The following is a 144179-nucleotide window of genomic DNA, read 5'->3' on the forward strand; positions in this document are numbered from 1 at the left end:
CGGCAGTGCCGTGGACCTGTTATTCAAAGGGGGATTGGAAGAGATGGGGATTGATCATAGATAGTTAAGGCCGCCACGGACTAACTTATATGGATTCAATGGGAGCATGACTGAGCCAATGGGAGAGCTCTTATTACCAGTAACGACAGGCCCCGTGACTGTGTTCGCGCGATTCATGGTGGTGGACTCGTCTTCCCAGTACAATGCTATTCTAGGAAGGCGGTGGATTCATGAGATGAAGGCCGTCCCATCAACTTACTATCAAGTGATACGGTTTCCCACTCCCACGGGTATGTGTGAAGTTCGGGGAGACCAAGTGACGGCCAAGAACAGTCATAGGGGAACAGTTAAACGGTTGATCCGAGGGCCGAACGAGGAGGATTCCAATCCAAATAAGAGGTAGGCATAGCAATTACAGAACGCCACGGTGAAAGAGAAGGGGGAGGCGGCAACAGGTCCAAAGACACTGGATGAGATTGAAGTGGTAAATGTGGGAGGAGAGGAGGAGAGGTTTACAGTGATAGGGGCCATCTTGACAGGTGAATGGAAGAGGGAATTGATCCAGTTCTTATTAGAAAATCAAGACGTGTTTGCATGGACCATTGAAGAGGTTACGGGGTTGGACCCTGAGTTCGCCTGTCATCGGTTACACATAAGAGAGGAGGTAAAGCCGGTAAGGCAAAAGATGCGGAGCATTAGACTGAAGTATGCAAAGGGTATTCGCGAGGAAGTGGCACGGTTGAAGGGAGCCGGAATAATACGAGAGGTAGAGTTCACAGACTGGTTATCCAATGTGGTGGCGGTACCAAAAAAGAATGGCAAGGTACGGATGTGTGTGGATTTCACGGATGTGAATGCCGAGTGCCTGAAGGACAGTTATCCCATGCCGTGGGTGGATCAATTGGTGGATAGGACAGTAGGGTTTAAAATATTCTCGTTTATGGATGCGTCGATGGGGTACAATCAGGTTGCAATGTACGGGCCAAATTAGGAGAAAATAGCATTCGTGGTAGAAGGCGGCACATAAAAGGATGTTGTTTGGGTTGAAAACGCCGGAGCCACATTTTAGCGGTTAGGGTAGAAAATGTTCGAAAGCAAGATCAGGAGGGGGATGGAAATATACGTCGATGACATGGTAGAGAATAGCATGTCAGAGAAGGAGCATTTAGACGGATTGAGGGAAACGTTCGAGATACTGCGAAATACAATCTAAAGCTGAATCCAAAGAAATGCACATTTGGGGTGACCACTGGGAAGTTCTTGGGCTACATCTTTACTCATAGGGGAATAGAAGCTAATCCAGAACAGATAAGAGCATTGGTAGAGATGCCATCGCCACAGAACGTCACGGAGGTTCAGCGTCTCGCTGGGAGGATCGCGGCATTGAACAGATTCATTTCCAAATCATCGGACAAGTGTAGACCGTTATACCAGTTGTTGAGAAGCACGCCGGACTTCGTATGGACGCCGGAATGCGAGGAGGCATTTCAAGAGCTGAAGAGGTATCTGGGTAAAGCCCCATTACTTTCGCGGCTAGAGTAGTGGGAGAAATTGTACCTGTATCTAGGGGCCACCGAGTATGCGGTAAGTTCTATTCTGGTCAGACTAGCGGATAGAATGGAGAGACCGGTGTATTTCCAAAGCAAGACATTGTTGGAGGCAGAGACGCGGTATAGCAGAATGGAGAAATATGCCTTGGCCTTGATCTTTTCCACCATGAAGCTAAAACCATACTTTGAGTCCCATTAGTTAGTGGTGGTGACCAACCTGCCACTTAAACAAGCGTTAAGGGCGGAGAAGTCGGCCAAATGTTGAAATGGGCAGTGATGCTTAGTTCTTACGAGATACATTATCAGATTAGGACAGCAAAGAAAGCACAGGCCGTCGCAGAGTTCTTGGCAGAATTCCCAGCAGAGAACCCAACGTGGGGAGAGGAGATGGTCATGGAGTCAAACAAGGACGAGATGCCCGATCAGCTGGATCCTTAGGATAAGCAGAATGGGTAGAGAGTGTTTGCAGATGGGTCAGCTATCGACACATGCAGCGGTATAGGGGTGGTGTTGGTCACGCCGGACAATAACCGGATAGAGTTGACCATAAAGTTGGGGTTCACGGCATCCAGCAATGAAGCAGAGTACGAGGCCGTTATAGCAGGACTGAGAATGGCGGAAGAGCTGGGAGTGAAAGATTTGATAGTATATTCAGATTCAAACCTGGTGGTGTGCCAGGCAAATGGGGGTTTCGCGGCCCGATGTCCAAGAATGGCCAAATACTTGCAGGTGGTGTATCAAAGAGCTAGCAAGTTCACAAAGCTTCAGTTTATACACCTAGGGCGGGGGGAGAATAGACACGCAGACACTCTGGCTTATGTGGCCGCCGCCATGCCGGGGTCTGAGGAAAGGACTGTAAAAGTAGGAAGATTAGGGAGGCCAAGCACAGAGGAAATAATGGAGGTGTGCCAGGTTGCAAAAGAAGAGGGTGGATGGATGGAGCCCATCAAACGCTTTCTAGAAGGAGGACTGGTGACGGATAGGAATGAGAAAAGGAGGTTGGAGCAAGTGTCTTGGAGATATCTGCTGATGGAAGGGGAACTGTATAGGAAGAACTTCAATAGACCGTTGCTGAAGTGTTTGGGGTCGCAATTATCATCAGAGGTGTTAGCAGAATTGCATGAAGGGAACTATGGGAGTCACTCCGCGGGGAGGACCACGGCACATCGATTGTTGTCGCAGGGTTACTTCTGGCCTCATATGAAACGGGATGCGGTCAAATTTGCCAAAAAGTGTGACAAGTGTCAGAGATTTGTACAGTAGATATTTGCAACTGTGGAACCCTTGCATAACGTCTCCAGCCCTTAGGCTTTTACCATGTGGGCATTAGACATCGTGGGGCCACTGCCCATGGCTAGCTGCAAAAGAAGGTATATGTTGGCAGCCATGGACTACTTCACAAAATGGATAGAAGTCGTCCCGTTGCAGCAGATAAAGGAGATTCAGGTGATTAAGTTTTTATGGGAGAATATTATATGTCGGTTCGGGCTACCATATGCCATCATTGTAGACAACGAGACACAGTTCACAGGGGCAAAGGTGGCAGCGTTCCTTGAAGCCTACAAAGTGAAGCAAGGGTTTTCAGCACCCTACAACCCAGAAGGTAATTGGCAGGCTGAATCTTCCAACAAGACGATATTAAACAATCTGAAAAAGAAGTTGGAAGATAGGAAGGGCGCGTGGGATGACGAGCTGAACTATGTTCTATGGGCTTATAGAACCACCCCGAGGACCACCACCAAAGAGACCCCGTTTGCCTTAGCGTACGGCATTGAGGCGGTAATTCCCGCGGAACTAGTGGCGACCACTAGGAAACAAGGGCGGTGGAAGAAGGAACAAACTGGCGCATTTTAGCCGGAGATTTGAATTTGGCAAAGGAGAGAAAAGATTCAGCCCGCATCCATCTGGAAGAGTACCATCGAAGACTACAGCGGCAATACAACAAGCGAATCAGACCGTGGAAGTTCAAGATAGGGAACTGGTGCTTCGCCGGATGACGCCAAGCACGAAGGAGGAAAAGGACGGGAAGTTGGGTCCAAACTGGGAAGGATCATACACCGTGATAGAGGAAGGGGGGTCGGCAACCTATAAGCTTCTAACAATGGAAGGAAAGCTAATAGCGAGGCCCTGGAATGTAAGAATTCTAAAAAGCTTTTACGAGTAAATGTACTGAAGTTCAGAGCAATGTAAAGAGGGTCCCGAGCGGAGGACTATAGTTGTTTGTAAATATATAAAACTATAACACTTTTGTGAAAAGAAAATATGTTTATTATTCGAAATTGCTGAATGGGAATGTGAACATAACAGACACCTGGGGCAATGAGAGGGACCCCATCTGGTCCCTATAGAGAGGGAAGCAGCGAAGGGGATGAGCCCTTTGCTGACATTACTTGTGGAATGGATCCTGAGCAAGATGAGTTGCTCTAGCAGGAGGATGAAGTCGGTGGAGTGGGATGAGCCCTCCACAGACAGCGGACTTGAAAGGCACATGGGGCAATGAGAGGGACCCCATCTGGCCCCTATAGAGAGGGAAGCAGCGAAGGGGATGAGCCCTTTGCTGACATTAGTTGTGGAACAGATCCTGAGGAAGATGAGTTGTTCCAGCAGGAGGACGGAGTCGGCAGAGCGGGATGAGCCCTCCGCAGACAGTGGACTTAAAAGGCACATGGGGCAATGGGCCCCTATATAGAGGGAAGCAGCGAAGGGGATGAGCCCTTCGCTGACATTAGTTATGGAACGGATCCTGAGCAAGATGAGCTGCTCCAGCAAGAGGATTGAGTCAACAAAACGGGATGAGCCCTTCGCAAACAGCGGACTTGAAAGGCACAAGGGGCAGTGAGAAGGACCCCATCTGGCCCCTGTAGAGAGGGAAGCAGCGAAGGGGATAAGCCTTTCACTGACATTAGTTGGGGAATGGATCCTGAGCAAGATGAGCTACTCTAGCAGGGGGATGGAGTCAGCGGAGCGGGATGAGCCCTCCGTAGACAGCGGACTTGAAAGGCATATGGGGCAACGAGAGTAACCCCGTCTGGCTTCGGGAGAGAGAGAGCTTTTGAAGGGGACCTGAGCAAGATGAGCTGTTCTAGTAGGATGAGCGATCCAGCGGAGCGGGATGAGCCCTCCGCGGACCTTAGACAAAAAGATACATGAGGCGATGAGAGGGACACTTTTTGGCCCCTAGAGAGAGAGAGAAGCAGCGGAGGGGGTGAGCCCTTCGCTGACATTAGTTGTGGAATGGATCATGAGTCAGGGGAGCTGTCCCAGGAGGAGGATCGAGCCTGTAGAGTGGGATGAGCCCATCGCCGGCATCGGGATAAGAGGTAGACATGGATGAGAGGTACACAATCAAATCTAATAAATGAAAGGAGGGGTCAAGAGGGAAGACGGCAGGAATATAGCTCACAATCACATAGCAAAATATATTAAATCAAGGCGAGCGATATCGCAAGTTAATAACAGTGTGGTGAAAAATGGAAAAGGCGAGCCAAATTGTAAAGTTAACAACAGTTTTGTATACATAATAAAAACTAGGGCATTCCCTAGGTGGACGATTCAAGGTTGGCTTCTCCAACAGCATCATCAACAACAACTCTATGGGGATCTTTGAGGACGGCTTCTGGAAGGGGGTCTGGCCCATCTCAAGGTGTTCTGAGGCTCCAGAGGGATCTGTGGCTACAGAGAGGTCAGCAACCTCAGGGGAACTTGCCACCGGGATAGTAGGCTGAAGGGGTAGAGGCGGCCCTCTTGGGTAAGTCGGTCGAGTTCCTCTTGAACCTTCCGGGCCACCCGCTTCTCAGCCAAAGCTTTGAAACGATCACGAAGAATCGTCATATCCTCTTGGTGTTGCTCCAAAATTTTGGTGGTTTCATCTTTGTGGGCCTAGGTGAGGGCGTCCACGGCCTGCTGGTGTTGTTGGGTGTGGGCATTCGAGTCAAGCAGATGGTGTTAGAGAAGTTCTTCCCTTTGACAGCGCAGGAGTTCGTTGACGGAGTCCATGTACCGCTGATGGGAAGATTCGGCTACAATCAGTTTATCCTAAGCTTGGACTTTGGCCAAATTGGTTGCGGCCAAGTCTGACTCAAGACCGGCATAAGACGCTCGCAAGCCCAAGGGGTCGTTAAGTTCTTGCTCCAGAGCGGTCACCTTATTCCTAGCGCAGAGAAGGTCATGGATCATAAATGAGATGTCAAGGCTCACCTGAGTCAAAAAGGGAGAGGGGTAAAAAAAAAAAAAAAAAAAAAGAGAAGAAGTTGTACCCGTTCCCAGTTGGTATACAAGGAAGTGCGATGTGAGTCAAATGAACCTCCATCCGCATAAGCAATGTCCTTGGGCAGATGGGCATTGTAGAACAAGGAGGAGGCCACGGTAGCGTTGTCCAGAGCGGAGTCCGCGACATTTACCTTCCGATTTCGCACATTGAAGATAGGACAAAAGTCCTCAACTGGAGCAAGAGTGGAGGCAGGCTCCTTGCCAAGTCGACGGGTGCTGGGAGGAGAGGCAACCGGATGAGAGGTTGGAAAAGAAAGGGCGGGGACTTCGAGCAGGGGGGGCTGATGGGTTGGGGGGACAGGCTCAGCAGAGGTGGATGGCCTTCACTCTTGGCTGGTGGTTGGTCAGCGGGAACATGCATGGCGGTGGGGGGAACTTCCATCACCTCATCATCAGAGTCACTATCAAACATTTTTGCTTGTGGACGTCCATATCTGTGGCAGGTGAAGGGCGAGAGGTGAAGTAGTCGTCCCAATGGGAGATAGAGTGGTAGGAGGGGTGGAGATCTTGAGGTTCACAGGAGGCGGAAGAATAGGAGGAAGATCAAGGGAGGGGATGAGGGGAGTTATGGGAACGAGACTGCTTCTTGGAAGGGGGAGAAGCACGGGGCTTGCGTTCCTTGGGAGGGGGAGGACGAAAAAAGGGACATGTTAAGCCGCGGAAGGTGTTAAGGGCGGGGATGGGCAGCAGTGCTAGGTGGTGGGATGAATACCTAAAAGGGCAACTTGGGCAGGGCCAAGGTCGCGGATTTGAGCAAAGATAGGATAGGTGATACTATCATAAATTCCGGATTTGGAATCTGGGCGCCAACCTGCAAAGAAGAACAGAGGTGAGTTAGTAGATCAGAGAGAAAACAATTCGAAAAAAGGGAAAGAGCTATTATACTCACCGCGGAGTCTGAAGGCAAGGTGGTTAAGAGTCAGGGTAGGACATATGTCCACAGACAGAAAGTTGCCTGATACATAGAGCGGATAGTGGTGCCACACTTTATCTGAGGTGGTAAGCTTAAGGAGAAAAGATTGTTTCTTAGGACAAACGCAGAAGGACTGATAGCCTATACTGACGTCCTTGGTGCTGGTTTTGAGATAGTAGTGGGAGTAGATGTCATGGCAGATAATCTTGGGGTCATGGGACTTGTTATAGGAATTCGCGGCATACATTATCCACCAGAAATTCCCAATACCTTGGCACGGGGGAATGTTGAAGTGGTTTCAAACTTCAACATCCAGCAAAGTGAGGGGAAGCCGCAGACCGGCAACCATTTGACCCACGGTGATGACAAGAGATCCCGGTCGGCGGGGAACCAAATGGGGGTAGTGGGTGACAGAGGGCACGTGTTCTAGTACGACGTCGGCTGGAACACCGTAGGCCGCTCTAAGGGCATCCAAATTAGGTCTACGAGATCTGGGTGGAGACGGCAATAAAGTGGCGGGGCGACCGGAGGTGGAGGGCACGGCAGTAGGAGCAGGGGGCGGGGGAGAAGACACGCCCGCTGAACGGGAAGAGGAAGAGTCACCAAATTCGCGGTCCGTCATCGGAAGGAAGATGAACGGACTCCAGGAATCGAAATATTTTAAAATGAGAAAGGGAAAACTAGTTCACTAAAAAAAGAGAGGGATCAAGATAACATACCGATCACTGACGAAAAAGAGATAGGGAAGTCGTAAAAGACAGCCGGAGAGAAAGGAAAGCACCGGGGAGACCACCACAGCGAACTACGCGTGCGCCAGTGAAGGTTGGAGGAGAGGAAAAATGGGGAGTTTGAGTAAAGGAAGAGAAGGTGTTTGGGCAAGAAAAGGGAAATTGAGGGAAGAATAAGAAGGGAGAGGGTGGAGGGCAAAACTGTAATTTTGGGCGGTAGGGAAACCGAAGCATTAGCGGAGGCTCCAGCCAGAGGATGACACGTGAACGCATGGGAAACCAGGGACCGCCAGAAAAACACGCGCGTGATGAGTGCCTGTCCCGTCACACGCATCCCAAAGTGACAGATATGCAATATTAAAGAGATAGAACGGTGGAGGTTCTCGACCTTGGGCCAATAATATGACCGCGAAGTCGAGAAGGGGCATTTGTAGTGGCCCATTATCTGCCAGAGGACTAAGTCAAAGAGGACGAGGCAAGGCAAGATAAGCGGGTAGGTTGGGGAGCAGTAGAACCGTGCTGCGGAACCCTAAGGGCAGACGTGGCCGAGGTACGACAAAGGGAAGGCCGTCAGATGGAGGAATGGATGGATGGTCTAGATCAAGGAGGAAGGGGTATATAAAGAAGTGGAGGTGGATAGAATATGGAGGCCGAAAGAGAGAGAAAAAGGGGAGAGAAAAGTAGAGAGAAAAGGGAGGAAAATAGTAGAGAGAACTAGGTCTTGACTGTTGTAATCGCCAATTATTGTTTTACTCTTTGTTGTCTTAGTTTAGGTTCTTACATTGACAAAATTAGAATCCGTTTTTTATTTCATACAACGCCACCACGACACAACATTTGAAAGTGCACAACGCACTTTCCATAGGTGTACTTCCTACATTCATCCAACACGCAATACGATATAATTACAACTAAATTTTTTTTTAAATAATGCAACAAATTCAAACTAATTACACAACAACAAACTTGATATAAAGTAACATAAATAATAATAATTAACATAAAAAAAAATCTAAAACTTACTTGAAACTCCGCCACTCGATTTGCTACATGTCAAACCGATGTTGACGCTAATGGTGGGTGTTCCTCGATTTCACAACACGGTGGAAAATTGAACCCAAGTTCAATTTCGTCCTCCTCGCCCACATTTTGCGCTCTTGACAACGATCCTTTTTGCCCCTTTTTTTTGGATATTTTGACATTTCCAAACCATCGAGAATGCTCTTCATGTGGTGAGGTTGGTGGGGATGCATTGGGGGGTGGAGAAGTCATTAGGAATTGAAGTTTGTGAAGAAAAAGTTGTTAATGGAGGCTAGAAAATTGCAATGGAGGCTGGGAAGAAAGTGAAAATAGAGCCTGTTCGCATATGTTCATATTTGACTCATCAGACGGGATGTTACATTCCGTCTCGTTATAAAATACCAGATGGGATGTTACATTCTGTCTCAATCAAAAACCTCCAGACGGGATCTAACATCCCGTCCGAGATATTTTATTCACCTTTGCATTGCACAACTTCACCTTGTTTTTCACCAAAACGGTGAAAAGAGGGTGAATAAGTGCTGAGGTGGCGATGGGTAAGTGTTAGATTTTTCTTTTTCTTTTTCAATAGTGGAGGAATTCCCATTAATTTTAAGGAGAAGGATTCCAGTTTTAATTAGAAGTGCTAGAATTTTTCTTTTCTTTTCTTTTTTTTGTTACAATTTATTTTATTTTTTCAATAGGAGAGGAATTTAGAAGTGTGATTCCCATTTTTAATAGGAGAAGAATTCTCATTTTAATTAGAAGTGTTAGATTTTTCTTTTTTGATAGGAGAGAAATTCTCATTATAATAGGAGAATGATTCCCGTTTTAATTAGAAGTGCTAGAAAAAAAAAATTTAATAGGAGAAGGCTTCTCATTTTATTTTAATTTTAATAGGAGTTGACGACGTAGAATTTTAAGAGAACTAGAAAAATACCCCTTGTAAAAGCTTTAATATTAACTAGCTTGTACACCCGTGCATACGCACCGCACTTTTGAAAACATTTAGATTTTTTTTAGAAAAATGGGACCATTGTTTTAGTCGCTAACCCGATTTAATTTTATAACAAATTATTTTTAATTAATTTTTAAAAACCCATTTTTTCAATTGAGAGAGAGATTCTGTTTTAATAGGATAAGGATTCCCACTTTAATTAGAAGTGCTGAAATTTGTTTTAATAGGAGAATAATTCCCGTTATAATAGGAGAGGAATTCCCATTGTAAAAAAGGATTTTCGTATTTCAAATAGGAGAGAAATTTATGTTTTAATAGGAGATGACGTTGAATTTTAATAGAGCTCGAAAAATACCATTGTGGGAGCTTTAATATTAAGACTAGCTTGTAGGCACATACGCACCGGCTCTTTTGAAAACATTTAGATTTTTTTTAGAAAATTGGGACTACCGTTTTAATCGCTAATCTGTTTTAATTTTCTAACAAATTGTTTTAAATTAAGTTTTAAAACCCCATTTTTTCAATTGATGGAGAAATCTTATTTTAATAGGAGAATAATTCCCGTTTTAATTGGATATGCTAGATTTTCTCTTTTCAATAGGGGGGGAATTCCCATTTTAATAGGAGAATAATTCCCACTTTAATTAGAAGTGCTAGAATTTGTTTTAATATGAGAGGAATTCCCATTATAAAAAAAGGATTTTCATTTTTCAAATAGAAGAGAAATTCCGATTTTAATAGAAGATGACGTGGAATTTTAATAAAGCTCAAAAAATACCCCTTGTGAGAGCTTTAATATTAAGATATAGGTATAGATATATAGATACATTGATTGATATTTATAGTTCATTACTCACCCCATGTATAAGCTCGAAATCAAAGGGCTCCCCCTCAACTTCATTTACCTAAAATTCTATACCAACTTACATTTAAGACTTCAAAGTTTTGATTCGTACCGTTTCAACTAGTGGGGGTCCTTGTAAGGCTAGGTGCAACCCGGAGAAGTTGATAGGGTCATTAAACACCTAACTTACTGGGGGCACGTGGCTATGAAATTATAACGGTTACTGGGATTGCATCATAACACCCGAATACTGCATAGCCGGATTCTAATCAGAACATTATCCTTTGCCCATTCACTTTCCAAGTTTTTTGTTATTTGATTTATAGCTTTGAACATGGTAATCAAATTCAAGTTAATATAAGATTTTTTTAATAAATAAAAAAGTTTTTTTTAATAAATGAAAAAAAATAAATAAGACTCAATAAGTAAAGCCACTCGGTCCAATAATTTTCTACATCCAAATTTGTGTATCTAGAAACTTTGCAATTGATACAGCATTTTCCCCATTAACACTTAGAGTAAGTTGAATGGGGTGTTGTATGGGGCTATTAAAGGTCATATAGCACCCCAAACGCTAAATAACCATTCCAATAAGACTGCTAAAAGGGTCTTAAATTTGAGTGGTGTGATAAACCAAGCCAAATTTGTGGTCTTACTTAGCCGTTGCCATAATTAAGTTTCGGGAGATGGACGGCACAATTTCTTCCGTCTGTATGTTAAATTTTGACGAACGGCAGAAATTGTGTCGTCTATCAAAAAAAGAATTTGACTGGAGCTACACACTAATGGACGAACTGCAGAAACTGTGACGTATATCTATTAGCACTTCAAAACTTAAAAGACAATTGGAATAAAATTCAAGGTCTTGGTCGGCAATCAAGGTTTTTGTAACTCCTTTTAGCAACCCTCCATTGGACTTTAGACAAGAGCAAATCCAATGGAGAGCTGCTATAGTAACGCCACATAGCAGTTTTAGTATTTTTGGCTACCCAACTAAATTTGAGAGGTAAAAAACTCAAAATCAGTTCCAATGGAGGCGTTGAAGATGGAGGTGCTAAAAGGATACAGACAACACATTTTTTGCCGTCTATCCATTAGTTGCAAACTTAAGTTGAAAAAAAAATTTAGACAGACGGCACATTTTTTGCCGTCCGTCAAAATTTAACACACAAACGTCATTTTTTTTGCCGTCCGTCGAAATTTTTTGCCGTGTCATCCGTCTCTCGAAACCTATTGTGGCAACTGCTAGACAAAGCCAAAAATTTGGCTAGGTTTATGACACTAGCCAAATTTAGGAGCCTTCTAGCTGCCCCATTGGAATGATAGTTTGGTTTTTGGGGTGCTATATGGCCATTAGAAGCCCATATAGCACCCCATTGGACTTGCTTTTACATTGGGTTTTCATTGCGATACATTTCTACCAAAACTGTATATGTTTGTAGTTTGTAGGTATTACCTTTACTCGCCAGCATAAATTATGCTTGAGTTGAACTCAGCCAAACCTAAAATAGAGGAATTGAAAATAATGTTTCCTTTCCTGGATTGTTTTAGCCTTTTAGAAGAGGATGTGCAAGTTGGCACAAATGGTAAGCAAATTCGAAGTTTGTAATCATAAAAATTGATACAACTTCTGCACTGTATTCTATATGGTTGGTTTCACAAATATTGTTCTGACATTATTTGCCTGCATCATTCCAATGGAAAGTATTTAGTACGTGCTATAGCGAATAGACGTAGCACGCATTTGATAACTTGGACATGACGTTTAAGTTTGACATTTATAAATGGACATTTAATTTTCTAAAATAATTTGAACATACTTTTATTTCCTCGAACACTCCTAAAAGAGAAAATCAATCAATTTCACATAGTTTCGCTGCACATAGTTTTGTTTGCATTTAAAACTCCTTAGAATAAGGGTCGCATATCTACACCCCAAAAAATAGAGTTAGCACTTTTGCCTAAATCTGTGGTACTAGCAACCCTCCATTTAATGAAACATTTTCCATACACCCGGCCATCCAAAGCACCCCACCCTACTTTTTGAAACTAACTCGTCACACACACACAAATAAATAAATATTAATTAATTAATTAATTAATTAAAAAATTTTAAAAAAAAATGCGGCTTTTTCTTCAAACAAGAAAACTTTAGCGCTCTCTCCCGCTCCTCTCAATTTGCACCTTTCAACTTCTCTTTCAATTTCAACTCACACATTTCGGTATTCATATACTCCTCTTGTCATTCATTCAATTTCAACTTTTATCCTTCACAATTTGTTATATAAATTAAGTTGGGCTATTGTTCTTATGGTTTCTTGTAAATTAAATTGGATAAATTTGAAAATACTAACTTGTATATTTGAAAAAAAAAATTAATGGTTTATTTTTAGTTTACAGTTCAGTTACAGATTAACAATATCACTAGTTTCATAAAAGTTTCTATTGTTACTTTGCAATGAAGTTTGAATTTTAGCGTTTGAATTTTTAAATTTTTAGCTATTCTTGGTTTAATGTTGATTTAAATTATTGTAAAGTGCATTGATTTTTTTATTAACTGCGGAAAAGAACTTCGAGAGATTGTGTAGATGAATTTGTTGATTATTTTGGATTGAAATTAAGTTGATTTTGGTTTTATGAAATATAACTTGGATAAAGTGCACTAGATGTTTGATGAAATGCCTAAAATGATGTTTTTTTTTTTTTTTATTCTTTTTTTTTTTTGTTTGGTTTTATTGAAACTAAATGGATGTTGTTGCATTTTTTGTTAAATATATATTGAATGTTTTATTTTTTATTTTTTTGTATTTCATTTTAAATAATTGCAATGATGTTGTTTATACTGCTTATCATTTCAAATTTGTTAAAGAATAAACTATGATTAACTATATGATTTTTGTAGTGATACCTCCTAAAACTAGAGGTGCAACGGCTTCACAAGTACAACCTAGTGCAGCAAAGTTGTCGACAAGCAACCTCAAACTGTTTCTTTTCGTAAAGACCACAATCGAAGAAAGTAGGGTAAGAATGTTATTGAAGAAGAAAGTCCAAATGTTTTTATTTCTGAGGAAGAAAATTTGGAAAAAAACAATTCCATAGATTCTCAAGAAGGGGCTCAAAAATGCTCTGACAAAGCTTTTATACTTTCTTTGAAAATGAAGAAGGACAAAGCCAATGGTCTCGATGTAAGAGAAGAATATCCCAAAGAGGGTCCAATCCCTAGAGGCCTAACGACAATGTCAGATGGTAGAGATTCTATTTTGAGGTGGTATTACGAGCATGTATCTTTCCTTGTTTGGTTGGGAAATGTGTGTTACTTATACAATAACGTATTTGTTTTATTATATATATAACTAGTTTGTATTCGTTGTAATGAGAAAATACGTATTTTGTAGGAGCGTGGAGTATTGAAAACTCACCAGCACACAACAAAGATGTTGGCGCGGAGTATTGAAAACTCATGCCCAAACCTCTCCCCACTTGTTGGACCCAATTCACCATTTCTTTACGATATGGGAACACCTAAGTTCGCCAAACAAAATCACATGAAATAATAATATCATTAATTCAGATCAAGCAAACATTTCTTTGATTAATAAACTAAAATTTTATGTCTTACCACATCTTTAACAAATGAATTGCTAAAATATGGGTACTCTATCCCGTTACTTTGATCATGGGGCTCATCATTCGAAACATCTTGTTAATTTCATTAAATATATAAATAAAGAAAGTGATACATTGGCAAAAAAAATTAAGAAAAAAAAATAAAAAATAAAAAATAAAAAAACCCCCAAACCCGACCTCGACCTTCTCTCTCCTCGACCCTTCTCTCTCCCGGACCCTTGCATCACCACTTGTGCTGCACCACCACCCACCATCCACCACTCTCTCCCTGACCTTTGCAGCACCTACACCACCACCCACTATCCACCACCCATCACCACCACCACCATTTGACCAACACTGCCGCCACCACCATCGTTCAACTTACAAAACAGATCTACAACAAACCTTGTAACACCACTCGTGCTGCATCCCCACCATCCACCACCCACCGCCACCACTACCATCATCATCCATTATCATCATACAAAAAACCCGACTTCCAAGCAACAATGCCACCACCACCTTTGCTTCACCAGTAGCTTTCCGTTTTGGTTGGTTCGCTTGAAGTGACAACCACCATTGCCACCATCTTCCAGCCACCTTCTCCATAATTGTGTCGATGTTACCACCAATTGACACATAACCTTGCACCCACCGATCTCCACTGTTCTCAGACCAATCTATAACCAACACCACTAGTTCAAACCACCTCACAATCCTACCCCCTCCATTACCAGCTACCTTCCAAACACCCACCCACCTTCCAAACAAAAAGGAAAAACAGCCCCTTAATTCACCATTACAGGGAAAAAAAAAGTTTTAGGTTCTAAGTGTTGTTCGATGGGTTATGGAATTTGCTAAACAATCAACGAGATTCGGTTTTCAATGATTTCGGATTTGTTTGACGGGCTTTAAGATTTGTTTGTATTAGGTCTTGTGTTTTGTTCGACGAGTTTTGGTGTTTGGTATTTGTTTGTTGTGGAGTTTGATATTTGAATGTTTAGGGATTTGATTGTTGTGGAGTTTGATATTTGAATGTTTAGGGATTTGATTGTTTTGGGATTTGTCGAGTTGTCGTCGGGAATTGGCTATGACAGGGAAGAAAGGTCTCACCCTCTCACTTACTTCTTCGGGGTTTCTTGCCCCAATGGGATCGTCATGGATGCACCAATGGGGTGAATGGTAATGGACTAATGGGTTTATTGTTCCCTATATTTTCACACATTTTGATAAACAACACTTGGATTGCCAGTTGAGTATCGAAATGGTACGAGATGAAATTAAGGGTGATTGTGAACTGTATTTGTCACTAGAGAAATCCTTAAAGTCATTAGACAAATGGATATGTGGCATTTGTCTTTGCATCCACGCTTGGTATAACGTGTCGTCATCTAGATGATACCATAGAACCACCTGCTTTGATGGAGAGTGGAGAACTCACATGTGTCATTGTGGGCATACCACAGCCACCTCCTAAGCCCAATACTACGGATATTACACTCATGACACACGGGGGTAACGGTGATACCCATAACCCGCTTGGTGTTGCTTCGTCTCTTGATGAGACGTTACTTGATAGTGCATTTCGTATACTTTTTCGTACTGTGAAAAGTATATCACGTGCTTGTCGTTTGGCTTTTTCTGGTGCACTAAAATCTGCTCTCTGGGGTATTACGGCTGACCCTGGTTCAGTTATGCCTTGAGCTCGTCTCCTTCTTCTATCGCACTGCACTTTGCAAGTTTTTCAACCACAGAATTGTCAGGAACGTCATTCTAGTACTAGAAAAAACCTTCAGTAGAAACAGATCCTCCATACTTTGACGACATGGAATGAGCCTGGTGGGATGTTTCATCTCTTAAAATCTATAATAGAGCCTCCTTCAATCCAATCAACCAAAAAATATGTCCCCACTTAGAATGTGCGTCGATGCTTACAGAAAGTTACTGATGTATATTTTGCTGCAGTGATAAAAGTGTTGTCATCATCAAGATTGCATCCAATACTGTGGAGACTGTACATGCATTAAAGGAGAAACACCTGATGTGACAACCACCTATGAGACCAACTGTTCCTCTTGCTGAGCCCCCCTTATTGGTATAAAGAGACACATTATTGTCATGCATTAAGTTGTTTCCAAAAGGCACTTCTTATGGTCGTGATGGTCTTCGGGCTCAACACTTGTTAGATGCCATGAGTGGTGCTGCAGCAGCTATATCGTCTGACTTGTTAGATGCCTTGACTCATGTGGTGAATCTTTGGTTACAGAGACGATGTCCACAGCCATTAGCGGAATTAGTAGCGAGTGCTCTGCTTACCCCACTCCTTAAGCCAGATAATAGCATTCGTCTGATAGCCGTGGGTATGGTTTGGCGACGTCTTGTTTCCAAGATTGCAATGAAAGGAGTTTCCAAAGATGCGGTGGGGTACTTGCAGGATTTTCAGTATAGGGTCGGTGTCCCTGGTGGAGCAGAGGCGATTTTGCATGCTGTCAATCGCATGGTATATGCTAACAGTGACAGTACATCTCTTTCTATGTTGCTAGTAGATTTTCATAATGCCTTTAACATTGTTGATCAGACTACTATGTTGAGAGAGGTTCGCATTCATTGCCCCGCTATTGCTCCTTGGGTCGAGTATTTATATTGTCAGCCTGCGAGATTGTACTTAGGGGATGATTACATATGGTCTGCTTCTGGGGTTCAGCAAGGTGATCCTTTGGGTCCCCTTCTCTTTGCACTTGTGTTGCACCCTCTGATCCTACAAATCCAATCAAGTTGTCAGTTATTGCTCCAGGCTCGGTACTTAGATGACGGGACTCTTATTGGGGATACAGAATATGTGGCGATAGCTCTGCGTATGATTCAGGAAAAAGGACCTTCTTATAAGTTAGTTCTTAATGTGGCTAAGACTGAGATATTTTGGTCATCACTAGATCCACGTCATTCCACTCCTGGTCTCTTTCCTTCAGATTTATCCCGTCCTCATATAGGGGTCAGGTTGCTTGGAAGGGCAGTCAGCACTGATTCTTCTTTTGTCATGAGCCTTGCTTGCAAGCGTGTTGAAAAGGCTATAACTTTGATGGACCATTTAGCTGTATTTGAGGATCCACAGTGTGAGTTAGCACTCTTACGAGCTTATGTTGGACTCTCCAAGTTGGTCTTTGCGATTCGCACTTGTCCACCATCTTTTTTTAGGGATGCAGCTAAGACTTTTGATCAGCACCTTCATATGGTTCTGCAGGGTATTATAGTTTCTGATGGTCCTAGCTTCGGGGATTTGCAGTGGCGTTTAGAGACCTTCCATTACGCCCTGGCGGATTAGGTATCTATTGTGCATTTGATGTCTCTGCTTTTGCTTTTGTGGCCTCCCGCTTTCAGACTTTAGAGCTTCATAACCACATTCTTAGGAGTTGTAGTTTAGTGCCTATGGGTGAGATCCTTGATGATGCTACCAGTGCATTGTGTCTCTGTCTTCCCGATTTTGACCTTGATTCTCTGGCTGTGAATGCTACCGTCCCCTCAAAACCACAAAAAGTTTTGGCGAAAGATTTATACGATAAGATTGTTGTTAGTCATGGGATGCTTATAGTCGGAACATGCAAAAGATTTTCTACTTGCTATTCCGATGGAAGGACTTGGACAGCGTATGTCATAGGTGGAGCATCGTGCCATTCTCCGATACCGTCTTATGATTCCTCTGTACCCTGATGGTGGTCTTTGCCCTGTATGCAAAAAGAGTAGATTAGATGCTTATGGGGACCATGCAGCACATTGTAGACTTATTCTGGGTTTTAAATACCGACATGATCATGTTAGAGACATTTTGTGTGATGCATTTTGGAAGGCTGGAGTACAAGTGAAGAAAGAAGCTCCAGTTAACTTTCTCACTGATCCAAATTAGGGCAGATCGACACTTCGGCCTGCAGATGTCTTGATTTATAGTTGGTCTGAGGGAAAACATGCATGTGTTGATATAACTGGAGTCTCTCCATTGGTAGGGTTGGGGAATGGTGACTTTGAGGTGGAGAAGCAGCTAAGAGAGCAGCAACAGGAATGATGGAGAAATATAAGGAAGCTTGCAAGGCTAACCAACATTGTTTTATTCCATTTAGTTTCGACACTTTAGGTTTCTTAGAACAATAGTCTGTTGAGCTCTTCAAGAGACTCAAAAGTTATGGACAGTAAGGTTATGACAGCTGGTTCTAACGAGTTTGTTTTTAGAAGGATAGAATTTGCTATTCAGAAAAGACTTGCGGCGCAGCTTGTTACACGTTTGTCCTAATTATTTGTAAAATTTGTTATCTGTATCAATAAAATTTCCGCTTAAAAAAAATGCTTGTCGCTTCAGTCCTGATCTCTTTCCTTCAGATTTATCCCGATCTCAAATGGGGGTCGGGTTGCTTGGAGGGGCAATCAGCACTGATTCTTATTTTGTCATGAGCCTTGCTCGCAAGTGTGTTGAAAAGGCTATAACTTATATGGACTGTTCAGTTGTATTGGAGGATCCACAATGTGAGTTAGCACTCTTACGAGCTTGTGTTGGGCTCTCCAAGTTGGTATTTGTGATTCGTACTTGTCCACCATCTTTTTTTAGGGATGCAGCTAAGACCTTTGATCAGCACTTTCGCATGGTTCTGCAGGGTATTATAGTTTCTGATGGTCCTGGCTTCGGGGATTTGCAATGGCGTTTAGTGACACTTCCATTATGCCTTGGTAGGTTAGGTATCTATTGTGCATTTGATGTATCTACTTTTGCTTTTGTGGCCTCCCTATTTTCAGACTTTAGAGCTTCAGAACCACATTCTTAGGAGTTGTGGTCCAATGCCTATGGGTGAGATCTTTGATGATGCTACCAGTGTATTGTGTCTGTCTTCCCAATTTTGACCTTGATTCTCTAGCTATGAATGCTACCGTCCCCTCAAAACCACAAAAAGTTTTGGCGGAAGCTTTCTACAGTAAGATGGTTGTTAGTCTTGAGAGGGAGTTTGAGTTATCTGCTCGTCAGAAAGCAGTCATTGGATGCTTGCAGTCGGAACATGAAAAAGATTTTCTACTTGGTATTCCGATGGAGAGACTTGGACAGCGTATGTCACAGGTGGAGTACCGTGCCATTCTCCAATACCATCTTATGATTCCTTTGTACTCTGATTGTGATCTTTGCCCTGTATGCAAAAAGAGTAGATTAGATACTTATGGGGACCATGCAGCACATTGTAGACATTTTTCGGGTTTTAAATACCGACATGATCACGTTAAAGACATTTTGTGTGATGCATTTTGGAGGGCTAGAGTACAAGTAAAGAAAGAAGCTCCTGTTAACTTTCTCACTGATTCGAATGAGGGCAGATCGATACTTTAGCCTGCGGATGTCTTGATCTACAGTTGGTATGAGGGAAAACATGCATGTGTTAATGTAACTGGAGTCTCTCCGTTGGTAGGTTTGGGAATGGTGGCTTTAAGGTGGGAGAAGCAACTAAGATAGCAGCGACAGGGAAGATGGAGAAGCATGAGGAAGCTTGCAGGGCTAACCAGCATTATTTCATTCTGTTTAGTTCACACTTTCAGTTTCTTGGAATAATAGTTTGTTAAGCTCCTCAAGCATCTTCAGAAAGTTATGGACAGTAACGTTATGACAATTAGTTATAACGAGTTTGTTTTAAAATGATAGGATTTATTATTTAGAAAGGACTTGCGGCGCAGCTTGTTGCACGCTTGTCCTAATTATGTGTAAAATTGGTTATCATTATGAATAAAATTTCCACTTAAAAAAAAATAAATAAAAAATAAATAAAAAAAAAATAAAAAATAAAAAATTATGATCAAACTGAAAAACTAGTAAATCCTTTTCAATCATTTTTTTTTTTTTTTTTTTTTTTTTAAGTGAGCATTAAGATTTATATTAAAAGAATAAGAAGGTTACATAGGTTGGGAAAAAGGGAAAGAAATAGGAAAAGGAAGAAAAAAGTGCAACAAGAGGATTTGTAACAAATTGCCGATATAATAACCCTAATAGGTAGGCCTCTTACCTTAGACCAATTTGTACAAGCCTTAATCAAATATAAAATAGATACTTGTGTTTGCCTCCCACTTATAAATCCATGATGGCTTGCCATAGTACATAGCAAGGTCCTCATTAGCCATACTGGTAGCTTTTTTTGCAACTTCGTCCGCAGAGCAATTAGCCTCCCTCGCTCCAAGTAGATGTCAGCATACAACTCTGTAGTTTAGCTCTGCATTTATCCCATCTTCTCTTAAGTCTCCAAGGAAGTTTCCCTAACAAAAAAGCCACGATTGCCACTGCTGAATCATATTCTACCCATCTTCAATCCTCATAAATTCACTTGTATACTCATTCGCTTGTAACTAAAAATCAATAAAATGAAAATGATTAAAGAAATTATAAATTCACATGTTTTGTGCTATTCTTATGGTTCAATATAAAGCCATTTTATTAATAGCCATACTAGTACCTTTTTTTGCAACTTGGTCCGCAGAGCAATTAGCCTCCCTCCAAGTAGATGTCAACATACAACTCTGTAGTTCAGCTCTGCATTTATCCCATCTTCTCTTAAGTCTCCAAGGCAATTTCCCTGACCCATAGGCCACGATTGCCACTGCTGAATCAGATTCTACCCATTTTCAATCCTCATAAATTCATTTGTATACTCATTCGCCTGTAAGTAAAAATCAATAAAATGAAAATAATTATAAAAAATTATAAATTCACATGTTTTGTGCTATTCTTATGGTTCGATATAAAGCCATTTTATTCACCTTCACGATTCTGTTTGTTAGGGTCTTCAAGGCAATGGTAATCTTTATTCTCACTCACTACTCACTTGCCTTAAATTTGCATTTTTTTTCATTCACACGTTTGTATACACTTTTACTATGTTTTAGTCACTAATGTGAAATTAGTCTCACAATTACAAACTTGTATCTAAAGCTTCAACCTATTTCTGCTGGTCTGCTAATACAAGCTAGCTTCGAACTATGGAAATCAGGGGATACCCTTGATTTGTTCTATTTTATATGTTCATGGGAATAACTTACCACCAAAATCCATTATCCGAAAAATTGTTGTGAAAAAAATAAAATAAATTAAACTTTTAAAGAAAGAAAACTCACCGATGGTTGTCATTTATGTAAGATGTGTGGTAATGAAGGTCATTGTCATTCATGACTGACTCATATGTCGAACTCTCCAAAATCCCTAACGTGAAACTTGTAATCATTGAGTCTTCTTCAATTTCATTAGGCCATTCATTGCGGTTTATGGAAAGGAGTGCGGTATTTTCATCACTCATATTTGAAGGAAGTAAATTTTGGTGGAATTGAGAATGGCGGGAGTTCGGTTTCGCTAGGACAAGAAAAGAAATGGAGGGAAAGTGTCGGATGAGAATGAGAAATATAAGGTTTGGTTCTCTATTTTCAAACTTGGGGTGCCTACTTTGACAAAAAAAAAAGGTGGGGTGCTTGGTAAGGGGGTGTAAACCCATATGAAGAAGGGACACATGTGGTCATGTGGAATAACCATCTATTATTCCACTACCCTTTTACCAAAAGGGTGCTAGTCCCATTTTATGACCGCGGCCCTAGAATAATTTTTTTTTTGGAAAATTACCTATGAGCTGAATTTTCGAATTTCTATGACCAAAAACTAGGTGGTAGTGTTTTATTACCCTTTTTTCAAATTTTAAAACGGTGCATAATTCTCTCCCTTCTCTTCTCTGTCTTTGCCACCATTAAACATCTTCATTTGAAATAAGAGGTTAGAATACCCCATTCAAAGTGGTCTCCTTCTCAAAAAAATAAAAGTCCCAAAAAAATATAAGTGATCTCTCTCCAGCTAACTTTCCATATATTTTAATGGGCAGTTCTTCAAATCTACAGGTACCTGCTAACATTGTTTATAGTTATCAAGGTCATCGTGAATAAAATCGATTTTTGGCACTATTTTCAGTTGTTGCCAACTTTTTGCCAAAATTCATGTCACTTCACAGGTCCACTCTTGACTCTTGAATTCCCACCCCATTATAATTGGGAATAATTGAGGGCATATTCGATATTTCATTATGGGAGTTTTAAATTATTATTATTATTATATTTTTGGAAGAAAATAGAAAATCAGGACTAATGGTCAATAAGAGTCAAATCTAGTCGGCCGGCATCAAGCGTTAGGGGGTGGGGGTGGGGGTGGAGTGGGGTCTAAAAACCACAATTTTCTTTTTTTTAAGAACGGAAAGACATCATCGCCCATTGGTGAATTGATGTATAATAGATAAAGATTGGTCTATTCAACTATTCTTTCAAAAAAATAGCAATCTAAGTAAGATGAAATTTACAGTTTTGGAGCTTAATTAGTTGAATGGACTACAATGTAGTTGTCTTTCATGAAAATTGAAAATATAAGATTGCCATTGACTTTCTGAATTCCGAATCTATGTTATTTTGCACTTAAAATGATTGATTGGGCATCAAGTTCAACTTATAAGCATGTAAACCATTGGGCTTGTACTCAGCCCATGATCAGGTAATACCCAAAACCATTCTAAGAGCATCTTTAGGCCCTGTTTGGTACCAGGAATAGCCCAACATATACATGGGTTAGGGTGCACTGTCCCGATTTTTCTGTTTGGTTCTATTATTTTGGGCCCTGTTTGGTACTAGTTGGTTGGCCCAACCACAAAAGTGTGTATAATGGTATCCATGTGGAAGCAATGGATTTCGATCTACAAATTGAGTTACAAAAAAAAAAAAAAATTGGCTTCGTCTTCTTCATTCACCAAATTCAAAGACAAATCAAAATCAAAATCGACCCCCCCCCTAATTAATCTACTCTCCTCTTCTAAACTATTGGAATCAAACAAAATCATTTTGTGTTAAAATAATGTTGAGTTTTTTGTGTTAATGCGTTAATGGGTTTGAAGAAGAATCAAGTTTTGTGAAAGAAGGTTTGAGAAGAGATGGGAATTTGGATATGTTGTTTACTTTGTGATTGATGATTGATTGTTGATTATGTCGAATCAACTTGAAACATGGGCACAAATTTTGGATATGTGTTAAGTTGATATGAACGAACTTGATGATTGGATCTATGTTGATTGTTGATATGATAAAGATTGTGGACCAAACATCTGCCCAAAGTAGCCAACTTCTCGTGTATCTGCTACTTGACTTAGATACTCTAAACTTGGTTGAGTACCACATTATACAACGTAAGTAGCTACTGCCAAACAGAGTCTTAGGAGAGACACTATCCTAGCATCAAATACCAAATTTTCAATAATTTGATGTTTTTTCATCTTCAGGAGAGACACATTTTGATAAAAACACCAAAAAAAAAAGACCAAAGCAAACACCAAATCGGTTTGGTAATGTATCAAATCTCTCTCACGGTTTTGGAAAAACCACGCGGTGTTTCGAATACTGTATAGGCTTGGGCTAGAGTGTGGGCTTCAATGACGCGGTTTTGCAAAAACCACGTGGTGTTTACACGGGGTTAAAAGATGATAGCACGGGATGTAAGACACACCGCGCGGTTTCTGGAAAACCGTGTGGGCTTGGGCTTCTGTGGTGGGCATCTATGGCGCGGTTTATCCAAAACCGTGGTATTTAATGTCAACTTTTTAATATAGCTCCTAAAATTGATTGGAATAAGTTTGGTTGGTATTTAGTTTGGTTCAAAATTTTGATGTTTTTTTGGTATCGCTCCTAACGATACTCTAAGGATTCTGAAGTCCAACAAGTCAACAACATGGTCGGCCGCAAGATCGAGCTTGAGAGTCAGTCTTTAAGGTTAATAGCAAAGTGCGACCACCATACCATTTGAAGGATGTGCAGGCTCCTCTATTTCCCATGGCAGAAACCACCTATTACACTTGATTAATAGTGCTTAAACTGCTTATACATGCAACTGGACATTATAATGTAGTTGGCCCAAGACTCATGCCTCCAATCACGGAAAACATGTTTTAAGAGAATCATATAAAATGCAAATAATCGAGTTGCATGAAATTTTTATTAGAATGAGTCATACACGCATAGTTGTACGTGTTATACCATAATAATCGATACTAAAGTTCAGAACATAGTTATATTTTCTCATCTCATCTCATCTCAAAAGCACCAATCATGATGACTTTGGATGGCAGCAGCATACGGTCTCTTTAGGGTCGCAGGTTCCACTCTTAAAACCAAAGTATTGGCAAGAAGTATTGCAATCGTACGGGGTGTAGCAACCAGCTTGGCACAACTCCTTGTCTGTCCGTGGCCATTCATCAGCTGCAAATAAACGATTATTAATGTTAATCATGGTTCAAAATGTTGCAAGAAATTTTATAACATCAGTTAGTAAAATTTCGACAATCACGAACAGTTAAACATCAGCAAAACAAATTACTAGCATTTGTATACACTAGATTTCAAATTGATTGTATGTGGGCGTGTGGACTGTGGCGGATAACGATAAAACACATTTCCTTTTTACTGCTTCTTTTCTCTTTTGTCAAAGCAGTGGACTAAAAATGCAACAATCGTGCCCGCATCAGTGAAATACGTTGTACCATTTTACATTTTTGTTCGCCAAATAATTGCATCAATATCACAATATATACTAATGCAATAAACCCTACAGTCTTCAAAAGCAAAATATATTGAAATAAAGACATATACTACAAATTAAGGTGTATGCATTTGTATGGGAGTCAGGGAGACGAATTTAAAACACAGGTAATGAGATGACCTGAAGTTGGTGTGGAGACAAGAATGCAAATGAGAAAAAAAGAAAGCAAAGAACGTCTGGTGAACATTGCAACTTTGAGGTCCGTCTTCTAATATTTAAGGTAGGCAAGAAGGAGATGATTCACCGGATTGCTTACCAAAGTTGTATATATATAGGTTTGGGGATAACATTACTTTAGAATGATTTTAACAATTTACTCCGTAATGAACGTACATTTACGTATATCTTTTGCTATTATTAATCATATAATTTTTCCGTTGATGTAATTATACGTTTAGACTTCAGAATGTTCCTTAAATTGTTTTGGACTTATTTGTTCTTATCCAAAAAGTAATATTGAGAGAGATATGGTCCTAATTTTTATGACCATAACCGGACTAGCTAGATGGGAAGGCTTATCCAAAAAAAAAAAATACGTAAATGGGATGTGCTTGACCAACTCATCGGGCAAATTGCCCATTAAAAGTTATCATTAATTAAAAATTATACTTGGCTCTAAAAGTTTTCTTGTGGAGCATGATCGTCTATGACAATCTAATGAAAGAAATCAGTTTGCCTTAATCCAGGGACGGAACCACGATTCAATGTCTGGGGACGGAAGAGTATATGCAACCCAGTAATTGAACTAGGTAGTGCGGTTACTCATAATTACTCGTGCTGGAAATTATGATCAAAGATTTTCAATTGTCTCAACAACATAATTTGAGTCTTTTTCTGATAGTGTTGTGACTTGGTTATACTTTGACAAAAAAGTAGACAACCAAGTATGTAATCTATGCAAGGAAGAATTCCCAGTCTGTGAAGGTTGTGGCTTATGCAAGGGCTGCTATCTTTCAACTATTTGTGAGAAGAGTGAGAAGAGTGGTGAGAATAGTGTGAGATGAGAGAAATTGTTGTTCTATATGTGACAGTTGTGCGAGATGTGCCTGATTAGTGCTATGTTTATCAAGTACTGTATGAAGAAATAATAATTTGGTAAGTAGAACTGCATTACATAGCACTTGTCATAACAACTATATTAGCACTGTCATTACATAGTGTCATTACAAACTAACACTCCTAAACCATAGCACTGTCATCCAAAATGGCTCCCCAAAAAACATGACTATCCACAAAATAACAAAAAAAAAACACCAATGTATTCACTGGGTCTGAGTTAAAGACTGACTTAAGCAAGGTGCAACTGCTGAAATTGTTGGGGTACTTGGTGTATCAACACCATCATTAGCACCAAATCCAAGCCAATATTGAAACCCACTGTTGTTCCTTTCTCCCCTTGGTGTGCCTCCTCTTCTAGCTCCCCTTGTTGCTCTTCCTCCTCTTCTAGCTCGTGGCACTTGGTGTTGCTCTGCATCATTCACATGGTTTTGATACTGCTGAGGTTGATGCCCTTGCTGCTGCTGCTGAGGTTGATGCCCTTGCTGTTGACCATGGCTCTCTTGCTCCATTTCTTTGGCAGAGCCACCCAATATATATAACAGTAGGGAAGACAAAGCAAAGCAAAACAAATATAAAAATTTATAAACAAGTCAGTTGAAACATAATAAAGCATACATTTTTATTGATAGACAAATACCCTAAACAAAACAAAGACAGAAGCATAGACCCTAAACAAAGACAAACACATAAACATAAAGACAACAACAAACACAAAAGTTTACTTATATATTCTTATTTTTCTCTTTGTTATCCTTTGTCTTATTCTTCAGAGAAATCTGCAAAGCCTTAAAACTCTCAGCACACATTAGTGCTTGCACTACCTCTCTAGTTTGTGCTTAAGTTAAACTGTTACTTCCCTCCCCAGTTTGTGCTTCAGTTGAATTGTCAGAAACCTCCCCAGTTAAGTCCACAATGGAATCATCACTTTCCTCCCCAACATGAGTTGAAGAACCTCCAACACCCCTTCCTGTAAGATACCTCCATTCTTGCAAATAGTCTATACATTCAGCATAACTTGCATTACTATGTTGATCAAAATAGGCCATGACAACCTCCCTTTCTTTTTTAGAAAAATTATTATATCCTTTTCGCACTAAACTCCAGATATGTCTAGGATATCTGATACCCCTCCCCATTTAATTTGACTGAAGAAATAAGTGTAAAAAAAGAGATGAGTGTAGAGATATGTCTGTTGTGTGGGAGATGAGTGCAAAGATGTGTTGCTTTTATAGCAAAAACATGCAGATAAGAAATTAGTAGGGGTGTTGTACCATTTAAAGCATGACTGAATCACAGTCCAAATATTTAATAATTGAGTTGAAAACACATTTACAATACAAACAAAATTGTACTTAGAAAGTGCAGCATTATTGAATGCAAACAACAGCCAATGTATGTGCTTCAATCAGTCAATGTGCTCTAGCTAGTCAAAATACAGTATTATTGAATATAAACAAAATGGTTACCTATGTTATTTGGTGGTGCTAAGCTGGTTTCCCCTACTTCTTGCTTACAAGTCCTTGTGTTATGTCCTACCTGACCACATCTCTTGCACTTCCTTTTGCCACTTGATTTTTCTTCATCTCTTCCTCTTATTCTTTGTTTCTTTGGTCTTCCAGGATTTCTGTTATTGGGAGGAGGTAATACAACATTTGTAGGTTTAATATGATCACAAAGAAGACATTGGAATCAAACTAAATGAGAAAGAAATTGGAATCAAATTAATATAATATATATAAGGGTAAAAGGAATTGACCTTGTCCCAATCTTCTTGGTTGGCTACTGGATAGATATAACCTGCGTAGGTTGCTCTAAATGACTCCACAGTGTAGAAGTGACTGCAATATCTACAAATTAAGTGAGAAAAATATAAAAATCAATAAGTGACAGATATCAATAATTTATAAGTCATAATAAATTAAGTGTCAAAGTAACAACTCACTTGGCCCAACTCTCCCTACTAGGCCTTCTTTGTCTTATGACAGATATAGCATGGACACAAGGTATCCCTGTCATCTGCCACACAATGCATTCACAAGTTAAAAGATTTAAGTCCACAATAAATCTTTTACCATTCTTGGTATTGGTTGACAAAAATTGATTTGGTCCAACCCTTAAAACCTTATACTTATGGTACTTCTTTTCCAACCTTTTAATTACATCTTTAATAGTTGGTACCAAATCAGCATCAGTTAGTTCCAAACCTAGTTCTCTTCTATCATGTATAAGTGCTATAAAAGTGAGAGTGTACTTATCCACGAACTGAAATAGAGGCTTGTCTCTTTTCTTTAGGATCCAAGCATTGAAGGATTCACTAAAATTACTAGTGACAGCATCACACTTTGATGTTAGATCAAAGTATGCCCTAGCCCATGTCGTCCTCTTAGGTTGCTTCTCTAACCATATTTTTGCATTCTTCTCATCATGCTCTAGTGTTTCCATAAAAATTTCATGTGTACTTATCCTGTAAGCTTTAGCTGCCCCCCAACATACTCTCAAAGTAATCACCCTTAAAAACACTCTTAAAGTTCTTGTACATATGTTTAAAGCAAAACCTGTCAAAAATAAGGTATGACATGTTAAAAGATAATAAGTATAATTACAAATGTAATTCAAAATAAACAAGTTAATTTTACCTGTGGTGAGCATATAGGAAGTTATTGCTTATTGCCTCAATGAGACCCTTCTGCCTGTCAGATATGAATGTCAGCTGCCCTGATGGATGCTTGTTCAAGTGAGGCTTCAACAACTCCAACATCTTATGCCAAGTGTATTTATCCTTACCCCTACAAATGAAGATAGCAAGAGAGAAAATACCATTCATAGCATCAAGTCCAATAGCACTAAGACAACATCCTCCATACTTGCCTTTAAGGAAGCAGCCATCAAGTCCAATGATTGGCCTACACCCATTCACAAACCCATCCAATGATTGATTGAATGCAACAAAGAAACCCACAAACTCATCTACTGAATCCTTATACCATTTGACAATGCTTCTTGGATTCCTTTTCAAAATTTGATTCTTCAATTCTGACACCACCATGTAGCTATTTTCATAATTAACATTGATTTTCTCTAACAACAGAACTCTAGTTCTTCAAGCAGTCCAGTAAGATATAAGTACACCATACTCATTATAGATCTCATTATGCAAGTCTACTGGTGCAAAAGTTGGATGAGCCCTAGCAAAGTCTTCTAGTTCATTTGCAACCCAAGGAGCTTTGGCTTGCACATTCTTGTTATTCTTATCACCTTCACAGGTATGAGTGGGATTAAATAACCTTAGCTTCAATGTATGCCCATCAACTTTTCTGCTGCAGTACAAACCACTTGCATTCAGGGTCCTTACAAACCAACTTATATCTTGTCTTATCATTCTTCTTCTGTTTGAAACTAAACTTCTGAGCAATTGCCATGTCTTTCATAAACTTCCTACACTCCAAAATAGTTCTCCAGGTCATACATTTTGTAAGGTTGAAGTTTGTTGTACCTATTGCTGGATCTTCAATCCTCTCATTATCTTCAGCTTCATACAAGTTTCTAGTAGATTTCACAAACTCATCTATCTGAATATCTACATCCATCTCACCCTCTGACACCAGTTCAAGTTTTGAAATATCATCATCACTAGCTTCACTAGCTTCTTCCTCATCACAATCCCAGTCCTCATCTTCTTCATCAGATTCTTTCTCACTCACATAACATGTTTCCTAAGTCATATAGGGCCCAACACCATTACTCACATCAAAACATCTATCATGCTCATCATCAGTGGCATCATCCATGACATCATTATGAAATATATTGCAACCACCATCATTATCCACTATATCATGTTCAAATGTTATTTCTCTATCAACATCAATTACTTTATCAACATCAACATCATTTGCTCCTATATCATGTGTATCTTCACTTTGACTTTGAAACTCAATCTCTTCTTCAACATGAATTGTTTCATCATCAATATCAATAACATATGCTTCACCAGTTGATTCCAAATGTGGATCCATGGTTGGCTCCACAATATATTCATCTTCACTTTGACTTTCAAAGTCTTTCACATTACACTGTTTCTTCTTATAAGGCTTTCTCTTTCTCTTTGGTTTTTTAGGAATCTCTTTGGTTAAGTCTACATAATCATCTAGAGTTGACTCATTAATTGGCTTAGTCAAGTCAAAAATGTTAACTGGACTTGAGTCAGGTGAGTGCATTGGATTGGAGTTAGGTGAGGGCATTGGATTGGACTGAAATGTGGGCATTGGATTGGACTGAGGTGAGTGTATTGGATTGGACTGAGGTGTGGGCATTGGATTGGACTGAAATGTGGGCATTGGATTGGACTGTGGTATGGGCGCGCATTGGATTGGACTGTGGTGTGGGCATTGGATTGGAGTCATGTGTGGGCACTATACCCATGATCCTAGAGTCTTTCTCCCAATTATCAATGGTCCCCTGCACTATCTGGTGGTCATAAGAAACAAACAAATGGAATCTATAATCACTTTCTACCATAATGTTCTCCCACATCAGCATAAGTTGTTGGTCAGTCCCAAGTACACACAAATGTCCTGCTAAGATACACTAGACAGATGGCACCTTCTTCCTAGGCACAAACATTTGAACCTCCTTGATAAAATCTATCCAATTCAACTTATCACCTTCTAGAGTTAATATTCTCCTCAATCCAGCAGAGTAGTCAGCTAAACATATCAAACCAGGTGTAACATCCTTCCATAAACCACCCAAATGAACAACAAACTTCCTTTTTCCAAACCACATCACTGATAAAATAACATGAAATCGAAATCGAAATCGAAATGTCAAACACAATAAATCATGTAAACATTACCATCAAATAATATACCAAATCATGTAAACAATTATGAAATCGAAATGTCAAACACAATAAACAATTACTATGTAGATTATCTAAGTACATGGTCAACATCCAAAAACCCTATTTTTTTATTTAATAACATGCAATAGCAATAAACAATCAAACATACCTAATTTTTTAATGTTTAAAACCCTAATTTTTAATTATAATATTAATAAAGAATCAAATTATGCAAGCATGCAAAACAACGTCCAAAAAAGTTCATAAAAGCATGCATTCACTGATTAAATCATATCATACCTAACCAAGCAAGCCAATCAAGCTCCTTTACGTTTGAGAGTGACTATGAGAGAGAGAGAGAGAGAGAGAGAAAAAAAAAAAAAAAAAAAAAGTTGAGGAATTTTAGTTAGTTTTCCGCTTTTCTTCCTAACATATCTTCGAGATTCTGATGATACACGTGTCTCATCAATTGCCGTCAAATTGTGGTGAAGTTGAGTCCTTAATAAGCTCAACTTGACCAACATTTGACTCTTGACCCATGTGCCTCGCACACCTAAGGGTATGATGGGTATTATGAAAATACTATCAGCCTACAGACAGTCAACTTAGTGGACTTTAGTTGACTTACCGGTCAAGAGAATTTAGGAGGACCAAAGGCTAATAAACTAATTAGTGCGGACCAAACCCCAAATACCTATTATTTAGGAGGACCAAAACCTAAATAACCCATTATACATTGATACCCTGAAAAATAGAGCAGTTGAGTGCTGAACGCGTGGAGAGCTGACTTTCATGCCTACAAAGGTGGCTGACCACAACAGATAGATCATACACATTTGTCACGTGAAGGGAAAGAAAATTTATATATAGGCTGAATGCTCCCCGAGGGGGGGGCGCTGTAGTGCTGTACTGTTGTCAGCCAAATTTCTCTTGAATAATATGCTATGTATCTTTCACCTCTAGAGGCACTCCAATAAATTAAAAGGGAGTATGGACACACCACACGGGTTTTGTTCATTTTCCGTATTTATTGAAAGTGCTGGATCCCCACACTGATTGGGTGGGTAATTCTCATAAAACATTAAGTAATACCCACACTGATTGGGTGGGTAATTCTCATAAAACATGAAGTAATGAGTATTAATAAATATGTAGCACTCGCGCAAGGGACGCATTTCCAGCAAGGACGCCGGCTTCATGATACCAAGTGTCACATTACATTATATATATCTTAAATGGCTTCATCATTCTGACATACTAAATAGTAAATACTACGGAAACCATGCCATGATTAACCGTTAAAAACATTTGTGTTTTTTTATAACCAATTAACTATGAAACTGGAACCAATAATTTGCCAAGATATGAAGACCTTGCAAATCAAAGTATAAAATTAACTCAAGTATGCAATTCGACTAGACACTGTTTAGAACATCACGTAATCGGGTGGAAATTTGTTGCAATGTTCAGCTTCATATATAAAAGGTCTTTGGGACCATATACTCTGGTAAAGCATTTCTTTTCTCCTTGAAAGTCGGGGTTATTTCACTCTTCCATTTCATCTCCTTCTGCCAACACCAGGTTCGCAATCAACGGGATAATCCTAGTCGACAAAACCTCTGTCACAGTATCATAAAACAAGACGTCAAAGACATGAGTATATTAAGCACACCTGGGAAAACACTATTTATTCCTAAATCACTTGATGAAAGACAAATAATATCAAAAATAAAAGTATGGACTGTAGCCCCAAAATCATATAATCCAAATATTCAATCTGTCGCAGAACAGGAAGTATTCGTCTATTGTAATTAGTTCAGAGTCACAAACTCCACACCCCCCAGGTTCTTCTGAATTTTAGGGTGGGAATTTACAAAGATGTTCTTTATTAAATAGCAAAATTATGCATTGTTCAGCAAGTTTTACTAAGCAGTCATTTAGGCATGCCAAACTCGATAAAAGAGGTACTAACCAGTTTGACCCCTTGCAAAAGAGTAACCCTTTGAGCTGACATAAGTACGAGGATTTGGCAACTGGTAATTCCTCAGGTAATCCGTCTTCCCCTGTTAGAGAAAGTACGAAACAAAAAAACTTAAGAACATATGGTGAAATCTCTTTTCAGTAAATTGGTGCATGAAAAGGAGTGAGGAGACGAGTAACAGACCTTAGTTATCACGCAAACATCAACATTGCTACCACTTCCCAAATCATTAAAAATGCCTGCACATATTGCCTGGCAAACAAGCTTAATACCTTCATCTCTCTGCAAAGACACCAAAAAGATATTAAGGAAAACAGAAAGCAGAAGAAACTTTACTGAAGACAAGACATTACAGCTAGGTGTACAGCAACACATTAAATGAAAACTACGACGAAAAAGAAGCTCGACTGATACAAACAAGCTTGCTAAGTAATGGACATGGAAACAAACGCGATTAACATCTGAACACCTTGAACCAGCATGCTCTCGCCCACTAAATATCAGAAGTATGCAGATATGATTCATGGGAGGGGAGGTGCTTGGAGCTAGGCTTCCTGATTGGGCCCTGGGGCAATGCCTATCACAGCCAACCACAACAATTTTCACAAAAAATTGACGCCTCGCGTGATTGGCGCCACTTCCTTTGACAACATATGGCCTAACAAACTTTGAAAATTGGAATGAAGAGGGAAAAGTGGTAAGTGTGTAACCAAATGTGCAACTATTAAGTATTGATATGTTCGACAAGTTTTCAACACTTGAAGGCGATCAAGATGATGGGCCCTTGGTCAGCAAGCAGACTTCCATGAACAGAAATTTTGATTTGTTGTATGAAGAGGACAATGAGATCAAGTCATCATACAAAATCAACAAGAAGAGAGTATGTTGTGATACTAAATTTTCGTTAATAACAAATTTCTGCTACTGTTTCAACAATCACTGCAAAAAGGAAGTATGGTGTGATGCATATGACCTATTAAAACACACACACACAAATAATTGTGCATACTTATTAGTTTATAAATCCATTAATTATCTAGTGACTAAATGAGTAGAAATCTTCGAATTACATATGGGAACTGACAACCAACATCATCAACACCCAGAAACATCGTTGTGCCAGCTTCAGCTTTACTTCTAGCTTGAAGGCTAAATGCACCTACTTCTTACATGTAGACCAATCAAGTGGGAGATCATTTGAGTTATGGAGAGTCTGATCATCCTTGGTCACTACACCCTAGATATTGCCACAATGCAAATGGCTACATCAAGCATGGGAATGCCACGAATCAAAGCTTCCCTTGGAGACAATATGGGGCCACTGTCCTCAAGACAAACTTTCCCATCTTCAAACATGGAATACATGATATCAGACAGACACAACTTCATCAACGTTGCAAAAAAAATCAGTCTAATTGTATTTCAATCAAAATTTATTTTTCAGGCACAAAAAGGGTAGAGAAATGTTTGGATGAGAATAAACGTGTGAACAAGAATGTAAATTTTAAGTGATACCAACTCGGATTTGCCATATTGCGCATTTGCACCTAGGTGATCCTGGCCCTAGCCGCTCATCTAAGCCCATATGAGCCTAGAAAACGCAGGCGGCGCAAAGAGTTAGGCTCTTCCTTGAGTCTAGCCCAGCAGCATACACAAATTTCATCTTTCATCTTTAAACAATACTGCCATATGGGAGCAGAAGGACGGGAGGTTCTTGAACTTTTAAATTTAATTTACATAGTTGGAATCATCAGCCTTTTTTTTTTTTTTTTTTTTTTGCTCGGTAAAAGTTAAATTGTATTATATCAAAGGAAACATAGGTCAAGATAACCTACCATTACAAAGGACATACAAAAAAACAACCCAAAAGTAAACCAACCACCCTACTCAAGACTCTCTATACATAATACCACCAGCCATTTGTCACAATTAAATAAAGTAAAAATCACATTGGTAAATGATAGATATTTTCTATGCATAGACATTGTTTGACCTCCCTTTCTTGGTTGTTCAATAAGTTTCAAAAAAGAAAAACCAAGAACCTATCAAAATTAAAAGGTAAATTAATATCCCGAGTCACGATATGAAACACTTAAATCCTTGTCAATCCATGACCAAGTAAAAAACATTTAACAGGAGAGTATGATCTTTTGTTCGCATGATCTGCCAATTATAAAATGTCAAAAACATGCCAAATCTGAAATTTCTACCACCACGAAAACTTGTTTACAAATTGAAAAAAGAGAGGACCATCTATATTCAATGTGAATTGAAACTACATTCCAAAAATTTGGAGTAGGACATTTTATGCAATTACAACTTAAGTATTCAATGTGAATTGAAACTACATTCCAAAAATTTGGAGTAGGCCATTTTATGCAATTACAACTTAAGTAATGCGGAACAAAATTTCTTAATGTGTCAACCGCCAAGAGGTTATTTGTGAGTCTAATTTCCATGTGTCCACGGAACCCCACCCTTTATGGATACAGAACCTACAAGCCCAAACATACTCTATAAACACCAGACCCCAGTACCCACGCAGTTATCAATATAAATAGATAAAAAGAACATACCAATAATAAAAAATAAAGAGAGCATACTCAACAAACAATGATAAGTTTCAAACCCATTCCCACAAAAAATCAATGAGTAACTTATCCAATTAGCCTTGTTGTAAGTGTGAAGTGTAAACACAATAACAAGTTGGGTGTGATGATTGTGCATCAAATCAATAAATAATAGTTCTGAAAACATGCAGTCAAAGCATGAGTTTGAATAACACATCACATGGAAGAGCTTAAGTTACCAGGGACATGAGAATCATGACATCTGCAGAGTCACATAAAGTTTAGAGGTCCCAAACATTATAACAAGAGAGTTGCCTCCACAGGTGTAACATCGTAAGCTAGGGGACAATTCATTTAAAAATGATATTTTTTACAAAGTGGCCAAAATTGCAACTATTTATACAGGTCATCAAAGCAACACAGAAAGCACATCACTATAACTCCTTAATATATGCAAAAAAAAATTACTTTTTTATCATATACTCTTCTTCCTGTTCTGGTAATTCTACAAGCTTTTTGTTTTAATTATCCAGAAAAAATTCATCCAGGAATGGGAAGAGACTCGTCATTTCAGACACGAATATTACCAAAACGGGTTCATTCACTTAAGTTGCAGAAATATTTTTCTCTGTTTTTTTCACAATTAGCAGATAGTTGAATCTGCTAAATTTCTTCATGTTAAGTACAAATAGAATGCCAACTTACAGAGAGGCCTTCTTTGTAGTTTGACTCAAACATAGCCATTGCAGCCAAAGAACCCGAGCCCATTGTCGCGTAAGGAAGTGTATCAGTCGAACCATGAGGATAGATCTGCAGAAAATATCACATCACACCCCAAATACATATATAACACACAAGAAGATAAATTGAACTAATTATTCTCATATCAAGAGCAGTTTAAACTCACAGTATGCAAATGAGGTCCAGTAATATCAACTCCACCAAGTACCAAAGCAGCACTGACATGTCCTTGGTAACTAAACAACAATCAATATAATTAGTCCTACTCCAATTCTATGCATTTTGCTACACATAAGGTACGGAAAACGTAATTACCCGAAAAGGTGAGTCTTTAATAGTGTAAGAGCTGTAACAACCCTCGACTCACGACCAGTTGCCTGACGGTGTAACTGCAACTGCGAGCTGACCATGTCTACAAATGGACACAATAAAATACAATCCTTAACAACTAAAAAGACACAAAAAAAATGGTGATAATGTATTACCTGTAACTGCCTCGGTATCAGCAGCAGTCCCAGCTCCACAGCAATATATATTAGGTGCCATATAATGAATCTTCTCACAATTCTTATCAGCAACTATAGGTCCCTCGGTAGCTCTTGTATCTGCTCCAAGTATAATTCCACCCTGAAAAAAACAAAAAGATTTATTAATTACCAATTATTATTATTCTTAATTAATTAAGTTTCGTTTTAAAATTTGACCTGGAAAACTAGGCCGACAATAGTGGTACCGGTTTTGCGATAAGTTGGAGGTTTGAAACCAGCTTTATTCATTAACATCTCATTTCTTCTACATAGATCGAAATTGAATCCACCTTGATCAATCGCTGCTGATACTTTCCCCATTTCTGTTTTTTAGTGTGGATCTGAAAACTAACAACCCTAATAAATAATAATAATAATAATTACCTTTTCTTGAAGAGAGGGAAAACTCCCATTCATGGGCTTGGGCTAGATCCGGTTCGGGTCCACACTTTCAGGCCCAGCCCAAATCATTTTTACGTTTGGACAAGATCGGATTTAATAATATGGAACTGTTCTACTTTGGTGTCCGAACTCTATGGTCATGACATAGATCAAATTAGTTAATATATTCTATTCTTTCCAAGAAGACAATCATTTCTCCGTAACAGATGTTTGTCTTGTTTATTTCCTTTCTGATTTTCATTTTAGCTAAAGCATTGATCAAACGTTGGTCACAGACTTACAGACTGGCTATTCCATCCTCGCATGTCAACTTGAACTCTATTAAAAGTTCGCCAAATTGTTTGAATACAGATTTCATTTCTGCCAACATTTTGGAGCTCAAGTTACATTACAACCGCACGAACAATATATGATAGACAATTCGTGGATTGGCCCTAAATAGCCAAAATAGGTAAGACTCAAACACGAAACCCCATCAACAGTCAGTATTTACAGCCCTTAGATTCATCCACTATTATTGAATGGAAGTCCAGATTAACTGCATATATTTATTTACCTAGCACCGGATTCAGTAAACAAACCCTAATGTCTGCAGCAATTGATTGTCAAAAATAAAGAACACATGGCTGAAAATTACAGATAACGATAATACATTGACAATTCTTTTCATTTTTCTTTCCGCCTTAAGTTAACAAGCAATATACTCGCACATCCTATCTTCCGATTTTGGTGGGGAGGATCGAACAATTAAACTCCAACGCTAGAAGAAACCCTCTTTCCCCCCACCAGCTCTCACACTCTACAGCTCTTTTATGGGAAAATTATGCTCATAATAATGTACATAAACAACAAAATCACTCAAATCTAATTCATTCCTCGCAAAATAAACTTGTGCAAACTGGGGACCAACAGCTGCAGACTATATTTCACCTGACATAGACAAGTAAACAATCCAAGATCCCCACGGATTTCAGGTGGCTGAAAAGACTTGTCACCAAAATAACTCCTGTTGTAGTGTTTAAATGCCCTTATAGGAAGTATTGACCTCACAATCCAGGAGGGAAATTGTTGATTTGTGCTTGTTCCAAAACATCTTGGTTGTTCGCTTTGTACGCTATCCTTATCCGCATAACAAGATTTTTCTGTACAAAGAAGTGGATATTACACAGTTTAACAGAAATACAAAAAAAAAACCTTCTACCTGATTATGAATGTAAGAGAAAATATAATTAGAATCTCAATCATCCGCTTCACAGATTCATGTGCATGCACACACAAAACAAAATATTATTGTGCCATTGATACTATTTTCACATTACGGAAAAATAATCTTCAATCTCCATGTATGGAAACAAAAGAAGTCTTCTTGGTATCATAAGAAGTGTAGCTTAAGTGACATTGTAATCAGAAGTGTTTAAGATTGAATTTGACTTCTATATATTAATATTAAAGCTCGCACCCAATGTATTTTTAAAAATTCCACATAAATCGAGAGAGTCCCAACTTTATTTAAATACCAAAAATAGAAAGAATAACAAACGGGAATTATTTCCCCTATTAAAACAGGAATCCTTCTACTAAAACGAGAATCACCCTTCTAAATTATATCAACAACGGGATCCACCAATTAAAAACAAAATTTTCAAGCACAATTAAAACGATTTGTTAAGAAATTAAAATGGGTTTTTAACTAAAACGGTAATCCTTTTCCCCAGTTAAAACGATTTGCTATAAAATTTCTACATGTTTTAGTCATGATTCTTGAGCACGTTTTCAAAAGAGTCGGCGCATATCCACGGGATTACTTTCTAGTTATTTGTAAATGGGATGCTATAGTCTTGTAATTTGGCTTCGAGGAACCAAAACCTAGCCTTAGCCTTAGGACCTTGCTAAGAGTTAGCTATCTTTGTTTACTTGTAAGTGTAACCAATAAAAAAACACAAATTATAGATTTATGGGTTAAGTAGTATTACCTCCCCACTAGATGAGCCAATTAGGATTTGCCACCCACTAGATGGGAAATTAGGGTTCCCCCCCCCCCAAATACACACAAAAAAAAACACGGTCAACTCAATTTGACTTTTTTTTTGTGTGTATTTAGGGGGGAATCCTAATTGGCTCATCTAGTGGGGGGTAATACAAGTTAACCCTAGATTTATTCCTTTAATGTTGCATTGATATCCCTTGCTTTTAAAATCATGTAGCATATTAAGAGAAGCATAGCATTTTGGTAGAGTGAGGCAATACTTGCCATTAACTTCTTCAATCTTGGAACAAGAACCTTCTTGATAATCTTGTAAAAAGGCCCAAAAAGGCTTACAAGCCTGCAATCCCAAAAAGTTCCGCCTATTCTTTCTTTGGAATGAGGGTAATAAAGGTAATTTGAGTTGCCAATCAATTAAGCCTTGCTTATGAGATTCTTCAAATCACATTCATTAACATCCTCTTTCGAAAAGTGGTAATATTACTTTAAAAACATCAGTGTGAAGCAGTCCAAAGCCTGTGCCTTCTGCCCTATCAGTAGCCCTTTTTACATCCTCCACAAGTATAATAGTCGACAATATCTTATCAAGCATGACACCTAATTCCTTTTTCTATAATTATCAATGGAAATTAATCGCTCCAGAGCAGCACACACCAAAAGAAGAAAGTAATCACAAGGGAACCTTCAGACCCCAAAACGTTGGACCTCGAAAGTAAGGAAAAGAGACCACCATTGGTTGGAACAGACCAAAAAGCGGAGAGTGAAGTTGAACAACCATAATCTTGCCCGAGTTGAATGAAGTTATAGGAAAACTAAGGTGTGAATAGGAAGTGCTTTGAACAATTGGAGTAAAAGACAAAATCAAGTTGGAAGACTCGGCGGGCTTGATTGTTCAGAGGAAGAACCTGACATATCATATGAGAACCTACCTCAATAGAGGTAGCAAAATGAGATTTAAATGAGCTATTACATACGAAGGGAATTTCTTGCATACAACATCCAAGGATAGTCGATGTGATTGAAAGAGAAAGAAACACAAAGTTCTTTCACACAATGGCTACAGCTAGAGGGAGGTGCAACAATCTCCGTAATTGATTTTTGGAAGAGCTCTCCTGGAGGATAAATAACAAGCATTGTAAACAATGCGGTGGAACTTCACAAATTCCTAAATAAAACCTAATCAGTGATGCCAAGGTTGGAGGGTATCATGATGATTGATAGAATCTCAAGGGAGGAGAACACTAATTTGGAAGTTCCCATATTTGAAGAGGTAAATGTGGCTATCAACAGCCTCGGAGGTAAGAAGCCACTGGGTTCGGAAGGATTTTCATGTTTAAATTAAGAAATGTCGGCACTCTTTTTTATGAGATGAAGGCGGTCATCGATTAGCGGCTTAACACTGCCTTTGTTGCCCTCATTCCAAATAAAGAAGCGGAAGAACATACTGGTCATTATAGGCCTAAAAGGCTAAGAAGTCTTTGCAAAAAATTATCACAACTATTCTTGGTACAAGATGAAGAAGGTTATGGAGGGTATTATCTTACACTACCAAAAATGTTTATTTATTTTTGTATTATTTTTAAGTTCACACTTTTTTCCATAGTTCCTTGAATCCCCCGGTGAAGGCGGGAACTGAACCCAAGACCTTGGGCCCAACCTCCCAAATTTTCACCGGTAAATACTCTCTCAGCATGGGCAAGTGAGATGAGCAACCCTTTGTAATGGAGGAATTGGAGGATGTAGAGTGTGGTCGAGTAGCTCCTTGCTACTTGGACAACATTAAAATCTTTGTTATCGTTATGATTATTACAGAGTGAATTTTACGGCTCAAAAAGAAAAATATTTGCTCTACAATAGTTCTATGGTTCATTAGTGGTCATATAATGATCAATTTTTAGGTATCAGAGTCTAGCTCAATTAATCTGTTAAAGAATATATAAAATAAGAATGATCGGACAGATTTAAACAAGAGAAAGAACAAGAATTAGGAATCCCACGTGTGGCATAGGTTATGTTTAATTTTTTTATACTCTAAGCAAAATGTATTTTTCTTTCTTTTATCAGCATCATGTAGCACAGATTTAGTAATAGCATATTTGATCAAAACTAAGACAAGGTACGAAAGGGGGCTATATCTTGGAATTTAATCATTTGATAGACCAAATTCCCCAAATACGGGATGGGGAAAAAGAAAACATAGCAATATTGAGCTCACTCACCTGCCCATGTTGGCTATTAGTAACCCGTAGACTTTGTCCAATTGAGCCATTGCCACTTGCTGGAAGAGTATTACTTGTAGCTGGCTCTAAATGCAGTTGGATAAACTGTGGATGAACACGCCGATGTGCCATATGTGTATTAGAAGGATGAAAGATAAATTGCAGAAACTTACATGCCAGGTGTTTTTTTTTATATAAACTATGTGCCAGGTGTTAAGTGTAACTGGATAAACAAGAATCCCACACCCAATACATTATAAAACTATGACTAATTTTATCAACAAGGACAACTAATTAAGCTATAGCTTCCACCACCAAGTCCCCCATAATGGGACATCCTTTCAGAGGACAGACATCAGTCGACATACAAAATTGAGTATGTCTCACCAATAGAAGAATTACTCAGTCAACAGTATAAATGTAAGACCACAGCACTATATTAAGGTAACCATAAACACTAAGGTACAGCAAAGGGAACACAAACAGCTCATGCTTTAAAGCCTCTGTATTAAGAATTGTATTGACCGCACACAACATAAACACATCCATTCACAAGTAAAGTCGAAACAAAATATAAAGCACAAGGAAAACAAACTGGAAGAGCACCAGAAGCTCATTAAACTGTAAAAAAATAATTTGATAAGAAAAACGAAAAATCATTGTCCTAATATTATGAGGCAAAATATCGTAGTTGAGACACTTTAAAACAACACATGAATTGTGAACTAGCCACCAGGTATGATTTCTGGTCAGTCGCATAATTTTAACCAAAAGTAGATTTTCTTAATCAACAAACTGGAAAAGTTATACTTGAGTAGCATTTTCCAGAGTCAAACTTTTCTCCTAGAATTGAAGACCTCCTATGCTCTTTTGTGAACCGCTGGGCCTTGTCATCATGACAAGATGCCCACCACACTTCCTTTACCAAAACAAAATAAAATTTGTGACCACCCACCAAATACAGTTTGTTTATATATATATACCAGTAGTAGTCAAAGTTATCAGAAGAACCCATAGTACTGCTACACATACATTGCCAATGATATGTGAATTTACTCATCAAAATGGTCAAATTTCTTTTGAATTGCTCAGGACTCCACAGCATCTCAATGACATCATTGTAATCAAAAGAAGCCCACCACATTTCCTATTGCCAAGCTTATCAGAAAGACATCATTACCCAATTTTGGTATCATGATTACTTCGAATGATTTTTCAACCAATACTGTCAGTGTGCGCCCAACAAACATGGGTCTTTTGATGTGTCATTCTTGGTGTGTCATAAACTGAATTTCATTAATATAGAACCAATCACAAGTCATACTAAAGCCCATAGACCTTAATACCCTTGATGTAGATTTGCTGAGATCTGACAAGGTGTACTCTTTATCCTCCATTAAAAGACACAGTTTTCTGGTCTAGAGGAAAGACCCTACCCATATGCTGAGTTGCCAAACTTTCTCACTCAGTGTCTCAGTGAGACAATACTGTATTCCGTTTCTAACCCTGAGTAAGGTGCTAAGGAGTGTACTTGGCAGGCCAGTTACAAAAGACAAAACTCATCCATTTAGACGACGACAAATCTTTAACTAAATGGCTAAACCAGTGGAATATTTTACAAAAAAGAACCAACACTTCAGCAAATATTTAACTTAAAGCTGAAGCTACTCGTTGCGAGTCCGACCATTGGAATATAGTGTAGAATATCGTGGCGACTCAATACCAAAACTAACATTGTACCTTTCCTAGAGGCATTACGCTAAGTTCTTACAAGAGGCATTTATTGACAGAACATAATCCCATGAACAAAGAAGCTTATCTGTTTTGTTTGGACCAGGTAAACCCTTATATTGTAAATATTAAGAAGCTAAACTAATGCATGAGCATGGATTAATTAATTAATTAATTAGTAGTTTCTATTTTCATTGGTTTCCTAATTCAATTAGGAATAGGATTTAGGATGGTTTCCTATTTGGTTTCCAATTAGATTTAGTAGTTGAGTTTATTATATACAGGCATCTAGGCCTTCATTGTTAGGTTGGTTGTTATTGAATATTATTTCTTTCTTCATATTGAAGGTTTAAACCCTAGTTTAAGGTGTTTGATTTATTAAATCTTAATGATGTTTATCAATTGTTGAAGCTTTGCCAACAAGATACATCATAAACAGCACGAGGTTTTTGGGATGGGCTGTTACCTTTGGAACTGCTGCCTGGAAAATAAAATCCGTGTATATATTAGAAGACAAATTCGTAAAAACCGCATTGATCAATGTTGTCTGTGGGTTTCCAGTCTGTTTTGAGAAGCTGAAATCTATCTTCAAGGAGCTGCTCTGGAACGCAACAATAGATGGGTAGGTAGGGCCACTCTTCCCTGCATGAGCAAATATTAGTATTCTTAGATAACAAGATTCAGCGTCTACAAAAGATCATATAATACCAGATTTTGTGTCAACCTGTAAAGTCGGAATCTGTTGAGCTGTTCTTATTAGTCGCTAACAGACTGGGCGATATATCATCCAGTAAGTTTATCATTTGAGGAGTCGACGCGGGAGAAGAAATTTGCACTGAAAACGGAGAAGATGGCGACGCCAATCTCTCCAATGGGGCACCTGAGGACGTACTATTTTGACTGGTAAATAATATATCTGGTGAAGATACATCATTCCGTCCAGGAGGTGTTCCAATATCCAACAGTCGAAATAAAGCATCCGTTCCATTTGATGGAGCCTGGCCTGTACCTTACAAATGGAGGAGAGAAAGAACAATCTGATTAGTATACTTAACAATGTATTATGCTACAAACTGTGACAAAAATTTACGAAAAATAAAAAAGGATTCATCAAATCGGTGGAATGTAAGAATTAAAGGTCACGACTCGCAAGCATAACACACAGTGTTCAGATTGGCAAAGACCAAACTTGTTTAAATATCCAACAAATCAATAAGATATAAGATCATAGTTTTTGTGACATAAAAACAGGAGAGACAAACATCTTGACAATAGGGGGATGAGATACTCCTACTCAACTACATAGTATGTAGATATATCATCTTTCGAGGGAGAGATATAAAGGAGGCAGTGTTACAGTAATATGCAAGGCCACTATCTAAGATATAGGACCAAGCCCTTAAGTATTAATTTATTTGTTGCCATCTCGACAAAATTTGGTCATTCGGAAACCTCGTAAAGAAATACCCAGAGTCCCAGACACTTCAACAGCCCCAGTTATTTATGTATGTCGCAGAACTAAAAACAACCGGAATTCTTTCACTTCCAGATTTCTTTTATGATGTACTATGTGCAAAGTTCTAACTCCTTGAACAATTTTGAAATATTTTCCCAGTAAGAGAAAGATGAGTAGTTCAAAAAGTTATTGGAGTTCATCACATTCAGGATGCAGTTACTACAAATAACATAACAGATGGGATGCTGACATTTGGGTTTATAACAGATTTTAGGAAATAAAATATCCAATGCTGTTCCTAGAAAGTGTTAGAGTCAGCATCCACGTATAGGCATCCTAGCTCAAGAGTCGAGATAAATGTAACCAAATCTCAGCTAGCAACGATAGAAAATTTAACACACAATCTGAGTAAGTGAAATGCAGTTTCTTTCAGGATTAAAAGAGCATCAAGGACTGTAGACTGCAGAGAAAGACCTGAAATTGATGGATCCGATGTTAAACCCAGTCCAAAAATATCCTGAAAAGAATCAGCACCAGAAGAGCTAGGCATAGGGGAATCATCTGACCCCAAGTCAAGCAAATTTCCAAGCTCAGGTACCGGGGGTTTAGTAACTCCATTTGGAAGTTTGGGAGGAGCTCCATGAGAGGTTGAAGCAGTAGGGAGTAAAGAACCAGCCTTCCTTTTGCTGTAGGATGCCTCATCCAGAACAGGCATACGTTCAAGCAAAGCAGACCTGCACATATTAACCAAACAGCTTTGCAATAAATAAATTTGTTGCAGCTGACTACTGATAATGAAGCAAACCAACAGAACTATTAGCACGTACCTAATATTTTGGTGTTTGTCAATAATAGAGTTAAACTCCATGGATCTTTGCTGTAATTCCAGCACAAAGCTTCCTTTGTACTCAATAATTATGTCCTTTACCCTCCTAAAATATAGAATTGAAAAAGGGAAAAAAGTCATTCCACCAAGAAATAAAACAGATAAGTTTGCACAAGATTTTTATAAACACTAGAAGAATATCTCCGAAAATTAGGATCAGAGAAAAAATTACACAAGATAATGGGTAAAAGGATTCAACAAAGCAAATAATTAGACTTGTGTCAACTAAAAAGAAGAATAAAAGACAAAGACGTAAATTTCTCTTTGATAAAGTTACAATTACAATATAGCTTTTCCTTTAATTGACATAAGATATATATTCCACTAATTTCCAAAAATAAAAAGAAATAAGGTTAAAAATGTACCATGAGTAGGCTTATATTCCGAGGAGTTTAAGGAGTTTAGAAATTATTATTTTGAGCATTTTGTGCAACCAATTGCTAGGTTTGGATATGCTGTGATTGGTCTTTAGCTGTTTGGTTGTAATTCTTTTCTATTTTATAGGCTTTCTCGGCTAATTTTTATTTATTAAAAAAACAGAATTTTTAGTGAGCAGAAAAAAAAAAATACACTTGTAGCAAGGGGTAAAAACTAAATATGGTGTCTCATTGAGGCTTAACTTATCAGATACTTTTCCCCACGAGCATGACTAATAAGGATCAAAGACCTAAAAACTACTCCAATTCCTTTCATTTAAGCGCATATGCAACACTGCTAGTGTGTGTCTGCATGTAGAAACAAACATAGCGCATGCTTATGGCATTAAATGCACTTCTTACAAACTGAGAGTCTATTGCAAAAGATTTGCCTCAGTATTAATTGCCAGTTCAGGAATTAAGCATCTCACACCCCAGGTGAGATTTCTTATACAATCATCACCTACCAAAATACACTTGCCAACCTTTGCCTTCATTTCCTAGTTTTTTTCTCTTCAGGTAGTGCTCCTTCAGCAAGGTACTTCTTATAAGGTTCCATCCAACTAATTTCCATGTTGGATGCTTCAGAGCTTAACCAGAACCATCTATGAGCATGCGACATCCAAAAGCCTTCCTACAGGATTTGGGGTTTTATTAGCAGCTTATGGACACAAAAAATTGTTTCCCTGAACGTAATAATCAAACACCGAGATCTGCGAGAAGACCAATCAGAAACTCCGCTAAACAGTTCGGCATTTCTCTAAAATTTAGGGGAGCTATAGGATGTCAAATTCTCTATCAACAGATTGACCATTTGAGAAGCCTTCTTGATCTGTCTGACTTGCCTAAAACTCAACTAAAACAAGGTCAACACTTCTCTGTGGCAGATCCCGGAGCTAGAACAATTTTCTCAAACTTCAAATAGTTGCAGACTGCATCCACTATAGTTTTTCTCACAAAATGTACAGGACTCTCTTTTTACTTTTACTCTGACCAGAATGGAGGATTTATAAGAGTTCTTCGTATGCCCAACATTGGCATTAAATAGTGTCTTCGACCCTTCGTATATGACATAGTTCTTCGTATGCCCAACACAAAACTAGTTGATAACAGTATAACAAACACATATACACTAGTAGTTGTCCACTCGTGAATCGTATCGAGAATCGTTTTCATTTACAAATAAATAAGATATAGTATTTACAAACATATAGATAGCATGTGCCAACTAGCAAATTTGGTAAAACCTTAGGGTGATGATACCATAGGTCTGGGGCTTGAACCCCGTAGCACCAAAGAGTTACTGATCTCATTTAAAACAGGCTTGGCAATCAAAAAAAAATAGTCATATAGGGAGTCCATCTACAATTTCACTCTAGATTTTAAATGCCATAAGTAAAGTTTTGACCACGTATTCTCAAGAGAATAGTATTTGGGTTGCTTTTAAAAGAAATCTGTTTGCAATGTTTAGTTACAGATTTCCAATCAAAAAAAAATGTTTAGTTACAGATATAAAACACGGCCCATGTAAGAGAAGCCCAATAAATTTCTTTGATTACAGGCCCAGTTTTCCACAATCACTCATTCCATGACTGAAGTCATAACTCGTGAGTCATGACCCCACTCATCACATACAAACCCTACATCTGGTTGGCAGTTTCACCTCAGCCGCCACCACCTCAAGAGGAAGAAATAAGAACGAAGGAAAACAGGAAAATCTCAAACCATTCTTCTTCTTTTCTTTCTCTTTCTTTCTTTCCCTTCTTTTTTTTACTACTGTTCTGACTTCTCTAGATCAGTTCTGTAACTCAGAAGTTTGCACTTCGTTTGATTTTTGAGAATCGGAAAATGGTGTGATTCCTTCCGATTCCACGATCAAAACCACGATTTGCAACGATTCTCATGAGCTACGAGTCTATGGTGTGATTCAAATCTCTAACCCTTCAACTCGCTCTGAGTAGTACAATTCAACTCGGGAATCATACGATTTTGACAGTACTGTATATATCTATGTGTTCTGAATACATCTGGACATGCCTTTGACACATCTTATGTTGCACGTATTTCATCACCAACATATGATTTATGGTTTTTGTTTTTTGTGTTTTTTTTATTTTTTCTGATATTTTGAATTTTGATTTCATCATTGGTTTTCAACGGACATCGACAATAACCAGACACCAACTTGTGGAGTCAACAGTTAACATCTCAGAATTTATTTCCAAAATGTATATCTAGTTTCTCTCGCAGCCACATCCCACATGTACGGCGCGCATCTTCGCACACATAGGACCTTCCATGGGAATACCATTTACACGGGTTAGGGCAAAGGATAAGTTGATTAAATGCATGATCTCACACATACATGGAGGGATGCAAACTTATTGCAGATCAATCTTCAAAAACTGGGAGCGACCCCAAGCAAAAATGTTATTTAGACATATGAAACAGTGCATGGAGATCTTAATGAATAAAATATGAGACCCCTTATGAAACTGATTACTAATTTGGGCAGTGGACAATTTTGGCTCATAAGGTGAGGGTGCGTAGGGGGCCGGGTAGCCTAATTGGGATACAGGATACTACACTTTTCACAACGTTGCAGTCCCATCTTCCTTATTAATATGTACTGGCTTGCAACACTCATTTTTCATATAAAAACATTCTTGCTCCCTAGCAACGAAACATATGATGCTTCTCATCTTCGATTCATTTTTTCCGTTATAAAAGTTGCATCACCAAAACCAGTATATCGGAAAGAACTAAAGAAAAGGTCCAAGGGATGTGAACCGAAATGTCATGAAAAACAAAATCAGGATAAAACATTTTAGAAATTTTAAAACAAAACAAAAGGAAAAGAAAAGAATAACACTTACTTTGAACAAGAAGGAAAACGAGAAGACAGCTTCAGAAGAGCAACCAAAGACATTGCACGTGTGGTAATATCGGATGTATGCTGCTTTAAGGAAGCCTCTAAGACATCCACAGCATCAGACTCTGTTACCTGCTTTGGAGAAATTCAGTACACGATGTTCTTTTTAAGACAAGAAATAAATAAAGGCTAATACTCCATAATACTCTCATTTCTTTGGAAAAAAACAGACATCACCCTGTATAATTGATGAAACTTATGCCAGTTGTCAAATAAAGTTGGCCTAAACCCAAAATGAGAATAAAAGAAAGTATCCTGAGGAACAACCCATCCTCTTGAGTTTTCCATTGCGCCCCCCAACACACACACACACACGCAAATTTTTTAATTTCTTGACAACTAAATTGTTAGCAGGGAAAGATACAAAGAATAGAGAAGATAGGCATGGACCTAAAATTTAGATCACCCAAAGGATGCTTACAATAACACAAAATATGGATGAGGGCGTACTCACAGTTATGGGGTCCTCATTATCAAGCATCCCAACATTATTGACCAACATTTCACCATATTCACCGATACACCAGACTGCCACCCGAATAAGACTTTCCTGGGGCAACAGTGTAAGAGAATCTCTCAGAGAGATCAGCACAAGCAATACTCACTTTCAAATTGTCAAAGCTGTAATACTTATTGTTAAGTACCTGTTCACCTGATGTTTGAAGTGCTCTGTAAAGGGACCTTACAGTATAACCTTGGAGGTCAGAGGCATTGCTTATGACAACAATAAGGGCATGCCATACTTCATCCTTCACGTAATTTCCAGCCTAAAAGTTACAACAAAACTGAATAATAAATTTTTCTGTTACAAATATACATAACGCAGTTCTTTTCTTATCAATAAAATGAAATTTCCTTAATCAAAAAGTATATCACAGCACAACCATAAGCTGGGTTCTATAAGCATATGCAAGGGTACTATGACATCCTAACTAGGTTGGCACCCATTAGCCCACTCATGATGAAATTTTCTTAATCAAAAGGTATAGCACCTCTTGTTACCACATGCAAGGCACAGAGAGGTAAGCAAAACTATCTATACGAATTAGTGTGTGTATATATATATTTTCATTAGGAATATAACAGCAAATAACAAGAAGAAAGGAAGAACTAAATCAGAGAATATCTGATACAGAACAGTTGGCAAAGCCAATTATCAACTTAAAGTGGTGGCAAAGCCAATCACCAATTATGTTGAATACCATAAACTGACTCTGCAGTGAGATAATGCACTACTTACAGCATGTCATTCATTCCATAAGTATCATCAAGAAGAATGAGACATACAATAATACTTCTCCCTTAGATATGTAATAGGGGGAGTAAGTATCTATGTTACATGGACACGCTATATTTTAAAAATAATCCGTGTCGGATACGTATCCACGTGTCTGTGTCGGATACGTATCCACGTGTCTGTGTCGGACACCCCACAGATACGGGTACATGTATTGTGTCAATGTAACTTAGGTATGTATATATGGGATCTTGGAGAACCAATTAAAAGAGGTACACACATTAGGAATCCAAATTCTTCACTACTTGAGTCACTATTATCAGATCATGTGGACCAAGAACAGGCCCTTAAGTTGATCTAAACAGTTCTGATGTTCTCAAAAGACAACATAGAAACAAAAGCCTGAGAGAAATGTACGAGTATCAGGATCAATTGGATGGTCCCCATTGAAATAATTTTGCAATTTAACCGGACGAGTGAATGGATAGTAAGATATAGATTGAATAGTGACATTCAAACTACTAGGAACGCCTAATCTTTGCCTTGAATAGTTGAATGCATAGAGTTTGATAGTTTGTGTACATGATTATGCCCACTGATATGTCTGCCTAATTGCATCATATTACACAGTAACAAAACCACTTTGTGTTACTGATTTTCAGCCCAGGTAGCTGCTAGAAAGGAAAAAACCAAGGTAGGATCCCTTTCAGCTAGGGAGACGCTCAATTTCCCACAACTTGTGAACGCGGTTCTCTTTCCCTGATGTTGTTTGTTCAGAAATTCGAGAATAATTTATTCCAGGTGGGAAGAATGATGCATATGACTTAATGGTGGTCCACGGTTCCATCCCAGCCATTTGTTATATTCTTGTTTTAAAAAAATTATTTAGTTTCCTGTTTTCAACTTTAGGGTTTAAGGTTTCCTGGCTAGCAAGAAATCATTTATATAAATAAGCCATAGAAGGATCTCTGTAAGGAAATTATTTTAACCTTTAGAATATTTTAACACAAAGTCCCGGGTCTCAAATTTAATGGTTGACATAGGTTTGGAAACTGCTGGTCCTGATCAGATTTCACTTGTGATTCTCACTTGACATACTTAGAAACAGACGGCTCTAATCAGTTACAATTTGGAAATGATTGTAATCAACCAATCACATGTCATACGAACTTTATCTATCTGACTTTTAGTCAAAAGTATTAATATATTTAAAGAAACACATAAAGCACATAAAACCGATTTTAGAAGTCAATCAGATCTCTAATCAGCAAAATAAAATAAATAAAATCAAAGTGATCATGTGGGACTCCCACACCAGTTCACTGCCTACCTCAGATAGAACCTTGAGCATCTGATCAATGTACCATAATTTCTCCAACGAAAACCTGTAGACAAAATGAATAGCTCAATCAAGCTAACACCACATCTTCTAAAGATAATATAAGCGAAATATTTGTTTTCTCAGCTCAAGGCTATACATATTTTCTTTATTTGGTAGAGTGAAGATTTTCACTCAAATTAAGCAAATAAAGAGTTGGCCAAGGTAACCAACATTAAGTACAAGGAAAAAGGCAAAAGCAAATATACAAAAAACCATCAAAGAATCAAAACCCTAACATCCCCAAATCAAGGATCTTTATACATAATATAGCCCCATCTCACACCAAACAGCTCAGAATAAAAGCTTCTAAATCCACAAACACTTTACTCCAATAGAAAAAAGGTGACAACCTTCTAGATACCCTAGCTCCACCCAAATTATCGTCTATTTTTTTGCTCGGTAAAGTAGAATCTCATTAATAGTGAAAATAGAGGAAGCTTGATTGATATAGTTGCAAATCTATTACTATTACTGTTACTATTATGATTACTATTACGACACACACACACACACACACTCACTCACTCATTGCCATTTGGTTTGAAGTTGGATGCTCCAAATTTTACAATAACTAGGGTTGTACGCACAATAACAAACAACCACTAATGGTTACTAACTCTTTTGGAAAGACAGCTCGCCAAACTCACTAGATGGTAATTATTCTTAAACTTTGGAGAATCCAGCTCACGGCAATCAGTGGAGTAGCCACAGGAACCGATATAATGTAATGCAAGGCTTTAAATTTCCGATTTGGGACTATATATTACAACACTTACCACTTTTCTTAGTATCACTCCAAGGGAAACTCCTAAATTTAGCCCAGTCTATGGACCAAAGTTTGGTAAACTAAACAGACCAAAATGAAATAAATTGGAAACCACAAACCGTACTCCTAATAATGAGCAAAGTTCCCTTTCAAGAAAGCTTGGCACATTTCTAAATAAAAAATCTAAACAAGCTAACCAAAACCAATACACTAATATGTTGCTCAATCATGCGAGTGACCCATACATGTTAAAGAAGAAATAATTGCCAAACAATAAAAGAGTAAAGTAAAAGATTTTCCTAGTATAAACAACAAAATTTACTTACTTCTCGACAATCGAACAAATTTTGGCAGTAAGATCTTCTCTGAATTCTTGATCACTTACTTCAAGATATTCAACCAGCTCTTTTGTCAAAGGCTTCACATTGCTCTCATTCACTAGAAGAAAAATGAGTTCAAGGGCTCTTTTCCTAATCGAGGCATCTGAATCCTGGAAGGTGTGTAAAAAAAGTTATAAGTCTTTTGAATCGACAAAGCCAACGTAGAGAATATGCATTTAAAGTAGGGTGGTCTTCCACGCAGCAGTAAACAATCAACTGTTACATCATCTTTGACAATTTTTTTTTTTTTGGAAGAGGTAAACGATCAATATATATATAAACTATATAAAAGATAATTACAATATAGGATGAGATATCCTACTAAGAACCGAAAAATAAAAGACAACAAGGAAAAGCAGAAATACAACAGTGATTAAACATATCGGATGATATCCTCCCAAGAAAAAACAAAGGACCCGAATGGTATCTCCTTGAACTCCTTCCACCGCTTACACCAAAGGAAAAGCAATCTTTTGATGTGAAGAATCAAATGTGCAACGTCAAGGCTTCTATCCTCGAAATGTCTCCGGTTTCTTTCCAACCATATACCTCATAGTATCGCAAAGGGAATGATACTCCACAACTTTCTCTTAGTGCGGGTGGGGGACCATAGACTAGACCACATCATCAAAAGATCACAAACAGATCGATGACACACCCAAGAGATTGAACTAGATTGAATAAAATAGTTCCAAATGGCATAAGAAAAAAGGCAAAGGATAAGAGTATGAGCAATGGATTCTCCTGAATCATAGCAAAACGGGCAGAAATTAACAATAATCATTTTCCTTTTCCGAAGATTGTCAATGGTTAAAATTTTACCCAAAACCGAACACCAAGTGAAGAAAGAAACCCTGGACGGAATTTTAGCCCTTCAAATGAAACTCCAAGGATAAACAAGGTATGATAGAATATGAGGTTGGTTAGGTGAGGCAGCAAGGAGGGCTGAATACCAAGATCTAACAGTAAATATACCTTTGGCATCATGGACCCAAACCTGTTGATCATCTTCGAGAGTGATATTAGGCGGAGACCCTAATCTCGCCATCAAGGTAGCCAAACATAATCAATCTCCCAGTCATTGAACGTATGTCTAAGATCAATGTTCCATGAGGCAATATCATCTATCATAACAATAAAATTCCTAACCGGCTGATTCTTCCTGTCTGACATAGCATAGAAGTTCCCAAAATCCCTACTCAAGTCTCTATCCCCATTCCAAACATCCTCCCAAAATCTGACTCTATCCCCTTTGTTGACTTTATAGGAGATATTCTTCCTATAGTCCTCCACTTCTTTCATAATCCCTTTCCACACTCCCACCCATATAGGATCGTCACATCACGGCTCTCCCACCCAAAAAGACTCAAACCATACCTGGAGACAATAATTCTCCTCCACGGTCTCTCACTCTCAATACCGAACCTCCACAACCACTTACTCAAAAAGGCACGATTCATTAAACGGGTCTTCTTTATACCAATGCCACCTTGATCCTTAGAAGTACACACCCTATTCCAACTAACAAGATGGTAGTGATGTGCCTCCTCGGAATCACCCCATAAAAAATCTCTCGAAATCTTATCTAACCGCTTAGTAACACTCACTGGTGCTCGAAAGAGCGACATGAAATAAATGGGTAGACTAGACAAGGAGCTCTTAATGAAGACCACTCTACCCCCTTTCGAGAGGTAACAACCTCTCCAAGAAGCCAACTTGCGCTCATATCTCTCTATCACCGGGTCCCAAATAGAAACACACCTATTCGCAGCGCCCAAAGGAAGACCTAAGTAAGACGCCAGAAAAACACCAGGTGAGCGCCCCAAGACACTAGCATGCTGAACCGCACTATTACTCCCTCCTACACAATACACCGTGCTCTTAGCAATGTTGATCCTTAAGCCCGATGCCGCCTCAAAACAAGCAAGAAGACCTCTAAGGTATCTAACTTGATTCACCTCATTGCCCAAAAAAGATGATTGTGTCATCCGCAAATTGTAAATGGGTGATCTTAAATTTTTAATGTTGTCTCCCCATGGAAAACCCCAACAAAACACCCCACTCATTGGCTCTTCGAATAATCCGACTCAAAGCTTCCACCACAATGAAAAAAAGGGAGATAAAGAATCACCCTGCCTTAAACCCCTAGAACTCTTAAACCACCTCGCGGGAAACCCGTTCACTAAGACAGAAAAAGACACAGACGAAACGCACTTACGGACCCAATTTCTCCAAAGCCCATCCGCCTCAACATATAATTTAAAAAGGACCAACTCACATTATCATAGGCTTTGGAGATGTCCACTTTACATACAATCCCAGGCGCCCAAGAACGAATCCTATCATCAATGGCTTCATTAGCAATTAGAACACCGTCAAGGATTTGTCTATCGAAAATAAACGCTCCTTGTTCCTGCAAGATAACCGAGTCAAGGACCTTTTTTAACCTCAAAGCAAGAGCCTTGGAAATAATTTTATAGCAAGTTCCCATAAGACTAATAGGCCTGAAATCCCCCATGTCCACTGCCCCATGCACCTTAGGAATAAGAGTGAGAAAAGTATGGTTCAAACTATGCTCCAAAAAACAATTCATTTGAAAATCTCTCACCATCTCCAAAAAATCTCTTTTAATAGTAGTCCAAAACTTTTAAAAAAATTCAACAAGAAACCCATCAAGCCTGGGGCGCGGTTGCTCCAAACACTCCTTATCTTCCACCAAAATTTGATTAACTTCGAGATTGTCAAGTTGAGGTCTGTATATCATAGGCTCTTTGTACAATTCTGTATAAAAATTCACCGTCTCATTACGGATTACCTCTTCATCATCAACCATAGAGCCCCCTATGTTCAGCTTGGAAATCGAATTAACTCTTCTCCTAGCATTTGTGAGGCTGTGGAAATACTTTGTATTCTGGTCTCCTTCTTGGATCTCCTTATCCCTTGATCTTCATCATCTTTGACAATACTTCCAACTAAGTGCATAAGCAACGCTAAAACAATACTACCCTTCTACTCAGAAGATGCATACACTCCTTTCTTTTTTAATTTCTCATGATAAACAAGAATTCATATTTGACTATTGAATATTAATGAAATCACATATGCTTCTTTCTTTTACCTCTTTTAATGATAAACAAGGACCGTATTCCAATATGAATGTTGGATGGGTTGTCTTTTTTCTTGGAACATTTGGTCTACATTCCTTTTAGAGTTTAATGTTTCTTGGGTGAGTCCTGGTCAAGTGGTGGATTTGTTGAAGGATTGGGGTCCTGGTCCTTTCACCTCATCAGGTAATCGTCTTTCGAGCTTGTTATCTTTTGCTATTATGTGGGGTATTTGGATTGAGCGAAATCGTCGTCACTTTGAAGGTATTTCTGCATCTAAATAGGAGTTTATCATATTAAACAAGGCTTTATTATTTCAGTGGTCTAAGATTTTTAAAGAGTTTAGGAGTATTCCTTTTGAGTATTTTGTGGTGAGGTGAGATAAGCTTTTGTATTTAGAGTTCTCGGGTTAACGTCCTTTAGCTATGTTTTTTATTTTTATTTTATTTCATTGTAATACAATAGTAGGCTTCCTCGCCTACTTTCATTTTTAATGAGATTCAACTTTACCGAGCAAAAAAAAATAATACCAATGATCTCATAGAGCGTAGCTCGCAAAAAATATCAAGATGCCAATGTATGCTCCATTGTTTGTTTAATTGAATATGAAAAACTAAGTACTTTTTGTCCTTAATCCAGCAGGTATGATCACTAAATGCATTTTGACATGCATGAGAAGTTATTTATTCATAAATCAACCTCAGATATATATATATATATATATATACGAATCCCAAAATAGAGAATAAACATAGAAAATAGGATCTTCCAGGGAGGAGACAGTAACGTCATCTTTGACAAAGCCATTTAATACCCAGTGCACAGGAACGCTAAAACGGTTCTATCGTTTTACTCGGGAGATGCATAAACAACTGACAATGACCACGCTTCTTTTTTCTTCTTTTTTTGGCGAGAAGCAATATCAATAATTTCAATAAAGTAGCTAGCAAAGCGTATCCAAGGACACTAATGCATGCTGCATTATTTCATCAAATAATATGAGACTTCAGCTGACATCTACATATCTCAATGATCACAACTGTTAATAGCTCAACAAAAATTTGGATAGTTGAGCAAAATTTTAAGGCGCTGTAAAGAGAGCAGAATCATCAAGAATACCTTGACACACTCCAAAATGGTTACACGGTGCCTCTGCACTGCTTGAGCATCTACTGTAATTGCCTTCGTCAGCATGTTCAGTGCAACATATCTGACAAAAGAAAAGGGGGAGGTAAATATATTTGCTGCATAGTGTTAGATCACTTATGACAAGAATAAAGAAAAAATGGAAAACAATATGTAATATCTAACATTTGCACAAACCACAATTCGAGGAAGTAACTACATAGTGGCAACTTTGATCTGTGAAAATCCACAACCACAACCTTTGCGATCTAAACTCAAAAAGAAATTAACAAACAAAGAACCTATACAAAACCTTAGAGAAGAAGAAAGCAGGAGATTGGAATTTTCAATGGGTAAAGTTTTCGGCTAAGTATTAATCTGAAAACAGGATACTGCACAAACTTTCTAAAAAAAAAGAATTTGTTATAACAAATTAATTGAGAATATATATAGGCAAATGATAAGGAGAGATCATTCTCTCTAAATTTTTGAGAGATCAAGGCAAATAGCCGTTGGATGGAGAAATTTCTTCTCGAGATCGAGGTTGTTGCATGGCCCACAACTGACAAACCACACCAAACCGTATGATCATGTCATCCAACGGCCGATATGAAGTGCGCACTAAATTTAGAGAGAATGATCTCTCCTTATCATTTGCCATATATATATACCAAAACAAAACAAGATTTTGGAGGTAACAACTAAATCTTTGTTGAAGCCTATCAGATGGCTTTGAGAAGGGGGATGCTTTCTCGACCCAAGTATCAAACAAGGTTAAGATGGCAATGGCATGGAGACTAAATAAATAGCATTCAAAAGGACAAAGACAAAAGAGCAGAAAAAGTAAAGAGTGTGTTGAGAGGATAAAGTGAGCAGTGAGCACATGGCAGAGAGAGGAGTTGTCCTACCATTTGGACCTTAAAATTCGAAATGCCAAAGCTCTTGATCCGCAAATCGGTTCACGAAAAACTATATTTTTGGAACGCTCTCGACATGAGCATTCAAATTCCAGGAAACAAAAAAGTTATTCTTTTATGCTTCGTGGGCGCACCGAAGACACGAAGAAATGTGCCAAAGGAATAGTCTTCGACGGCAAGTGCTGAAATTGCGTTTTTACGTGATGAGTCTTCAATCTTCATGGACGGGTAGAAATGTGCCAAAAGCAATACCTTGAATTGTAAGGAGTGGTGTACCCATCGGTCAAAGCTAGTATAGTAACGAGATTACACTCAACCAAGATTCTACATTTAAACATCCATTTAAAAATACTTTTTGGAATTTTGAGATGGATTGGGAGAGACATTGATGTCTCCAGGGTTTGCACAAGTGATTCATTTTCTCGTATTGTTCTTGCCAAGGAGTTGTTCGTCTAATTAGAATTTGTGCCCATGTTAGTACATTCAAGTCATCTGTTGTAAAAGACATAGAGAAAATTCTCAGACCATAAAAAAAAAGTTGTGCAGAACCATGAAACAGATATTCCAACCAAGCATAAAAGGACACTTAAGGTTCTCATTTCTAACTTTTTTTCGTTGGCATTGTTGTGTTTGTGTATAGGAATATGTATGGGGAGAGGGAGACATAGAGTGAAATTGGTTTAATATGTCGATAAGAACGCCAAATGAAAAATAACCTGATATTGTTGTCACGATTTGACAAAAATCTCCCCAGAATATTGATGGCAAGTACACGTAAGCCGCTGTTATCTTCAATGCTCATGATTGTTTCAACACATTCATAAAGAATTGCATTCCCTGCATTTTTGTTGGTCTCTGTTTTAGTTGCAACCTGAAAAAGAAAAGGAACATAACGAATTATAACCATTTAAGACTTACTGCATATTTCAGTCTACAGTTACGAGTCGTAATACCAAACAAAGACAGTTGAATTGTCGGGTCTTCAATCTCACAGACAGGGAGCTAATACTTTTTCAACTCAGGGATTCATACAAACGTTGGAATATATAACTGCGATGTCTGCACTTGTGGGGTCTTTAATCTGATTCAGGGGGGTTCAAATGATGTTTCTTTAGTTTCTGATTTCCTATATCACTCTCTTGTGCTGTTTAAAACTTCCACTTGTGTAGATGTGAGTGGGTTTAAGGGGTCTAATGGTTTTCCATCTTATATTCACGTTTCCAATCTTGCACGTCTAAATCTGAAATCTGACATCAGTCAAATCAGGCAGGGAGGCTCTAATGCTGTAGCCAAGGGTGTAGCTTGGCTCCCAGTACTCCATTCTGTGGGTGGTGGGTGGTGGGTGGTTCTAAGTTCTAACCTTGCTAAGAAACTTCTGTTTCCCCTCACAAGGTGTTATTAAATGGGGGAGTAGCGCAGGATCCTATAAGCAGATTCTTACAGATGGAGATTGGAGGGTTTGAGGGTGTGGGTTTAAAACTTATGGTTGTGAGAGAAAGGTCGAGCGACGAGGATGAGTATGTAACTAGTTCCCCGTGAATCCTCAGGTTGTTCTACTTGTTGTGGTGGAAGATACTGAGATATAGAGGAAATGACTGTGTGGACTGAAAATAAAGCTGAGATTTAGATGATGGTGGTGGTTGGCTCATCTTTTGCAGATAAGAAAGAGGAAGGCTTTGGGGGCCTTTTAAATCTACACTTGCCTTAATTTTAAAATCCATAGTAGGGAGATTAAAGGTAATAGTCCTGTTGGAAGGTAGAATGCCCAACGGTAACGCAAATTGGAAACTTCTTAGCTTAGGGGTGGTGGTTTAAACCTTATAGGTTCTCTCTCTTTTTGCAATAAGTTGGAGGCCATCCCCAAGTTAGTCACAACTGTCTGTGATGAAGGTCCCTGACGTTTTGAGCGGAGTTGGAAGATGTCTCAGAGCATAAAAGGGGGTGTCACCCCGCAGTAGAAGAGATGATGATTTTATCAGGATAAGTAATTTAATTAAGCTTCCTCTTCTGTGGGGCGTGTGTGTGTGTGTGTGGTCCGGCGGGCAGGATAAGTTGGTGACCCCACTATTCCTCGTTAATTAGAAGGAATTGCCATAAGGCACACAGTACCGGTTTCCATGCAGTACAGGACGTAGTGTCTTTGCATACAGTGCTTCGAGACAGTACAATAACTGTACAAATGTATACAGTATTTTATAAAATTAGACTTCATAGGAATTAATGAGTACGCAAAAATATATCAGGTTGTTAGTCATACAACATACAGTAAAGCCTTCACAACATGAAAGTAAATAAAAAAAAACCCAACAACATGCAGATCTTTAATCAGCTAAACAAGAAGAAAATATTTACCAACAAACATTTAAACCACTAATCACCATCACCAAACAATAAAAGAAATCTTAATCAAATAAATAGAAAAGGGTAGCTGACCTGAGCAAGAATGTCATTCATGCAGTCACTAGCATCAGCATCTCCTTCGCCTAACACACGCAAGAGCCTAAGCAGTCGGATATGGAGGAAAGGGTCTGCAATCCCCGAAACATCATATTCAGGTTGATAAGGGCTATTCACACAATCTTTTAGAGCTTTAACCAAACCCTCTGTGCATCTCTATAAACATGATGAGATTAAGTTTAAGTCAAACAATCTAACCAAACCCTACGCTAACATGAAATGCATTGAGTTAATACATTCAACAACTAGAGATGCAGTTTATACTAACATCTAAAATACTCTTAAATTGTTATGTAGAATGAAAGACAGGAAAAATCTACTATCTGAATATCAAGATAATTAACAATTTGTAGTAAAAAGGAGATTGCTATACACAATCACTTACGGTGACCAAAGGGCCGTGGCTAATGGCTATGCCACTCATAGCGGTAAGGGTGCCTTGGGCACCCCTCAACACGCCACAGGCAGGCCTATGAAGGCAATGCCTATAAAGCTCCAAAAAGAATTTCTTATTGCTTTTCAAAAATTGGTGTTCATGAGTTATTTGAAGAGTCACATTTGGAAGATAAAAACATATTGGAAACACAGATCCTTGAGCAGGAATAGATGTCATGGCTAGACGTTTTTTTGAATCCATAAAAAGCACAGAATTAATGTATCTTTAAACATAGAACATCAACACCTAGAGAAGTAGCCAGAAGCTAATTCCTAGGACCACACCCAGACTTTAACAGCCCTTGACTCCCATACACCCATGAACCGACAAGATGACAACCCACCTGCAACTACCTGAAAAAACAAAGTTTTGAAAACAGCCTCAACTAAGGGCTGGTACGGTAACAATACAGAACAATAGATACATCAACCGATATAACAAAGGCAAAAATAGTTGAACAGGCGCGGAAGGCACAGTTGCACCACCAAGCTGGATTCCAGCAGCACCAGCAGATCCCCCAAAAAAAAAAAAAAAATCCCCACCACAACCATCAATCACCCACAGAAATTCAACAAGACTACAAGAGGGACTACAAAAATAAAAGAAATACAAGGAGAACACAATAAAAACAAAAAACTAGGAACTTTGATCATGCTTGGCCGATCAAGATCCACTCCTCCCAAAATTTTGGACCAAATGAAAAGAAACCCTTTGATCGATACAATAACCGCTGCCATAGACACCACACAACCATCAAAGAGTCCCTATTCCTTTCCATCCACAGATCCCACGTGATAGAAAAGAGTAGAATGCTCGACAGTCGACACCATTCAGGAGAGTGGACCCTTAGAACTCAATAAACCAACAACTCTTTCACTGACCGAGGAACAACCCAATACACCCCAGATTGACTCACAAATGAACTTCAGATCTCCCATGAGAAAGGACAACAGATGAGAGTGTGACTAACTGACTTGTCATCAGTCATACACAAATGGCAAAAGTTAACACCAACTAACAAAGTTGGTAAAACCTTTGGGTGATGATACCAGAGGTCTGGGGTTCAAACCCCGCCGTATCAATGAGTTACTGATCTCGCTTAAAAACAGGCTTGCCAATAAAAAAAAAAACAATTATATTCTTTCTCCTTATAAGGTTATCTATGGTCAAGATCTTGAGTTGCACACCACTTGAAAAAGGAGACACGACAAGTTATTTTTGTCTCTCCTACGTTGTTTTCCATGGTTCCAAAAATTAGTAAGATAACATCCACGGAGGAATCCTCAAGAGAAGATTTCTTTTTTCTTTCTTTTTTCTCAAATCGGTTAATAGATATTTTATGAATAAAAATTAGAGAGCAAGATAGAAAAGGTAGGATAAGCTAGACTTGCAAGAGAAATAGCCAAAGAAGACAAAGAAAAAAAAACAAAAAGCAAACGTACAAAGCTCTCTGCACAAAAGCCTCAAGTTAAAATGTAATCCCATCTGCACAAAAGTGCTCAATAGGAATGTTCCTAGTTTCCTCATGAACTTTGGCCCAGAAGAATAAAATGCCTTTAATGGACATGATCACTTCCTTCAAAGAAACCACAACCCCCTCAAAATGCATCCTATTCTTTTCCACCCATAAGCCCCACAAAACTACAAAAGGGAATCAAACTCCATATGCACCTTCCACTTTGAGGCTGCAAATTCGATGACCATGAGGCTAACCTTTCGTCAAACCTGGCCTAACGCAAAGGGTCCTGGCCCCTGAATGAGAGAGCACCAAACCCGCCAACAGAAAGGACATCGGGTGAGGATATAATTCACTGACTCACCAACTCTCAAACACAAAAGACAGAAATTGACTATGGCTTCCTTCAAATGTCTCTCAAACACAAGATATGATATATCAAGTTAGCATACCTCCAACCCAAGTAAGATATTATGTTCTTCCTTGGTGCTTCTATAGAAAATACCCAAAACATGAAGCACCTCTTTATTTGGTTGAGCGGGTTCCGACTTATGCATCAATTTAGTAACGTCCTACATTTATATCATCGATCGTAACAATGACACCATCCACAAGATTGGTTGTGGAGACTTTCCTAACCACTTACATGGAATTACCTTTGGGAATCTAAAAGTAAATCCAATGATATTCTGAACAAGGTGGTTGGGAAGTTATGCACCATGATTAAATTCACCTTTAATAACATTCCAAAAATTAACTTCTTTTCACTTTCTAGTACCCAAGTGCCTAAGCATATTGAAAATATCCTTAAAAGATTCTTATGCGACGGTGACATATGCTCCTTTCACTAGTTATATGGGACTGATTTTGCTTTCTAATTCCTTTTGAATACTGGTTTCTTCCTTCTTTTTTATCGGTAAAATGCATCCACACACATATATAATCATAATAACAATACTTGTTTCGTCCTAATCAAGCTCTCTCTATCGTAGGATACGAATAATAAAAAACTAAGTTTTATACCCAGCCATTTTAGAATCAAAATGTGGTGACAACTATCGTGAATCTTAAGGTACTGAAAGGTGACAACTATGGGTGTCAGCTGTTAGGGTTACAACAACAACACCAACAACTATCTTTTGTCTATAGAGAGGAAGCCAGTAGCATATAAAGTATACACTCTACAATTTGGACATTGCATTGCAGAAATAATTCTGTAGAGCTTCTTCTTCTTTTTTATTGAATAATTTAAAAGGTTAGGCAGAACCCTAAGGTATAAACCTTACCTTTCTAAAATACTCAAGGGCCTCTGGACTGACTTTGCAGAGATCAATGCAGAGTTGAATGCCGGCTATCTGAGCTCCATGATGTTTTTCTTTGAGTAAAGCAGCTGCAGGACTCATAAAATTTTCAGCAAGGTCTGGGACCTTCTTTATGATCCTTACAGAACACAATGCAGCCTTCAACACGAAGAAAAAATAGTCAAATATTATGAAAGAGAAAGGGTACTACCGTACTAGTACAGTAAACCTATGGTTCATACAAACTAAATCAAGATAAAATAAGTTACATTGACACGGATACGTGTCTCTGTATCCAACACGGATACGTAGTGTCTAACGCGGAAAAATATAAAAAAAATTGAGGTATATCACATACAATATGTGTCCGACATGGACACGTGGATATGTTCCCCACACAAATTATTTTCGAAACTATGTCGTGTCCATGTAACATAGAGATAAAACAACTATCGATGCAGGAATTAAATATACAGACTTTTTTCAAAGAGAAAATTAGACCGTGAGGAAAAAAATGTGGAGGCACAGTCGTGAGTTGTGAGGTAGTAACAAGATATCTTGATGTTACTGACGAATCTCAGGGTTCAGAGCTGCACCCACACATTTATTTGAAGAGATTATAAATCTGTGAATCTACAACAGAATCCAACAACAATGCAGATTATAGAACAGAAAGAGAGAACAGTCCACAAGATTTTTGAAAATATAAAATATATTATATTTCTCTAAAGAAAAAACAAATCCCAAATATTTACCACAAACCATCAAAATGTAACCTTAGAGAACCCCTTAAGAACCAAGCCAAATTTTTAATCCAAATGCAACTTTGGAGCACAGCATTTTTTCCATTTTGCTTTTTGAGATATGTATTATGCATTTTAGATCGCATGTCAAACACAAGAATTCATAGCTTCTGTATCTAGTTCTCTTGAGGTACTAAGAACAGTCCACAAGGAAACTTGAACCTAAATATAAAGTCCCAGGCTTCTTTAACTCCCTAAACATTGCAGTGACACCTTTTAATGGATCAACCTTGAAACAGACCTTTGACTATGATATCAAGGATCCAAGCAATTAGCTTGTTTGTGCCTATGAACACTGTTCATCGGGAAACTATTTAACCAGAGATTTATAATACCTTTTTCCGGATATTTGGATCTCTACTCTGAAACAATCTTTCCACTTCAGGTGCAAGATCCCGAGCCATTTCTGCAGAACAAATATTCCCTAGAGCACAGAGAGCAAGTCCAACAATGTACTGGTTCGTATGATTGAGATCTCTGGACACATGTCAAGGAATCTAAATTTGCTGAAACATTGTAGTACCACAGTCTCAATATTATCATTTTTCATTTCAAATCATACATAACAAAAACAAGTATATCAGTTAAGCAAATATGTTTCCATCAATCATAGGATACTGTTTCAAAGAATTTGTAACCAACATGAGAACTTCTTGTCTCTCATCCAGAAGTAGCATGAGACCCAGATATCCTATTCTCTTCTCAGGAAACCCAGCAGATGCAATAGCCTTCAAGCACTCCATCTGGCCAAAGTGTGTGGGATATCCAAGCATGTGAATGAACATGAGTTTTGCCAAATTACGATGCCGATAATCATGATCATTTTCACTGATTGAAGCACGAATGGTAGCACATTCTTTTCTTACAACTGCACGTTCCTCTGCGGCTGTTTTGCACGCTCGTATAGACCGAATCATGTCCCTGCAACAAAATACAAGAACACATCATACCTACAATAGGATACACGTCCAAATCAAGAACCAGGTAGACTTGTATACCTTAATAAATACTTCAATTTTGCCTTATTTTGGCTTTTGTAAGAGAATTTAAATACATTCTAAAGAATTTGAACTATGAGAATAACAAAAACTTCACCGAGAGAATAACTCTTCCAATCCTCAATAAAATTATTAGATGACCTCAAAGGATAGGTACTCGGGTCATACTATCGTGCTTGATACTTGGAGTTTGATAATAAAACAACGCATATGTGTTGCATAGGGGTTTTATATCCTCGTGTTTGGGTGATAAAGCCTAAAGAAGAGAGACAGACAAGACAGCAAGGAGTGATCTGGATGAAATCATCCAACAGGTGATCATTTTATACATTCGTGGCAATCTTATAAAGATGACTAAAGTGATAGCTATGTGTTCTTGTATTTTATACATTCAAGACGACTGAAGTGAATAGACTAGCTAGGAAAAAACCATCTAAACTGAATCTCGTTAAATTGAGAGGTCTTAACAATGCATTGGACCCTCATTACAGTTCAAAAATTGTCAAGTAAGAGCTCCGTTTTTTAAAGTAATTTCACCACACTAAATTGCCATCTACAGTAATACTCATTTTATCGAAATTCTGATTTCAACATATAGGCAATGAGAAATAAAATCGAATTTGGGTTGGTTTACCTCAATCGAGTTTGAGAAGAGAAAGTATTTAGAATTAAATCCTCCATTTCGAATGTCTCGATCCGATCCCGATCCAAAGAAAACGAGAGCGATCAATCAAGAGAATTGAATCTGAGGAGAGAGAAAAGAAATGAAGACAGAGAGATTTGGATCTGTATGTAAATAACAACAGAAAGTTTTTTTTTTTTTTTATTGGTGGGCCCCATAATTTAATTTTGCAAGTTTTCATGATTTCGAACGGAATATCCATTGAATATTTCGCCTTTTTTGAAGAAATCGATATATGTCGGACCGTCCACTAAACTGGTAAACCACTGTTTCAATCTATGTGTATGGCAGTAATGTAAAATCAGATAAGCTAACATAAAAAACAAAAAACAATTTCCTATACTTTAAAAAATATCTGAGGCTGCCAAAAAAGCCAGAGAAAGTCTTTATGATCGTTTTTTTGTTTGTTGTCAGTGACAATTGTCTGCAGCATGTCCGGATAATGAGAGACTGCATCAAGCTGGTCATATACTGCTCATGAAGTGGCCCAAGAATAATCTCATTGGACTCGCAGCATTTTACACAGAATGTTTGTGAACTGGACGAATAATGTTGCTGATACTCTAGTAGTGTTACTGTTGTTTTTGTTGCCGTTGTTTCTGAGAATCCCCATCCCAACCGTTGTAAGGAGCACGACTTTGTCGGACATGGTGGGTCTTTTCAGGATCCTGTGCCATGAACGCATAGGTCTTTTTTGGGGTTGGAGTTTTAGTTTCTATAGAAGGGGGCTCGTCTTCATCAGGTATTACAAAGCTGTCTTGCTGCGGCCAACCATTTGAATGTCTCTGCTGCTTTCGGTACTGGTGTTGGAACTGATGACTTCGTGATTTCCTTTTAAAGCCAAACAACCCTGCAACAACTTCCACCAAAGCTGCCCCAGTGTTCAGGATAAGCTTCCCCAGTGACACAAAGAAGGCTTCTTGCTTCTCTTGTTCCTCTTCACTTGGGATTAGAGGTGGCCGTACTGAATATTTCGACGACTGTTGATATGGATTCAGGTTGTGTTTTCTCGATGTCATATCCTAAAAGAAAAGGAAATTAAGCATTTATTAGCTCATACTCATCAACTCTATCCCTTTATTTCTTGAAGTGTTCTGTACATAAGAGGTCATCCAGACTTCCACTTGAGACACCAAAAGAAGGAAAATGAAAGAAAAAATAAAACTGTCCTCACATTTCGAAAAGACAAAGTTATATTCTCTCTAAGCTGCAGAAGCGCCAGCATATAACCAAAGAAACATGCCGCAACAAGCACCGCTATCCCTGAAATGGAGGACCACACCCTATCTCATCCATCTCATAATAGGAAGGAGAATGTAATCAAAAGATGAGGTTGGATAATATATTTACCAACAGGGAAACCAAGCTCATATTGGTTTCCACAATCATCATACTGGAGTTGGATCTCTCGAATTGCCTGGTTTCCTCTGTCTATGACCAGAATGGAACAGCTACTTTGCACATAAACCACATCAAAATCAGGTGAGAACTTTGCTTCTTCACTTGGCCCATCTATACGCCCTCCTCGCCCTCCTTTCCCTCCAGCAATTGTTGTAACCCCTATAGTATATTTGAAACAAAATAACAGTGAGATTCTCTGACAGAATTAATTTCCAATAAGACTCTGACGGTAGAAGAAACTTCATTCAGTAGACTATCTACCTATTATAGTCTCAAATGGTACAAATGAATACATATATGTTCCATCAGAAATACAGTAAATTCAAGTAAGGGGATGCAAACAAGTTGGTTCCATCACAACCACGTAATTTTTAGTAAATAACATACTGATACAAAAGGGTTATGAAATGAAAAAAATAAATAAATAAATAAATTCACCTGCTTCACTGATCTTCCTTATAGCCATGTTCTTCACATCTGCAATGTATATATTCCCTTTATCATCAACTGTAAACCCCTTTGGATGGTTCATCCTTGCGTCTCTTGGCTTTCCGTCCACATGGCCTGAGTAACCTTCAGATGAACCAGCAACTAACTTCAGTTTGCTATCTGCATTTCGCCAATGTAGCATTAACAATTGTATATAATTTATGAGTTAAGTTCAAGTGAGGTAATACGATTTCCAAAAAAAACTGTTAGTTGCTTCCACAACAAAGTACCAAAGAAAGTGCTGTAAGACAATACTCATATATCAAAGACTCATTCACTCTGAAATTTATCATGTCTAGATAAGTCCATGGTCATTCGATATTGAATGCCGCCTTGCTTATAAACTCTCTCAAAACACTGGTTTAAAAAAAAATATTACGGTTGACTGGTTATCTATAAATTCAGATTTGAGGGTCGATATCCTTCAATAGTGACAATCATATTGTGTAACACAAAAGCAATGTACAAGTGTACAACCTAAAACGTAAAGTTTCATGGGTAAACATACCGAGGAACATCAACACCAAGACAAAACATCTCAAACACATGGGATGTTTCTAAAATAGTATTGATAGATTTGAAGGCCTGACATCCTTGAATAGTGACAATCGTCTTGCGCAACACAAAAGAAATCTATACCTTAAAGGTCAAATGCCATGGGGGAAACACACAAAGGAACACCAACACCAAAACCAAACATCTCAAACACATGGGATGTTTCCAAAATAGTATATATATAGCAAATGCAATTAAACTTCAGAACACAAATCGAGCTGGGTCATTAAAAACACTAATCAGGAACAAACCACAATCCAATAAATAAAGGGAAAAAAATAACAACAAGAAATGCCAAGTATTTGAATAAACTTCAATAAAAGAACAAACACCAAAACATGAATATCAACATAAAACAAAAACACCAAAAAACAATACTAGTTTACTTACAGCGAGACAAAGGTGATGAAACTTTGTAGATATTACTATTAACAGAATCCAAAATCATAATCTCCCCATTTGGTAAAACTTCAACTGAATGTGGTTCAATCCCAAGTTTACTTCCATCAAACACTGTCTCAACATTATACCCTTCTTCATATTTCATCACTGGACGACCAGATATAGCTATAAAAAAAAAAAAAAAAAAAAAAAAAACAAAAACCCACTGTTAACTAGACTAAAACTCATCAACCCCAATAACACAATGTGGGTTTCTAGTATATTACTATTTACCTATTGTGGTTGAACCAATAAGTGACCATAGCCATTTAAGCATAGTAGAAAGTGCTTTTGAGACAACTCCATTTATTACTTCTGCAAAACAAAATGGCCCATTATTGATTTAAAGATAAAGAAATGTAATAAAAAACAGAGAGAGAGAGAGAGAGTTATTTACTTGAAGAAGGAGTAGTGGCTGAAACAGGTGAAAAAAAGAAGGCAGTAAATAAAAGCAGGGCAATGAGAAACAATGCAAACCACCCAGTGTTCATCTTCTTCCCCATTGGGTATCTTTTTGTTTATTTTTATGGAAGGTTGAAGGACGCCAGTTTGTTTGTTGGAGGGAGAGAGAGAATGTTACTTTTTGGGAATGGTGTTAATGAGTGTGACGGTGAGAGGAAATCTTGGATTTAGTGGTCACTGACTCACTGTGTAATTAGTTGTTGTTGTGTAATTAGTTGTTGTTTTTTTGATACACCAAAACGAATTTTCTGATCGCGTCATGGTTTAGATGATGTGTCATGTGTGTGTAAAATGTAAATGCAGGAAATGGACGGTTCACGATTCGTTAATTTGACACAATTGCAGCTGTATGTTTGAAAAAGAGATAAGCCACCAGGATCACCTGACAGTATAGGACAACATATTAAGTGTGATTAATTACAAAAATATTACTTTGGTAACTAATTACAAACAGTGCAGTTTAACTTATTTTGGTGGAGTGATTGCTTGGGCTGAAATGATTGGTTTATTTGGAGTTTAGACTTGATTCAGATGCTCAACTATAACAAGCGTAAAAGAGTCCATTGAGGGAATAGATCGAACGATTGAAATTGGTTCGACATTGAGCGATCGTTAAACTACCTTAATCATAACCACCTGAAAATGATGGACTGTGTAGAAAAAAATTCCCGAACGGCGCAATTGCACCTGAACATCCTTTCGGCCATAGATGTATCATGTATGACCGGGCTACAGCCCCCAAACTTCCAAAAAAAAATAAAAAAATTAGTATGAACACCATTTACAGTCGATACTACATTGAGTCCTAGAGTGAATTCTATGAAACCGTCGAGAACTCAGAAATTATATAATCGATCAAGCTATTGCACTAGTTCAAGCTGGTGTACTTGTTATCTGTTTAGCAGCTGGAGAACCCAATTTCGATACCCCATCAGTGATTGCTGAAGCGGGGATTAATGTGATACGTGAAGGGCATATAAGGTATACTCCTAATGCTGGTACTTTTGAGTTACGTAAAGCGATATGTCATAAACTTGAAGAAGATAATGGTATTAGTTATACACCTGATCAAATTTTAGTTAGTAATGGTGCTAAATAAAGTGTACTTCAAGGATAGCTTGATGTTTGTTCGCCGGGTGATGAGGTTATAATTCTTGATCCGTTTTATGTTAGTTGTCCTGAAATGGCTAGAATGGCTGATGCAAATCCGGTGATTGTAGAAACATCTTTGAATAATAACTGTTTGTTGGATCCTAAAGTTTTAGAATCAAAACTTAATGAGAAGTCGAGGGTACTTATTCTATGTTCGCCTTCGAATCCAATTGGATCTGTTTATCCTATAAAACTTATGGAGGAGAATGCTAAAATAGTTGCGAAACATCCTAGCCTATTAGTGTTATCAAATAAGATTTATAAACATATCGTTTATGCACCAACTACTCATATCAACTTTTTGCTTCTTTGCTTGGAATGTGGGAGAGAACATTGACTGTTAGTGGGTTTTCGAAGGCGTTTGCAATGACTGGTTGGAGACTTGGGTACCTTGCTGGTCCAACACATTTTGTTCAAGCTTGTGGGAAGATTCAAAGCCAAGCTACTTTAGGTGCTAGTAGTATTTCACAAAAAGCTAGAGTTGCTGCTTTAGGACTTGGATATGCTGGAGGTGAAACTGTTGGTTTTGGCAGGGTATGCAATATATTAAACCACACATTTCTTAATAATTGTATCTGGCAGGTAGGCATAGGCAGGGGTGGATCTAGGGGTGGATCTAGTTATACACTATTATAACTAGTGTATGAATTATACACTAGTTATAATAGTGTATAATTCATCCCAAAAACAAAATTTGTAGTGTATATTAGTTGTAGCAGCCCCCCCTTGACTGGCAATCCCGGATCCGCCTGTATGTCAAATTGTCAATACATACATTTCTACTAACGCTAGTATATGTTACTATAACGGCCTGTTGGGCTCTGGGCACCAAATCCAAAAGATGTGTCGAATACCCCAGAGCATAGTCCACTAAGTCTGGGCCAACAGAACTTGAAAAATGTGTTTTAAAGCCCAAATATTTCACTCGAAGTTCAACGGACAACTGTCTCTACACATCAAATGTGCGGAATCTGGAGTCTGGATTAACTGAGTAAGATACAAACTTACAAAGACAAATCATTGAAGCGTGCATTTTCTGCTAAAAGTGTACATTGCCATCATCACTAGTTACATAGTGCAAAAAATAAAATTGCAGAAAATGAAATGCTAGAGTCCTTAGACCTCTTTTGGTACAAGGTCGGAGAATATAAGTTACATATCATGCAGCCTAAAAATTCACATGCACACACAAGAACAGGAGATGTGCAATCATAGCAACACTGTTTTCAGTCAGGTAGATGATATCTGTTGTAAGATCTCTATATTTGTTGTAAATATGTGGTTTACGGAAGAGAGACAAACCATACAGTGTCCATGCCCATGAATCCGAGAGAATACATCCAAACATTGAAAAGGCCGGTTTTCTAAAATGAGGGTAATGCTTCCTACTTGTACTCGTACTACCTTCCACTATATTCAGAAAATGTTAACTCCTCTCATCTGCATCGCAGCATCCACCTTACTCGTTGTAGTGTTAAGAAAATGCAAAAGCCAACAGAACCACGCTGTATCAAACTATCAGTTAGAACCAGTACCTCCAAAGCCAAAATGTTTCAAGTTCTTATTCTTGTCAACGGTCAATTCTCCATAAAAGTAACCAACAAAAGGATTAAAAAGTAAAACCCTTTTATGTATAAATGTAAAACAAAAGTATCCTATCTGAGTCATATTCACAACATTCCACCTTGTTTTTTTTTCCTATTCAGAGCACAAATGGGTACTCCTTTTCCATGTCAGTAAGATTTCCAAAGGAAAACTGAATATCAGAAGTATGTTTTGGCTTCAAGTCAGAAGCAGAAGCCAGACCTTGAAGCATCTTCACAACATCAACAGTATCATCTAGGTAGTATTTAGCCTTGCTTGGTTTTCGCCCAACCGTGCATGCAAAGATCTCTGGAACTGCAGGTAGAGATGAACCAGAGACAAAACTCAGTATGCGCTCAAACATATCCTCATCAGATCTGTCATCTCCAATGCACATCACAAAGTCTGGTGGCTTTCCACTGCTAACCATTGTAGAGAGAAGCTTCTCAGCAGCAAGCCCTTTACTAAGTCCCTGCATGTGAATCCAATACACTTATGAGTACCTTATGCTATAAATACTCGAGAAGCCGAAGAAAATCACATAACCATAATAAGAAACAAAGAAGCATTCCAACCTGAGGCTTAACTTCGACAATATTTTGGCCTCTCTTAACAACCACCGGCTCATTTGCAAGTACGTTTTCAAGATGATCAAGCAATTCCTTGGCCTGAGAGGACCCAAAATCAGGGTCGGCATCTTGATGATGCCATACCAGTGCACTCTCCTTAGCTTCTATGTATGATCCATCAGTTGTTTCTGTATATAGCTTCATGACTGGTTCAGCAACTCTTCTCCAATCAAAATCGACTAGTAATGGAGTGCGCTCCCAATCAGAAGTCTTATCCCACCTTAAAAACATATATATGTCAAACACCTTCATTTATCGATATATTTGAAACAAAAAAAAACAAACAGAAGGTCAAACAAATACCTTATGAAGTATCCATGCTCAGCTGCTAATCCCAGCATCTCACAAGGGGCAAACCACTCACTTAGAGAATTCCTTCCCCTTCCACTAACAATAAAGACTGTGTTCTTTGGATCGCTGCAGAGAGTGCTCAGAATAGAGATCACTTCAGGACTGGGGGTCTTAATAATAGAACTTTCGGGAACAATAGTGCCATCGTGATCCAGAAATATTGCCCTTCTAGAACATCTCTCGTAAGAAGACACTATGTGATTGCTAGACAACCTCCTGAAACTTGGTGAAAGAGCAACAACTTTGAAACCCAGACCAAAACCAATGCCCCAACACCTTTTATTGTAGTGATCTTTACATGCTTTCTTCAAGTCCTGCACAAAGCTACGAGCCCAGTAAGCCACATCGTGGGAGCTAACATACTTATAGTGTTTCTCATGCCGCAATTGCTTTTCAGCAGCAGGAGTTTTAATGGCCAGATTTATGGCATCGGCTACAGCATCAACGTCCCACGGGTTAATTCTGATTGCACCACTCAGAGACGGTGAGCAACCAATGAACTCCGAAACAACAAGCATGCTTGCACGAGAAGACCCAGCACTGATGCCCGTAGCTTCATCCAGTGCAGGGCTTCCTTGTCTGCAGACAATGTAATTATATGGTACCAAGTTCATCCCATCTCTTACAGCATTTACTACGCAACAATCTGCTACAGAATAATATGCAATTTTCTCGTAAAGAGGGACAGGCTGGTCAATCAATATCACAGGGGTATAAACTGCAGAACCATAAATCTTATTGATCCTTTTGGCAATTAAATGTGTCTCCCTTTTGGCTTCTTCAACATCTTTTCCTACAGTCCTTGCAGGATTCATGATTTGAACCAGGACTAATTTGCCCTGAAATTCACAGTTCTGCTGGAAAAGCTGCTCCAGTGCTAGTAGCTTGAGACTGATGCCCTTGAATATGTCCATGTCATCTACACCCAGAACTAAAAGTTTGCCCTTAAACTTTTCTTTGATCTCTTTAGCTTTGTTGAGTGTAGAGGGAAGACTCAGTATGGATTCAAGCCGTCCCATATGAACACCCACAGGAAGAATTTTAATGTACACTGTACGACCAAAGTAGTCAATACCGATGTATCCCCGTTTAGATTCATAGTCAAGACCCAGCAACCTACTGCAGGAAGACAAGAAATGCCGAGCATAATCAAATGTATGAAATCCTATAAGATCACAATTGAGCAGTCCCTTGATAATTTCCTCTCTGACTGGCAGAGTCCTGTAGATTTCTGATGAAGGAAAAGGGCTATGATGGAAAAATCCTAGCTTGATTCGATTGAATCGCTTCCTTAGGAAAGTCGGGAGAACCATAAGATGATAATCATGAATCCAGACAGAATCACCCTCAGGATTAATCACCTCCACAACTTTATCAGCAAATATTTTATTTACCGAAACATAAGCCTGCCAAAGTGACCGATTAAAGCGATCACCGTGTTCAGCAGATATGGGGAGCATGTAATGAAAAAGTGGCCACAACTGCTGCTTACAGAAACCATGGTAAAATCTTTTGTAGATGTCTGGAGCTATAAATGTAGGCACACAATTAAAATACTCCAGAAGTCTCTGTGCGACTTCTTCCTGCTCACTGATACCTATATCAACTGGTAGAGAACCCACATATATAACATCTGTTTCTGATGATAAACCATCCTTCATCTGTAACCGAAGTGAATCCTCATCCAAACTAAAGCACCACCCACCATTTTCCACATCTTTATGAGCATGCAATGGGAGCATATTAGCAACTATAATCATCCGTTCGCGGCATACATCCGCATTATTGCTACGATCACCATCTAAGTCAGTGATCATTCCGGGAACTGTCATCAACCGAGGAAGACTTCTAGGAGTCTGTGGGAAGTCCAGAAGGTCTCCCGTAGCCAAACCTAGTAAGCTTGTGCTCGATCTCGACATCATCATTTCGAATCATACAACTACAGATTGGAAACTAGAGCCTGTTAAATTAACTATCAAAACCGTAATTGCTTAAGTTCTTTATCAATACACTGACATCTACCAAGAACCTTCCAGTTGACATATGTACGAACATGAGCAAAACAAAACCAAACACTAAAGATATTTCAATACATAAGTGTGATAAACTAACACTCTGTTTGCATACATATAGATAAATTTGCAAGCAAATTATTAGCTCAAATCTTGGATAAACAAATGTCATGTCAAAGTAGAATAGCTTCAAAGTGTGTTCAAGATAATTATCGATAAAACAAAATAGCACTTAACATAATTATCAATTTGAAGGTGTAAATGGTTACATAGGATTAATTAGTCTGATACCAATAGTTAATCAAGTTCAATATGTGGTAACTGTGATTCATCTCAATGGCTTTTAACTAAAAAGAAAAAACAAAAAAGTGACAAACACACACATACACACATTGGTCATATGATCCTAAACATCATAATCAGAAGTAGCTAGTAGATAGAAACAATAATAAATAAATAAATAAAAATTGTGGCCACTAAAAGGCCAAAAGATTGGGCATAACGACCATGGGCACAGCTGATGGGAATATCCTAAAAGCAACCCGTCATCACTACTGATACCTCTCAACTCTCCCAACGCGATAGCATTCCAAGAATAAAAAAGGATTATTGAGAAGCATATACAGATTCACTATAGCAATAAAACATATCAATCTCACCAATAATTATCACTATCATAGCAGTGATGTTCAGTACATATATAATACAGCATATCAATCTCACCAAGAATGATATCTAAGAAAAGGGACAAAAAAAATGCAAGGAAGTAATATGCATATACTTACAGGCATTGGAAATTTTATGGATATGTGACAAGCTGACAGTGGTTTTTGTCTTTATACATAAGAGATGAATCTGACTCAAAACCTACTACACATTGTTTATTAAGACATAGCTGTTTCCAACTTATACTTGTAAACTGAGAACTGTGATTGCCATTATTAGCTTCCATACAAAAAAGATAAGTTCAAGATCAAAAACTTCGAAATAGTAATGAGAAAAGTTTCCTAAAAAGATTTTAAAAAACTCCCTATCCTCCTAGATTTCGTTTAATTATTTTATATAAAAAAAATCTCAATTTGCTATATATGGAAAGTTTGGTACTTTGGTAGATTCTCAATTAATGAATATTCTTTTTATTTTTTGGCGTCCACACTTCTTTATAGATAACTATCTTTGTGAAATTACTAAAAAGGGCATGCTATATGATTATCCATTTTCTTTTATTTTTTCCTTCTATGTTAATTTTCTAAGAAACTTCCCTCTCACACATTCTTTGTTATAATTCAATCTAAAGTTATCCTTCCATCCTTTTAGCCTTTTATGTATTTCTAATTCAAATAAAGTGAATGAGATCTAATTGTATAACAAGAAGCTTATTATAAAGTTAAAACAATAAAGACTTTTTGGTGATCTCAAAATCATGAAAAAACAAACGAAACACATAAACAAGAAGATCTCTCACCTAAAACAGGAATAATCAAACGTTACCCAAGCTTTAATAACTAAACTTGAAACCAATTCCCAGCGTTACTGCAACAGAAGTTGAACAAAAGTGACATAAATAAGAAGAAAAAAGAAACGTTATGATTTACCAACCCAAGCAAAAAAAAAAAAAGGTAAGTGTGCGTGCTGTGATATCTTTAACCCGAAAGATGAAAACAAAAACAACAAGGATCACAAGAAGGAAAGTTAAGAGAAGCCCACCAGAAGTTGACAAGCTTGTAAACTATGGGTGAGTTTGCAACCAGCTTTTCAAGAGATACGTTGGTTGAAACAAGGTTGAAACAAGAGATACGATGGTTGAACTTTTAACAAAAATGTAAAGTTTAAGAGAATTGAAAACGTTAGAACTATGAAGAAAAAGACGACTCTGGTTGTGTTTGTTTGTTGAACAGAGAGCAACACGAAGTAAGAGAAAGAGAGAGGAGAGAGGGAGAGATACAACGAGTTAAATATACGAAAGGGAGTAAACATGAAGTTGGCATATTTAGCCCTGTTTTGGATAACGTTTCAATCGCTTTCTATACCAAACATTGCCCTTTGCATGATAACTTTATTACAAAGACACCATTGATTTCGTTAGAGTTGTTAATAATAATAATGAGGTAAGAAGTTTTAGAAAAGGGTTCTTCATTAGTGAAAAACTTGGTTATTTACACCCTCAAAAAGCCACGTGGCATTTTTTGGTTGGTTTGGTAACTCCATGAATTTTCCACCAACCAATTGTTACGAAAAAAAAATAATTTAAAAAAAATAAAAAGTCCGAAATCTTTTTGCATGCGTTGGAATATACACAGTTGGTTTCTTGCTTCTGTATATTCCCCGGCACTGCACACATGTAGAACTGCTCAGTGTCAGAATAGGAGGATTAATAGAGTTGTCGTTTTTCACTTTAGATACAATTTTACAAAACTTTAAATGTGGGAATGAGTTTCTTAAATTCAAAAAATGTCATAAATCTTTTGTGTTCATTAGAGTATTTACGGTTGGTTCTTCGTTTCTGCATAATCCCTACCAAGAAGAAGAGTTTGTTTTTTTTCCCCCGCTAACAACACACACACACACACACACACATATATATATATATATATATATATTAAAACATAAGAGGAACCACACTATAATCCAGTAAGAGTTTTGGCAGGAGGTTGGCATCCTGACCCTGAACAGCCCATTTAGCCAGTTCATGAGCTTCTGTGTTATACCTCCTACTAATTCAATGGAACTTACAAAAACTAAAAGACCTACATACATCATCTACCATCAGTTTAATAGATTCAAATCTCCAACAACATGAGTTTGACTCCAGAGAGTTTAGTACATTTTGAATAGCTAATTTACTATCACCCTCGAACAAAAAGGAGTTGTGTCATGTACTCCTTACTAGCTTCACAGCTACTTCTATAGCCACCATTTCTGCTTCCTCTGCATCTACTGATGTGAATCTTCTAGTAGCTGCCCCTTTAAGACATCCTTCATTATCCCACGCCATTGCTCTAGCTGCCGCTTCTCCAGTTTCCCTGAAAAAAGCAGTATCAAATCTTATTACTATCGTTCCCAACTCTATTTTAGGAAAAAATTCTTCACTGGGCCATTTATTATTTTGGATGGAGTCCTTGTTTTGGGACTGTTGACTCCCAACTCCCTGTTCGCCTTCAAAAGCCTTGATGATCCTAGTCCACATAGTTGAGGTCCTCCTTATCAAACTTTCTCTGTTCTTGTTTCTACCTTCAAACTTTACTTTATTCCTAGTCTCCCATAGCTCCTGCATGATGATCATTGCCAGTATCCCTTTCTCTGCTACTCCTTCATCTTGGTCCTTGGTCCACTGTATGAGCATGTCCAACCACTCCCTTATAGTATTGTCAGCCAACTCTTTTACTCTGCCCCCAATATTAGATGCAAACCAAATCGATTTAACCCATTCACATTGAAAAACACAGGTGTACAGGATCTTCTTGTTATGCCCCATAAAAAGGGTAAGAGAAATCTCCCTTCATCCCTCTTCTACTAAGTAAATCCCCAGTTGGAAGACTTCCCATATATAGTTTCCAGATAAAAATCTGTATGCTGGCTGTGATTGGGATTTTCCAGATAGCTTTAACAGTCCTTATGTTAAAAGAAGAAGACTGTGCTATCTCTTGGTTTCCCAGAAGCTTATGATATGTAGACTTAACAGTGAGGGTACCATTTCTAGTACCCATCCATCTTAGTTTATCCTTAGCACCATAACTTGGTCTGATAAGAACTTGCTTAACAAGATTGCTTATAATAGATGGGAATAGGTGATCAACCCTATTTGTATCTCATCCACTACCATCCTCCAACATAATGTCCTTTACTTTAAGATCTTGTAACTCAGGCCTCATAGGCACTAGCTCACTAATAGTGATTGGCCTATGATTTATGTTCAACCAGGGTTGATTCATCAGGGATACCTCATCCCTTTTCCCTATACTCCATATACACCCGTCAATGAGCACTACCAAAAAATGTAGTTTACCCGACAGACACCATAAAGAATATCCGACGGTTTTTGTCTATTGAAAGTTTCCTACATATTTTGTCCATCGGGTATTTTCTGGCCATCTCTCGGGTTAACTCCAATGGTGTTTCACATGTTTTAGATATGGTCGACGGTCCTATGAGAGTTACTAACCGTCGAATATTTCGACGATTCTTAGTTACTGGTTATTTCCGACAGACATTATAATTTCCCGACAGTTGTTTGAATATTTTGCAATGGTTACAAGTTGTCGGTTAATTTTCTACGAGTTTTGGCCATCGGCTTATCTCTCACAATTATCAGGCGGCAAATAAATTTCTCTCCCCCCTCTAAATTTGTTTGGAAAAATAAAATAACAAATAAATAAAACCTAAAATCTATTTCCCCTCTCTCACTTGCGGCTTTGTTGTCGCCCGCTTCATCCCTCTCTCATAGCCACTCCAAGAAGGTAACATACACTCACTCTCACTCCTACAAATCTCAAATCTCAAATCTCCTCACTCCCACACTCACTCTTTCATTCATCACTCTCACACTCAACCAAAGACTAAACCTCTTTGTTTTTTCGGTTGTTAAAATCAAATTATGATTTCATATTTAATAATCTTTTCTTTCGGTGATTTTTTAGGTTGTTTTGTAACACTTCATGAGGTTGAACCCATCAAGGTAAATAATTGGGGTAAATAATTGGGGTAAATAATTGGGGTTATCTAATTATTTTCTAATAAATTTTGATTATTTATGAACTGGGGTTTAGTTAAATTTTGAATTTTTCCTTTTGCATTTGGTTTTTTTTGTAAATCTTGTCAATATGCTTCCACTGACTGCTTATGGAAACTAGTAATGTGAGATTGTATAATGTAGGACTGTAGTACTTATATTTCAAGCAGTTGGAAATGCAGTGGCAATTTGCGTTCGTTAAGAAGTTGTTAAATAACTAGATGAACTGCTTCTTCTGTAGGTAACAAGTCCTATCAATGGAAGACCAATCTCGCAGGCATGATATTCTTGATGGAAGTAGTGGTTCTGTGATTGGTTTGAAAGAAAATGGTTTTGTTCTTAAGCCGGTGCCAGATAATGCATCAGGTGAAAGTTTGCCATATGTTTCCATTGATTGGCCTAATCCTAGTGATGTATGGGGATGGAGAGTAGGAAGGAGAAAAAACACTTCTGGTTTCATGGCAAATAGGCATCTTTATCCTCCACATTGTATTCAAAAGTCTCTCATTGGGAGGAAATGGTTTTTTGCGAGCTTGTAGTCAATTAAAGAGTTTGTTAAAAAAGAGTTCCCAAATCCTGATAATGATGCCTTCTTTGCTTCTTTTAGTTGGAAGGTGCCTTCCAAATATCACTTGGGGAAAAGGTCTGCTTTGAGCTTATGCTTCTCATGCTTTTATCGTAACATATTCAAATCATACCAACTATGTGTCTAGTGTTTGGCATGTATGATATCAAATATTTATCCTGTCCCTGGGTAGACGTTTTGGTTCAGGCTCAACTTAAAACCATGTTTAAGTGAGTACACCCCATGAGCAGACAATTGAACCTATGATTGTCCTTGGTGCCACTGCTTCCGAGTTTCAACTAGTTATTCTAATTTTTGTGTAAGTGTGGGTGATTGGGTGTTCCTTTTTTTACCTGTTTTTGTTTTTACCAGTTTTAAGGCCATACTATGCATGAGATCAGTGCTTGATTTAATTTGTATAATCGTTGAGTAGTTCATGCCTAACCATCTGAAGTCTTCTGCTCCGGGTTTACTCTAGTATTGTTAACTTTAGTAGTTGATTGATTCTTAAAGCTTTTCTTACTTGTAAACTATTTTCACATTATCTTTAACTACTTGTGTTTTAAACTTTTAATATAAGTATGTGATTTGGATTTAACCATTGGTATCATTTCTATATATCGAGTATGCAGATTTATATAAAGAAGTTGTGTCTGAGCTTTCTAGGTCTGAATTAGATATTGGTATGACTTGTAAGGCTCGGAATAGAATGTGAAACCCTGATCTAGAAGCAAGAAACGACTCTTTACTAGCCATGGATTGAGAGATCTACTGCAGCGAATATGGTTTATGTCGTGATTGTTGTTGTATTCTTTGTTCTAGGAGTATTGATTGGGCTTAAGGAGGTTATAGTTTTATAAGGTGCTCAAAAAATGTTGGCGAGAACTATATTTGTGGGCATGTAGCTCACATTGACTGTGCTCTTCGTTCATACATGGCTGGGACAGTAGGAAGGTTCATACAAGCGATGGATGGTTATGTGCCAAGGAGTGTGTTGAGAGGGAATAATGGCGTAAAGGTTTTATAGGATGGGTTGTTGTGCCTTATAGTAGGAAGAGGAAGAGAGAAAAGGATGATTCTTTATTGTTGTTGGATGAGAAAAGGAGATTTATTTTGCCTGGTGAGTTGTGTTTTTGTTTAATGTTTTGATATTGTTTTATATATTTTGGGTTTAATTGTGGGAATTGGATTTGAAACAGATGGGGAAGATGGAATTAGGTTGCCTTTGCCGATCAAGTCTGCTCGCAAGGTATTCATCTTACTACCTTAATTACATTAGCTTATGTCTATCATACACACTGTTCCACTTCTTATAACCATTGCATTTAACACTGTACATTGTTTCTTTTCCTTACGGTCACGAAATTCATAAAGCCCATATTTTATTTCGTGATTAATATTATAAAATTATGAAAAAGTTTGGATTTTTTTTATGTTTGATCGATAGTCTGCATGGATTCAAAACGTTCTGATAGGTATGGGAGTAGGCATGTGCGAACTAGCGGCAGGCTTCGGAGACGACCATCTGTTTATGGTTGACAATAGATGTATCTTACAACGAGAACCATTATGCGCAACAAGAAGGCTAAGATCAAGCGCAGAACTGCTGCTTCTCAGATTGCTAAAATGTTGCGGCCTGGGAATCGGGTATTGAGGACCCCCACTTCTAATAATGTATGTACAGCTCCTCCAAACTCTAATGTTGTGCTCATTTTATTACATGCTCATTTGTTTTCAGTATTTTGGTCAACGAGTCGGTGGATTATTATAGGTTATATATGTGAAATATATCAATATTTTGTCTTAAACATCAAATGTTGAATAGGTTTTCACTTCTTATAACTATTGGCCAACCCGCTTAACGGGGTTGTATCACTGTCTGTGGAGGAGTGTCACTAGGTTGATGCAGATGCATAATTTGGGTGAAACTAGTATTTGTTTTGGGTTAGACATGAAGAAATGAAGTCTAATGAGATAAATAGTGTAACTCTACTCATAAGATAGTACCATTTGAAACAGAAAATGACCATTTTTGAAGACTTGGGATAGTACCTGAAGATGGAGCGCACCAGTGGAGTTGGTGTTTCTCTTGTCAGTACACTGGAGAAGGTATTCAAGCTTCAAATTCACTTAGTTTTTCTGACTGATAGGTGCCACATTACTTGACCAACTTCCTTTGTCTTTTTTTACAATTTGTTTTTCTTTATAAATAAAGAAAGTCTGCATGATTCAGTTTCTACTTTTCCTTTAGGGTAACCTAAGCCTCTTTCTGATCTAGTAAGTGGTATTACACTATTGCAATTCAACCAATTTAACTTAATAATTTTAGTGAATTCTTTATAACATCAATTTCAATTGTGCAACATGGGTTGGTCATATGTACTTACATCAACATGGTACACAAGTACTATTGAAGAATGCACATAGCTTACTTTTTTTTTGCTTAAGGTGTGCACATAGCTTACACTTGTAGTGACAAACTTATATTGAAATGTGCCCCGATAGTAAAGTATCCTTGCTACATGGATTAAATAAATAGTTTTTCGCTTTTTGAAAATTTGGTTGTAAATGAATATTGGTTGTTAGCGGTTTAAGTTCACTAACTTTTCATTGCCTTTTTGTCATTTGCCTTTTGGACTTAGTCAAAAGGGGTTGAATATTAAAAGGTTACATTTGGTCAAAGACAACCCAGTGTACATAGAGTGGGCCAATGTAGAAGGACTTAGTCAATCTTAGTATTCTAGGGGTTTAACTTTTCACTCCTTAGTAGTGTGACCTATCAAATAATTTACACTTTATGTTGATATGTTATCGATATAAGATGTGTTTTTATTTTTTAGTCGGAAATTCTAGTTAATTGATTGTATGGAATCACTGATGTTCATATTGGGAACCCAGTCTCACACCTGAGTCCATCTCCCCTTGTGGACTATTCATCTTCTCACGCACGGTACTAGAGATATTTTGTCATGTAGCCGTGTTTGAATATCAGGTTTTTCAAGGTTGACAATCAAGAGCAACGGCAATTCGTTATGGGTCATTCTTACACCATCAGTAGTAATACCTAATTTGGAATTTGTTTTCGTAGGTAAGTGTTATATCTTTTCTTGTTTTTGCATTTTGGTTCCTTATTAAATAATTATACATATACTACTTTTACTTGAATAGGTTGTGGGTGAAATTAAGACTGAAGGATTTGATATTCAGTGTTCAAAACAAAGTAAATGATCTGAAGTTCTTGTCTCCAAGTGGATGCCAGATGACCAACCAAAGATCGACAATAAAAGAGTATGCACATTTCTTGTAACGCCCGTATTTAAAATACGTAATTTTCTATTTATTAATTAATTAAATTATTTATTTAAAAATCGGCTGGATTGGATTTGGGATACGCGGGTCTGATTTCTGGGCCCGAGTCTGTGTTGGGCTTGGGTTTCAGACCCAAGTATATAATCACATTGTTCTAGAGAATATGGTTCTTGGAGAATAAAAAAAATAATAAAAATGGAGGCAGAGATAAAAGCTCGTTGGCTAGAGCGTTGGAAGCCTAGCGATTTCGGATTAGGAGGGATTAAATCGAAATGTTAATCTGAGTGAGTAGAGTTCACTCTCACCACTACTAGAACTATGATTTTCATCTGTTTAAAATTTATGAATTTACTGTCCATAGAAACTGTTATTGTGAGTATTTTAGTTTTTTTTTTTTTTTTTTTTTTTTTTTTTTTTTTTTTTTTTTTTTTCGCCTATCGCCTATCGCATATACAGTTTATACTGAGATAACATTTTTACGGGAGTATAACAGTTTTTCGAGGGTATGATGTTTCCTGGGATTTTTCCTGTTCTTTCTCGTCCATAATTGTTATGTTTTCTTTAGTAGTAAAGTCGATTTTAATTTGGACTGTTGAAGCTCAACAGAGCATCAATGGCGGCGGCGCGAGCCCAAAAATCGTCCTGCCTGTTTTTGTTCGGACTCTTTGCTATGGTTTAAACTTGTTAAATGGTAGCATTTCTAAAACTCTGGAGGTTGATTTGTTGAAACTGTTCGAACTCTGGAGGTTTTTAATGGCGGCACTAAGAACTCGCCAATAAACCTTTATGTGTGGACTGTTATTGTTGTTTGTTTTGTTGTTTGAATTGGTGGTCGGACTGTTGGGATGGGTGCTGTTAATGGGTGCTATTAAAGCTTGGGAAAAGCTTGGAAATGGCGTTAATGGCGGCATGAATTTTGAGATCTAGATTGGATGAAGGGTTTGGATTCAAGAATTTGAGGGTTTCGATTTTGTTAATGTTGTGGGGTTTTTCTTTAGGAGTCCAACCGCTTGGTTGGAATGGGTAGGCAATTGGAACTTGTGGCGGTGCGATTTGGTGGCTGCTGCTGGAGAGAATTGGTGAAGGAGATGACACTGTAGCTGTGGTTGGGCCTTGGGCCGAACCAATTAACTACTTGGGCCAGTTCTTTTTGTTTTAGTTTTTGGGCCTTAGTTATTTTGTTTGGGCCCGGTTTTGATATTGGTTTTTAGGCCGAACCCCATTTGTGTTTTGGACCAATTTAATTAAGTTTTGTTTGGGCCAGTTCCAGATTAAGTTCTATAGGCCAGTTTCATTTGTTTTGTTTGGGCCTTTTCCAATTAGTTTTCTTTGGGCCGGTTTCTAATTTATGTGGGTTGGTCCTTATGTCCCCAATTGGGTCAGGTGGAATAAATAAGTTGGTTTTAGACTTTCGGGTTCTAAGGTTTGGGCTTGGCCAGTTGGGTCCGAACCATTACCTTGGTCATGAGCCCATGAGCCATGCACATTGCCCTTAGTCATGAACCATGGCTATGACCCTGAACCTGTCGAACATGGAGACGACAGTTTGACTTTGACAATGACAGTTTGACTTCAACCATGACGTGTTGACTTTGACTTTGACCATGACGTTTTGACTTTGACCGTTAACCGTAGAATGTTGACTTTTTCTAGTTTTTCACATATTTAAGAATATGGACAAATATAGTAATAAAAGATTGTCGAACATTGTATAACTTTGTTTGTCATTATCTAATTAAGATTTGATGTGAGTAATGTGTAAAACATATATATATATATTGGGCTTTGATTGTGGATTGTGGAATGTTTAATTGTGCTACATTTTATGTTGTAAATTGTATGGACAAATCAAATGCTAAAATGCTGTGGAGGCTTGTATAAATTTGGTGGTCATTATCTAATTAAGATTTGACGTTGATATTGTGACATTATATAATATGTTGGGATATATATATTAAATGCAATAGTTTTGGAGAAATAAATGTATAAACACTCTATTATTTTATATGTGAGATGCTACTATGAGATAGTATAGTATGTGTGGATATTTTCCCACGGGATTATGGCTTAGTGCAATAATATATTGGCACGTGAAAGAATGAAAGTGGTTATAAGATATAATTGAGATATTTCTAAATATTGTGGCTTAGTGCAATAATGTATTTGACATGCACGTGATATAGTGAAATGATTATGAGTCATAAATGTATGACACCTGAATAAATTACGTAACGAAAATCCTAGAACCTGACTACCACAACTCATGTGATTTGCCCTGTGTGGGATTATGTGATATGATTGACCCTTGTGTAGGGTGTATATATATGAGATGTTGATTGACCCATGTGTTGGGCATCGTAGCCGAATAGTGGCTTGATTATTCCGTTCGCAAATATTGGAACGAATCGCGCGATATTTTATGCCGAATAGTGGCAGTACTTACATAATGGCTTCCGTGTGAGGGTTACCTGGTGTGCGGCATCCCGCTCATGGTAGTTACGCACGGAGTGGTACATTATGTAAGGGGAGGCATGTGGATGTACATGTTCGGCGTTGGGTAGCGATTGTGGTAGCCAGGGAAACTAGGTAAGACATAGATACGACGTGAATTTTAGGGACACACAAAGAAAGCCTTAATTAAGATAATTATGGTAATATGTTGGTTAATGATATATCTTTAGATAGATGATTGTATATGTTTGGCTGGTTAGTAGTTTAATTAGAACCTAAAGCGCCTCGTGGAGGAACTAAATGCATTTTTATTATGCGTATGGTATGTTATATTAGTTGTTGGAAGTTAAGGCGCCTTAGTGGAGAAACTACCTGCCTTAATTATTGTACTTAAGGATGTTGTATTAATCGTTGAAAGTTAAGGCGCCTCGGTGGAGGAACTAACTGCCGTATGGTTTGTGTATATTTTGGTATAAGCATATGTTGTATTTCAGAGCTACTCACACCAGCATTTTTATAATGCTGACCCGATTTGCATGTTTGCTTATCGGGTGTGTTCATTAAATGAAAATAGTTGATAAGTCTTGACAGGTTTAGTGGTGAAGAAGATTGGTTGCTGCTTGTGGTTTGCGTTAGCGTTGCATTTCAAGATAGGATTTGTTTTCTTTTGAGGTGATATAGATTTTCAGTTGAGATAAATTTATTTGCATTTTTCATTTGTTAATTTTTGTAATGAAGATGACTTTTGTTTAAGTTAAAATTTTTATTGGTTTTTAATTATCCGCATATTTAAACTGTTTATGGGTTTTTGGAAGGGGAGAATGCGTCACACCTCGGAGATCGAAGAGTCGGGAACAAATAATGTTTTTCCGAATTCTGTCGAAATTCGGGGTGTGACATTTCTTCTTATGAATCCTAGATACCTGTTTAGCATGCCTTTTGGTTGTGATTTATTTGGTAGTCCTTGACTCCCTGCAGATTGAATTCATGCTAGACACTAGATTGGATATCAAGAATAACAAAAGATGAATAAAGAGGATCTTGCTCATTGCTTTTCTTCACTGGGTACCACTTAGTGTCTAGCATATATACACTGTTTTTTAATGACTGGAATTTTTGAATATATACACTATTTTTTAATGACTGGAATTTTTGGAACCCAAGTTTGTGGGTGTCAAGATCTTGTGAAATATAAGTTGTACTTGGTTGGCACACGAGCATAGAACATTTTGTTGTTTTTTATTACGTTTTACTATGGATGAGTGGAATAATTTGATTACTTATAAAGTAATGTTGATTACTCAGAATGTAATTAATGTTGGGATACCTTAAACAATTATTATAAGAAATATATTTTTTAAAATAAAGAACTAATACCCGAGGGATAAAAATTGTCTAGTAGCAAACTACCCGACGGCTAGCAGCTGGCATATCCGACGGTTGGTGACAGCTGGTCTAACCGACGGTTCATAACAACAGAACTATCCGACGGTTTTTAGTTAACCAAAACATGATATTAGTAACGCTCACTTTTTTTGGTTCTTAACATTTTCTAGGTGCAATTACATTCCCAACGTTTTTTTGCCGATAAAATTGTAAATAAAGTGTTACGTTAATTTCCCCGGTTTTGGGAATTAATTTGTAACGTATTTTAAAAGTTTTGTTTTAACTAGAAACCGTAAAGGTTAACGATAAGATAAATGAAAAAAAAAAAAAAAAAAAAAGCAAAATTAGGATTTTGGGTGAGAGGGAAAAAAACTCTTTTCTCTTATTTGTTTTCCACCGCCTCTCTCTTGCTCAACCTAATCAACATTTCTGCCACCACCGCACCACTGGCGTCCGGTAGTTTTCCCTTCATTCGCTTTCTTCTTCTTCTTCTTCTTCTTCTATGGTTTGATAATTTTTTTTTTCTAATTTATACTTTTTTGCTTCTTTTTTAACACTGTTGGGTGTTTAATTCACTTGCCGCAGTACATGCTAACGGAGCCAAAGTGATACCATGAGACGGTTCTTATCAGAGTCGGTCAAGGTATCTGCCGGACATGCGGACTAACTGCTCTGACATTCCTATTTTTTTAAATGAATCTTCAATGGAAATTAATTTCGGTGCTCCAGTTTAATCCACAAAGGTATGATTTTTATTTTGATATCTTGTATTCTTCAATGGAAAAAATCAAATTTTATTTTGATATCTTGTGTTCTATATGTGGGTGTTGGAGTTCATGATTTTAGTTTCTTGGTTTGTGGATTGTTCATCGCTTATAGATTATTCTTCAGTCTTCACTCATGCTCTCTCACTAATGCCGTTTAAATCTAGCGAATTTTGATTTTTTCAGTAAATTAACTTCTTTGTTTGTTTGTTACTATACTAATATGCGAATTTTTCTATTTTTATTTTTATTTTCTGTTACTAGTTCTCTGTTTCTTGATTGTTATAGACATTTGAGTATTTGACACTGTAGTGGGAAACATTTCTATCGTCACAAAATCGTGCACGGATTGTGGATCTCACTTAGCCTTATACTGATTATGGACTTCTTGTAGTACGTAGTTCCGTTTAAAAGGTTGAATTCAGGTGGTTGGTCTTTAATTCAGGCATTTACACCACAGTTGTGGTGCGTCACTAGTGCATTTTTCTCTTTTGTAGGAACATTTGTATGGATCCTGGAACATGGACAAAATGGTGATCGAGTTCAGGGAGCCTCCGAGAACAGCTTGAAACAATTTTCTAGTGAGTTTTTATACTATAATCGTAACTACTAATATTAACCTAGTTCGTAATACCAGCTTGGTTTACAAGTTCTCTTGAGTTAGGCCTTTGTACATCTAGAAATGTTTATTGATGATTATTGTACATAAAGTTCATGCTAGAAGATATTAGTACTTTTTTTTGTAGGAGTGTACCAACTCAACATGTTCTATAATCACCTTAATTTGTCAAATCAGTGATGTTGTTGCTGCAATGTTCTTTGGTGAAAAATGAGGATCATTGAGGTGTTTGCTCTTCCTCTTACATGAAGAATGAGTGCTATATTGACAAAGTATATACTGGAATTTCTTTTCTCTCAAAGAGAGTAAAGTGTGTTTTTTGAGGGATTTACTATATATCGTGATTACAAGTTTAATGGATTTTGCGCTGGATAGAACAATTCAATTGCTTTTTTGATATTATTTGCAGCTCATATTGGGGCTTGCAAACCATGTTAAATGTATATGCCATAGAGCATGTGGTTCTTACTTCTTAGTATGTGTCAATATAATTTTATTTTATTCTTTATCAGTAAAAGTCAAGTTATAACAATATATTCGGTCAAAATTTTAAAGTGTTATAAATTGTATAACAATTAGTTTTCCTAATGTATGTATGTGCTTCATATTTGTAATAGATGAAAAAGTCTTACCATATAACTAGATTGTGAACTCTGTTCCTTTCTTTTGCTGCTTTTTTACTCACTAATATCCCACCTTCTTACGTGTGACTTGCATACTCTGATCTTCAAAACTTAATAATGATGTCTGATGTCTTGTCCTCTTATTGTTTGTTAGGTGCACTACGACATTCTCTACAAGACAAGTCAAGCATGGGCCTCTCCGATGAAATCTATTTAAAGTTGTGCACTAGTACATGTACTCTAATTTGCTTTTTAATTTTTATTTGTAGTGTGGAAATTATGTAATTTAATCATAGGGAGTGACAAAATTGAAATAGCTAAGAGCCTGGCAGTTGTATATTTGAATAGATCTATTCAAGGGTCTCGTTGTATATTTGAAGTGATATATCTCTGTTTGGTGATGTATTTGAATTACGCTGCCGCAAAACAATGTACTCAGAACTAACACTGCTACTATTTTCTTTCTTATTTTTTCATGCCTTAAGGGGATTGCAAGAAGGCTATTCATTTGTAGGAGCCTTTGTCTAGTGGAACATGGAAAGTAGAATCTACTCCTTTTGTTGGGCATGCCGAAAGTGTTGAGGATCTCAAGGTACACTCTAACTTGATTAACAAAACTTCTTCGTTTTTGTGTGTGGGTGTTTTAATGCAGTAAGTCCTCAATTTGAAGTCTATTCCATTCTAAAAGTTGTCTAAATTCCTTCATGCATTGGAGCCTTACCGAAGCTGATGTTTTTGCGTCATGTTCTATGGATGGTACGTTTGCCATATGGGATACCCGTTTGGGAAAAATACCTTCAGTTTCTATTAAGGCACATAAAACAGATGTGAATGTTATCTCATGGAACTGGTAATTTTAATATATTATGTTTCCACCATTCTCTCATGTATTTTTCTTTTCAGCTTTAGATTGCCCTTGTACTTGCATAATCATGAATAGGCTAGCATGACAGTGTCATTTCTTTTGGTGTAGTTATTTTGTGGATTTTTATTGAGCATGGCAAGTATGGTTCGATCTTTGTCTTTGATCAAGTGAATGTGTTGGTTCTGAATTTTTGTGTTGATTGGACTGGTTTTTTGTGTTGTATGCTGGTTCTGACAAGTATGTATCTTTTTCTTTTATTCACTTTGGTCCAAGAATAGATCTACTCAAGGGTCTCATTGTATATTTGAAGTGATATATCTCTGTTTGGTGATGTATTTGAATTACATTGCCGCAAAACAATCTACTCAAAACTAACACTGCTATTATTTTCTTTCTTATTTTTTCATGTCTTAAGGGGATTGCAAGAAGGCTATTCATTTGCGGGAGCATTTGTCTAGTGGAACATGGAAAGTAGAATCTACTCCTTTTGTTGGGCATGCCGAAAGTGTTGAGGATCTCCAGGTACACTCTAACTTGATTAACAAAACTTTTTCATTTTTTTTGTGGGTGTTTTAATGCGGTAAGCCCTCAATTTGAAGTCTATTCCGTTCTAAAGGTTGTCTAAATTCCTTCATGCAGTGGAGCCCTACCGAAGCTAATGTTTTTGCGTCATGTTCTGTGGATGGTACGTTTGCCATATGGGATACCCGTTTGGGAAAAACACCTTCAGTTTCTATTAAGGTACATAAAGCAGATGTGAAACTAACTCGGTTAAAGGTAAAAGTAAAGTTAAATGTAGTTATTTTATATAATCGCGTATATGTTACTTTAGTTATTTTGTTAGGGGAATAAGGAACTAAAATGTCTCCGAGTGAGGAACTAGCTTTAGCGTTCTGTGTTGGAACGTAGATGGAGAGCAGCAACAGGAGACCTAGCAGTTAATGAAAGGTAAGGTTCTTGTGTGGTTTTCTTTCATTTCATATGTGACAATTGTATGCGGATGTTGGAATATTCATGAGTTTTGTTTTGGAAGATGGGTTCTTACATGTGAGTAGTGTGAATGTATGGTGTATATATATTCGAAGTGTGGTATCTCAAGTTGGAACTAATAGAGGTGTATAACACTGATATAAGTGGAAGTGATGTATATGTTGTTTTTATTTTAATTTTGGTATATAATTTATAGTGTCTTTTTTATTCGAGGATTGGTTATTTGACTTAATTGGCATTGGTTGAGATGGTTAAGTAGTTTGTTCTACGAATCAATATATTATTTGATTTTTAGGTTATGACATGATTTATATATATGAAATGTTGAAAATACAGAGGAGACTTTGCCAAAAAATTTATGTCTTTCCTCAAGGTGTTTGACAATGTTATAGGGGTTTTGGGGCGTTACATAAACTTTCATGTCTATACTATGCTTCTATTGCTACTAGTCTGCTACCATACTCTCTTTTATGAATTCCATAGTTTGAGTATAAGGAGCTACTACTTAAGAATAGGATATAAGTATATATCTATACATATTTGTTTTCTATTGCCTGACTCCTTTTTGTTTATTTCTATTGGTGTATAGGATGAAAGGGACTTTTCTGATGATACCATCCCAAAGTCATCCTCTGATGCTTGCAACTACTGAAGGTGCTAGTTTTATACAAATGACGCGAGAGTTTGAGTTAGGGACAAGTCTCATTGATTTGGAAAACAATGTGTATTTCATTCTTGGCAAGTCCTATTTATGAAAGATGTTTTGGTGATGTTATTTTAATAAAAGATTATGTGATTGGATGTACTTGTGAGATCTATTGTTTATGTTATGGACGATTGTAGAATACCCAATAAGTGGGGGCATCTTTATACATGTTTAGTAGTCTCCTAAAAATGGTGGTTTTGGGGAAAATTATTTTTTTTACATATGAAATAGTTTTGTAACGATGGAAAACTGTAACTAAGCTTTGCAATGAGTAACACTTACGAAGCAACAAAACCGTTACCAAAAGAAAATTAACCGTTACAAATTCTATAAATCAGTAACACAAAAAAGCGTTACTAACTTTATAAAACCGTTACTGATGTTAGAAAAGAGTTACACAAAAAAGCACAACTAATTTTATAAAATCGTTACCGATGTTAGAAAAGAGTAATACAAAAAAGCGTTACTAACTTTATAAAACCGTTACTGAAGAGTGATACAATTGAGCAAATAAAACCGTTAGCAAATATTTTTAGTTACGGAAAAAACCGTTACAATAAATAATTATGTAATGGTTTTAAACCGTTACGAATATTAATAACGAATTTGAAACGCCAAAACTGTTACGCAAAAAAACCGTTACAAATATTTTTAGTAACGGTTTATGACCGTTAGGTATGTCCTGTTTTGGTATAGTAACCTAATTTGGAATTTGTTTTCGTAGGTAAGTGTTATATCTTTTCTTGTTTTTGCATTTTGGTTCCTTATTAAATAATTATACATATACTACTTTTACTTGAATAGGTTGTGGGTGAAATTAAGACTGAAGGATTTGATATTCAATGTTCAAAACAAAGTAAATGATCTGAAGTCCTTGTCTCCAAGTGGATGCCAGATGACCAGCCAAAGATCGACAATAAAAGAGTATGCACATTTCTTCTTATGAATCCTAGATACCTGTTTAGCATGCCTTTTGGTTGTGATTTATTTGGTAGTCCTTGACTCCCTGCAGATTGAATTCATGCTAGACACTAGATTGGATATCAAGAACAACAAAAGATGAATAAAGAGGATCTTGCTCATTGCTTTTCTTCACTAGGTACCACTTAGTGTCTAGCATATATACACTGTTTTTTAATGACTGGAATATTTGAATATATACACTGTTTTTTAATGACTGGAATTTTTGGAACCCAAGTTTGTGGGTGTCAAGATCTTGTGAAAATATAAGTTGTACTTGGTTGGCACACGAGCATAGAACATTTTGTTGTTTTTTATTACGTTTTACTATGGATGAGTGGAATAATTTGATTACTTATAAAGTAATGTTGATTACTCAGAATGTAATGTTGGGATACCTGAAACAATTATTATAAGAAATATATATTTTTTAAAATAAAGAACTAATACCCGACGGATAAAAAATGTCTAGTAGCAAACTACCTGACGGCTAGCAGCTGGCATATCCGACGGTTGGTGACAGCTGGTCTAACCGACGGTTCATAACAGCAGAACTATCCGACAATTTTTAACAACAGGAATATCCGACGGTTTTTGGCAGCAAGAATATCCGATGGTTTTTTACAGCAGCAACTATCCTACGGTTTTTGACAGCAGGAATGTCCGTCGGCAAATATCCTCAACCCCGACGGCCTGTTTTGACCAATAAAAACCGTCGGAAGCCTATGCCGACCGAGCATTTTCCGATGGTCTTGCGGCAGTTTTGGTCTATCGGGTAATACCTTTCGCGATAGCCATAGTCAGTCGGGTAAAGTCGTTCTTTTTATAGTGGAGCTTTATAGCCACCCTATGTATCCCTTTCCAAAACCAAGAAGCATTAGGGGGTGGGTTTTCTTTTACATCAAACCAGTTCCTACCATATACTGCCATGAAAGTTTTTGCCTATAGAGAAGTCTTATCAGTGTAAGCTTTCCAAGCCAACTTAGCTATCATAGCTCTATTCATGTCTTGAGTTTTCCTGCAACCTAGGGCACCTTGAGCCTTAGTTTTACAAATGCTATCCCACCCCATGGTATGGATGCTTTTACTCTCTTTTGTACTATGCCACCAAAAATTCCTACAAGCCTTATCTATCTTCTCACAAGTAGAAGCTGGAAGAAGATAAGTAGCCATTGCAAAAATTGGTGTGGCTTGTATTACAACCTGGATGAGGGTAGTTCTTCCAGCCAGAGTCAAAACTTTAGCCCTTCATCCCTTTATCTTCCCATGTACCTTGTCAACCAAGTAGTCAAAGTCCTCTATTTTCATTCTAGAGAGTACAATAGGAACCCCTAGATACTTATCTTTTCTATCAAAAAACCTCATTTTCCAAAACTTCTTCAAAATCTTTTCATGTTTATTATTCTCATTCCTACTGCTATATATGCTAGATCTATCATAATTAATCTTTTGACCAGACACCTCACAGTAATCTTCCAAAATCTTTTTCAAATTCCCACTCTCTTTGAGATTAGCTTTTGTAAACAATATAAGATCATCAACATAAAGTAAATGAGTGATAAGAGGAGCTTCTTTCTTAATCTTAATACCATGTAACTCCCCCCTTGTGTTTAGCTAAGGCTATCATCCTAGATAGAGCTTCTGAGACCAGGATAAACAGATAAGAGGAGAGAGGATCTCCCTATCTCAGACCTCTACTAGGAATAACATTCTCCAGAGGAGCCCCATCTGTTTCTATGCCAACATCGGAGGATTCATATAGTTTTGTCATTTTAAAAAAAAAAAAATATAATCTCTTTGCTATAGTAATCACTATAGTTTTGTGTTCACTATAGTATTCATCGGAGGATTCATATAGTCTATGTCAACATAGAGTATTAACGTATAATCTCTTTGCTTAGCTGATTTTTTTTAAAAATACAGATTTTAAAATTTCAATCTATACTTAATCTTATTATAAAGGGGATTATCCAACGGTGTGGCCTATAGTTGTTTAATTTTGGTATAACTTTTGACAAGGTTAAACATATTCAATTGAGTTGGTTTTTTGTAGGGGCTTTTTTCATTATGTTATGTATATCTCCACAAAAAATTAGCTCTCAATTCATCTTATAAGTCCACTATTAGGAGTGGAGTAATTTTAGAGTCACTATAAGTTGGAGTTCATATAACCATCCCCTATTATAAATTTATAAGTATTCGCTAACATTTGGATGTCATATATGTAACTAATGTAGGATTGATCATTAGCTAAGCTAGAGTGTAGATTATATATATATAGGAGAAAATAAATTTAGAAATATGTGTATGACTATTGCAAATGTACATGTTAAAATTCTTAAGTTTCTCTCCATTGTTAATTTTCATTTAACAAGCAAAATATTCTTATTAAGTCACTGAGCTGAGGAGAGTGTATATAGTGTTTTATCTTGTTTTTCAAAGAGCCATTAGAAACAAGACTTTTTTTTTAATAACTTTGGAAATTAGAAATTGCACATCATAACACTGCTTGATATACGTTTCATGAGCATGCAATACTATGGTAACTATCATTATATATATACAAGTCGTTGAAGCTTAACTTTTTCTTAAGGAGGTTTAATTATTTGTTAAGAGCGTGAACCTTCAACGAATATGTTGTAAGAAAAGTGATTTTTTTTACTTAACCCCCCATTTTGAAAATAATTACAGATTTTACTCCACTGTTTTTTTATCTATTACCCAAACATTAACATTTTACTTATTGGCAACTTTACCCTTATAATAGCATTTTTTTTATAGGATAGGTTTCGGTGGTTGTTTTCCTCTTTCTATCTGAACCCGAAACTGAACTGAAATTGTCAATTAGATTTTTAGATTACCCGAACCCTCGACAAAAACCCAAACTTTCGATTACGGCTGGGTAATCCGACCTGACTTGAATGAACACCCCTACTCAAACTCGGCTCGTATGGAATTACAATTAGCTCCAGCTTGACTCGACTTGACTCATTTTACAAAATGAGCTCGAGTAAAGCTCGAGACTTGTAGCTCATGGGTTTGATATGGAATTGACAATGGCATATGTTATCACACAGTTGAATAAACGTAAATGTGTAATGGCATGGTGTTTTACTTTGAGAGCCGCCTACAACTGTTAGTTTTGGGATGACCGATGGGAAATGTGTTTTGAGTCTTGACTTTTGCAATGTGGGCTATATTTTAGGGTTTTGGGTCAATGTATTTATGGCCTTGAGTTTATCTCTTTCTCTATATATGTTTCATATATAATAGGGTTATTTAGACTTTGGTATCACGTTTTACACCGATATTAGGAAATAGTGCCAAATTTCAAAAAAAATTAGGAAATAGTACCACTTTTTTTTTTACTGTCAATTGACCGAGTTGACCATGGTCAATCTGCTAGTATTTTCAAAATGGCGACATTACCCCTCATCGTGCCTCTCACGTGTTTTAAGTAATTAGGTTTTGGTACCAATTTTTAAGAAGTAATTAGATTTTGGTACAACCTAATTAAAGTCGGGCCTGATTTTACTCGGCCCAAGTAGAAATTAATTGGATCAACACCCACTCATGTCTCATGACGATAAGTTAAGTTGCTTTTAGTGCGCTGCATCGAAAAAGTGTTGTTTTGTAGCACTCATCTTTTTCAATACTCACCAGAAAAAAGAAAAAATCTTGATTCAGGTATACTTCCTTTTTTACTCTCTTTTTTAGTTGACAACCACACACACTATTGATATTGACTTAAGAGTTGGAAGAACCCTAGATTTGTCCATCTCGAACCATATTCTATTCCCTCTCAAATTCAAATCCAATACAACGCAAGCAAACCACATCAAACAACTTAAAACCTGATTAAACAAAACACCATATACTGACTTCTTTTTTTTTGCAAGCAAATGTGAATATATTATAAATATAAATATAAAGTTACATATTAGAGTTTCTTGCTACATAAGGAACAAAAAGAACAAAAGGACATCTTGCTACACTCTAAGGAAATCTAAAGTATAACTGGTCCTGGTTTTCCAATCTCGTGACAAAATGTAGTCTTTCCACGCTCCATACAAAATCATCCTGGTCTAAAGTGGCTCCATGCTTTGCCGCAGCATCCACACTGAAGTTGGCTTCCCTCCAGGCATGTGATATCCTATAGTAGGAGAGCGCAGCAGTAGCTCTCGCCCATCTCGATTTCAGAACCCAGGGAATGTGGCCATTAAAGAAGGCTAGTGCAACTGACTGTGAATCTGTTTCTAGCCAAACTCGTGTCCAGTTTCTTGCTGCCACACCTTCCACTGCCAGAGTTAGTGCTTGACACTCCGCTTCATGGTTAGTAACTATCCCCAGTCCTTCTGCAAGTACACCGAGTAGGTGGCAATGATGGTCTCTGAAGATTAGCTCCACACCCCCTCGACTAGGATTATCGATAGAGCTACCATCACAATTGATCTTAACCACTCCTTCCTCTGGTGGGTGCCATTTGACTTGTTGAATTGCTTTTATCGGCTTGGGCTTGCATTCGATCCCCAGAGAGTGTAGAATTGCTAATTCCTTGACACAATTGAACATGTAGCTCTTGGACAGTCTACCAATCGTATGAATTCTTTACCAGACCAGCTTTCTTATGTAACGATGGTTGAAGTTTGAGTTGTTGTACCTCTGCACATTTCTCATTTTCCATATTGCTACCAACAAACTAATAACTGTTGCTGTCCATAATTCCTTGATCAGTGGGCTTGCTTGATTTGCCACTTTCAGAATTTCCTTCATATCGCCGTTTCCAGTAACTAATGATGCATTCAACTGGAATATGCTTTAAATCCAATCCCAGAGGGCCTAAGAGTTTGGACAGTACCAGAATAGATGATCAAAGCTTTCTTCATCTTCCTTGCATCCGTTACAACGAGAAGCCAATTGGATACTGATAAAAGGTAAAATGATAGTTTTACCTACGAATAAGCGATGAAACTCAAATGTAAGTAAAACTAAAACTATTTTCTTGCCTATATATATCAAAGATTCTACTCTCGTTATCAATGCAATACGTTTAGAGTAGAGAATTCGTTCCACTCCTAGCTCGTTTAGAATGTAACGTTTTCTAGTTCGTGTAAGTTAACAAAGTCGTGAGAGTAATGGAATGACTAAATTGACAATATGAGGAGGAATTAGGGGAATTTGATTCGACCTTGATTCGACTCAATTAACTAACGAAGAATTTGTCGTAATCCGAATTGAAATGTTTTCGCATAACAATTAGGTCTATCTAATCCCTAATCATTCATGGTAATCTCTACCAATTAACAATCATCATGTGAAATAATAACCCATTCTCATGGAGAACTAATTATTTTCTAGAATAGAATAGATTACTACGACGATTTCTACGTTAATAAAATCAAGTTTCATCAAGGCTTCCTCAAACCCCTCTAATGGAGGTTTTAGCCTTGAATCATTACACTATCATTTCTAACACAAGAACAATAACAACAAGTCATTTGATATAAGTAATTTAAACTTTATAATTCTAATTGAACAATAGTCTAAGATTCAAAATGAATTAAAACTGAATTTAAAACTAATTTTGAACTAAGATTATGAATAACTAATTATCAATTTAAGACAAACTAAATCTATGAATCAAATATTTAATTAGAAATTAAATATTGAAATATAACTAAGTATTTTATTCTAAAACTCAAATCTTGTTTTAACAACTAATTAGATTAATCTATATAAACTAATTTAATACAATAAAACTAAGTATTTTTATAATTTACCAAGTAAAAACTAACTAAAAACTCAGTATCTTTATAGCTAAGCTTTTGTCTCTTGATATAGAAGAGACCAGATCCACAAATTCGTGCATGAGCTGAGGAGTCATATTTTGGGCCGAAAAATCGAGCCTAAAACCTTATTACTTCAGTCCACAAAGGGATTTTTAGCTGGATTTGACTTCAACAGCCTTTTTGTCCACTTCTGCTCCTCTGATTGGGTCAAGGCTTAGACCATTAGAAATCTCTTTCCGAGCCAGTCGTTTTGACATAAGGTAGGCCCAATTCCGAGGTCTGAGTCCAAAGATACGGCCTTTGGAAGTTCAGCTGACTTATGTGCGCTATTTCTGCCCGCGTTGATTTTGACTTTTCAGCTTTGACCGGGATTTAAAAAGGCTTTTTCTCCTTGAATCTTGGCCTTTAATCATAAAACTTCTTAGCAACCAACCTTTGCTCCTTTATCTCATAAAAGGGACACATTTCTGCACATATTCGACTCCAATGCCTAAAATACATAAGAACACGATAACAGTACTAACTCTTACTTATTAATCACATAATTGGTCTAAAAGTAATATTGTTAAGGGGTTAAAACTATAGTTTTGGGCTCTTATCAGATACTTTTGCTTGTAACTTTGTCATCTGTTGGTATGACATGTTGCATAATCTTCCAAGCCATTCCAGCAGTTTTGGGATGAATGTAGCTGTTCCAGATGATGTGGTGCCACCAGACAATATTCCCATTTTCCCTTATAGTGTCATAAGCCGGGAGGACCGTTGTCACAGCCCGAATTTCTAAACAATTACAAAGTGAATATTTGAAATATAAATATCTCAAACATCGCTATGTGCAATTATCTAAAAACTCAGGCTATGACGGGGTGGATACAACACATGCAGAATCAACTTAACAACAATAATCTTCCAAAATTTCTCAACCATCACTTTATTAAAAGGCTATCTTCCGTCCCAATAAAACATCAAACAAATTCTAAGAATAAAAGTCTTCAATATCGTATTCTCATGTCATATGAATATGAAACTACGTTATTACATACTTCCAAAAAGATCAGACCTAATAAAATAAACTCCTAGGACTGCTCCAGAAACAAATCCAAATCAAACGCCGTGGTTCCACTGCCTTCCACCTATGTTCCCAAGAACACACCCACGTTGCCAAAATAAAGCAAACATGGGTCAACAAAATGGAATTTGTTGGTATGAGTAGACTAACCACATATAAACATTTCCAGTCTTTACTTATCAACTAACACTTTAAATATATCATAACTTAATCATTCTCAGCTTGGAAGACAGGTAGTTCCGTTATTTCAACTGGCATAGTTTCTTCCCAAGCAAAACTTCCATTATATTAACTCATTATAATAACTCGTTTTAATAACTAAGTAATTGAATTAAAACTTACCGATATCCACTTCTGTATAAGGGTAGGACCGCGTCCCTGCACAAAATATTATTAAGTCCTACCCTCCTGCAAACGAAAGTTAGAAATTTTATATAACATGTGTAGATATCCTATAAGTATTCAAATGCAAGCCCAAGCACACTCGCACCATCAAATCAATTTCTCTTATTAATTAATCGATTACTTTTCTTATACACCCACCCTTTAGTACCTATGTACCTTAGGTCATTCCCGCCACATTCAAGGAATACCCAGATATAACGTTAACGGTCCATTTATGGCACATTCAATAATGACCCACCTATCACATGACATCTTCAGTCATAAAATCAAATTTCCAAAACTTGAGGCATGGAGAGATTCTAAAAGGGTGTGGTAAATTGTTGAGAACACTCTTGAACTTTATTGCATATATTATTTCAAAGAACGGAAGAGTACCTTGTTTCTTGTATTATTGTTTACGCGTTATTAATATATCGATGTCTAAGTGTCATAGCTCCGTATATCATAAAAGACTGAACTATCACATAGTAGTTAATACACGTATACACGTATATATATATAAAGTATTAGCCCAAAGCCAAGCATGCGTATAGCACTAGACCTATCCCAATAGACTTAATCATTTGCCGAGTCAAAGGTCAAACTTGGTCAACTTGTCAAAATCAACCCTGGTCAACAGTCAAAGTCAACCTATCATTTCCATGTTCAATAGGTTCATGGTCATAGCCATGGTTCATGGCTAAGGTCAAGGTGCATGGCTCATGGGCTCATGGGCTCATGGCATGGTTAAGGTCATGGTTCGGATCCAACTAGAAATATCTAAAAGAAATGGATCCACTTAAAACAATAATGACCCAGCCCCTAACAAAAATAGAAACCGGCTCAAATCAACTTAAATGAGACAGATCAAATAAAAAGGAAAAGACCAGCCTAAACAAATGAAATTAGATTAGACTCATAACTTATGACCGTACCAAATCTTTAAACATAACCTCAAGCCCATGCCCAACATATATCAGGCCCAACTCAAACATTCTAAGTTAATTCCGGCCCAAACAAAATAGACCTATGGTTTTCGGCCCAAGCCCACCTAAGCTAATCTCGGCCCAAGCCCAACAGAAAAATAATCTCGCTGATCATCTTCTTCCTCACCTCACCAGCGCCTCCACCGCCACAGCAGCCCCCACAACCACCATTCGCCACCATTATTTAACCCCTCGGTCTTCCTCCTTGCCAAAAATCCAATCTAACTATACCACAAAATCCCAATACCCTCACACTTCATAACTCGCGCTCGACCCGCCATTAATGTTTCTCCGGAGCTTCAACAGCCCCCAACCCATACCAAATCAAATCTCCAATCACTAACACCGTTCCATACTAGAACCACAACATAACCCACCAAAACAAACAACAAAATTAAACAGTACAAATTCGAGCTTGCGCCTCCATTAACACATTTACAGAGCTTCAACAGCCCCACTCCTCTCCAACACTCAATCACCCAAACCAAACATCAATTCGCATACCCAACACTTCACCACAACAACCAAACATCATTCAATCATAGCCACAGCAGTAAGGATTCAAGTTCCAACTAATATACAGGACGACTCTGGCTCGCCCAGCCATTAACAAGTTTCATCACACAGAGTTTCAACAGTTTCAATAATTAACAAGTTTCAGAGTTTCAATAATTATTAAGCAAATCGACGTACTAATATTTAACACCTTCGACAGAAAAATAACAAAATAACGAAAGAAGGTGAGCAGCAAAAGTGAGCAGAGACATTGGCCAGTAAACTTATTTATGTATACACGTGAAATAGAAAAACTAACTACTCATCCGTGATTAGCTCCGACTGTCAGCTAGCTATCTGTAGATTTCCAGAAAAACTTCATTTTCCTCTCTTAGTAAAATTCTCCCTTTTTCTGTGTAAAACTCTATGTGTTTTTCCCAACTCTCCGTGCAAACTCCTTTTTTCTTTAAAACCCTGCGAAAAACAAGGAAGGAAGGTTTATCTCTTAACCTACGGGGTTTCCTATCCTTAACAAAAGTTTATCCTATTTTTTGTTTTACCTATTATTATTATTATTATTATTATGGTAATAGGAAAAGTAAAAGTAAAACACGGGGTGTTATAACCGTGAATTTGCCTTCCTTGTTAGGCTTCTAGATTCGGTAATCATCTAGCTCATTGCAAGGTGGGGGTAGAGAGAAAAGTGGCATGCCCAACGTCTCAAAGAGATGCAGAGTTACGATAGGGAAATTCCACTGGTTATTCCTTATCAAGTCGCTAACTTTGGTTTTGGGGTTCCTCCAGTCGATGTGTGAGAGTAAGTCAGCCACCGAACTAGGCCCATCCCAAGCATCTTGCCATATATCCACTGCAGTACCTTTGCCAATGACCCAAGAAATGTGGTTTCTCATGGATTCCAAAGCCCACTTAATCCTGACCCAAATGGAGGAACACTTGTAATAGGCAAGTCATTTGCCATTTTTCATTTTATACTTCTTTTCCATGTACTTGGACCAAGAGTTGTCCATGGTAAGCAGTTGCCATGCTAGTTCCATGAGGAGTGATAGATTCAACTCCTTGAGGGACCAGATGCCAAGCCCTCCTTCAGTCTTTGGTTTGCAAACTTTTGCCCATTTGAGAGTAATGGACTTGTTCACTGTGGGATTATCTGACCATATGAAGTTTCTGATGGCTTTTTGTCCTTCTTTGATGCTTTTCTAAGGCCACTTATAGATGCCCATGTTATACACGAGAATGCTATTCAGAATAGATTGTGCCAAGACAACTCGACCCTGAAAGGAAAGTAGCCTTCCTGCCCATCCACTTGCTCTCCTTTTAATCCTGTCCACCAGATTCTGAATGTTGGTGTGATGGACTCTGCCCTTGAAGAGGGGAACTCCCAAATAATTTTTTGGTAGGTGGCCTTCCTTCATATCAAACAAGGCTTCCACCTTTCTTCTCTTGGTGGTAGTCATGTGATAAGCACCCAAAAGTGTATTATGAAACCCCATTGAGACATATAAATTTGGTTAATTATGTGTTTAATAATCATGAAATAAATATGTTTTCATACTTTTGCAGGTATTTGCGAAAACATGGAAATATTGGTTAAACCCGCAATAAAGCCGCGAGGAACAGTATATATATGAATTCTTCCAAATCCGCACGAAGCATCAAACTTCCAAAGCTCCTACCTCTCGAACCCGGGACTCGAATCGCGACAAGAGAGCTGCTCGGACAATCGTATGATGAACTCTATAGGGGGAAGTTGTAAAACTGCCCAAAATACCGGATCGCCACTGGACTACACATGGGCCCACTATGCGGGGCCACAAGATTAGATGAGTCATCAATCATAGAGCATGTCAAGACAAAAATAACAAATTATTGGTGAAAAGTTGACACCTTACATGTAATAAATTAGATTAGGTGTTAATAGTGAAAAAAAGGCAAGGTGTCACTTTGTTTTAATGTGGTGGATAAAAATGAATTAATGTGGTTTGATGATTCACTTGGGAGGAAATGAGATTTCTCTCAAATGGAGAAGAAATTAGACAAGGGTGGGGGACACTCCATTTACTCCCTTAACTTATTTTCCTCACATGACATTATTTTAGTTCCTTAGTGAAAAAAATCGAAGTTAGTTTTTTTTTTTTTTTTGTAAGAAGCTTGTAATAGTTTTAATGGAGGAAACACTTGTTTTCTTCTAGAAAATAAATATATCGATGAGTTTGATTGTTTATCTTCTTCCTTTCTCTATCTCTTTTTTTTTTTAGTTTATAAATCCTTGTCCCAAGGATCATGAGCTAACTTCCCTTTTGGGGAGTTAATCCAACTCATGTGAGGGTAAATCAATTTTTGTTGGTTTGGTAGGTTGTTAGGAAGAACAACTAGCTCTACACCCTATCCCAAAATGATAGTTGGTGTAGTGTCTAGTTAGGAATCAAAGCAATGAGCTTAGAGATAAGTCATTGCTTAGTTCCACTTGCTAGCATGTGTGAGCTCTTAAGTGAGCCATACATGCTAGGGATCAAATCTTTACTTCCATTAGGGGCTTGTCTATGAGTCTAGGAAGGATCAAATAACCTTTTTCAAATCAACAACTAATGATAGTTTCACATGAGGAGGATTAACTCTCCACCTTTTCTTTCAAATCTCTATTTTGGTATTAAGTGCATGTTTTCAAACTTTAATGTCTTTCTTAATGTTTGTGTAGGAAGGAAAACCTAGCATTAATATTATAACCTTACTCCTTAGTTCCCTTTATTGTAACATCCAATTTGTAGTTGTTCTAAACTTTAGGTTAGTTCGAATCCTTATTCCAACTCTACGAAACGAAGATCGTGAGTAAGGAACTTTGAGTGCTTTTGCATCAATTTAGAGAGTTCAAACCTCTAAGTAGTAGTAAACAAGCATATATCATCATGCTACCGAGAAGCAGCTTGCTTTTCCCTTTGTTTATCAGCTGACCAGCCGCCTTTTGGTATGCCTCCAATGCGTTCCTTAAGTGCACTAGGCCTTTTAGACTTCCATTTGCAAATAATATGATATCATCCGCAAAAAGGAGGTGAGTGGGTGACGAACATTTTCCCGCAAAAGCCATAGGGGTGATTCTGCCTGAGAATTAGAGCCTTATAATGGCTATGTTTAGCGTGTCCTCGGCAAGGGCAAAGAGAATAGGGGACAAGGGATCTCCTTGTCGGATGGAGTCCTCTCCCTGTGCCAAAGAAGCCACAAGGTCTGCCGTTTATCATAATAGAGATTTTGGCGCTACTGAGAACCTTCATAATCATGTCACAGAATGTTGTGCTAAAGCCAAATTTGTTAAGGAGTAAATAAAGGAATTCCCAGCTAAGTGAATCAAATGTTTGAGAAATGTCTAGTTTGATGACTGCATTTCTGCCCCTTCTTTTGATATGCATGTCATTAATGAGTTCGAATGCCATGGCAATGGTAGTGCTCCTTGTTCTTCCCTTCAAGAATCCATGTTGCTCATAACAAATAATACCCGTGGCAATGGATGTTAGTCGGTTTGCAAGAATTTTTGTAACAATCTTGAATAGAAAGTTACTCAAACAAAGAGGCCTAAACTGGTCAATTTCCATAGCATTTTTGCACTTGGGAATCAATACTAAGAAATTTGAGTTCATGCCTTGAGGAATGCTCTGATTTTGGAAGAACAAACCCTGGAATCCATCAAGCCCTGGAGAACTGTTGGGGTCCATGTTCATAACTGTGGTCGTGATCTCCATCTAATCAGGAATTGCCATGAGATAGGAATTTTGAGACTCTGTGACCAGAATTGGGATATGGTCCATAAGCTCCTGATTGTGCTTTACTGGTCGACGGTCGTGCTTTTAACTTTTCTTCATAAGAGTAGACTAAGAATTCCTTGATGAACTTTTGGTCTTGCAGAATGTTTTCCTCAGCTGTTCTTAGTTCCTCGATGAATGCTTTGGCCTGGCGAATTTTTGCTTGAGCTTGGAAGTATGCAAAATTTATGTCTCCCTCAATTTCCTCCTTGATGCATGATCTTTGTTTCCACATGGTTGCTTTTGTTTGCATTAATTGATCAATGAGTTTCTCTGTTTCAAGTTCCTAGAGATGCAGCTGAAGGTCCAAAGACTCATGTTCTTGTTGTTTTTGTAACTCTTGGAGTGATAGATTTGCTTGTTTGAGTTTTTCTCTGTTCCCCCAATAAGTTATCTTGTGCCATTCCTTCAGAGCGATTTTAAGCCTCTTCAGTTTACGCATCACTAGTCGAATAGGACCATCAACCATGGGCTCATACCAACTCTCTCTCGCCAAGTCCATGAATTGGGGGTGTTCCAACCATATGTTTTTGAATCTAAAAGGAACGTTCAACGTCGTAGGTTTTTATTGCACCATCCAATGACTGGAGAATGATCAGAAAATTTTCTCGGCAGAATTTTGCATATCCAATTCCGATTCTCTAAAAGCCAACTATTATTAACCAAAGCTCTGTCTAGCATCGCCAAAATCCTTTATTCCCTATCCGAGTATCCGCCTGTTGCACCAAGAGTACCTGAGGCCAAGGGTGGTAGTATCCCGAAGGGAATTGTTATTAATGAAGTCGACGAACTCATTCCTAGCTCTCTGATTCGGATGACGGCCTCCTTTCTTTTCCGAACTTGTAGCAACAATATTAAAGTCCCCAATAGCCATCCAAGAGCAGTTTAGAGCACCAAAATCACCAAGCTCTTCTCAAAGGGCTCTTCTTTGAATGTAAAATCATTTGGCGTGGATAAAAGCATAGCTAGTAATTCGCCGAATTATTCGCGAATTATAAAGTTTGGCGAATAAAATGAATAATTTAGCGAATTTTTGAATGATACGGTTTAATTCGCGAATTGGTTGGGCTAGGCTTATAATTGCTGAATTATAATGTCCGGATCTTTGAAATTCAAAAAAACGGATCGGGCCTTAGTTGGAACCAAAAATAAATGTGTTAGTAATAGTAAGTAGAACCAAAAATTTGACATTTATATTATTTTTTCATGAATAAAATTGTAAAAATAAAAATAAAAACGTTATGTACTTATATATCAAAGTTTTAAATGTAAAATATATAGCCGAATTTTAAAGGAATGCATTCGTATTATACCCATTTAAAACACGTATATCATATTTTTACCGTTAGCGTTTTATTGGACCGAATATTTAAAAGTATTATTGTTGAAAATTTCGAATCTTAGGCGAATAATTGCCGTATCGAACTTTTGCCGTCCACAAATTTACTAGCTATGGATAAAAGAGATGGTATGCAAGTTAATTGCCACCATGATTTGCTGGTTGGGTGAAGCAACCACATTCACCGTTAACTCTTGCCTCCAAAAAAATCCAGATATTGCATGTACGCATTAATTGGCGTATGATTATGGGCAAAAATTGTACTATATCCATATTTTAAAAGGACCTTAGGAGTCTCTGTGGGGGCAATAAGAGGTTCTGCCTGTCCAATGAGATCAGGCTTGTACTCCTGAATTATTTCTTCTAAGTAATTGTTTGGCGAGGTTCTTCTCAAGCTGCGAACATTCCAGAAGAGAATATTCATTTCTTCTGTTTTGGAGTTTTTCTTGCCCTTATGGATGGAGGAGAGTGTTCCTGCAACATCCATTGTGGCTTATTTTTCTTCTTGGGTATCGTCTGCCTTGGTTCATCACCATCATCCGATATGTCCTCCTCATCAATCAAGTCAGCCCAATTCACCGCTCTCGAGATAAAATTGGTTTCATTCACTACATTGATACTATTGTCCGCATATGAGGTGGAGAACGAGGGCTCTGCTCTTGTTGACGATGCGGAATAGGAATCAAAACCTCTACTATACAAAGCCTGAACTCCAACAGCCTCTTCATGGGTGAAGTTAGACACTATGTTGGGGGAAGGCCCATGTGCCGGTGGTGAGGTGAAGATCTCACCCACAGAAGAAGGATTCAAGACCTGTAACCCAACAGCCTCTTAATTATTGGATCGGAAGTTAGGCACTATATTGGGTGTAAGTTCCATTTGAACTAGAGAGGCTGGAATCCCCGCAGCTGGAGAGATTAACGGTGATGCTGCCGCAATAGCCTTAACCCCAAACTCTGCCAATGCTGAAGTCGCTCTTGCCATAAGGGACGCATCCCGATAAGGCTCGGTCTCAGTCAGTGCCATAGCAGCCATCTCATGTGCTACTTGAAGGTTTAAATCATGTGCAGCTACTGAATTTACCCTCCTAACAACATTCATTTTGCTCGCTACTTTTGTGTGTGCATCTGGGGAAAAGTTTATAGTCGCACCCTCTGAAGAACATAGCGCAGCAGCACCCTCTGTAGAAAGATTCACTGCATTGATATATGCAAAGGAATTCGATGTAGGTATGTACTCAGTCGCACCCTCTGAGGAAGTTTTCTCTACAATGGAATTCTCCACTGCCTTCCCAGTAACTAACTCCGGAGTTTTCTCTGCAAGGTTGTGAACAGCAGCACCCTCATGCTTAGCAGCAGCAGCACCCTTTTCATGGTCAGCAACACCCTCATGATCAGCAGCAAGTTGCTCATGAGCAGCAGCCGCATGTTCAGCCTCTTGTTCCTGGTCAGCAACAGCCTCATGTTCTGCCTCATGCTCATGATCAGCAGCCTCATGTTCTGCATCCTCATGGTTAGCAGCCTCATGTGCAGCCGCAATTTGTGCATGATCCTCAACCGTGTGAATCTCAGCCACTTCAAGCCCCTCAAACCGATTTTTTGTCTGCACTTCATTGGGTGTGGCAGTGTTTTTCACCCTCCATATGCCCTCCCCTTGCTTACTCGACTCCCCTGGGTTCTTTTTCCTCCCACAGGTTCCAAGGGGGGAAGGGCATCCACTACAACCTCCTTATCCTTGTTTCCTTTGTCTTTGTTATGCTGCATATCACTTCTAAGCCTCTGACATTTTGTTACCAAATGCCCCACAATTTTACAATGTGTGCACATCTTTGGAAGCTTGCCCACCTCAACTGTTTGCAGAAATTGGTATTCTTCGTCCTGACATAAATCTGATCCGGGATCGGGTCAGAGAGGTCCACATCAACCAAAATGTTAGCATAGTATCCGTACTCTTTGTTGAGAGTTTTCTCGTCGATTTGCATAGGGTACCCCACTCCCTGAGCAATGGACATCAAAGCCTCTAGCTCCCAATATTTTTGGCCGAGGCCAGGCAGTCTAATCCAAACCAAGTTGTGAGATTGCCTTTGGCTGTCAAGATTGAAGTTTGTAGTCCATTGACTAATTCTCATAAGCATTTTATCAAAGTCCCATGATCTTTTTGCCCATACTCGATTTAGATCGTCCGCATTCGAAAACCGGAGAAAAAGGAATCCTTTTCCAATGGGTGTGATAAGCCATTCTCCTGTTGGTTTCTAGAGTTGTGAAGCAATTGCTCTAACTCTCTCTAGCGAAACTTTTTGCAAATCTATTCTTCCCACCAGACAGTGTTTGCAAAACAACAAGCCCTTTTCATATGCTTTCTCCGGGATAGTGATTGCTGGGTATTCTCCCATTTTCTCTGGGACTGGAAGTTTTTGGAATTCCACCGGTTTCTGAAGATGATGAGAAACGGCATCCGCATATGAAACTCGTAGAGTTCCTGTTTGAGCTTCGCCAGCGCCTTTCTCTGTTAGAGATGAGAGGTTATGTTGTGGCTGAATCTCGTTAAAATGTTGCTTGGGCTTTTCAAACTCATAAAGGTCCATTATGAAAACCTTTGCAGAACACACACTGTGTATCAGTATGGGATTTTACCTGAAGGTCAATGGAGCCTGGAAAAGAGAGAGAGGAGAAGCAAAGTCGAATTCTCCAGACTTTTAGAACTCACACTGTTGACAGTGAAGGATTTTACCCAAAACGCAGTGGAGGAATACCAACTTTCCAGAACTCACACTGTCAAGCAGTGGAGGATTTTACCTTAAAAGGGATGTAGAAAGAAGATTGAGAAGATAAGTTTTTTAGGCAAAACTTGTATTTTACTAAACGCGACAAAAAGGGGGAGTACTGGATCACAAATAGCTTAGGTTATCTCACACCCAATCGCCCCATTTATGGTCCCCATGCTAAGAAAACTCTAAAAAGAATTAAAAAAAAACACAACACATGTTCCAACATCAAATATTGATAGTGATTTGTGTCTTGCTAATTTGCTCTCTAACATATTATATTGCTAGTATGTTGGTTACAGATTCCAAAATTACCCGATATTCACCCTGTTATGCAAAAAATTGCGGTGATGGCATCTAATGTGATGGACCGTCCACCCATCAGTGAACTTGCTGGGTGAAAATGTAAATCTTGGTGGAGATATTTAGATGGTGTTTCTCCTGAGGTGATGAAACACCTCAGGAGATACAGCAGCAACAGAAGCGGAAGCAGCAAATAACAATACCAACACTATTTTCTAAGCCCTGAAGTATGGGGTTGACGGATGAGTTCCATTCTTTCATCAAATTTTTATAGATGCAGAGATTTTGACATGTTCAGTGATGGAGTAATTTGTGTTAGACAGTAATGAACATAAATATGAGAAAGTAGACCATCTTCTTCAAAACTAGTATTATTATATATGATGATTGAGTAGAAAGGGGTGAAATCAAATTATTATTGCGCTTATTCAATGTTTTCCCTCTATGTTCTTTTTTCATTTTTTTTTTAAAGAAGGGAAGAGAGAGAACCAGATGTAGAAAGAATGAGAAGAATCTGAGCTTGTTCAGCTGGTTTAGTGTTTGGCCTGGTATGTTTTGGGGCACTGGATTGAATGTTAGATTTGGGGCACGTGTCTTTGTGACTTAAGTTGGTTGCCAACGGTTATTTGTCTCTTCACGTGAAAGACACGTTGAGGGTATTATGGAAATTATGAAAATCTGAATAGATTGAAATAGTTTGACTTCAGTCAACTGACGGTCAACTAACAGAAGTGGTACCATTTTCTATTTTTTTTTAAATTTGATACTATTTCCTAATATCGGTATAAAAAGTAGTACCAAAATCTAAATATCCCTATATAATATATGTAAAAAATAAAAGATGAAAGGAAACTATTTGGTAAGAGCAGCTCGAGAGATCGACTTGAGCTCGAACTTGAAACGAGCCTACAACTAAGCACATATTTGACTTATATCTTTTCATGACCGAGTACAAGCCGATCCCAAAATGAGCCTAGCACCAAATTGCTCACGAGCACTAAGCCTGATTACAATTAAGCCCTAATGTTTCTTGCCACGCCAGCCATACGATACAAATCAAATCTACCTTGCCATATATAGATTTGCACGAAACTAAAACAAGATGGCTAAGAATTGAAGAAGATTTTTTTCCCATTGAGTGAATTCTGGATGTTCGAATCTTGTCCTCTTTCCACCAAATATATCTCATCCCTAGCTAGTAGTCAGGTTGGTACAATTCTCATATAGACAACACAGTACACTTGATTTCCAAGTTTTATTGTAGATGGATAAACCAACATATCAACTTGTATAATATAGGGTATGCCCGTGTACGACACTGATGAACTCGATGCGCCATCGACACTATCTAGCATAAACTCGACGCGCCTTCGGTGCTATCTCCTCTACCAGTCCAATTGGTCATTATCTATAAGCCTAATAGCATCAATTGGGCCAGCCCTATATGCAGTACCATGTTAAATTTGGAGAACCAACAGTTTATAGGCTAGCCTAGTGTTTATAAGCCCAACTACAATTGTTGACTTTTGAGTAATTTTTAGATAGATCACATGGATACTGATTTGGTTTAACAAAATTGCACAAACCCCTAAATCACTTGTATTCGCCATGTCATATTTTGTGAGGAAAATTTGTAGCTGCTGGATGGAGCCTTTCGAGCCCCACACCGTTCTGTTTTGTTAGATAGATTATGATGTTTATAGATTACACCACTTTGATAACTCATTTTTATATATTAGTTTTTCTTAGTACACAAATATTCATAAAACAGTACCTATTTCCTAATTGAAGGGTGAAATGATAACATTGGGTGAAATGGGAAATCTACTCAGAATTAATTACTTGAACAAAACCAGAAAAATGGGTAGATTTTCAATAATGATTCCTGAAAGTTTTGGTTCACCTAAACGTACACCTAATTGTTTAGGTACAAATAAAAGAAGGTTTCAATAGTTCAGTCAACAATATCCTCTAATGACATGAGTTTGTTGTCATTCACTAGTCTTAAATTTTCTTTTAATTCATATTTTTGAACTAACCCAAGAACTTAAGTCGTATGCAGATAACCATAGATGACCGTATCAACTTTCGGCTATGCCGACGACTCAAAACAAGAATATTGTTTTGTTGTATTAAAACACTATTGGTACGAAGTTCATTTATCATTATGCTGTTTATTATAAGTAATACCAAGATCAAATGTGTATAGCGTGGAATCGTGCTTAGATTGTTCAATTCATACCTTTTAACGATAGGCTTGGTACAATATATCTTTATACTTTCACGAAGAGTGCCCAATCGTGACCTTAAAAAGATTTGAGTATTCAATCAATTCAAACAGAATAATCAGCTAGAACAATAAACAATTATTACTATTTTACATAACAGTAATAAATAAGAAATGATTAAGGAATGGCATGTGGTAGATGATGTATGAGATCTCTGATGGGAACTACTGGATTGTTCATAATGGAAGAAGCGTATAACTAACTATACTTAACTGTAAATAGACGATATAATGAAGGGTGTTTAGGTAAGTAGAATTGATTAATTCAAATACATTTAGTGTGTCCCAAAAAAATTAAAACTTTTAAGTTATATATATATATATATATTTGTCGGGAAGAAAAATTGGGAGAGCAGACTATGCTGACTGGTCGCTCGACCATATTGTCTCTGTTTAGCTGGCATCTGATAAGCACCAAACTCCCACATTCATTTCCTAAGGTCTTAATTAAAATCCAGCAGTGCCAACTTATATCTTTGTTTCTTTTCCTTTACCAAATGTTAACGTTGCAGTTTTGGATTGCCACATTGGCCAATGTATATGAAAATTTTCAAAACTTAGTTTTAAGAAAACCCATTCACATTGGTTCAAAACTACTAGTGTTCATTCACCTCTTGAGTTTTGACACGTTTAAAAAGCAGTGCAAGACTGCAAATTACAAGCTATGCAATATGCAAAGCAGTAACATATGTAATTTTCATTGCATGCTGGACTTGGACTAATGTAAGGATGTCGGTAACATGCATTGGACAACCTATTTTCATTTGTTATTTGTGGTCCTCAAGTGGGATTTTCTGTTCCGCAATCAGCTCCGAATCAAAACTACTTGAATTTTTGTACCTAAAGTCAGATTCAAAACCAAAAGACGATTCAAGATATATATAAGTATTATACAAGGGCACATTCGTAGATATTGCAGAAAACAAAAGGCTTTTGCATAGTGCTTTGTCCAAAGCAGATAAAATCGATAATCGATGAAATCGTCAAGACATGGATTCCTTACTATTTTTCGACTCTTTCTATTCTCCTCGTCTCATCCACACTCGAACGTTTTCACACGTAGATCCAATAAACTTCGTTTTCACTGACCTTTACCATGTAGACCCACCCCGTTTCATATCTGTGCCACCTCATGCCTTTCTATCCAGGTCATCATTCGGTCTTTAATTGATCTTCTTCATGACAGCACGTGCTTCTACACAATTAGTCAGGTGACCACGTCTTTGGAGTGGAGCATGGGGAAACGTGAAACGGTGAGGTGGTACCCACTTTATCTAGTCGCTGCATGTTACGCCAATTTGAGAATATACAAAGGTGCAAATGTGCAATCCATTTTAAAAGATAAATAAATCAAAATTCGGTTTAATAACTTGGTTTAGTTTTTAATGTTTTGAAAACTAAGCCCAATTAAAACCGATTTTCGACTAAAAATGGTGGTTCAATCGTGGTTTGGTTCGGTTCAGTTCGATTCGGTCCAGTTTATTTGGTCAAACAGATTGGTTTTAATAAAGCAATAATATTGATTTGATTCCATAGAAGTGTTAATAATTACAAGTTTGAGTTAAGCTACTGAGATTAATATACATATATATATATATAAAACCAATAATGGCATGTTGGTTTAGATGTTTGTAACTTGTAAGCATAGTTTGTGGTTTCAATAGAATTTTGGGAATTCCGTTGAATATTTTGGTTTTTGAGAAATTTAGAATTCCAGATTAAAAATAAAAAAACAATAAATTTTGAAATATACTCGGAATATAGCGTAATAAAAACCGGAATTTCGGTTTTTAGATTTGTTAGAATTCCTAATATTCTAAAATCTTGAACTAGGTTTGTAAGTGAAAATCATCGAAAAAAAATAATAATTCAAAATTTGTTATGAAATCTGTGAGTTTATATGGATTCCCACCATTGAGTCTATATGGGACACCTCCTCATATGTGTTTATCCTGGTAATCCTTTATTTTGGTGTTTATCATGGTAATCCTCTATCTTGGTGTTTATTGTGGTAATATTTTATCTTGGAAAGGAGGTTAAAGGTAATCTCTGTAGGAACCGTTATGGTTGCATCGAATGATTTACAAACCGTGAGAACCCATGCGCAGCGGAATAAAGGGTGTTCACGATTTTGTTTAGAATCATACCTTTGATCAGCTGTGATATCTCTGAGAATCAACAACCTCTTGATCTTATGTTGTATTCCTATCCTTAGAATAGACGTTGTGTGGGCAACGATCTTCCAGCCCCTTTTTTCTCTCTTGGCCTCTCTCACTCTCTTAGTTTAGAACCGAACTTAGGAACTAACTTTTCTTGAGCAAAACCTGAGTATTTCGGCTAGAGAAAGAGGGGTTTCTTTATATAGGCTACAACAGAGACCAGCCATGAGGAGAAATTAGGGTTAGGTCTCCTGACGGGCTTGGGCTTCCCATGTTCGCCCAGAACACACAGCCCAAGTCCATCAATAAATGGCTTATTCCACTAAAAGTTATTGTTGGACAACCGCCCTAATCCCAAATTACGTGTATGGGCTCCATATTATATGCTCGTTGATCTCCCCGTGTTTAAAATATCGAATGCCCGTTGATTAAGTCAAGTTACTGACAACTACATTAATCAACTTCTTATGTCCTTGAGTAGTACCACTCAACCTCATTGTCATGTCGGAATAAATCCACATGCAAGGTTTACATGACAATCCTTATGAGTTCCTCAAGGGGACATCATCAACCCGACTTCCTGCAGGTCACGGATTCCTTCTATAATCAACAGCACACCTTACATACAATATCATTATCCAATCCATTGAGTTTGTTGATTCACAAATGAATCTCACTCATTAATGATTTAAAGCAATGTACAATGCACGTAAGTGCCCGTTATTATATCCGGATTAAGAGGACAAACATCCATAATAACGAGGTGTTTGTTCTTTTATATAGTTAGTATAAAGAAAAACTGATAGGGTTATATACTAAAAACAATACTTTTGTAATAACTTTAATTCTTTATATTTTGAATGAGAATCATATGGGCAAATGTTATGCATATTATATATGTTATTAGTTATATGCATGTGTCTAATACTTTATGTTGTAGATGATATGGTATGGACACACAGAATATCATATCATCAGTACCTTATAAAGTATAAGTAAATATTCACAACCTAAATGGAGTTGGACAAACCATTAGTACGGTTGTAGTATAATTTGGTACTAGTCTATCTTGACTATAGGATTACACTAGTACACTTTGTGTGTATTGAACATGACCAAGTGAGGTTGTTTCTCTTTATACTGACTATATAAAAGAACAAACGCCTTTGTTATTATGGATGTTTGTCCTCTTAATCCGGATATAATAACGGGCACTTACGTGCATTGTACATTGGTTTAAATTATTAATGAGTGAGATTCATTTGTGAATCAACAAACTTAATGGATTGGGTAATGACATTGTACGCAAGAAGTCAGGCTGATGATGTCCCCTTGAGCAGCTCATAAGGATTGTCATGTAAACCCTGCAGGTGGATTTGATCCGACATGACAATGAGGTTGAGTGGTACTACTCAAGGACATAAGAAGTTGATTAATGTAGTTGTCAGTAACTTGACTTAATCAACGGACATTCGATATCTTAAACACGGGGAGATCAACGAGCATATAATATGGAGCCCATAAACGTTGACATGTAATTTGGGATTAGGGTGGTAGTGCAACAATGACCTTTAGTGGAATAAGCCATTGGTTGACGGACTTGGGCCGTGTGTTCTGGGCGAACATGGGAAGCCCAAGCCCGTCAGGAGGCCCAACCCTAATTTCTCCTCATGGTCCCTGTTATAGCCTATATAAAGAAAACCTCTTTCTCTGGCCGACTTCTAGACAAGAAAAATCAACGTTTTGCTCAAGAAAAAAAAAGATCCAAAAATCGGATCCAATTTTGTGAGGTCAAGAGAGAAAGGAGAGGTTGGAAGATCGTTGCCCACATAACTTCCACTCTGTGCATAGGAATACAACAGAAGATCAAGGGGTTGATTGTTGATTTCATAAAGCTTGGATTCTCAGAGATTTCTTAGCCGGTTTTCACGGTTTGTAGAAATATTCATTTTGAAATAACGGTTCCTACAGAAACAACCTCACTTGGTCCTGTTCAATACACACAAAGTATACTAGTGTAATCCTGTAGTCAAGATAGACTAATACCAGATTATACTACAACCATACCAATAGTTTGTCCAAATCCATCTAGGTTGTGAACGTTTACTTATACTTTATAATGTACTGGTAATATGATCTTCTGTGTGTCACCACACACCATATCATCTACAACATAAAGTATTAGACACATACATATAACTAATAACATATATAATATGCATAATATTTACCCATATGATTTTCATTCAAAATATAAAGAATTAGAGTTAATACAAAGATAATGCTTTTAGTATATAACCCTATCAACCTCCTCCCATTCAGAATTACCCCAATTAATAAGATTTCTCTCAATCTCATTCTCTCAATGATTCAATACATGTTAAGTTAGTGTGGTGTTATCTCTAAGTCTATTTAATTCTAACACGTTATCAACACGATAGTCTCTAGCTTTGGATTAAAGTTACTTGAAAGATGTCAAACCTTACTAAACTCGATTTTCAAGCTATTTCAATTAAATGCGACAATTATTTATCATGGCAGTTGAATGCCAAGATCCATTTACAATCTTAAAAACTTGGTGATGCTATTAAAGAAGGAAACAAAATGAGCCCAGAGGAAAAGGCCACAGCTCACATATTCCTACATCATCATATTCATGACGACTTAAATAATGAGTACCTAACAGAGAAAGACCCATCAGGTCTTTGGAAATCCCTGAAGGATAGGTATGATCACCAGAAGATGGTCATACTACCAAATGTTCAAAGTGAATGGATCAACCTGAGGTTCCAAGACTATAAGACGGTTTCTAAATACAGCTTTGTTTTGTTTAATATAGTTTCTCGGTTGAAATTGTGTGGTGAAAAGGTAACTGATGAGCAGATGTTAGAGAAAACTCTTTCTACCTTTCATGCCTTGAATGTGCTCCTGTAGTAGCAGTATCGAGAGAGACGATTCTCCAAATATTCTGATTTTATAACATGTCTCCTTGTTGCGGAGCAAAATAGTAACTTTTTAATCAATAATCATAACTCTTGACTAACTGGAGCGATGACAATTCCTGAAGCAAATGCCAACCTTGGTAAAGACAGAGGAAAAAGGGGACGTGGGCAAGACAAATTATCTAGAAGAGGAAAATCTAAAAGAGGTGGATATAATAACTACTCCAGAAGAGATAGTCATATACGCCCAAATAATAGTACGAAATTCAAAAAGCAAAAGAGGTGGTCTGCGCTCCCTACTAAGAAAGATCAAAATCAAAATTCAGATAGCACCTGCTACAGATGTGGAGATCTTGGGCATTGGTCACGTACTTGTCGTACACCGGCACATATGGTAGAAAAATACAGGACCTCTGTTAATGCCATGGAGATGGAGACAAATGTGGTGGAAGGACTTGATACTGGAATACCATTGGACATTACACCTTTGAATTGTAATGATTTCTTCGAGGATGCTGATGGCCGACCTCTCAGTAATGAAGCATTTGATGCTATGTTTGAACTTTGAACCATTACCAAACTAGATCCAGAAGATCTAAGTTTTATTATTACTTATCTAATTAGTAGACAACTTAGTTATTTTTGTTTTTAAGTTTGTTTTTTCCTCATTAGATAATGGTAACTATTGTTTTTTCTATATTATTTTGAGTTGGAATTAGAAGGTATTAGTTATTATTCTGTGATTGTCTAATTATGTTATTTTATTTTATTCTATGATTTTCTCTATAAAGGTATGGATCGTGGAATGCATGATTGTGATAATAACTTATGTTTAGTCGATAGTGCCATAACACACACAATACTGAAAAACCATAAGTTTTTCTCAGAGTTGGTTTTTAATCCATAAAATGTATCCACCATAGCGGGACCGGTACAAATCATTGAAGGCTCAGGAAGAAGCCATATCATGTTACCAAATGGTACTCATATATTTATCAAAGAAGCATTGTTTTCAAGTAGTTCCAAAAGAAACTTATTTAGCTTTAAAGACATCAGAATGAATGGGTACCATATGGAAACAATAAGTAAAGAAAACAATGAATATTTATGCATCATCACTAGTGTGGAAAGCCAGAAAGCTTACACTTGAAAAACTATGTGCTTTATCCATGGGATTATACTATACCAAAATATTATATGTGGAATCACACTCCGTCATGAGCCAGAAGCTTAAATTTGGTCAGAAACTCAAGCTAAGTCCGAAACTTAGTGATACTAAAGCATTAACTCTTTGGCATGATAAGTTAGGGCACCCTGGGATGAATATGTTAAAGAAAATAATAGATAACTCTAACGGGAATTCTTTAGCAAACTATCAGTTAATTTTTCCAAATGGATTTTTATGTACACCGTGTTCACAAGGTAAACTCATCATGAGACCTTTCACTAAGATAACTTTAGAATCACCAACTTTTCTTCAAAGGATACAAGGTGACATTTGTAGCTCTATAAATCCTCACAGTGGACATTTTTGGTATTTCATGATCCTCATTCATGCTTCCACACGTTGGACATATGTTAGCCTTCTTTATTATAGAAATATGGTTTTTGCTCGTCTGTTAGCCCAAATAATTAAACTTAGAGCTCATTTTCCTGACCAATCTATTAAGTCTATAAGGCTTGATAATGCTACTGAGTTTACTTCTCAAGTTTTTTATCACTATTGTTCATCCATATGGATAGATGTTGAGCATCCCGTTCCACATGTGCACACACAGAATGATTTGGCTGAATCTCTCATTAAGTGCTTTCAACTTATAGCAAGACCACTACTTATGCAATCTAGATTACCAGTTAATGCTTAGGGACATTGCATGCATCAATGCTAATAAGGATTAGGCCTACAACCTATCACAAATTTTCTCCTACACAACTTGTCACAGGTAATCCACCGAATATCTCATACTTGCGCAAGTTTGGATGTGCGGTTCAAGTCCCCATCCCACCACCTCAACACACTAAGATGGACCCCCAACAAAGGTTGGGGATTTATGTTGGTTTTGACTCACCCTCTATTATTCGGTATCTAGAACCAATGACCGGAGATGTGTTCACTGCACGCTTTGTAAATTGCCATTTTGATGAGACAGTATTCCCGCCGTTAGGGGGAGATAAGAAATTTCTTGAAGAATGCCTTGTCCTAGCAGGACAACTCATTATAGAAAAACGACGAGAATTGAAGTCGAATACTCCCACTCTGTCTCATTTAGATCCCAGAACTCCTCAATGTGAATATGAGGTTAGGAGAATATTACATCTACAATAAATTGCAAATAAATTACCTGATGCATTCAATGATGCAGAAAAAGTGAAACTAGGTCACATGCTCCAGCTATGAATACACCTACTAAGATTAATGTCCTCGTTGGACAAAATTTGAATATAGCTGCAAATAAATTTGTTGCACGCCAGAAGCGTGGCGGACCTATAGGCTCCAAAGACTCGGCTCCCCGGAAGAAGAGGTCCACTGAAAAATTATGCCTCAATAATACTCTAGAAGAAGTTGTGCAAAACACTCTAGAAGAGGTTATGCACGAAACACCCACTTCCTCTAAAACCCCGGTAGAGGTTATGAACGAATTAACTATGGAAACCCCTGAAGAGGAACTGGTAACAGAAAATGATGAGATCTCAATATTCCATGCGTATTCGGGAGAAGTGTGGGACAAAAAGGATATGATCATCGATGACGTATTTACATATACGGTAGCTACTAAAATATCTAAGGGCAATGACAAAACTGAACCATGTAGTATAAAAGAATGTCGACAAAAATCTGATTGTCCAAAATATGAAGTTGCCATCAAGGTAGAATTAGAGTCTCTCAATAAACGTGGTGTATTTGGACCTATAGTACAAACACCAAAAGGTGTTAACCCTGTAGATTACAAATGGGTGTTTGTTCGAAAATGAAACGAGAAAAATAAAATTTCTCGATATAAGGCATGTTTTGTGGCACAGGGTTTTTTGCAGAAACCTGGGATTGATTATGAAGAAACATACTCTCCTGTTATGGATGCTACAACTTTTAGATGTCTAATAAGTTTAGCAGTTTCCGAAAGCTTAGATATGAGACTCATGGATGTAGTGACTGACTACTTGTATCAGGACATGGACAAATATATTTACATGAAAACCCCTAACGGATTTGGTTTGCCTAAGGCAAAATCAAGGAGTACGCACTCAATTAAACTAAGACGTTCATTATATGGTTTGAAACAATTCGGAAGATTGTGGTACAATCGTCTTAGTGAATATTTGTCTAAGGAAGGGTATGCAAACAATGCAATTTGCCCATGTGTCTTTATAAAGAAATCCTTAAATGGATTTGCAATTCTAGCCATTTATGTGGATGACATAAATTTGATTGGAACTCCGGAAAAGCTCGAGATAACTGCTCAATACCTAAAGAAGTAATTTGAGATGAAAGACCTTGGGGAAACAAGACTTTGTCTCGGCTTGCAAATCGAGAGAAGTTCTAGTGGTGTATTAGTCCCCCAGACTAATTACATCGAGAATGTTTTGAAATATTTTCATATGGACAGGGCACATCCATTAAGTATCCCAATGGTCGTCCGATCACTGAATACAGATAAAGACCCATATCGCCCCAAATAAGAAAATGAATAAGCATTGGGTCCTGAAGTACCATACTTGAGTGCAATTTGTGCATTAATGTATCTAGCACAGTGTACTAGACCGAACATTTCTTTTTCTGTAAATTTGTTATCCAGGTACAGCTCAACGCCTACTAAAAGATACTGGAACGGCATAAAACATGTATTAAGATATCTATGTTGAACCACGGATTTAGGTTTGTTTTACTCGAAGGATTCTAAAGGTTCCAAGTTTGTGGGATATGCAGATTCAGGATTTTTGTCAGATCCTCACAACTGTCGCTCCCAAACAGGTTGTGTATTTTTTAGTGGTAATGCTATCATTTGTTGGCATTCCACTAAACAAACTTTAGTGGCAACTTCCTCTAACCACTTTGAAATTTTAGCTCTTCATGAAGCTAGTCATGAATGTGTATGGCTAAGGTTATTAATTGGGCATATTTGTAGTTCTTGTCAATTACCTTCTATAACAGGTGTTGCCAGCATTATTTATGAGGATAATCACTACCAAAAATGTGACTTTTAGCGTCCAAATTTTTTGTCGCGGCCATAGTTTTAGTTGCTAGATATAGTTGTTGCCGCGACAGGTAGGATTGGTGGCAAGAAGTACCTTTTTGCCATGACTTTCACCTTCCGTGGCAAAAGGTGTACTTTTGGCAACCGTTTTAGTTAGACCGTGGCTTTAAGTTAGACCTTTTGCAACAAACAAGATTTGGGCGCGGCTTTAAGTGTGTGTTTTGCGACCACGGTGACAAAAGGGTTTTAATAATTATTTTCTTAAAAAACAAGTAGAAAATAGATATTAGTTAAGCACTCTATTAGTTATCGCGGCTGTTTTCCCTTTTTCCAACCTTTTATTTTGGTGAAAATTGAATCCTGAAATTTCTCAAATAACTTCAGCCGCCCTTCTTCTTCACTGGTTTCTGTCTCCTTCGCAACTTCATTGAACTTTATCACTCATTCTTCTTCTTCACCTACAGGTAATCAATCACCTTCTTGTCTCGTTTTTATTCTTGCTGACGTTTTGTTAGAAATTGTTAAAAGAAATTCTTTTGTGATTTGTTAGAAACTGTTCATTACTCCGAATCTAAATCAAGTAGAAAAAATGGAGTAGCTTTCTTATATCGTTCATTTTTTAATTGTGTATGTAGATCTGTAATGACATTTGACCTGATTTTTAGATAAATTTGATTTGAATAGTGTATACATATGAGTTTCTAATCTAATCTATATTATTTTTGGGTAAAAGTTTTGGCTTTAAGTTTAAAGCTTTAGCTTTCTTCTCAGGTTAACCACTCGTCTGGAAACCAGTACATAGTGGCTCCCGTAGGTATGATCTTTCATTTCGCTTCTAGCCTTCCTTTCTTTCCGTCCTATTGTAGATTTTCAGTGTAGAGTGGAATTAATAATTCTCCTGCATGTAAAGAGCGCTCCTCTAAAGACAATGACATGGTTGACTAAGGTAAGAATTTGGTTATGATCAAGAAACTATTTGATCAGTTCTCCTCTCTGTATTCATTTAGTTTGTTATGTGTAATCTTCTTTCGGTAGAAACTAAGGTGTCAAAATGTGCTATTAAATCTGTTATGGATCTGTGCTTTTCTGTTGTCAGATGATACACAAGATGCTAAGGACACACAACAATTAGCTCCGGCCAGTTACAAACCGGATTACTTCGCTGCCACATTGACATTGTTGAACTTACTAATGTTCTTTCAAATTTCCCAGACATCTCAATGGTAAAGATATAGTCACCAGCCTTTTATTTTTATTTTCCCTTCCCTTTTTGTCTTTTTGTGTGTGTGCACATATTAATCCTGAAGAGTGCCAATCTCCACTTGCTTGTCATGACTGTTTGAGTTGAGATATGAAGTAGCTACTTGACTTCCAGTTCAACTTTCATGTCATTGTATCATTTGGTAGGACCTAAATCATAAGTCCATCAACATTTGGTTGCTCGTTAGAGTTTAGTCGAAAAATCATAGAGAATCTAAATTAGTATTTATGTGCTGTGGAAATTGTTAATTTGCATCATAGATTTCATGTAGACCAACAGTTTTTTTTTTCTTTGAAGTCCTTATTCAATAATAGACTGAATTTTAAATTAGATATCACTGGTCTTGTCATTTTTTAATCCATAAGAGTAAAATTTGGATGATTTAGTGAGTCGTCTAGTCAAGGTGGGTGTGTATGGATCGCCTTGGGGCTTAAACTTCGGGTCCTTATATATACTTTAAATATATTTACTTGCCTTTACCAAGAAAAACGATATATATTGAAAAAAGAGGGAGAGCATCGCCCTTTTTAGTGCCTAAATAATTTGCAATAGTAGCACTATCAGATATTATTGACTTCTTTTTTGAATTTTGCAGACTTCGATTGAACGTAAATGGAGAAAGTATACATAACAAAGGAAGAAGATACCTGATGTTTTGGGTTATCAAGTTTACCCTCATGAAATGGGTCTTCTCTGGAACTTTTTATTTCGACTGTTTTTGCATAACTCATGGGCAAATTGGTAGATGAAGGGGTATTATCTAGAGCTGGAAGGGGCATGCACACCATTGCAACAAAAAGGTTTATTTCTTTGCACGGTATTATTATGTGTTCTAATTGTGTTTTTACCTTGAAAACTTGTGATCCTCGTTTATGATATCCTCTTCAGGGATTTGAGTCACACTTAAATGGTGTGAAGAAATAGATGGATGCAGAGGAAACACTTGACGACACAACTCATAAAAGGACTGATAAAGAATACATGTACATGAAGGTAAGTTTGGTAATTGTTTCCACTTTTGAACATTGGCCAAGGTAAATCTGGAGGTGCCTTGCCAATAAATTCGACTTGTCACTCACGAACCAGGACTCCATATTTACACTATTCAACATATACATATCTATTATTAAATTGTCAAGATTGTTATGTACATGCTATGATTTAAATGTCCAAATTGTAATGCAGGCCTTGTATCATGATCTACCTATGGATTATGTGACTGTAACAAAGCTAGATGGAGAAGCCAGCCAAACAATAGTGCGAAAACTTATTGATAAAATGGCACAGGATGGATACCTTGAAGGAGTAAACAACCGGTGACTAGGTAAACTCGTAACTGTTTAAAAACTTGATTTATCATATTTTTTGAACTTCTAGATGCATCTCATAATATGGTGCGCATCGACCGTTACGTATTGCGTATCGTACAATATTAACAACTATGATTTGGTTATTACATCATCTTGTTTCGTTTCCTGTAAATCTGCAATTACAAGATGCATTATGCCATTATGTACTTTGTGATTGAAACTGAATCTATTATCTTTGAAATCCCAAGAAGTGGTAACTGGTAAGTAGTTAGGTTTACCAGCCATAAAAATTATGACCACACTTGGTGTACTACGCTTGTCTCATTTCTCCATAATAATCTATATATGGTTAGTTCATATGTTTCAGACAATTTTATTAGTTCAAGCTATTTGAAAATCATTCTTTAAGAGTGGTCTTTACACACTTGAGCTCAGTAGTGGGTGTTATGCAATTAGGTATAAGGTACAAATTCATTGAAATGCTTAGTTTGCTATTGCTTTTGCTTTCTATTAATTACTCCTATATATATTTGAGTTAAGTAAGCTTTTCCAATCAAAGTGTTGCTAGGTCATAGTTATGTCGGATGTGATGATGAAGTGATTAAGCGAATAGGGGCTAGCTTTCAATGGTCCTTCTAAGCTAATTTAGCTTGGTATAGATACATACAATTATGGTAAGTAACTGACAAATGATTGTGGTCCGACTTGATAAACTTCAGGGCATAGATTTCGACCTTGTTATATATATATATATATAGCATGAAACATCATATTTTAGAACTTTATTTACTGCATTATGTCTAAAGCACATGTACCTCAAGATCATTTGATATTTTCTTGCTGCTGAATTGGTTTTTCGAATGTGGTTCTAAAACTTACACCACTATATTTTCACTTGTTGCAGTGTAAAAAAGATAAGAGGTGACTCTCATTTGGGATTTGAGTTTTGGATGACTTGAAACGTGCAAGCCATATGAAGAAGTGGGTGTGTAAAAGATTAGACAACATATGAAGAACTAAATCTTGTTTCTTAGCATTTTCTTTTTCTTTGTACCAAGTTATTCATTGATCCAATGACATTTTGTACTCGGCAAAGAAATAGTTTATTTAATTAAAAGTATGTTTCTTGTTACAATTATGTTGGAGTATCTTATATATTTTTTTGGTTAGTTTTATGTGGTTTTAGTACACAAATTATATATATATATATATATATATATATATATATATATATATATATATATATATATATATATATATAAAATTAAAAAAAAACACATTCTTTTTGCCGCGGCCAATTGCTGCAAAAAAGAACCAAAAGTATGGTCTAGAGGAACATTTGTTGCCACGATTGTGGCAATAAAATACTTTTGGCAACGGCCATGCCCGTGACAAAAAGAAATTTATTTATTTTAAAAAAAAATAAAACTAATTCAAATATAAAACAATGTCTTGCCACGACATGGCCGCGGCTAAATGTTTACTTTTTTGCAGCGGTGGCAAAAGTGGTGGCAACAAACTTCTTTCCACACCTTGTTTTGCCTCGAGGGTGGCTAAAAGTTTTCTCGTGGCAAAACACATTTAGCCACAAATTTTGGACTTTTAGCTACCACAACTGGTTGCAGCAAAAAATCATATTTTTAGTAGTGAATGCAGCTTGTATAACCCAGATTCAAGAAGGATTTATAAAAGGAGATAGGACAAAACACATTACGCCAAAAATCTTTTACACTCATCAACTTTAGAAGAAGAAGTAGATTAAGGTCGCGCAAGTTCATTCCAGTGACAACCTTGCTGATCTTTTCACTAAATCACTACCGAAACATACATTTCAAAAGCTTGTATATAGGATCGGCATGCCCAGAGTTCACCACCAAGCCATATAAAGACTTGTCTTTATCAGGGGGAGCATCCTGAAGAATGTGTCCCAGTACATATGCACTGTACTTTTTTTTCCCCTTATCTAGGTTTTATCCCACTGGGTTTTCCTAAGCTAGTAAAGGTTTTAATGAGGCAGTATTAAGCAAGTCACAATGATTCTGAGTAATGTTGTACTCTTTTTCCTTCTCTTTGGTTTTTTCCCACTAGAATTTTTTTAGCAATGTTTTAATGAGGCAACTATCATTGGATAGTTATAGAGCATCCATATCTACACTATATGATAGCCGGATCTTTAGGAGCAAAATTTCTCAACCGAACTGTGTATTTGTAATCTCTCTATTTTATGATTTTAGAACCACCTCCCTTAATTATTCTAATCAGCTCCCTCCTTTTTAAATAATTTATCAAAAACTCTCTCACTTTATTGAAATTATACTTAGCTTCATATTATTTAAAATAATTTAGAAAACCTCATTCATACCGAACTGTGTATTTGTAATCTCTATTTTATGATTTTAGAACCACCTCCCTTAATTATTCTAATCAGCTCCTCCTTTTAAAATAATTTATCAAAACTCTCTCACTTTTATTGAAATTATACTTAGCTTCATATTTTTAATTTAGAAAACCTCATTCATGTCACTCAAATTATATTCAACCCTCCCTAATGTTTTATATTATTTTTTAGATTATAACTAGAATTCAAAAATCATACTATCGATAAATGTTATTTAAAATTTGAAAAAACACATCCATAAAAAAATGCTACAAAAGATGCATCCACCAAAAATTCCACAATAATGGTGGACATCCAAGGGGGGAGTGTTATGAAATCCGTGAGCTTATATGGATGTCCACCATTGAGCCCATATAGAACACCTCCTCGTATGTGTTTATCCTAATAATCTTCTATCTTGGTGTTTATCATGGTAATCATTTATTTTAGAAAAAAGATTACTTAGTTGTATATAAATAAAGGTAATCTCTTCCCATTCAGACTTATCTCAATTAATAAGATTTTTCACTATCTCATTCTTTCAATGATTTAATATATGTTAAATTAGTGTGGTATTCTCTCTAAGTCTGTTTAATTCTAACAAAATTTGAACTATACAAGTGTTATGCTGCACGGGTGTTATGCTGCATCATACGTGTTTTATAACGTTGCTGATTGGCGTGCCACATTTTTGCTAATGAATGAAGGGATAGCTGTTTGAGCGGGAGAGCGTGATCATCGTTATCCAAAATACAATACTAGGACCCATACACCCACACCAACGGAATGTCCTAAAACGTATTCCCCACGGTTTGACGAAACTTCTCTTTCTTCAAATCTATCTGATCTTCTTAAAACCATTATTATATTTCGTTTGGTTCACATGGCTTAGCATGCTTTCTAGGACAGATAACGTGTCAAGGACACGAATAGAATGACATCAGGTACCATGTTCGCTCAAATCTATTTGAAAAAGGCATACGGACTACTGACTGTGATATCTGAGCTAGTTCGGAATTGTGTCGCTCCTTATTAGAGCCTACAACAAGAAAAAAAGAATGTAGGTCAGATAAATTTTCTGGGAAAAGTTAGAGTTATTGGGAAAATATTGATAATTCAGATGGATATTAAATTGGCTGAGACATAGAGTGCATGGCTGTTCTGGTGAGTCGTGATAGAGTGCGACCCAAATAAACAAATATCGTTACACTGGACAGGCATGTCGGAACGATGATTTACTTGATATTTTAGACTAATCATTTAATAATTAGTTTCCTTTTCCAATTTCTATATACTAAGATAAGCAAAGTGAACTATAGTACAAAATATCAGGATATAGGTATTTATCGATATTCAATTTTGGATATGTATCGTGGATATATTTCTCTTTTTGGGGATATTTGACATTATTTCACATGTAAATATCATAGATATATCTAAAATATCGACAAATATCGTGGATATTGTGGATATTTCTTGATATATCATGATACATTATTTATATTTATTTATAATATAATGGTAAATATTAAATAAAATTGTTATATACACAAAATATCGTTAAATATCTCCAAATATCGCAAAATATTCCCAAATATCACAAATATTGCAAATATCGTCAAAATATCACTGATATTTGCAGTCGTATATATCTCTTAACATATCGTGATATTTATATATCTTTTTCTGAAATCTGGATAGATATCCCCAAATATCGCGATATATCGGGATATTTTGTACTATGAAGTAAACTACTGAAATGAAAATAAAAATTACAACTACATAATTAGTTATTTTGACGCATTATATGGAGGGTGAGGGACTGACGGCCGGTTCAGCTCGAATGCCCATGGAGTGGTTCACAACTTCACATATCAAACAGACCACGTTCACGTAGCAATACATCCATGGTTTAATAATCAATCTAACATAATAGATGATTTCTATGAATTTGAGTGTTAAGTAGTGCTCCGGATTGAAACTCCCAAAATTAATTTATAGCTTAGATCCGACTGTTGCTAAGTGGCAGTCTAGATTAAATCTCATGAAAACAATGTGGTGGTTGAGATTTTCTATTTTGCTTTAAAATTCGCACACTCAAAAAGGGAATTAAATATGGAATTAAACATTTAAGACTGGAAACTCGAAGAAAACCCCTAAAATTGCTTAGAACTTAGAACCTTGCCTTATTTATATTAAAAAACTTCGTGTGTTAGACACTTGCTTTATTTATCCTAAAACACTCAAGGGGGCTACTACTATCTCTCATTGCTTTTATAGATAGTTTGATTTTGGGATATAATATACATTTGTTATGGCAGTTTATAAAGCAATGTATATTATATACGTGTCCAGCATAACTTATCAGATAACACTTCTTCCGACGACCTTATTACAAACTCATAGCGAACCAACAGTCTCTCCATGAGATCGCCGAGCAGGTCACCCGAATAGTCATTCACGAACTGCCATCACGATGCGCCATCGTAACAGTTAGTAACGGACGAGCCAACTGTCTCCATCAAGTCCAGAACTTCAACCACGCTCATCAATGCTTCGCCATCAATGTTCCATAAAGTCTCACATCAATACGACCTGACTTGACGGAAGAGAAGACAAAGGATCACCAAGAAGACTATAAAAGCAGACTTCATTCTCCTTCCACAGGGGGAGAGGAACTCCATCCATGGAGGCTGGATCCATTCCATCTGCTCCCCAAATCGACTCCATCCGCTGGGGCTGAATCAACTCCCTCAGAGAGATCACCATATCTACTCCATCTTCCCTCTAGGCTCTCCAGAAGAGACCTCTCTATCTACCACACCAAATCTAATCACACCAAATCATGAACTACGTTTGACTTGATTCAGGTTCCCAGGGAGAACTTGATACGTAGGCAGTTCGTCTGGAACAAACTCAGTCATATCCACAATCTTCCCCCAAATCTATACATCTGTAAGGTTAGACCAAACTTAACCTTTACATTGGTGTCGTTTGTGGTCCGATCTCTTGAGAAAAACCACATTCTTCAAATCAGTTTCCCTCAAGCCCACGAAGCGTGGAAAACCTACAGGAGCAAGTCAATAACCTGGTCAGCCAGCTTGGGACAATGAAGGAGAGCATTACATTCCTCCGACAGGAGAACCTGACGCTGAAAAACTAGGTCGCAGCCTAGAGTTTGAATGGTATCACCACTGAGGACGGTATCAACGAGGTGAATCAATAGATCAACGAGCTGTCCAAGCAAATTGACTAGAGCACCGTCAAGCGCGACACTACACAGATCGTACAGAAGATATTGAAGACGTATCGGGCATTCATTTTCACAACCGAGCTCGCTCCTTGTTAGACCGTCTACAACACAAACTAGGGGCTAGTTTCAAAGAATGCGAACGAGATCAACTCAAAATCAAGGACGCTCAACGTGAATCATACACTAGGGGCTTCGCCAAAGAGCAGTCGCTCCGACATGAACACCTCACTAATCCAAAGGTACCTACCACCACTAGCTTGTATTAACAACTACGTGCTAGTTCACATTTTTGTAGGTCAACTAAAACGCCATGCTGACGACATACAAAAGATCTAATCAAATTCAACAGTCGTCACATCAACTATGAAATGACCACTCAGTCTATTGAAATGCCACCCAACTCCCAACAAAGGACTTATACTTTTAGGGCCAGTTCATGATCGAGCTATTATGGTATCATACCAATGGACGACCTCGTCCAGGAGCAACTTATCATGTACTCGTCTCACGAGCTCACTCCAAAGTGACTCAAGCCGAGTGGACGACCTCGTCCAGGACCTACTCATCATGTACTTGCCTCACGAGCTCACTCCAAAGTGACTCCAATCAGGTAAATAGTCTCGCCAACTGGGGACCTATACTTATAGGACTAGTGTAGGATTGAGCTATCATGGTATCATACTAATGGACGACCTCGTCCAGGAGCAGCTAAACAGATACTCACTTCACGAGCTCACTCCAAAGTGACTCCAGCCGGGTAAATAGTCTCGCCAACTGGGGACCTATACTTATAAGACCAGTTCAGGATTGAGCTATCATAGTATCATACCAATTGACGATCTCGTCCTGGAGTAACTACACATATACTCGCCTCACGAGCTCACTCCAAAGTGACTCAAGCCGGGTGGACGACCTCGTCCAGGATTAACTCCACATGAACTCACTACACCTCACGAGCTCACTCCAAAATGACTCAATCCGAGTGGACGACCTCGTCTAGGATCAACTCCACACGTACTCACCTCACGAGCTCACTCCAAAGTGACTTAAGCCGGGTGAACGACCTCGTCCAGGAGAATCTCAATGTTGGAACGACCACTCAGTCTACTGAAGCGTTACCCAACCTACAGATCGGCTACTCATATGCATGACGATCTAAAGCTAGGAGCAACTCAACATGTACTCGCCCTACGAGCTCACTCCAAAGTGACTCAAGTCGAGTAGACGACCTCGTCCAGGAGCGACTCAATAGTCGAACGACCACTTAGTCTACTGAAGCGCCGAAACATGAACTACGTCTGACTTTCTGGCTCCCCCCGTGTGCTTCCCACGTGTGGAACTACTCTCTCATCAGGTTACCCCTTTGAGCAGGACAACCAAATGAGAAGGGGCTGTGTGAGGGACTATACACAACCAATGTATATTATACATATGTCCAGCACAACTTATCAGAGAACACTTCTCCCGATGACCTCATTACGAACTTATAGCGAACTGACAGTCTCTCCATGAGATCATCGAGTAGGTCGCCCGAATACTCATTCACGAACTGCCATAACAAACTGCCATCACGATGCGCTATCATAATAGTTAGTAACGGACGAGCCACCTATCTCCATCAAGTCTAGAACTTCAACCACGCTCATCAATGCTTCACCATCAATGTTCCATAAAGTCTCACATCAATACGACCTGACCTGACGGAAGAGAAGACAAAGGATCACCAAGAAGACAATAAAGCAGACTCCATTCTCCTTCCACAGGGGGAGAGGAACTCCATCCATAGAGGCTGGATCCATTCCATCCACTCACCCCAAATCGACTCCATCTGCTGGGGTTGGATTGACTACCTCCGAGAGATCATAAGATCTACTCCATCTTTCCCTTAGGCTCTCCATAATAGACTTCTCTATCTACCACACCAGATCTAATCACATCAAATCATGAACTACATTTAACTTGATTAAGGTTATTCAGGGAGAACCTGATACGTAGGCAGTTCGTCCAGAACGAATTCAGTCATATCCACAATCTTCCCCCAATTTCTCTCAAATCTATATATATGTAAGGTTAGATCAAACTTAACCTTTACACATACTACTTTTTTAAAAGAGAATCATACACTATTATAACTATTTGTTTGGTTGGGGTTTTTAATTGGGGGCTGCAGCCCCTCCCCGCCCTGATCAAAACGATTCAAATTTTACCACTTATAAAACGGGTATATGTTGGGTGTGATAATGAGCAGAAATCGAGTAGTCCTGCTGCCTACGCTTATGCTTTAGCTGAATAGGATGGAAGTATTGTTTCAGTCACTCAAGATCTTCATAAAAACTATTGAATACTTAATACTTAAATAACGTGAGAACATTGGAAACTGTTTTGACAAAAATAGGATGTCAAAAGACTTCGTGTGGTAATTTTTAGTTGATATATATTAGGTAAAAATTGAGGTTATCTAATTCAAAAGATAGATTCAAATGATTTAGACTAAAAGGTGTGAATAGTTAATCAATTCATTCTTTTGTGTCTCCCCAGTACATGCTTTCTAAAGTTTCTAGAGATGTTATCTGTTATCTTATTGGACAAATAGAATAGAACTTTGTTTAAATGAAAAGACTGTTAAGGAAGAAGTTGATTGAGTTTGAGAAGAATTTTGAATTCTGCCCACATCTTTGTCACGTTGACTTATACTTAAAATATATCGCATTAAGAAAAGTAAATGGGATATTTTAATGCAAACATGAGGATAACGCATGCTTGGTAATGTTTTGGAAGGAAAGATAACGCAAACCTTATCCTAAGTTTGGTCTTGTGTACTATGTGTGCTGTGTTCCCCCCCAACCCCTATTTCCTCCCCCATTTTCCTGTCTCGTGTGATACTCAACTGGACATGTTGGATTAGGTTGGAGAGAATCCATGTGTTTTAATTTGTTCCCTTCCCACCTGCCCATATATTGGTTAGCCATCATTACACTTCCGGTTTTTCTCACATTCCTGTTGCGTTTGGTCGTCTCAGCTACAAATATTATTTTTCCACCCATCATTTCATTTTGCTTTCGTCCAAATGGAATATTGAATCGATCATCAAATTGCATACATTTTTATACATAGTAAATATTTAATCGATCATCAAATTGCATACATTTTTATACATAGCATTGCGTTGGATTATTCAACAGATTTAGGGATCAAATCTACGAAATCTCGATCAACTCAAACATCAACTTTGAGTAGAAAGTCTGGTCCAAGCGTTGAATTAGTTTGAAACTTCAAATGGATTGGGTAGGAGTAGGACGGTAGGCAGTAGATTTCAATTAAAATAACCAACCCTAGGCCAAGCCCGACACAAAGGACTTCTTGCATGTAGTGGCATGTTGGCTTGTTTAAGGTTTTTGAACATATGATATTCGTTCTATCATTTCAATTTTTCGTATAATGCGCGTATAATAGTACTGTATTCAAAATAGTCCCACTACACCTAAAATAATTGTAGGCCCATTTTATTTGGCAATATGCAAGCCCATGGGCGTGGTAACATGGGCCTAAACTATTGGCATGTCCAGCCATATTGCGCTTAAACAAAGTTACTATGGCAAATATTGGTGTTCTGCGATTTTGTGCAGCAGTGGCGCAAACCATGGGATAACATTGAAGAAATCACTCAGTTGTAACTTCACTTGAAATCAGTAACATGAAGCATTGATCAACATTAACGATGACTACAACTATAATCGGAAAAAATAATTAATATGAAAACATACAGGAAAATGCAATGCTTTTCCTTTTTTTCATCATTGATGTACCATCACACTAAAGGCACGCCAACTTTAGCTTTTAGCCGCGCAATAAGGATATGGTTCACCAATCATCTCAACAAGGTATACTTTTCTCTGCATGGACTTCCTTACAAACCAACCATTCTTTGACTTGTACATGCACTTTTTATATTTGCATAACAACTACATTTACTTTGATCGTTTACAACTTTGAAATTCGTTAACAAGTTGTTTCGACGGATTACGAGTCTGAGCGAGTTTCACTGAGATATTTAAATTGACAAAAACACAACAAACCAGTGGTGGAGTCAGGAATTTATTCTAGGGTGAGCCGATTAGCACTACAAATTTTTCAGTGCAAATTCAATTAAAACGTATACGCGTTTTTTTTGTTTTTCTCTTAAGTTTAATATTTGTGAGTCTATCGTTTTATTTTATTTATTTTTTTAATATTGTTATACAAACAACAATTTTTTTGTAGTGTATGTTATCAATTACAAAATCATATTATAGCTTAGGTAACAAAATTTTAAATTTGGAAGTATTAGATCAAAACTCGCATCTACTGTACTTCCTAGGAGTAACTGTCACGTTCCGATTTTTTTTTTTATAGAATCCAAATCGACAACAAATAGATTTTACTTTATTTTTGTGTCATTCCTACAAATCTTAAAGCGTGAGCTGAACTTAGCGTACAATTTCTGGTCTAGCAATATCTCAATACAATATGTATATGCTCTTCATGCTCCTCCATAGTAAAATGAGTCCACGAGATATCTTTAAGTAGAGTAATTAATAATTGTAAAGAAGATCTTTTCCTTTTATTTTTTTTCCTTGTTGGCTTTTATTTTTATTTTTATTATTACTCTAGTAAATGGGTTGGATAGTTAGTATGCTTGAGTGTGATCGGTCAAAATGAAATAAGGCCCGAATATGATTTAATGCTATGTAGGCCCGAAAGAATTACATTCTAGTAGGGTCTATGAACTTTTTTAACAGTTGTATGGGCTGAAGACTTGATATATATGGGCGTAAGACATGGGCTGCCCAACTTAAGACTTGATTTAAAAGAAAGATGATGTCATCATCTTCCTCACTGGGAAAATGAGGCACCATCAGGTTCAGGTCTGCCAACTCAACTCTCCCTCATTCACTAGCTCTTGTTTTTTCTTGTTTTAAACACGTTTTCTTACATCACTAAAAGAGATGTTGGTCTTTCTTTTTTGTCACTGACCAAGCAAAGGTTTGTAGTGAAGTATATATATTTTGTTAAGGAAATTTGAGGGTGCGCCAGGGTGTACCCTGGGACCCCCCTGGCTCCGCCACTGAACAAACTATCAACTTTAGTAAACTTGTTCATATTTCACATTCAATCAATTATTACATCTTTGCTACCTTTGTTCATTTGTAAGTTTGTAACTAAGATTTTCTTTCTCGACTAATAATGTCCTATATATACCGATTTGATTATGTTAGATATCGATGTACTAGTTGGATATCCATGTACAGTCTGATGATGGAAACGAGCCACAGCTCCACAATCACAAGTCTACGCACAACTTCATCCAATTTCAGAAACACGTTATATTGGCCATAAACTTGATATTCTAAGACTTACTCAGGTATCAATTTGGGGTGGGCTGAGAATTTGAAGTTGCAACCTAAAGAGAGATTTTGATTCATTATTCAAATGTAACCTTCCATAGTTTCATACTTTCATGAAGAAAGAAAATACCATCTCATAGTTATTAGCACTTGGGTACATAAATGTATTTGTTAATTGATATTAGCATCTGGGCCAATAACAATACTCGTTCGTCTTGAACTGAAGGACATCACCCTTTCATATCAGATCTGCATCTAATGCCATGTAATCACACCGTGATCAGTATGAAGTCCATCGGAACATTATAACCTCTGACACCCTAACAGCTCCTATGTTGGAGAACTGGAAACATGCAAACTGTGAAGTATGTGTTAGTCCTGCACGGCTGCACTCCTGCCTGACTTCTAGGAGAACCAACCAGTTCAGAATTCACAGAACGAACCCCCATATGAACACAACGACAAGCAGGGTATGGCACTATGCCTGTCAATCAGATACAGAGACGATTCATCCATTAAATGACTTGCAGCTCGTCTGTCTAGCATGGGATGCAGCCTAGGCATGTATTAGTTGCGGAGAAGGATCTATCAAGAGATAGAGGTTTGCTTTATTACGGCACATTTGCCAAAAGTGGAGTTACCAAGATTGTGGAAATGGAAGAACGGGAGCATGCCCTTTCACCTCAAGAACCCAACTCGTGGAGGCTATAAATCTGATCCTGATCACTCTGCTTCAATTCTTAACAACCAACCCCGATATATACATATGCTATATACGTATAAAAAAACATACAGCTAGTACTTTCACATTGCCAAATAAAGGAATAGTTTTATCTGTCAAATTGCATAGAGTATGCTACCTCTCTTTAACATGAAGAAAACATAGCTCCACTCTCGCTCTCACCCTAGCTCCACTCTCGCTCTCACCCTAGTCTTAAATAATATCATCCCAGAGTCACTATACTAGCCTTCCATTTTGGTTTACAATCAGAAAGGAAGCCTAAGTTTTGCTTAAATCTAAACTCTGTTGCACAATGCCAAAAATATCTCTATTATACGTAGATAATCCAGTAGAAGATGCCACTAATTGAATAATCTCTGTCAACATTAACCACTTTAGGTGACTAAAAGTAATTCAACCATCGAACAGAAACAGCAACTTGTACAAAATAGAAATGATTATCTTGAAAGGCACTGGTACCACTAAATGACAACAGTCAACTCCAACCTCTCGTATACAACAAAATATGAAAATAACAAAACTTGAAGACAGAGTAACTGTACTGAATTAGAACAGTTTCTTCGAAATGAAAGAGAAAGGAGGAAACATGTTTCCTAAGTCTACGCTGTTACTGACCATTAAACTTTAGAATACAACTGTGTTAACCATGGTTCCAAGGATCTGAACTATGTTGGATGACATCAAGTTGGAAACACGCTCCTCTAGGTGCTTTTTGGCATCTTTCTTGCCTACCTTTGCAATTGCGGCCTTCTTGGGAGGCAACTCATCCTCCTCCTGAACAGCTTTGTTGTACTCGACAACCAGGTTTAGCATCTCCTGCACATCCCACCATTTCATAAAATGAGCATGGATGATGCTTGAAAAACAAAACAATTAATTGGACGACTTGTACACAATGAGCATCTCCTGCACATCCCACTACTCTAAGCAGTAATAAGTAACCAAGTGAGATATATATGCTATGATGTGAAATGCAAAATATCAATTCAGTATATCTAGCAATGACTTTTATCAGTTTGTGAAAATTAGAAAAATATGACAACATGAACATGAACATGAACATGATCACTTGCTAGTTGTTTGGTTGATCAACAAATTTCAACCACGAGATCATATGATTGGTCCAGCTCACTCTAAACTATCCAAATAACTGGGCACTTGGCACCAAGATACACAGAAACCTTAGTGCTTGGATAAGCATTCCAGTGGAAACCATTGCCACTGTCAATTCTACTAGACAACTAATAATTGAGCTGGCGTACATACCACCTACGAAAGAGAATTTGTGTGAGAACTGTCAAGTACACTCTTTGTTCCTCAAAGAGACCCAAGTGCACTTTTTACGAAAGTGGTACGTGTGAAACTCATAACTGAGTTCCCTCTTAGCATTCCTCCTATGTAAAATAGGTGAAATTGGGTGGTAGTGTAAAACACAGACAATGTTGGACTATAAAACCTCCATCACACCAGCCAAACTTATAATTAAGATCAGTTGGCAGGCAAAGCAGATGACAGCAAAATATTTGAACAAGTACGTAATGAGAATGAACATTCATTGACCTGGACAGTCTGCTCATTGGTTTTGGAATGGGTATCAAATCGCTGAAGCATCAGCCCATCAGTCCACTTCTTCTTATGTAGGTTCAGCAACATCTTCTCCTCAAGTTCATTCTTCCTGTAATTGATTGCTATTGAGTAGTAATGCATGTTCAACCCACGAACCAATGCCTGACAGAGGATGTCATCAATAGAGAAAATAAGGCTTAAGGTGCATTCAGAGATAAGCTTTGAACAATTAATGACATATTACATTTATGGATCTACTCACATGAATGGAGGGCTTGTTGAGATTTCCAAGGTTGGATGTTGTCTGCCTTGGTTCTAAGCGATGCCTCATTCTTTGCTGGTCAAACAAGCGAAAAGCATCAATCATCACCTTCCCTTTAACACTCTGAATTGGGTCTATGACCATGGCAACAGCTCTTTTATTCAAAGTTTCAAAACTCTGTAAAACACAATTGACTTAGAAGAGACCTTTGCAACACATGTAGCATATAAACTAAGAAACCTATCAAACAAAAGATGAGGAATCAGCATTTACACTAATATGCTATAAGATCATAAAAGCTTCCCAAGAACCAAAGATACGAAACTAATTGGAACGGTAGGCAATGGTTGACCCTCAAATAAAACAGAAATAGCTAAATTAACCCCTCTACAATCACTCAAACTCATTTTTGGATCGCGAATGAACTAAGCAATTTTTCAAAAGAAAATATTTGTTGGTCGAAGTCTACAAAAAACACACACATAGAGATCACATGACCAAAAATGTAATGAATAACATCAGATAAACAAGTCCCGTTAATACTGCACAACAATAGATATCTGGGTTGGATAGCAGACCAAACATCACAAACTTTATAACATAACACTGAAAAATTCAAAGTATCATACCTGCTGCGTGCTAATGTCAACAAGTGAAAGCCAACAACCGAATCCAGGATGTGAATGATACCAACCAACCACCATCTCGGGTCTGCAATACAGGGAAAATATAAATATATACAATCACATAACCAAGATTTAGTCTTAATAAATAGACACATAAAAGTGAAAAGAAAAAGTAGTGAACAACTAGATCAGAGGAATTCACATCATAAGTTTTCCACAAATACAGCTGAAATATGCCTTAACTTTGTTCAAGTACCACATCACTAAAAAGAGAAATGCATCAAAGCTTATAAACAATAAGATTCGCACTGGTCTTCGTAGAGATGGTTACAACTTTAATATGAACAGACAACTATTATAAGCTTAGGTGTGTACATCAAGGCCTGTCACTCAAGACTGGAAAGCTTAAAACGAGAATGATCCATTTGGTGGTAGTTTGGTCCCAACTTCCAACTGCAGTCAAGCACGCTAGTGTATCAAACTCATCTGAATGGGGGTGCCATATGGTTAAATGTGTGCTAAAATACCAACAACATAAGAGAATTAACAATGGGCATAAAAACCTAAAAACCCTGCCATCTCCAAGCTACAAAACCTAAAAACCTTGCCTCTTTCCCCTGCCATCTCCAGTCTAAAAACCTTTTGCCGAATCGTATGAGAAATATCATATTACACGATGGAATCAGCCTCAGCCTATGAAAGAAATCAAAAGGAACATCCAGGTAACATGTGGCCCTAAGTGATTCTCATTATTTTTTATTTTTTTAAAAATGTTATTCTCATTATCTAAATTCTAATACTTAACCTAAAATCCTACTGACACCTGTTAGTACCTAAAACTTTTCCCTATGTTAACATGGGAACACAAGCATCACTTAAATCTGCACTCGTCAAAATTTTCCACTATTGTTTACAGGGAGTACTTCCCTCGTAGCTTTTCTATGTCTCAGTTAAGGATTTCATGAATAGTTCCTTCCCTCCTAGTTCACAACAATGTATCATGATATTCAATAAACCAATCTCAATGCCCTTTTCACACATTGATAATTACTTAAACAAAATGAATCCCACAAGGAAGACTAGTCCATAACTCCGTATCGCTAACACATCTCAACCTAAACCACATCTTTTCCTATAATAGAGACTAGAAACAAGTAATTCATTCACAGTTTCACACCATCACCTTCAGAAACTTAAGGCCAAAACAAAAAGTGGTTTCCATGTACATCCCATAACATTTAAAGAAACCCCTCTTTCTTGAATAGGGGTTGTTACCCAATACACTACCTCACAACCCTTTCTTCATGCAACTATATGTATATATAACAAAGACTGATATACCAAAATAAATCAAGAAACAAGTACCTTCCAGTCTGCCTAAGCATATCAAGCATCTTAGTCTGAAAAACAGGATCAACAGCTTCAACACTAACACCAGTACCACTTTGAGGCATTGCGAAAACATCGACAACACGAACTGTATACTCATCAACAAACTCACCCAACATTAACCCCATTACTTCCATGGGAACACCAGCTCTTCCTATACAACACAAAGGCCATTACTCAAAACACAAAATAAGAAAAGCCCAACAGTTTTATTTAATGAACCAAAAAAAATGAGGTTGATGAAAAATAAAGTACCATGTTTGAGCATTTTGAGAAGAGCTAATGACGAAATGTAAACTTGTTCTGATGTATCTAAAACTGGTCCATCTGTTGGTGGTGGTCCCAACATGCCTCCTTCTCCTCGTGCTATTATGGTTGGTATTCTCCGCATTGCTTGCTTGCTACTGTTTCTTTCTTGTGTTCTTCTTATGGTTTTGAGCTCAAGGAACTTTTCTCTTGTCTTTATGGTTTTTTTCTTCTCACTCAAGGAAGTGACAATCGGACATAACGGGTTGGGCATTTTTGGATACACCGGGTTCGGGTTTGATCAGGTTTTTTTAATCCCATGATCGGCTTTATATGGGCTTATATTTACTGGATTTGGGCCTGGGGTATACAAAGTTTTTCCCTTTCGTACGTAAACTTTGTTGTTGGAATTTTGGATAGCAACTTTTTGGAAAATGCAACTTTTTTTTTGTTTGGATAATGCAACTGTTCGAAGGAATTTCCACACTACACCTGATCATAAGTTTTATTCATATATCTAGGGTGTCAATGGATCGGGTTGGGTCGGATTCTGGAAAATCTGAACTCGAACCGATAAAAAAATTGTGAACCGAACTGAACTGATAAGATATATTGTGAACCGAAACTGAACCAAACCGAACCGATATATTGAAAACCAAAACCAAACCGACCCGAACCGAAAACTACAAAAATCAATTAAATCCTAAATTAAATTGATCAATTTCAGCCTAAACATATACAAAACTAATCATAAATATTACTAAAATGACATCTTATCGGTTTGGGTTCATATCGGTTCGGTAGAGGGCAAATCCAAAACCAAACCAATATCTTATCGGTTCGATTCGGGTCGGTAGAAGACAAACCAAATTACTAAAACCCAGACCGTTTTTTATTGGTTTAGTTCAGATCGGTTATCGGGTTATCGAAACCCATTGACAACCCTACTCATATCAATCTTAAGAGCATAATATCCAGATTTACAATTGGTTCTAGATTGCATTTTATGAAAAGCCTCATTGGCAAGAAGGACGTTGTCATGAATGATCCTTTGGGGCAGAATTGCTATAACACCCCGTTTATTTATTTTATTTTTCCTAGTACAATAATAATAATAATAGATAAAAACAAAAATAGAATAGATATTAGTAAGGATAGGAAACCCCATAGGTAAAAAGATAAACCTTCATCCTTGTTTTTCAGGGAGTTTTAAAACAAAAAGAGAGTTCACACTCCCACCATAGAGTTTTTTTTTTTTTTTTTTTTTTTTTGCACAGAGAAAAAAAAAAAGAGTTTTTCACATAGAGGGAATAGATGTTTATTGATGGAGATTTATTGATAGCTGATATCAGCGGGTAGCAAGAGCGTATCACGGGTGAGTAGTTATATTTTATTTTTTTTTCTATTTCACCTAACCAAGAGTTTTACAGTTTTAGGGGTATGAAGAAAAAACTAGTTTTCCACTCAGTATTTTTGTTCTGCATATTTTCTGTATTCTTCTGTCGTTTTTTTTCCAATCAATATTCTTTTGTAGTTTTCCACTCAATATTCTTCTGTTGTTTTTTTCCTGTTGAATTGATAAATTGTTAAATGTTAACATATTGATTTGCTTAACTGTGAAACTATGAAATTGAATTGTTAAAGCTTGATGGGCTGTTAATGGCGGTGTAAGCCTAAAAGAAGAAATTGTCCTGAATTGTTGTTTGAACTCATATGGTTGTTGTTTTGGTTTGGTTTATGATTCGTGGGTTGTTGGGGAATGATGGGTAGTGGATGCTTGTTGTTTGAGTGATGTGAGGCTTTGACAGGAGTGTTAATGGCGTAAAAAACGCGATTTTTGAAGTGTGAGGGAATTGTAATTTTATTGTATAGAAAGATGGGGTTTTTAAGGAGAAGTAAAACCGGTGGGTTTAATAGTGGTGGAGAGTGGTGGTTGTGGTAGGTGCTTTGGTGGTGGATGGTGGAGGTGCGTTGCTGGTGAGGAAGAAGAAGGCAGCGAGTCTTTTTCTTTTTGGGTTGGGCTTGGGCCGAATCAGTTAGTGGGCTTGAGTGTTTTAAATTTTAGATTTCACTTTTGGACTTAACTTTTAGACTTTAGGTTTTTGGGTTAGATGAGTTTAGGACTGGTTGACTGCTGTTGACCAGGGTTGACTTTGACTAGTTGACAAAGTTTGACTTTCAACTCGGATGATGATTTGGTCTATTAGGATAGATCTAGGGCTATTAGCGTGCTTGGCTTTAGGCTAAGACCTTTATATATATACGTGTGTACGTGTATTAACTACTATGTGATATTTCAGTCTTTTATGAATTATGATATACGACTCTATGACACTTAGACATCAATATAATTAATAACGCGTAAACAATAATACATGAAACAAGATATTCCTCCGTTCTCTGAAATAATATATGCAATTAAGTTCAATAATGCGTAAACATATTTACCGCACCCTTTTAGAACTCTCCACGCCTCAAGTTTTGGAAATAAAATTTTATGACTGATAATGTCATATGCTAAGAGGGAATTTATTGAATGTGCCATAAATGGCCCGTTAGCATTATAAAGGGGTATTCATTGATTGTGCCATGAATGACCCGGGTATTCATTGAATGTGCCATGAATGACCCGGGTATTCGCCTTGCGGGTTAGTTGTATTCCTTGAGTGTACGAGAATGTAGGGTTGGGTATTTCTTGAATGTGGCAAGAATGACCCAGGGCATTCATTGAATGTGCCATGAATGGCCCGTTAGTGATATGATAGGTATTCCTTGAATGTGGCGGGAATGACCTAAGGTATTCATTGAATGTGCCATGAATGACCTGAGTTTTATGCCTAAAGAGGCTGTAAAATATGTATATGAAAGCCCAAAGATGGCTAGGATATTGTGGTATTCGGTGGGAGAGAGGCACACATGAATGTGTGATTTGGCAAATGTGTAGAGTGCAAATCGTGGAGTAGGTACTAAAGAGTGGGTGTATAAGAAAAGTAATCGATTAATTAATAAGAGAAATTGATTTGATTGTACAGGTATGCTTGGACTTACATTTGAATACTGATAGGATATCTACATATGTTTATTTAGAATTTCTAACTTTCGTTTGCAGGAAGGTAGGACTTAATAATATTTTGTGCAGGGACGCGGTCCTACCCTTATACAGAAGTGGATATCGGTAAGATTTAATTCAATTACCAAGTTATTAAAATGAGCTATTATAATGAGTTAATAGAATGGAAGTCTTGCTTGGGAAGAAACTATGCCGGTTGAAATGACGGAACTACTTGTCTTCCAAGCTGAGAATGATTAAGATATGGGTACATATAAAGTGTTTGTTGGATAATTAAAATCTGGAAATGATTTTATGTTGTTAGTCTACTCATACCAGCAAATTCCATTTTGTTGACCCATGTTTGCTTTGTTTTGGCAACGTGGGTGTGTTCTTGGGAACACAGGTGGAAGGCAGTGGAACCACGGTGTGTGATTTAGATTCTTGGCTGGAGCAATCCGTTAGTTCTTTTATTAGGTCCGATTCTTATTGGAAAGATGTAATAACGTAGTTTACATATTCAGTATGACATGAGAATATGGTAGTGAGGACTTTTATTCTTAGAGTTTGTTTGATGTTTGTTTTGTACGGAAGATAGCTTATTAATAAAGTGATGGTGGATAATTCTTGGAATTATTTAATTTAAGTTTATTCTTTTATGATATGGCTTTTAAGGTTTTTGTATGTGTTGTATCCACCCCGTCACAGCCCGAATTTCTAAACAATAACAAAGTGAATATTTGAAATATAAATATCTCAAACATCACTATGGACATAAACAACTTCAACCGCTTGGACATGATTTTCGATATCAGTTTATAGACTACATTGGCAAGGCTAATGGGTCTAAAGTGTTATGGAGAAGTAGGATTCTGTCTCTTAGGAATGAGAACCACAAATGTATGGTTTAGAGGCAACGAAAATGACCCACATTGAAAAAATTGTTTAACCATGTCACACACCTAAATACTGAAGGTAAAAACATGCTTGATATCCATGGGGTCCTGGATATTTAAAAGGACCTATGAGCTTGAGGGTATTCAAAATATCATCATTTGTTACTGGCGAGAGTAAAATCTGATTATCTTCAGAATTTATTAACTAAGGGATCACATTAAAATAACTGTCTTGAAGCTGCGGATGAGACGAGGCTGGTCATGATACAGGGAAAATAATCAATGAAAGCACCCCCAATCAGTTCTCTGGTATTGAGTTCTTCACCATTTACTTGTACTAATCTATGTATTCTGCTCTTGTGTCTTCTTTTTGTGACGAGAGTATGAAAATATTTTGTATTGGAAACATCTTGCCGTAACTCCGTTTGGCCAGCTTTCTGAGCCCACATAATCTCCTTTTGATGTTGTAACTTAGTAAACTCATTTCAAATGATATTCAGTTGCATGTAATTGTAGAATGTTCTAAGTCCTCATTTACTTTTGTAATTTGTGCCTGTAAGTTTTTTAATTTATTAGTATCAATATTCCCAAACTCTTAAAGATAATGAGATACTGACTCAAAATAATGTTGATTGAATGAATTATAATTAATGAGTTACAGTATTTATACTAATCATCATGTAATGACAGCTATCCAATATTCTAACAAACCTATAATAGAAACAAAATACTCTAACAAACTTGTAATAGACACAGGTATATACACTAAGGTACACACTAATGTATTTTCATTACATTACTACTAGTGATGATCTATTACACCCCCTCAAGCTGAAGTGGCTTCACTGAAAGCTTGAACTTCAGAGTCTGAAACCTTGCTGTAGATAATCCTTTGGTAAAGATGTCAGCCACCTGATCAGTGGTACATAGATACTTAACTTCAAGTAC

The 144179-nt window shown here is 37.5% G+C and overlaps 9 protein-coding genes, 3 long non-coding RNA genes and 2 pseudogenes across 17 annotated transcripts in view; 7 read left to right on the forward strand and 7 right to left on the reverse strand.

Annotated features, from left to right (window-relative positions):
• LOC147498096 (uncharacterized) overlaps nt 1–54 on the forward strand; it is a 1501-nt gene extending 1447 nt beyond the window's left edge. The window contains exon 2 of the mRNA XM_086563124.1: nt 1–54. This exon is cut by the window's left edge and continues 1059 nt beyond it. Coding sequence (XP_086419250.1) covers nt 1–54 — 54 coding nt within the window.
• A 2108-nt stretch (nt 55–2162) lies between these two features.
• LOC147498097 (uncharacterized) lies at nt 2163–2813 on the forward strand. The gene has a single exon (XM_086563125.1). The coding sequence runs from the start codon at nt 2163–2165 to the stop codon at nt 2811–2813; it is 651 nt and encodes a 216-aa protein (XP_086419251.1).
• Nucleotides 2814–26410: 23597 nt separating this feature from the next.
• LOC147498098 (uncharacterized) lies at nt 26411–28620 on the reverse strand. Its single transcript, XM_086563126.1, has 6 exons — nt 28211–28620; nt 28068–28129; nt 27696–28003; nt 27517–27590; nt 27372–27421; nt 26411–26571 (listed from the first exon to the last, which is right to left on the reverse strand). Exons 1-6 carry the CDS (start codon nt 28618–28620, stop codon nt 26411–26413), a joined length of 1065 nt encoding a protein of 354 aa, XP_086419252.1.
• A 3088-nt stretch (nt 28621–31708) lies between these two features.
• On the reverse strand, nt 31709–36612 carry LOC147498099 (proteasome subunit beta type-7-A-like). Its single transcript, XM_086560259.1, has 8 exons — nt 36414–36612; nt 36195–36336; nt 36025–36121; nt 35876–35945; nt 35674–35778; nt 32582–32680; nt 32390–32480; nt 31709–32036 (listed from the first exon to the last, which is right to left on the reverse strand). The coding sequence occupies exons 1-8, from the start codon at nt 36555–36557 to the stop codon at nt 31963–31965; spliced, it is 822 nt and encodes a 273-aa protein (XP_086416385.1). The 5' UTR covers nt 36558–36612; the 3' UTR covers nt 31709–31962.
• Nucleotides 36613–37250: 638 nt separating this feature from the next.
• LOC147498100 (AP-1 complex subunit gamma-2-like) lies at nt 37251–65418 on the reverse strand. 5 transcript variants are annotated; one of them, XM_086560263.1, is made up of 18 exons: nt 65258–65418; nt 64244–64546; nt 63961–64102; nt 62808–62981; nt 59606–59785; nt 57889–58043; nt 56250–56340; nt 51973–52136; nt 50830–50884; nt 48907–49029; nt 48717–48812; nt 48207–48334; nt 44856–44960; nt 44503–44762; nt 43297–43575; nt 43039–43214; nt 40842–40946; nt 37251–37780 (listed from the first exon to the last, which is right to left on the reverse strand). In XM_086560263.1, exons 1-18 carry the CDS (start codon nt 65302–65304, stop codon nt 37685–37687), a joined length of 2679 nt encoding a protein of 892 aa, XP_086416389.1. In that variant the 5' UTR covers nt 65305–65418; the 3' UTR covers nt 37251–37684. The 5 variants fall into 5 exon arrangements, with proteins under 5 accessions (XP_086416389.1, XP_086416387.1, XP_086416388.1 ...); XM_086560261.1 differs by having other exon boundaries at nt 43297–43581; XM_086560262.1 differs by having other exon boundaries at nt 48207–48337.
• Nucleotides 65419–65623: 205 nt separating this feature from the next.
• On the reverse strand, nt 65624–68840 carry LOC147498101 (uncharacterized). Its single transcript, XM_086560265.1, has 7 exons — nt 68589–68840; nt 68426–68506; nt 68141–68317; nt 67145–67315; nt 66656–66865; nt 66480–66568; nt 65624–66327 (listed from the first exon to the last, which is right to left on the reverse strand). The coding sequence occupies exons 1-7, from the start codon at nt 68692–68694 to the stop codon at nt 65878–65880; spliced, it is 1284 nt and encodes a 427-aa protein (XP_086416391.1). The 5' UTR covers nt 68695–68840; the 3' UTR covers nt 65624–65877.
• Nucleotides 68841–69298: 458 nt separating this feature from the next.
• On the forward strand, nt 69299–70441 carry LOC147498102 (bifunctional aspartate aminotransferase and glutamate/aspartate-prephenate aminotransferase pseudogene; annotated as a pseudogene).
• Nucleotides 70442–71344: 903 nt separating this feature from the next.
• LOC147498103 (putative alpha,alpha-trehalose-phosphate synthase [UDP-forming] 9) lies at nt 71345–76335 on the reverse strand. Of its 2 annotated transcripts, XM_086560267.1 has the most exons (5): nt 76089–76335; nt 75847–75914; nt 72322–74308; nt 71965–72238; nt 71345–71861 (listed from the first exon to the last, which is right to left on the reverse strand). In XM_086560267.1, the coding sequence occupies exons 3-5, from the start codon at nt 74292–74294 to the stop codon at nt 71508–71510; spliced, it is 2601 nt and encodes an 866-aa protein (XP_086416393.1). In that variant the 5' UTR covers nt 74295–74308; nt 75847–75914; nt 76089–76335; the 3' UTR covers nt 71345–71507. The 2 variants fall into 2 exon arrangements, with proteins under 2 accessions (XP_086416393.1, XP_086416392.1); XM_086560266.1 differs by lacking the exons at nt 75847–75914; nt 76089–76335 and having other exon boundaries at nt 72322–74329.
• A 2225-nt stretch (nt 76336–78560) lies between these two features.
• On the forward strand, nt 78561–79600 carry LOC147498104 (uncharacterized). Its single transcript, XR_015194213.1, has 3 exons — nt 78561–78838; nt 79019–79056; nt 79352–79600. It is a non-coding gene; the product is annotated as an uncharacterized LOC147498104 (long non-coding RNA).
• Nucleotides 79601–79613: 13 nt separating this feature from the next.
• LOC147498105 (uncharacterized) lies at nt 79614–80660 on the forward strand (annotated as a pseudogene).
• Nucleotides 80661–80672: 12 nt separating this feature from the next.
• LOC147498106 (uncharacterized) lies at nt 80673–81792 on the forward strand. The gene is made up of 3 exons (XR_015194214.1): nt 80673–80924; nt 81123–81349; nt 81734–81792. It is a non-coding gene; the product is annotated as an uncharacterized LOC147498106 (long non-coding RNA).
• A 14552-nt stretch (nt 81793–96344) lies between these two features.
• On the reverse strand, nt 96345–96920 carry LOC147498107 (uncharacterized). The gene has a single exon (XM_086563128.1). It carries the CDS (start codon nt 96918–96920, stop codon nt 96345–96347), a length of 576 nt encoding a protein of 191 aa, XP_086419254.1.
• Nucleotides 96921–133855: 36935 nt separating this feature from the next.
• LOC147498108 (uncharacterized) lies at nt 133856–134675 on the forward strand. The gene is made up of 2 exons (XR_015194216.1): nt 133856–133975; nt 134327–134675. It is a non-coding gene; the product is annotated as an uncharacterized LOC147498108 (long non-coding RNA).
• A 940-nt stretch (nt 134676–135615) lies between these two features.
• On the reverse strand, nt 135616–139539 carry LOC147498109 (26S proteasome non-ATPase regulatory subunit 14 homolog). Its single transcript, XM_086559025.1, has 6 exons — nt 139296–139539; nt 139017–139194; nt 137655–137736; nt 137026–137202; nt 136758–136925; nt 135616–136013 (listed from the first exon to the last, which is right to left on the reverse strand). Exons 1-6 carry the CDS (start codon nt 139429–139431, stop codon nt 135822–135824), a joined length of 933 nt encoding a protein of 310 aa, XP_086415151.1. The 5' UTR covers nt 139432–139539; the 3' UTR covers nt 135616–135821.
• Nucleotides 139540–144179: the final 4640 nt, after the last annotated feature.

Source organism: Coptis chinensis, chromosome 5, assembly GCF_015680905.1.
Source record: "Coptis chinensis isolate HL-2020 chromosome 5, ASM1568090v1, whole genome shotgun sequence".
Lineage (NCBI taxonomy): Eukaryota > Viridiplantae > Streptophyta > Magnoliopsida > Ranunculales > Ranunculaceae > Coptis > Coptis chinensis.

What these genes read in the sequence shown, in the direction of transcription:
- LOC147498097 (XM_086563125.1), top strand. Translation starts at nt 2,163, where the DNA reads ATGGCGGAAGAGCTGGGAGTGAAAGATTTGATAGTATATTCAGATTCA.
- LOC147498107 (XM_086563128.1), bottom strand. Translation starts at nt 96,920, where the DNA reads ATGTTCAATTGTGTCAAGGAATTAGCAATTCTACACTCTCTGGGGATC.
- LOC147498103 (XM_086560267.1), bottom strand. Translation starts at nt 74,294, where the DNA reads ATGATGATGTCGAGATCGAGCACAAGCTTACTAGGTTTGGCTACGGGA. An exon ending in GAGCATGGATACTTCATAAG is followed by an intron (nt 72,239 to 72,321) that starts GTATTTGTTTGA and finishes TATGTTTTTAAG; the next exon opens with GTGGGATAAGACTTCTGATT. An exon ending in TTGTCGAAGTTAAGCCTCAG is followed by an intron (nt 71,862 to 71,964) that starts GTTGGAATGCTT and finishes ATTCACATGCAG; the next exon opens with GGACTTAGTAAAGGGCTTGC.
- LOC147498100 (XM_086560260.1), bottom strand. Translation starts at nt 65,304, where the DNA reads ATGGAGGATTTAATTCTAAATACTTTCTCTTCTCAAACTCGATTGAG. An exon ending in TCTTCTCAAACTCGATTGAG is followed by an intron (nt 64,547 to 65,257) that starts GTAAACCAACCC and finishes ATTTTGTTGCAG; the next exon opens with GGACATGATTCGGTCTATAC. An exon ending in CCATTTTGGAGTGTGTCAAG is followed by an intron (nt 52,137 to 56,249) that starts GTATTCTTGATG and finishes CACACCTTCCAG; the next exon opens with GATTCAGATGCCTCGATTAG.
- LOC147498098 (XM_086563126.1), bottom strand. Translation starts at nt 28,620, where the DNA reads ATGGTGGTGTCAGAATTGAAGAATCAAATTTTGAAAAGGAATCCAAGA. An exon ending in TTCCTATATGCTCACCACAG is followed by an intron (nt 28,130 to 28,210) that starts GTAAAATTAACT and finishes TATTTTTGACAG; the next exon opens with GTTTTGCTTTAAACATATGT. An exon ending in ATTTAGAGCAACCTACGCAG is followed by an intron (nt 26,572 to 27,371) that starts GTTATATCTATC and finishes CTGAATGTATAG; the next exon opens with ACTATTTGCAAGAATGGAGG.
- LOC147498109 (XM_086559025.1), bottom strand. Translation starts at nt 139,431, where the DNA reads ATGCGGAGAATACCAACCATAATAGCACGAGGAGAAGGAGGCATGTTG. An exon ending in TCTCAAAATGCTCAAACATG is followed by an intron (nt 139,195 to 139,295) that starts GTACTTTATTTT and finishes TGTGTTGTATAG; the next exon opens with GAAGAGCTGGTGTTCCCATG. An exon ending in TTGACATTAGCACGCAGCAG is followed by an intron (nt 137,203 to 137,654) that starts GTATGATACTTT and finishes TGTGTTTTACAG; the next exon opens with AGTTTTGAAACTTTGAATAA.
- LOC147498099 (XM_086560259.1), bottom strand. Translation starts at nt 36,557, where the DNA reads ATGGGGAAAGTATCAGCAGCGATTGATCAAGGTGGATTCAATTTCGAT. An exon ending in ACTACAAAGAAGGCCTCTCT is followed by an intron (nt 32,681 to 35,673) that starts GTAAGTTGGCAT and finishes GTGTCTTTGCAG; the next exon opens with AGAGATGAAGGTATTAAGCT. An exon ending in ATGTTTGCGTGATAACTAAG is followed by an intron (nt 32,481 to 32,581) that starts GTCTGTTACTCG and finishes TTTCTCTAACAG; the next exon opens with GGGAAGACGGATTACCTGAG.
- LOC147498101 (XM_086560265.1), bottom strand. Translation starts at nt 68,694, where the DNA reads ATGGGGAAGAAGATGAACACTGGGTGGTTTGCATTGTTTCTCATTGCC. An exon ending in TATTGGTTCAACCACAATAG is followed by an intron (nt 68,318 to 68,425) that starts GTAAATAGTAAT and finishes TTTTTTTTATAG; the next exon opens with CTATATCTGGTCGTCCAGTG. An exon ending in TAACTTTGTCTTTTCGAAAT is followed by an intron (nt 66,328 to 66,479) that starts GTGAGGACAGTT and finishes CTTTTCTTTTAG; the next exon opens with GATATGACATCGAGAAAACA.